Below are 143516 nucleotides of genomic sequence, written 5' to 3' on the forward strand. Positions count from 1 at the left end.
TGAGTATCTGGAGCATCAGCATTTGTGGGTTCGATTACAGACTCAAAATGGCCAGAAGCAAACTACTTTCTTCTGAAACTCGTCAGTCTATTCTTGTTCTGAGAAATGAAGGCTATTCCATGCGAGAAATTGCCAAGAAACTGTAGATCTCGTACAGCGCTGTGTACTAATCCCTTCACAGAACAGCGCAAACTGGCTCTAACCAGAATAGAAAGAGTGGGAGGACCCGGTGCACAACTGAGCAAGAGGACAAGTACATTACAGTGTTTAGTTTGAGAAACAGACTTCGCACAAGTCCTCAACTGGCAGCTTCATTAAATAGTACGTGCAAAACACCAGTCTCAAAGAGGTCACTCCGGTGATGCTGGCCTTCTAGCCAGAGTTCCTCTGTCCAGTGTCTGTGTTCTTTTGCCCATCTTAATCTTTTCTTTTTATTGGCCAGTCTGAGATATGGCTTTTTCGTTGCAACTCTGCCTAGAAGGCCAGCATCCCGGAGTCGCCTCTTCACTGTTCCGGACGTGCTTGTTGCACCCTCGACAACTACTATGATTATTATTATTTGACCATGCTGGTCATTTATGAACATTTTAACATCTTGACCATGTTCTGTTATAATAGCCACCCTGCACAGCCAGAAGAGGACTGGCCACCCCTCATAGCCTGGTTCCTCTCTAGGTTTCTGGCCTTCCTAGGGAGTTTTTCCTAGCCACCGTGCTTCTTTCACATGCATTGTTTGCTGTTTGGGGTTTTAGGCTGGGTTTCTGTACAGCACTTTGAGATATCAGCTGATGTACGAAGGGCTATATAAATAAATTTGATTTGATTTGATTCACTGTTGACGTTGAGACTGGTGTTTTCCAGGTAATATTTAATGAAGCTGCCAGTTGAGGATTTGTGAGGCGTCTTATTCCCCAATGTACAGTAAGTATTGGTATTGTCCTCAGGGGTTGGACACAGATGTTTGAGAGAGTATGAGACTCTGTCCAGCACTGAAACAGGCAGCGTGTGAAACAGGCACACAGTAAACCGAGTGCACAACATCCATCAGAGAGGAATGGGCTGCCACAGTCACAGGCGAGCTATATGGATGTCAGGGGGTATAGAACAGTACCAACGTCCTTGCATACAAATAATCAAACGCAAATGCCCTTTTATAGAGACCAGTGGCGACCACAGTATTGGTCTGAAGGTTGGTCACATTCAAACAAAGCTTTTAAAACCTGGTGATTAAGCTGATAGTGAGTGGGCGTGTGTGACACAAGGCTCATGTTTGATATGAGCTTTATGACTTTTCCTCCTGAAGAGTACAACGTCCAACCATAATTCCTATGACATCATTGGCAAGCTATTTGCCTGGCATGAGGCCTTTATAACAACATGTTTCCTGTTTATGTGTGATAGTCAAATATGTCATGTAAAACACTGACCTAGGAACCAAAGGAGAAATACACTGGTAATATATTATCTTTCCAAACTGTATGACTGGGTAGCCTGTACGCCCAGCCGACCAGAGTAAATATAATAACAGATATGTTTGTCCAACACAGGGCACCATAATCTTTTATAGGCCTACTCAATGAACTGTCTTGTTATTTTCATTAGGACTCATTGAGATTATGACTGCCCAGTAGTCCTCTATAGAAGAGCTCCTCTGTGTGACCTGTTTATACTTCAAATCTGTCACATTATTTCCAAAGTTGTTGCAGACAAATGTTCCATACAACCCATGGCTAATAAGTCATATGGCTTTCTATTCTTGTGGTGAGGAACAGGCAGCGTGTGGAAGTTTTGTGGAGTGCTCCTGGAAACAAAAGTAAAATGGTGGACCAGTTTAGTTGTTTTCAGTTGTTACAGTAACATGGAGATCATTTTAATAAAAAGGAAAAGTTTGGTGCTATTCTTGATCCGCAGTAAACGTATACTGTATATTACACTGGGCACAGTTTGGCAACGTTCCAGTTATGGAGAATAAATGTGACATTTTCTGAGTAGAAAACGGAGTCAACGCCATCCTGCTCAGCTGACAGGCTAGCCATGACGACTGTGCCGCAGACCCCGAGAAAAACTGACAACCCTTGAGAACTGACTACTGATAATACACACAGACAACCCAATCGCCATTTCACCTCTCAAATATGTGTGTGCATGTGTGAGCTCCCCATCATGATAGAGCGATAAGAATGTAGTGAAATATGACTGCAGTTCTCTGCAGAATCAGGAGCACCACCGTGCCACTCCTCCCCTTCACCTTTGTCACCAGGTAGCCTTCGCTGTCACTAGATCACAGAGATCAACTGGGCCAAGAGTCACAGATCACACCACCACCATGTCCATGTCGATCTTATCACATTTCCGCAAAGCCGGTGCCCCTCCCTGATCACTGAGCTAATATAATGCAGCCCTGCGTATTAACCCAGTGTATTATCCCTGCCCTGCTTGGATGTGTCCTGGAGGCCTCAGAGCCCTCAGCTGGAAAAGGGTCCATAAGATCTGAGAGGACTATCAGCATTCAACTGCATGAGATCATACCATAGCGTCTCTCTCACATTCTTTAAATCAGCAGGTCACCAGCAGCACCCGACCCTGATGCCCTGCTGTGTGTACAGCAGTGTGTGAAGTGGAGGAGCTGAGTTGTTTTACAATGGCTGTGTAATGATGTTAGTGAACTGATAATGTGTTTGGGAATCGGTACGAGACACTCGTAGTAGCTGCAAAAATCTATTTTCTATTACAGCTCTTATACATGCAGCCATAACTCATCATGGATGGAACTTAAATCTGGGAAAGGGTTAGGAGTACACTTAGAGGACACTAACTGGTAAGAGAAAAACAAAGATAATGGGGATTGAAGGAGAAATGGCAACGAGGTTAGCTGACGGGATGTATTTACAACAGAGATACAGGAAGTTTCTACTGTACCTGTTTGGCTGTCATCCTTGGTGAATGGTTAAGAATAATCTCATCACATGCTGTGTGAAGTGTGTGCTCTAGCCTTTGGGCAGGGGCAAACAGTTATTGGCTTTTCATCACAAAACCAATCAATTATAATTTACAGAGGGCTTGAAAATCAATTTCTTTCTGAACTAAAATTCCTATCACCTCGCATACAAAATATGGATGTTCGGAGGCCACGTGTTTGCCTGTTGGAAAGGCAGCACTGTTGGAGTCAGGCTTATCTAATCAAGTGACCAGGAGTGTTTGACATCCTCAACCTGAGAGACCACTCACAAATCAGCTCTGATTCACTTTAAAATATGCAATTGAGTTAGAAATGTAAGAAATCATAAATCAATCATACTTCACATTTAGAAATAATGTGGCTTGTGATCTGTGGATTTGACAGGCATTCACTGTAAGTAAGTAGTAGTAGTAGTAAGATGGTCGTATGACAGTTACTAATTGTCTTATGAGATGAGTGACCAAGCAGTTCCCTCTTTTATATTTTGTTTGGAATGTCCCTATGACTAATGATCCGATGTCTGTATCTGCAATTTGGACCGTATTTATATCATTATGTATGGGAAAAAGCTGTTCTACAACCATGGTCCAGTTCCCCTCTGGCATTACCCCCAAAAATAGACCCTGAAGCAGGGCTCTCCAACCCTGTTCCTGGAGAGCTACCGTCCTGTAGGTTTTTGCTCCAACGCAAATCTAACGTACCTGATTCTTATAATTAGCTTGTTGATAAGCTGAATCAGGTTAGTTACAACTGGGGTTGGAGCGAAAACCTACAGGACGAAAGCTCTCCAGGAACAGGGTTGGAGAGCCCTGCCCTTAAGCAACCCCCTATCACTCCAGCACCAAAGGGCTCAGGACTTATTGTTATTGTATGCAAAGTTGTAATATAAATCATACAGCTTTTTCATGGAGGTGTCCACTGTATTTTTTTGAAATTGAGATGGTTTGGGATGAGTTGGACCGCAGTGTGAAGGTAAAGCAGCCAACAAGTGCTCAGCATATGTGGGAACTCCTTCAAGACTGTTGGAAAAGCATTCTTCATGAAGCTGGTTGAGAGAATGCCAAGAGTGTGCAGAGCTGTCATCAAGGCAAAGGGTGGCAACTAAAATATGTTTTGATTTTTGGGTTACTACATGATTCCATGTGTGTTATATCATAGTTTTGATGTCGTCACTATTATTCTACAATGTAGAAAATATAGAAAAACCCTTGAATGAGTAGGTGTTCTAAAACCTTTGACCGACACACACACAAAGTATGTGAACCCTTTGGAATTACCTGTACTTCTGCATAAATTGGTCATAAAATGTTATCTGATCGTCATCTAAGGACAAACAGTCTGCTTAAAACAAATAAACAATTATACGTTTTCATGTCTTTATTGAACACACAGTGTAAACATTCACAGTGCAGGGTGGGAAAAGTATGTGAACCCTTGGATTTAATAACTGGTTGACCCTCCTTTGGCAGCAATAACCTCAACCAAACATTTTCTCTAGTTGCGGATCAATCTGCACAACGGTCAGGAAGGATTTTGGATTGTTCCTCTATACAAAACTGTTTCAGTTCAGAAATATTCTTGGGATGTCTGGTGTGAAGTGCTCTCTTGAGGTCATGACACAGCATCTCAAATTGGGTTGAGGTCAAGACTCCAGAAGGCGTATTTTCTTCTGTTGAATCCATTCTGTTGTTGATTTACTTCTGTGCTTTGGGTCGCTTGGGTTGCTTCTGTTGAGCTTCAATTGGCGGACAGATAGCCTTACATTTTCCTGCAAAATGTCTTGATAAACTTGGGAATTCATTTTTCCGTCGATGACAGCAAGCTGTCCAGACCCTGAGGCAGCAAAGCAGCCCCAAACCATGATGCTCCCTCCACCCTACTTGACAGTTGGGATGAGGTTTTGATGTTGGTGTGCTGTGCCTTTTTTTCTCTGTACATAGTGTTGTGTGTTCCTTCCAAACAACTGAACTTTAGTTTAATCTGTCCACAGAATATTTTGCCAGTAGCGATGTGGAACATCCAGGTACTCTTTTGCGAACTTCAGACGTGCAGCAATGTTTTTTGGACAGCAGTGGCTTCTTCCGTGGTGACCTCCCATGAACACCATTTTTGTTTAGTGTTTTAGGTATTGTAGACTCGTCAACAGAGATGTTAGCATGTTCCAGAGATTTCTTTAAGTCTAGCTGACACTCTTGGATTCTTCTTAACCTCATTGAGCATTCTGCGCTATGCTCTTGCAGTCATATTTGCAGGACGGCCACTCCTAGGGAGAGTAGCAACAGTGCTGAACTTCCATTTATAGACAATTTGTCTTACCGTGGACTGATGAACATCAAGGCTTTTAGAGATACTTGTGTAACCCTTTCCAGCTTTAATCAAGTCAACAATTCTTAATCTTAGGTCTTCTGCGATCTCTTTTGTTCAAGGCATGGTTCACATCAGGCAATGCTTCTTGTGAATAGCAAACTCACATTTTGTGAGTGTTTTTATAGGGAGGGCAGCTCTAACCAACATCTCTAATCTCGTCTCATTGATTGGACTCCAGGTTAGCTGACTCTTGACTCCAATTAGAAGTCATTAGTCTAGGGGTTCACATACTTTTCCCAACCTACACTGTGAATGTTTAAATGATGTATTCAATATAGACAAGAAACATATAATTTGTGTGTTATTAGTTTAAGCAGACTGTGTTTGTCTGTTTTTGTGACTTAAATGATCAGATCTAATTTTATGATCAATTTATGTAGAAATCCAGATAATTCCAAAGGGTTCACATACTTTTTCTTGCCACTGTATATATATTTTTCAGGGGGTGCTGCAGCACCCTCAGCACTCCTGCTTCCCACGACTATGGATATGTGCATGGTTGGGTTGGTTACTTTCGAAATGTAATCCGTTAGTTACTAGTTACCTGTCCAAAATTGTCATCAGTAATTTAACTTTTGTATTACCCAAACTCAGTAACGTAATCTGAATACTTTCAGCCATTAGCAGACGATAAAAAGGATTCATCAAACACATTTGGTGCAGGGGTGAAAATCTGATATCAACTTTGGGGGGGACAATTACATGAAATTTTCTCAAGAGCAATTCCTGAGGGGGACACCAAAAGTAGTGCTGTAACACATAGCCTACATTGTAATATGGTAAATGTATATTGAGGAACCAAAGAAATAAGGTGTTTGCCATACTCCTAACTACCATTACCCAAAACTACACAACTACTCACAACAGCAATACCATTGCCTTTAACAAATCTTAGTTCAGTCACCAGTTTAAGTTGAGAGTGGGGGTATCCATGGCATTTTCCAATAACGTTCCTATTTTACAAGTAAAAAAAATGGAGAACCTTTCATAATGTTGCCAAACAAAGACTCAACAAACTTACCTGAGACTTCCTGTCTCTGCCAGTCTGCCCCTGCATATCTGTCCCCAACTCTGCTGTCTGTGTGCCATCTGTTGCCTGCTCTGCCTAATGACATCATTGTGAAACATTTCCATTCGAATTTCATTTCTTTCTTATGAACATTTTATCAACTAGTCTTTGAGATATTAGGCTACTAGGGTTCTTACTTTGCGTTTTGGTGTACTGAAAAATACTCTGATGTCCGTCTTTTATTTTTCTGCCATTTTTCTACCTGGCTGGCTGGCTACACACACACACAGTGTGTAGGTTATTTACAGTAGGAGATGGGCTTCTATCATCTTATCTTTTATCATTCTATTTGGGCTTCGATCTAAAAGGTAGCTAGCAAATGTGAAACGGATTAAAATGACAAGAGTTGACAGCTGTATGAGTTCACCATTTACACAACATATGCTGCAACCTTTTGTAATTTTAATAGTTTGTTTCATATTGGCTGGCTTCCAACAATAGCTGAATTTGCAAAGCTAGCGAGCACCAATTCAGTTTCAGTGGTGTTTGCTATAATCTTTGCTACCCGGGTTAAATAAAATAAATAAATAAAAGTTCCCTTGCGACAATTTAGCTTTTGCAACGAGACCATTAAATATATTTAAGACAATGGTAGAAGAGAGTGTAGTTCTGTTCAGTTTGGACTTCAGTTTATCGCTAACCTTATCACAGGGACTTTGAAGCACTAACTTACATCATCTGCATGCTGATCTCGGAATAAATTGACGATAGCAAAGATTCCATCTTTGACGAGGCCACATAAATGGAATAGGTACTAGCTAGCTTAATAGTTCATATTTGCGCGCTAGCTCTGCATATTCAGCTAGTGTGTGTGCGCGATTGCCTGGATTAACCTCACGTCAGTTACGTTCATTGAGTGCCTTTCAGACAGTGGCTACGACCCCTCTGTTACCTTGCCAGTGGATCAAACCATTGTGAGGAAAAGGGTGGGGGGGTCGCAATCTTTTGAAACTTAAAAACGCGCTATTAAGTGTCTATAATCAGCACAATTGCTTTCATTGCGTATTAATATTATTTGAATTACATAGTTATGTTTCAGTGATATATTGGGGGGGACAAATCATATTTTTCGCAGGATGGGGGTCGTGTGTCCCCCGTCCCCCCCCGCGATTTCCGCCCCTGATTTGGTGTCATCGTAGTGGTCTCTGACTTGTGGTCAGACTCGCTCAGGTGGAACAAACTTAATCTACACCTTTTTCAATGCTGAGTTGAATGTCATTCAGAAATGTAAAAGTAATCCCAGAAGTAAACTAGTTTTTCTAAACTATCTGTAATCCGAATACAATATTTTAGCTGGTAACATAACTGATTAGCTGGTACCACAACTCAGCTCAGCAGGGCAAATGACAAGCTGATTAGGGGCAGGATTCCCAGTTTCTGTCCTCCAGATTAGACCTTCTTCAGCTGGGGACAGGCTGATGACACCGGACTGCAGGTGAGACAACTCTCTCATTTGGATTGACAATGATTTATCGTTTAAAAACATACGACTGAGCTTATTAAGAAATTAAGATTTACAGAAACAGATTTAGTCTCTCTCTAGTTAGCAGATTGTGCAGCCAACTTTTCTCTACGTTCTTGATTATGGTGAAGCTATTTACCAAAGTGGAGCGGCCTCTAAGCTTAAACACTTGGCAGCTGTTTTTCATAGCGCCCTTCGTTTTATCACAGGAGTTTTATTACTCATCACTGTATTCTTTACCTAAAGGTTGGTTGGACCCCTTTGAAGTCATGTAGATCACGTCTTCACTCTCTTTTTGTTTACGAAGTCCTGCTCCACAAACTTCCGATTTAACTATCACTGTTAAGATTTAAAATGTCAAGTTACCAAACCCGTTCAAAGGGCTGGTTAACTCTAGAGACTCCTTTGGTGTCGAGATGAGTTAGGCAAATCAGACTTCAATTTCCTGGAATGATCTACAATATAAATATTGCCTCTAGGGCATTTCAGGTTGTTAGGGGACCTTTTTACAGAAGAATGTCTTTTTTTTGTGTGTTTTGCTTTTCGTGTATAATAACATGTATTTTGTGTATATGAATGTGTAGTTTAATGTTTGTGTATTGTGGTGCTATACTGGGCTAATCTGGAAAAGAGACCTTGGTTTCAGCATTGAAAATAAAGGTTCAATAAAAAATATCCCACCAACAGGTTCAGCTTCGACACAGGAGACCTGACCACAAAGGAATGTTAACCCACAAAAATCCCACAATTACTTCAATAACCAACTCACCATCCCATCCCCCACATACTTTCTAAGCACGGTAGGGAGCTTATTCAAAGAACACCAACCTTTAAGTGTCACATAACCTCTAGGTTCTCCCATTATGAAAACATTGAAACAAACCTGTACAAACTCATTGGTCATGTGTGAGGAGTGAGGACAATGTCATTGGGCAGAGGTTGTGTTTCTCTGAGTAACAGTCTGTTTCATCTACAATCAAAGAGTGAGGTTTACAGTCCCTCACAAAGAGAAAGAGAGCAATGGAGAACATCTTCTCCTCCCAGCCTAGAACGGCTGCCATTTCTCTGCCTTTTTTGGTCCGGAGCCACCGGCCATCCAGCAATGATGATAATAACAGACCATAGTTAAAGAAAACGTCACAAGCAGAGGGCAGTAGGAAGAACAGTAAGGCGTTTATTTAGCCTTGTTACAGCATCCCCCCCAGCTGAGACAAAACACAATTTCTCCCACCATTCTACAAATGTAAAAATTGCAACAACCAAAAATTGTCCTCCAAAGAGAGAAACTGGGTAACAATGGGGGATAAGATACTATTATTTCAATCCTGAATGATGCAAGAACATATCAGTAGCATGCTTAGAGCGATTGTACATGACAGATTAAGAGTGAACCTCTGACATCTCTTCACAGCCCTGTGAAGAGACCCTCAGCAATCAGCAGCCTATTTATAGAATCCCACTTAGCCTGCTCTTCCCTCCCTCTGTTAGTGTGTGTTAGGGATGTGTGGGTTTGTGTGTATACATTCAAAGTCTACGAAAGACTGGAAATAGCCTAAAACAGCAGCAATTTCTCAATCATGTCTCTCTCCAAAAGGATGTCAGCTGTCGACTGAAATGTAGAGTTTTAGCTGAGCAGTGGAGAGGAAGGGAAAGTACAGTAAATCAGTCTGAGCAGGTTTTCCACCCGGGTCAGGTTATGTCCCAAGTCATCAGCACTGCATTTAGACCTTGTGGAGTTCCCCAGCCATAGCCTCCTAGACAACAGTCTCTGCCCACTCCAACCTCCAGCAGTCAGTCCTCTACACAGAGGGTTTGGTGGCGAAGGTAAGGTAGCCAGTGTGCCCTGCCATGTCCCTGGGCGGCGTGGTTGTCTTACAGAGAACGGAAGCATTGCTAGGGACTGGGGTGTCAGTCGGGGTCTCCAAGGGCTGGTCGGACCCAAAGTCCGGCAAAGGGAGTGTGATGGAGCGCACGTCATGCACCCTCAGCAGAACCTCTAGAGTGCTGATCTCCTGGAAACCCTCATCAGCCAGCGCCTCAACCGTCTTCTGCACCTGCTCAATACACGGGGAGAAGGAGCACACACGCCCCCCTGCAGAGAGAGAGAGGTGGGGATAGGAGGAGATGACAGGATGGAGACAGAGAGAGAGGTGGGGATAGGAGGAGATGACAGGATGGAGACAGAGAAAGAGAGAGAGAGAGAGAGAGAGAGAGAGGAGGAGATGACAGGATAGAGACAGAGAGAGACAGAGAGAGACAGGTGGGGATAGGAGGAGATGACAGGATGGAGACAGAGAGAGGACACATAAGCAGAGCAAACATGAGTCAGTTATTCCAATCTCACACACTACTTTTGGCAGTATCTATGTAAACTTCCAGAGCTTGGTTTATTCATCCCTAATGGAGATTTTGGACACTCCTCTAGCCACCTTTAAGAGGCATATTGTGATTCAGAAGACAGGTTTAGACAGACTCGGCTGGTGAATTGGATTCCAAGCTGACATCAAACACGTCAAGAGATTTACAAAGCCAAAGATATTTAGACATCCACAACAATGAGATATTGGCCAAATCATAAACATCTTATTGTTCTTGTGTGTTATGTTGAACACCGAAGAAGCAAGTCAACCATTTTAAAAGCAAGGAGGAAAATGCTATACACATGACCAGTGTTTAGTTTAAAGAAGAGCACATTGAAATGTTCCACTGGTTGCCCAAGTCATTGTAGTTGCTATGGTGATGACCCTTGTTTGAGAGAAGCAGAAGAGGTGGAGCTAGTGGTGACCAGGTTGTCGACAACACAAATCCAGAAAGTGTGTGAGAGCTATTGTTCAAGGCGTTGGACAACTAGCTAGTCAAAACATCTGAGACAGCCTTACATTCTGACCAAGGCTGCCTGGCCTCAGAATGCAAGGCTGTCTCAGATGTTTTGACTAGCTAGTTGTCCAACGCCTTGAACAATAGCTCTCACACACTTTCTGGATTTGTGTTGTCGACAACCTGGTCACCACTAGCTCCACCTCTTCTGCTTCTCTCAATCAACCACTGGTCAACAAGGGTCATCACCATAGCAACACAAACATAATTTCAAAGTGCATTAAATAAGAGAAAATAAATATCTATATTTATTTTTTATCTCATAAAAGTCTTCAAGGAAGGGTAGGCCAGCCGATAAAGATGAGTCAAAGGTGCAATATGCAGAAACTGCTCCACCAACTCCACCAATTCCTGGCTGCTATAATTCTAACAGTTCACCTAATTTCAGTTTATGTGACAAAATAAGCACCCAGAGTGTAGAGAATCATTGTACCATCTAAACCGCTGTGATAAGACATTTTATTTTCAGCTGGTGTACAAAACCGAAAGTAAGACGTAAAAACTAAAGCTGGGAACGGGAAACATAGAAATGGAGCACAAAAAACAAATGTACTGCTTCTTAGACTTCGCAGCTTTAAGGCCTGCTTTAAAAGCCCCAACAGTCTGAGCAGCCCTAAGATTGTCAGGAATTGTCAAGTGCCCTCATCGTAATACAGGGACGTTGTGTGTGTTCTGTGTGGCCAGACCTAATAAGGATAACAGAGGGTTGTGTAAGGACAGATGGAGTAAAGCGGTTGGAGCAGGACTAGGACAGGTAGAATGGGAGAGGGACAGCCCTGCCACTCATTAGTGTAGTTTACCAGGATCACAGCAGATCCACTTAACCCAGGATCATCGTCTCCTCCTCCCGCTCTCTAGTCTCCCTCCACCTCCTCCTCCTCCTCTCTGGCCAAAACCTGGACGTGCAACACTCAGGCTCCAGGGAGGAGATTGTGTGTGAGCGCATGTTTTGCTTCTATGGTGGCAAGAAATCAGTCACAGGACCAGTGTTGTAACACACATATCTGAAAGATGAATCAGAATGTAATACAAGTGGGTAGAATCAAACACACAAGACTATGCATGTGTTTCCACTGGGCTAAAGTATCCAGAGAAACAGCCTACACACATCATTAACTAACATCCAAGAATGTGTGCAAACTGCAAAGGATCTCCCTCTCTCTGCGAAACACAAGCCCCATAGAACCACAGCAGGGTATGAGAGCAGCTGACCAAAATATCTTCATAAACCTTGACAGACTGAGTAAAGAATGTTGTCTAAATCACAGACCTATTACAGAAGCCAAAATCTCACTGGGAGAAGAATTTATTGTTAAATCTACAAAGTGAGGTGGCCTTTTAGCCAAACGAGTCCAGCAAGCAACACATGCAGACATTTACTAGTATGTGCCAAGCACACACACACACACCAAAGTCAAAGTAAGATATGCCTTACAAAAACTAGTGGCCGTGTCCGAATACCCGTACTTGCAATACAAATAGCAGGCATTTTGGATATGCGAAAAAATACATGTTTATGGTATGGGAAATTCTGAAACTGTAGTATGCTTTAAATGCCAGGATGTCATACTCATTTAGGCTTTTCATCTGTTATAGTAGAATTCGCTAAACACTATTGAGGAAGAGAATTGTCTTTCCAGACCCATGTGTGCCTGACCAGCTGAGGGGTCACACTGTACCAAAAATAAACGAATGGCGGGAATCAACGCAATTGTGCATTAAAACCCAAACCGGCTGCGCGCACCATCGTGCATACATTTATTTTGTCCCCCGACACCAAACGCGATCACGACACGCAGGTTAAAATATCAAAACAAACTCTGAACCAATTATATTAATTTGGGGACAGGTCGAAAAGCATTAAACATTTATGGCAATTTAGCTTGCTGTTCCTAGTTAATTTGTCCCGGGATATAAACATTAGGTTGTTTAGGTCCTCTACTCCGACAATTAATCCACACATAAAACGGTCAACCAAATCGTTTCTCGTCATCTCTCCTTCCAGGCTTTTTCATCTTTGAACTTATATGGTGATGGCATCTACACTTTCATAGTATTACCAAACAACCGGCAAAACAGTTGGTATTTCAATCACCCACTGGGTATAACCAATGAGATGGCACGTGGGTGCCTGCTTCTATAAACCAATGAGGAGATGGGAGAGGCAGGACTTGCAGCGCGATCTGCGTCAGAAATAGAAAGGACTTATATTTTAGCCCTTGGCAACGCAGACGCTCGTTGACGCGCGCGAGCAGTGTGGGTGCAATAATTGAGTAACAGATTTCGAAAATTATTTTGCATCGCTCACGTCGCAGTCAGGGTATAAGATGACGTACTCTCAGTAGGATGAGCCTAGTATGCTGATATTCCTTGCTTACTGCATTCGATTTTACTAAACAGTATGTTCTAAATGGTATGTAGTACGATTAGTACAGTACGCCATTTAAGCGAAATTTCGGACACAGCCAATGTCTAGTGTTGGAAACTTGGGATCTCTCAGATAACAAACGTTCCATTGACAAATAGGAGCAGCACTTCTCTCTGGAAAGCTCAAAAACACAGCCCCAATCGGCCCCATGTCTTTGGCAAACAGAGGGGGTGTGTGGGGGGCAGGAGGGTTTGTGCCAGGATCTAGGGTCCTCTGAGCACAGCTTCTCTAAATAAAAGGTGCAGGCCACTGGCCAAATAATGAAAAGAATTAGAGAGAAAAAAAGGCAGCCATTTCCTCTGCTCCATGCTCCACATTCTTCCCCTTACCCTGATTCTCAGATACTACAGACCAAATCTAAAGCAGGGAAAAGAAAATGTACGGACATCTCCTTTATTAGTGGTTACACAAGGACTGGACAGGAGCATGTGAAGCTCACATGGGCGGTATAATTGACTGGTCAAATGCTAGATGCCCTTGGCTGAAGCATGGAGAGAGACGGCTCCATAGTGTCCAGTCCTCTAGAGGAGTGTGAGAGAGAGACTGGGACTCCAGTCTTAACAGCCCTGAACAGAGGGAACAAAATTGTGCCTTGCCTAAAGGAGACTCACGCCACCTCCCTGCAGCACATAACCCTGTATGGTCATGAGACTGATTCTACATCCAGATATCTGTCTGTTTGCTTGTGGCTCTGTGTGTGTGTAAGGGGGAGTCAGATAGCTAGAGAGAGGAAAACGCAGACGTGAAACCATAGAAGGGAGGACTGAAACGTCTACCACGGGAGAGAAGGTAGGAAAGGGTGCTGGAGTCTCTCTGCACCGTTACTAGTCCATGTCCCACATTCGATCTGTTTATGCACCTTGGGATTAAACAAATATTTTATAAAGCTGTTTATAAACCAGTGATCCCAAGTAAGTGACTGTACTAGCCTAGGGCACTATGTGAATACTTCATAACCTTGTGATGTATTCTACCCATGTCCCACCTTTAGCCTATACAGTCACGCACGCACACATACTGACCACCCCACTAAGCTGCCAACCTGCCCAGGCTTGTCCCCACTGTACATGGGTCCTGATCTCCATGGAGACCACTGCATGCTCTTTAGTCAGGTCACGTTATTCTGCATCCGTGTGACAAGGAAGTAACAGAGAGGAACAAGCGTGAGCTGAGCCAAGGGCACATTTAATGAGAGCTCTGCTGACCCGGATCAATATTCAATATGGCACTGAGTGTACTACATTGCACAGCCAGAGAACAAAGGCTGGCTAGGATTCATGAGTGGACAAGCCAAAGTCATGTTCTCTGGACCAAGTTCCTGGCTGCTTCTACACACGCACACCCCTTCTTACCCTGCCTCTTCATGGTGTTCCTGGCATGTTTGACGGCCTCCCAAGGGGAGGGGATGTCCAGGAAGACAGCGTCTGCAACCCCCGTCACTCCAAAGCCCTCCTTGCAGACGTCCTGGTTGCGGACGGTGACCAGGTGGCCTACGCGGTGCTCCCTGAACTCCTCAGCCGCCTTCTCAGCACGCTGCTGGTGGAACTCCACAGTGTGTAGGTGACCAGTAGGCGCGATGGTGCGCAGGATGGCGTGGGACAGAGAGCCGCTGCCCGTGCCTACAAACAAAACATACAGGGAATGGGTTATGAGACTAGTAGCAGTGGTGGTGTCATGAATCAGGGTTTCCCAAACTCAGTCCTGGCCCCCCCTGGGGGCACGTTTTGTTTTTTGCCCTAGCACTACACAGCTGACTCAAATGACCAACTCATCATCAAGCTTTGATTATTTGAATCCGCTATGTAGTGCTAGGGCAAAAGGCCAGGACTGAGTTTGGGAAATCCTGTTATAGATGACTGGGGCATTCACAACAACTGAGAAGATGTAGAAAACAGATCAATACAGAAGTGCTTCCATTTTTATGTCATTATACTCAATCAACGTGTCTGATGTACAGTAGTACAGTTGTGCAAGCATCTAAAGTGTAATCAAACCTTGGAGTGTCATATGACCACAACAATAACTGCAGTTGTGTCTGATCGCATCTGAAGTGATCATGTGACAAGGCAGGGGAACATGGCGATGGGCTACAGTGCCCCTTCTTCCTCCCGCTCCTGACATTGCGTCACTGCTGCTTTTGTTCTCATGGCAACAATGGGGGCAATGTTTACCCCACAGCGGCACATTGACTTGCTAACGCCACACCAGTCGACTAACCGGATGACTGACAGAGCCAGGGGCACAGCAGAGGGGTTGAGAGCTGTACTACTACTAGTCTCTCTCCTGGACCTTCAACTGGATGACAAGTGTCTGGTCTAAACAACAACTGTATATGAAGGGTCTAAAGGAAAGGATACTACTAATTTTAGTATGATGCAGTGTGTGTGGGTAGTGCTGCTGTGTATGGGTGGTGCTACTGCATGGTAAACCATTTCCAAGACTTTGAAAACTGAACAAAAATATAAAAACACAACATGCAACAATTTCAAATTTCACTGAGTTACAGTTCCTATAAGGAAATCAGTCAATTGAATTAAATAAGTTAGGTCCTAACCTATGGATTTCACATAACTGGGAATAAAGATATGCATCTGTTGGTCACAAAAAACTTTTTTTATTTTTTAAAGGAGGGGTGTGGATCAGAAAACCAGTCAGTATCTGGTGTGACCACCATTTGCCTCATGCAGCGCAACACATCTCCTTGGCATAGAGTTGATCAGGCTGTTGATTGTGGCCTGTGGAATGTTGTCCCACTCCTCTTCAATGGCTGGGGAAGTTGCTGGACATTGGCGGAAACTGGAACACGCTGTCGTCCACGATAATCAGAGCGTTCCAAACTTGCTCAATGGGTGACATGCCTGGTGAGCATGTAGGCCATGGAAAAACTGGGATATTTTCAGCTTCCAGGAATTGTGTACAGAGCTGTACGTTATCATGCTGAAACATGTGGTGATGGCGGCGGATGAATGGCATGACAATGGGATCTTGTCACGTATCTATGTGCATTCAAATTGCCATCGATAAAATGCAATCGTCTTTAATGTCCGTAGTTTACAGTGCATTCAGAAAGTATTCAGACCCCTTGACTTTGTCCACATTTTGTTACGTAACAGCCTTATTCTAAAATGTATTCCTTCATCAATGTACACACAATACCCCATAATGACAAAGTGAAAACAGGTTTATACATTTTTGCAAATGTATTTAAAAAAATGTACATAAGTATTCAGACTCTTTGATATGAGACTCGAAATTGAGCTCAGGTGCATCCTGTTTCCATTGATCATCCTTGAGATGTTTCCACAACTTGATTGAAGTCCACCTGTGGTAAATTCAATTAGTTGGACATGATTTGGAAAGGCACACACCTGTCTATATAAAGGTCTCACAGTTGACAGTGCATGTCAGAGCAAAGACCAAGCCATGAGGTCGAAGGAATTGTCCATAGAGCTTCGAGACAGGATTGTGTCGAGGCACAGATCTGAGGAAGGGTACCAAAAACTGTCTACAGAATTGAAGGTCCCCAAGAACACAGTGGCCTCCATCATTCTTAAATGGAAGAAATTTGGAACCACCAAGACTCTAGAGCTGGCCACCTGGCCAAACTGAACAATCTGGGGAGAACGGCCTTGGTCAGGGAGGTGACCAAGAAACCAATGGTCACTGACAGAGCTCCAAAGTTCCTCTGTGGAGATGGGAGAACCTTTCAGAAGGACAACCATCTCTGCAGCACTCCACCAATTAGGCCTTTATGGTAGAGTGGCCAGATGGAAGTCACTCCTCAGTAAAAGGCACATGACAGCCCGCTTGGAATTTGCCAAAAGGCACCAAAAGGAAACTCAGACCACGAGAAACAAGATTCTCTGGTCTGATGAAACCAAGATCAAACTCTTTGGCTTGAAAGCCAAGCGTCACATCTGGAGAAAAAAAACTTGCCACCATCCGTTGCAGCATCATGCTGTGGAGATGTTTTCAGCGGCAAGAACTGGGAGACTTGTCAGGATCGAGGGAAAGATGAAGAGCAAAGTACAGAGAGATCTTTGATGAAAACCTGCTGCAGAGCACTCAGAACCTCAGAGTGGGGTGAAGGTTCACCTTCCAACAGGACAACAACCCTAAGTACACAGCCAAGACAACGCAGGAGTGGCTTCAGGACAAGTCTCTGAATGTCCTCGAGTGGCCCAGCCCGAGCCCAGACTTGAACCCGATCAAACATCTCTGGAGAGACCTGAAAATAGCTGTGCAGCAACACTCCCCATCCAACCTAACAGAGCTTGAGAGGATCTGCAGAGAAGAATGGGAGAAACTCCCCAAATACTGGTGTGCCAAGCTTGTAGCGTCATACCCAAGAAGACTCGAAGCTGTAATCGCTGCCAAAGGTGCTTTAACAAAGTAAAGCAACAAAAAAAAATCTATAAAACTGTTTTTGCTTTGTCATTATGGGGTATTGTATGTAGATTGATAAGGGGAAAAAACATTTTTCCAAAAATGTAGAATAAGGCTGCAACATAAAATGTGTCAAGGGGTCTGAATACTTTCCGATTGCACTGTATGCCTGCCCATACCATAACCCCACCATGAGGCACTCGGTTCAATATGTAAAAGGACATTGGAGGCAACTTATGGTAGAGAAATGAACATTCAATTATCTGGCAACTGCTCCGGTGGACATTCCTTCAATCAGCATGCTAATTGCACGCTCTCTCAAAACTTGAGACATCTGTGGCTTGTGTTGTGTGACAAAACTGCACATTTTAGTGGCCTTTTATGGTCCCGGGCACAAGGTTCACCTGTGTAATGATTAGAGGTCGACCGATGATTTTTCAACGACGATACCGATTATTGGAGGGCCAAAAAAGCCGATACCGATTAATCGGCCGATTATTATGCTTTTTTCCCCCGTATCACACACACACACACACACACACACACACACACACACACACACACACACACACACACACACACACACACACCTCTGAAGTGACAACGATACTGAAGAGTCTGCTTAGGAGACAAATACTCTCAACTGTTTGAATAATAGAGTTTAAGTTACCTGTGATGAATGCTGAAAACAAAAACGAATTTCTATATGCAGGAAATCCTATTTTAATAATGGGCATGGTAAGAATTGACTACCAAAGTGCGAGTCATAATTCCCATGACACCTTCTAGCAAAATCTGAAAAGAGGTTCCTTCATTTATTCCATAGGATATTTTTAGATTAACTTAAAATAAGGTCTGTGTTTGGTTTAGGCTTACACCACCTTGCCAATTTTATAACTGTGTAGATATCCATAGGATATAACTCTGATCAATATAAACAAAGATACTTTTTTTTGTAGAGTGGATTTATCAAAATATGTTGACAAACGTTACCTAGTGAGATTTAGACGGGTATCAAAACGCCGAGGCGGTTTAAGCACAAAACACAGACCTTATTTGAAGTAGATCAAGACATTCTCTATGGAAGACATGAACGGTAAAATAACGAAGGAACCCCTTTCAAGTTCAGCCGTAAGTTATTACAGGAATTATGACGCGTCGACTATTTCTCTCTAAACCATATACCTTTGACTATTACGAGCCTGCTGCTGCCTACCACCGCTCAGTCAGACAGGTCTATCAAATATCAAATCATAGACTTAACTATAATATAATAAACCTTAGGTCATTAATATGGTCAAATCCGGAAACTATCACCTCGAAAACATTATTCTTTCAGTGACATACGGAACCGTTCCGTATTTTATCTAACGGGTGGCATCCATAAGTCTAAATATTCCTGTTACGTCGCACAACCTACAATGTTATTTCATAGTTCCGTAAAATTCTGGCAAATTAGTTCGCAACGAGCCAGATTCTGTATACCCTGATTCTGCGTGCAATGAACGCAAGAGAAGTGACACAATTTCACCTGGTTAATATTGCCAGCTAACCTGGATTTCTTTTAGCTAAATATGCAGGTTTAAAAATATATAGTTCTATGTATTGATTTTAAAACCTGTTGGGGCTAGGGGGCAGTATTGAGAATTTTGAAAAAAACATGTGCCCATTTTTAATTGCCTCCTACACCAACTCAGAAGCTAGAATATGCATATTATTGTTCAGGTTTGGATAGAAAACACTCTGAATTTTCTAAAACTGTTTGAATGGTGTCTGTAAGTATAACAGAACTCATATGGCAGTCAAAACCCTGAGACAAATTCTGACAGGAAGTGGATACCTGATGGGTTGAATTACCTTTAAGCCTATGCCATTGAAACACACAGGGGCTTATTCATCTTTGAGCACTTCCTATGGCTTCCACTAGATGTCACCAGTCTTTACAAAGTGTTTTGAGTCTTATACTGTGAGATCTGACCGAACAAGAGCCTTGGAACGGTGGTGGCCGATTAGACTCTGGCGCGCGAGTTCATGTTGGGTACTCTCGTTCCAATATGTTTTAAAAGAGAATGCAATCGTCCGCCTTGAATATTATTCATGTTCTGGTTAAAAAGGCACTAATGATTTATGCTATACAACATTTGACATGTTTCAACGAACGTAAATATATCGTTTATGAAGACAAGTCCGGCGGGCATAGATCATGTGCTAACAACACGGAGCTTTTTGGACATAAATTATGAGCTTTTTCGAACAAAACTACATTTGTTATGGACCTGGGATTCCTGGAAGTGACATCTGACGAAGAGAATCAAAGGTAATGGATTATTTACATAGTATTTTCGATCTCTCCAACATGGCGGTTAGTCTGTATCGCAAAGCGTATTTTTCTGGGCGCAGTGCTCAGATTATTGCAAAGTGTGATTTCCCAGTAAGGTTATTTTTAAATCTGGCAATCCGTTTGCGTTCAAGAGATGTAAATCTATAATTCTTTGAATGACAATATAATATTTTACCAATGTTTTCGAATAGTAATTATTTAATTTGTTGTGCTGATTGACTGGCGGTTATTGGAGGGAAACGATTTCCTCAACATCAACGCCATAGTAAAACGCTGTTTTTGGATATAAATATGAACTTGATAGAACAAAAAATGCATGTATTGTCTAACATAATGTCCTAGGAGTGTCATCTGATGGAGATTGTCAAAGGTTAGTGCATAATTTTAGCTGGTTTTCTGCTTTTGGTGACGCCTGTCTTTGAATTGACAAAACATTACACACAGCTATTGTCAATGTACTCTCCTAACATAATCTAACTTTATGCTTTCGCCGTAAAGCCTTTTTGAAATCGGACAATGTGGTTAGATTAAGGAGATGTTTATCTTTCAAAGGGTGTAAGATAGTTGTATGTTTGAGAAATTTGAATTATGACATTTAATTGTTTTCAAATTTGGCGCTCTTGATATTTCACCTGTTGTTGATAGGGTGTACCAGGGGTGGAACGCTTGCGTCCCACATAGCCCATAGAGGTTAAGAAAGGCATTGATGTTTATGCTTGGGTACAGTCGTGCAACGATTGTGCTTTTTTTCCGCAAATGCGCTTTTGTTAAATCATCTCACGTTTGGCAAAGTCGGCTATCTTTGTTAGGAAGAAATAGTCTTCACAGTTCGCAACGAGCCAAGCGGCCCAAACTGCTGCATATACCCTGACTCTGTTTGCAAGAGAAGTGACACATTTTCCCTAGTTAAAAGAAATTCATGTTAGCAGGCAATATTAACTAAATATGCAGGTTTAAAAATATATACTTGTGTATTGATTTTAAGAAAGACATTGATGTTTATGGTTAGGTACACGTCGTAGCAAAGACAGTCCTTTTTCGCGAATGCGCAGCACATCGATTATATGCAAAGCAGGACAGGCTAGATAAACTAGTAATATCGTCAACCATGTGTAGTTAACTAGTGTTTATGATTGATTGATTGTTTTTTTTTTTAAGATAAGTTTAATGCTAGCTAGCAACTTACCTTGGCAACATAAAGCAGGAGGTTAGAGCGTTGGGCTAGTTAACGTAAGGTTGCATCCCCAAGCAGACAAGGTAAAAATCTGTCGTTCTGCCCCTGAACAAGGCTACCTGAACAAGAATAAGAATGTGTTCTTTAACTGACTTGCCTAGTTAAATAAAGGTAAAAAAATAAATAAAAAAAGGTTAGTAAAAACTAAATAATAAAAAAAAATATCGGCAAATCGGTGGCCAAAAATACCGATTGTTATGAAAACTTGAAATCGCCCCTAATTAATCGGCTATTTCGATTAATCGGTCGACCTCTAGTAATGATCATGCTGTTTAATCAGCTTCTTGATATGCCACGCCTGTCAGGTGGATGGATTATCTTGGCAAAGGAGAAATACTCACTAACAGGGATGTAAACTAATTTGTGCACAAAATTTGAGAGAAATAAGCTTTTCTTCCATATGGAACATTTTTGGGAACTTTTATTTCAGCTCATGAAACCAACACTTTATGTGTTGTGTTTATGTTTTTGTTCAGTGTAGTTTACTGCCTAATTCGCAAATATCTAAAACATCTAGTCACCTTCCATGGTACTACCAAGCAGGAACATTCCTTACAAAGTACATGTGAAGGCCTATTTGTTCTGCAAATTGTAAGCATGGCGTGCACTGAGGACATGCCATTTCCATCTTCCACTGGTTACAAGAGCTTATTCAGAATCTGAGAGTGACCTTGTTAATTTAATAAGCCTGCCATGTGAGAGCCAAAGACAAAGACTGAATGAGAGCGAAATGTGCAAGACCGAGGGATAGAGCGCCATCTGCGAGTATGGTTTGCTGATGTGTGAACTTGACTGTCCAGGCACTTGTCATCTCCCGTCTTGACTACTGCAACTCGCTGTTGGCTGGGCTCCCTGCTTGTGCCATCAACCCCCTGCAACTTATCCAGAACACAGCAGCCAGCCTGGTTTTCAACCTTCTCAAGTTCTCCCATGTCACCCCACTCCTCTGCACACGCCTCTGACTTCCAGTCAAAGCTCGCATCCACTACAAGAGTATGTGCTAAATGACTAAAATGTAAATGTAAGAGACATTGCACATTTCTGCTGCCTGAGGAGGATGAGCGGCAGGACAAGAGCCCAAAGTCTCTCCCCATCTCACAAAACGGCCATTAGCACTGCACTCAGCCCATGCCCACCACGAGGGTGCCACCTGATTGGATAACAAGGCGGCCGCATTTGGTATGTTCTTCAGAGGCTCTGAGCAGTGAGCACCCATTAGCTTTCCCATAAAGCCAGCGTTGATGAAAACAGCCCTGACCTGGGACTCCTATCAAAAGTTCTAATCTATTCCTGGCAGCAGGATGGAGCCTGGTCAGCGAAGAAATGAAACAATGACATGTGAAGGAGCAGAACATGAGACCTTCTGCTGGGGCTAGAATGGCGACCTTCAGCGCAATCTAGATGACTCCTCTATGTGACTGTGCATTTCCCCTACAACACATGCTGTACTCAGAACAGCCAACTGATAATCACTGCCTGTTTACATAGCTCATTCACAAAGTCACTCAGGACACAAAATATAAGTCACCCCTGAGATTGGACAAGTAATCGCTTAGATAGGCTTATTGTCGTCACCCAGTGTTCATGTATCAGCAGGTAATAAAGTAGATTTGACATATAGTCAGTTGATAAGCTTCCAGTCTTGTCAGCCATTATAATCAACATTTAGGAATAACATCTGACCAGACATCCAATAAGTATTTATTTTCTACAGAGTGAAACATGGTTTCAATGTCAAAAACATAATGAACTCTAATGTGAGAGGGCAGGTGATCCTCAGGTTGGTACATTAGGGGTCTTTCATCACTCAATTAGGCTACGTTACACAAGTTCAAAACCAACCAACAAAAATGACTCGGCATGCAATGGTGCATTGTAGTAATGCCTTAGCTTTTTTGCTCCCTGTGTATATGTTTTGGAGCCAGACCTTTTTCAAAGCAAAGTAAACACCCACATGAAGAGGCTAATAAATGTGACAACGCTGCAGACATGTTGCAGCTACTGACCAAGCAGTTTTGTTCATCGATACGCCATCTGGGAATTCGCACACGTTTACTGGTGTTCCATCTATAATCCATGAACCGGGAAGGAAGGAACAGCACAGCAGTTAAACATGATGAAGCACTGCAGCAAAGCAGCCATCTGCCCCCAGACCCTCCAAGCCAGACACGTACACAGCCCAGGCTGCGTCAACATCCATTAACCACCCACACAATCACTTTACTTCTGCATTGAATTCAACCAGTTCACACTCCTTACTCAGGGAAGACTTCTGTGGGGTTCCATCTCAAGTCTAGTTCAGGTCAGGTTATTGTCATAAATAACTGACCACTTAACTGAATAGGTTAATAATGGGATGTAAAACCACAACATTCATTTCTCTCTGCTTTAAAAAGAGCATCATTTCAACAGGCCTCATTGTAAATGTGATGCTGTGAACCAATGAAAACAGACGTCTTTTTTCAACTCTTGATAATCGTGACAACTTGGTGTGCATCAAAAGCCAAGTGTGGTGTTGTCCCAACCACTTCCCTCGGCGCTTGAGCGGGAGCTTTCACTTACCAACCTCCGTTCGAAGAATAATTGGCGTCACATTTATCCTTTTGTTTTTGAGTGGCTTACCACTAGTCTATCACAAATACTTCCTCCAGATCTTTTCTCATTATCTGTGTCCATCTCTTACAGGGAAGATGAAACATGTAATATTTCTACTTTATGAGTATGTTAAGCAATTATTCAGTGCAATGGGTGAAGTTATGGAAAGATTAAAATGACTCATGTCCTCAGATAAAGTAGCTTACATAAAGTTGGAAAACAGCAGGTTTTGTCCCTCTCACCTGATTCACAGACGACAGAGCCAGGCTTGAGCTCCAGCATCATGGTGATGTTGGCAATGTCTGTTGTGTAGAGGATCTGGGTGCGGTGGGGCAGGTTGAGGGTCCACAACTCAGGGGTGGGGTGCAGCACATAGACCCAGCCACCTTTGCTGCAGGTGACCTTGGTGCCAAAGCGCTGGCCTATCAGGTCTTTGGAGTGGCGGATGACTCCGTAGCGTGTTTGTGTTTGGGCACCCTGCTGCACCTTGACCGGCATCATCGAGTCATGACCCAGGAAGATAATTGCAACATCGCCCTCCTGGATAAACTCTGAATACTCTACAAAACTCATGGCCGGCCTTGTTTGACTCCTATCACGGGAGTCTATAAGAGGGAACCAAAGTGAAGAGTTTCAGGTGTTTTCACTGCAAAGAAATGAAGTCAAAAGGAGTGGAAACTAGTGAACATTTCCCCTATGACAACCAGAACATCCTTTTCACAAATTAATACAAATACAAGTTTGATCTATGTATTGGGTGACATTAGCTGATATCAGACCTGCCTCTTCTTTCACCTAAACTATGCGAGTTGAAAATGTACTTTTAAAAATGGGCAAATGTGGTCTGTCAAATATGATCAAAATCCATCCAAAATGGGTTTGTTTACTTTCATACTCATTCGAAAGCTCATTTTTACTTTTAGATGTGTGTGTATTGTTAGATACTACTGCACTGTTGGAGCTAGGAACACAAGCATTTCGCTACACCAGCAATAACTAAATATTTTTTTTATGTGACCAATGCGATTTGATGTGCGTACACTGTATCGGCGTTTGTTATTTGTTTTGAAAGCAAGTATGATTTAATAATTCTAAACTGTTTATTGTCGAATAAGAACAGTGGAGAGACACTTCAGTGTGACTGGCGGACAATAATATGGAGAAACTAAGTGGAAAGTCGTTTGTGAATTTTTAAATACATAACGTTAGTTATGATACTTTTGCAGCTAACGTTAGCTCGCTAGTAAGTGAACATATCAATCTAGGAAGCTACTGTAGCTAGCTAACGTTAGATAAATTACATTTTAAACCGTTAGCTAGCGAACTAACGTTAGTCAATGTAGCTAACGTTAAACTATCGTTAATAACTTAGTTGGTTAACTCGCCAACAACAAATATACCTAGCAAATCTTGATTTTGCAAGTCCGCTATTAGGCAACTTCACTGTGGAAAACGTATCTCAATGGTTAACTAGCTCGCTACGTTAGTTAGCTACCTATGGAAAAACGGTTGGACGCAAAATCGGACCCCATTCGTTAGTCAATGAACAGTCACGGCGAAAAACACTAGCGAGCAAACTTTGACATACCTTATCAAATGTAGCTAGGTACTTGAAACTATAAAAGCAAAATTGAATTAGATGTGCGAAGTGACTTCTAGCTATGTTGAGAGGTTGATGATCAGTTAGGACTTGTTACTTGCTGTTCAAATGCTGCAGAGCTCACGTGTGGATTTGTAATCAGACTGACCAGACGAGGCTCCTGTTCACAAACATTTACACTATTCGCTTTCACAGTAATCATGAATCCTGCAATGAATGTGGCAGTTCAGATGATATATTAATCTATGTAAACGTGCAAATGCGGCGCTTTAAATTATTTTCAAACTGAGATGCGCAGGCGCCAGTTGATGACGTAAGGCATTTCTTAAAAAGGCAGAACATAATCTGCATTATTGCTTAATTATATGTGACTCCATACTATACTTTTTATGTATTTTTATTGTTGGATTTTTTTCTGTGTATGTTTGGTTGTTATGTTTGGGTTTGGGTGGGAGGGTATATGTGTATCTCCTATTTGGAACTAATACATATATGTGTGTAAAAAAGAAAAAGGCCGAACAATCAATTAACTGTAAATCATAATTTTTCACATGATGGTCCTACATTTGTTTATGAATCCCTAGGAATTGCAAACAGTTTTAGCAAAGAACAGTTATTTAGGCCCAGAGTCTATGGCTCTAGTTAGGCCAAAGAAGTTCATATAATTTAACATTGTGGAAAAAATCCCACATTTAAATTCAACTGTTGTTATATGATATCCGTAGCCAGGCTATACAATAAGAGAAAATGTGTAATAAGGGGCGCTATGTTGAAGCCACCGCACCACCATCTCAGCACTCCTCCCTACACCGTTGTAAAACATATTTGTTTTGGCCACATGTATTCTATTACAGACACCTTAATGCATACTTAAAATTGAGCTAAACATAAAAATAACAAATACTAATATTTTCCTTAAAGTATTCATTTTTTAGATTACTAATGTTACTGTCCCCACTATAATTTAAAAAAAACTTAAATACGTGTAATTTTGTCCTTGAAACATTTAATTGAAATACTGTAGAATTCCATTCATTCCTGTGGAGGCCTGTGCCTACTGAGAAGTGCCAATATGGCTGACCGCTGGCTTCAAAACCTCTCAATGGCCAATACATAGCACCAGCAGCAATCCAGGGTAGATATAGGCTACATCATTGGTAAAGAAAGACCAAAGGAACATATGAAAACTGCAATCTCGTATAGCCTAATAATCGACAAATAGATGAATGGACTAGAAATACTGACCAATGGGAGTCGAGTTCGCCTACTATAAAGAACCATCTCCAAGAACATTTTCCACTTGTGAGCCAAATAACGTCAGTGATTGCTCGCCACGGTCGGAAAAATACGTCTCGTTGTGTCTTTCCCCTAGTAGTGACCAGCCTCGGCAGCAGGTAGGACCACTATTTATACTCGTTCAGTATGACATTCATTGATCAGAATGGCATAAGTCGTTTTAACCCAAAATCAGCTCATTGTGACTAAGCAAGTACTTGGTTTTTAACAGAGGCGACATTTTATTGGATATTTGTGGCCATCCATATATATTTTTCATATTCCGTGAACATTTCGATAAAATAGACAAAGAAAACAATTGTATAACGCCTGTAGCCGTGTTCGAGCGCGAGACCCCGTTATTTTGAATATCTTGCTTTGGTCTGTTACAATCTCGCATAGCCTACCGTACATTTTCTTCTTTCAGGGGCTGAGTGATTTGGATATGATTTCCAACATGATCACACGCATTTACCACTCCAGTCTAGAGCTCTATAAAATAGTTATTCGGATTGGAATGACGCTACTGCGTAATCTTTGGCATTTGACTGGAGTTCCATCACTCCACCTTTCTAGAGGAAAAAGTATAATTTTTCCTTTATCAACTGCCTGTCGACATCTGCCTATACTCGTCTGATTGTCGTTCAGTGCGGTGACTGCGGTCCGACATCGTTGGTGCGGTCGCTACTTTGCAGTGCGCATATTCAGCCTTGCACTCGCACGCACCTGATAAAAACCAAGTATTTGACTGAGTTATGTCGTAGGCCTATTTGTAGTATTTTCAAGATCATATTCACCAGTTTTTACGCCACTCCGTGTTGCGTCCAGGGATCAGCCATGCCGTTCGGAAACACCCACAACGCGCTAAAGATGAAGTACACTTCTAGTGAGGAGTACCCAGATCTCAGCCAGCACAATAATCATATGGCCAAGATCTTGACTCCTGCCATCTACGAGCGCCTGAGGAGCAAACAAACGCCCAGTGGTTTTACATTGGATGATGTCATTCAAACCGGGATTGATAACCCAGGTAAAGACCCAAGCAGCTTTCAACCATTAAGCCATCTGTTCTGCCTCTTAAATGTGCGTTTAGTGAGGGCATGCCATTTTGTTTTGCACGGTAACCTTGCCGATGGGTAATATAACCCTATGAAAGTATGTCTTCAAGTGGAATGTTGCAGGTATTCCATTGGCCAGCATCAGTACCAAACTCTTAAAGCACAATGGGGCATTGATTTGTTTTGGATAACCTGTTTATTTCTGCTGTTATCCAGCAGGGGTCAAGCATCACTTAGGAATAATGCTTATTGGTCAAGCATACCATAATAATAACTTAGCAATATGGAAATCATCATAGGTTGTCACTGCAATTAGTGATGATCTGGTGACTCCATATGAACTGAAATAGTATAGCCTAACCCTTTTTGAGGGGAAATAGTGTCCATACGCATTTTTAAGCATAGCAGGTGGCTTCCCCTTACCCTGTAGAATGTGTTTTGTTATTGTTCAGCAATGATAAAATGGCCAAATTGACCATCAAGAGGCTGTCTGTCACCTGAGGAGGAGTTCCCTGACCTAGGCCAGCACAACAACCACATGGCCAAGGTCTTGACCCAGAACATGTTCACCAAACTCAGAGACCGTGCCAGCGCCAACGGCTTCACCATAGATGGTGTCATACAGACGGGGGTTGATAATCCTGGTAAAACTAACCCATCTGGAGTCTGTCGACTCTGCCTGTATAGAGCTTGATGGAATGCTAAGTATTGAGTGAGGTTGTCACTGTTTAATCTGTCATGCTCTACAATTTGTTTCCTAATTGAATCCATCCCTGATTGATTTTTCTCCCCCCATTCCAGGCCATCCATTCATCATGACTGTGGGATGTGTGGCTGGAGATGAGGAGACATACGAGGTGTTCAAGGAGCTGCTGGACCCCATCATTGAGGACAGACATGGAGGATACAAGCCTACAGACAAGCACAAGACCGACCTCAACCCAAACAACCTGAAGGTACTGCCCTTTAAATGGGTCCCTGGTTGACAGTGGTCTGACACTCATGTTCAACAGTGTACACTGCAGGGAAGTTGACCAGTATTGATAAGTCACGGAGAATTCAGAACTCAACTTTGGTGTCTGTTTTCACAGGGTGGAGATGACCTGGACCCCAACTACGTCCTTAGCTCCCGGGTCCGAACAGGAAGGAGCATCCGGGGGTTCTGTCTGCCCCCACACTGCAGCCGTGGAGAGCGAAGGGGCGTTGAGAAAATGTCTGTTGAAGGTACTCACCTAAACCCACCCAAAGGGGGCTGGGGCTCTGAGTGGATGCCATTCTACAATGATGCCTGGTCCCTGATGCAACATTACTGCGTAAAGAGTCCCCTCTAGTGGTGAACTATGTGAATGTATTTCTACATCTGTTACTGACTGGAAAGGATCGCTTTAGACCAGGGGTGTCCGTCATTTTGCCTGGGTGCCGCATTTGGTTATATTTCCCAGCCTTCAACTTTTGGAAAAATTGGAATTTGATGCTCCCTGAATGTTGCGCTTTAATTTTGGTGAATATTAGCAAGCTGGACACAGTCAAGAAACTATGAATGAAGGTCCATTATCATTTCTACACTGTTTCGAATTTGGTTAGTTTTCCCCACCCGCAGGTGGTTTTAATCAGACCGCCCGTGGGCCGGATTGGACCCTATCGCTGGGGTCCAATGGTTGTAACGTGATCACCAGATTAGTGAAAGCCACGTAATGGAGTCTCATCCAGTAACCTCAGACAATGTATCTGACACATCTGCAGCTCTGGACTCCCTGTCCGGTGACCTGAAGGGGAAGTACTACGCCCTGAAAAATATGACAGATGCCGAGCAGCAGCAGCTGATTGATGACCACTTCCTGTTTGACAAGCCTGTGTCTCCTCTGCTGCTGGCCTCTGGCATGGCCCGGGACTGGCCCGATGGCAGGGGGATCTGGTAAGACAGGGATTTCCCATTCCCATACTTGATGACCTCAAAAGCATTACAATTTGGTTTTGTTCTTACTCACGGAAGTCATTCTTACTTTCTACCCTCTCCAACCTATTCAAGTAAATGACTGCCAAAATGATTAGGAAATGTAGTTACCCTCAAACTAGGTGTTCCTAAATCTCTGCTAAATTGAAGGGAGAAAGTTCATAATAGTTTATATGCTGGTGATGGCTTCATAAGCCACTGTCCATGACCTTGTCAGAGGATCATAGAACATTTATTTATTCTAATCTTCAAGGCACAATGATACCAAGACCTTCCTGGTTTGGGTCAACGAGGAGGACCACCTGCGTGTCATCTCCATGCAGAAGGGTGGCAACATGAAGGAGGTGTTCAACCGTTTCTGTACTGGCCTCACAAAGGTGAGAGGGAATATCTGAGGAATACATTCATGAGGCTTTAAGAATGAAATATGAATCATAATTTGCCATATTCATATGTGAAAACATGCTGGCAATGATCAATCGATGTTTGTATTCCTTTTCTTCTTAATTTGACCCCCAAATCTCTTTTCCTCAGATTGAAACCCTGTTCAAAGACAAGGGCACTTCATTCATGTGGAACGAGCACTTAGGCTACGTGCTCACCTGCCCATCCAACCTGGGAACAGGGCTGCGTGCTGGAGTCCACGTCAAGATCCCCAACATGAGCAAGCACGCCAAATTCGAGGAGGTTCTCAAGAGGCTAAGGCTTCAGAAACGTGGAACAGGTACAGAAAATGTTCAATTACTGAACCATACCTAATTTTGTTTGTTTGCTGTTCTGTTGCTCAGGGTAACTTACAAGCACATTAAGGCTGTAAAATGACCAACACTAGAAACAGTTCTAGCATTAAAGCTGGAATTCCTCTAAAAGGACTATTTTAGCTATGTTAAAGGAGGAAATATTCACCCATTTTGAATTGTATGTCCTCATATGATGCAAACCTCATCATTCCGGCTGTATTTCTGCCTGCTTGCACAGTGATGGCTCAGATACACATGGAAACATGAAATGACCCCAGGAATCGATAGAGCATTGCTCAGATGCACCAAAACGATACAATGTTCAAAATGGGTGAATCTTTCTTCAGTCCCTCTTCTGATGTCTCTATTTCAGGTGGAGTGGACACGGCAGCCGTGGGTGGCACCTTCGACATCTCCAATGCCGATCGCCTGGGCTTCTCCGAGGTGGAGCTGGTGCAGATGGTTGTGGATGGAGTCAAGCTGCTGGTTGAGATGGAGAAGAAGCTGGAGAAAGGCCAGTCTATCGACAACATCATGCCCTCCCAGAAGTGAAAACTCTTGTGATTGCTTCCCTTTGCCATCTGAATGAATGTGTCACACTATCCTGGAATGCACTTACTCTCTCACAAGGTCCTCTTTCATTGTGAGAGTGGATCTCAAAATAAAAAAACTGTTTCAATCCATGTTTGTTTCTATTCTTTCCCATCTTTGAAGTTGCACATCCTCAGATTAGAACTTAAATATGCCATGAGTCAAGTTTACAGAATTTTATTGAGACACTGGTGATCTCACCATGTGAGCATTTACATGAACTCCATCTCTTATATATTCTTTGAAATTAAGGAAATGGTGTATAACAATGTGTGGCTGTCTTGAAAGTCAGATTCATTATTTACTCTGAAAAGGTTAACTTTCATGAGATGACAAATGCTATTTTGGTCAAGTTTCTCTGTATGACAACTCATGATGACCAGATTATATACTGTAGTTATTATTGCCAAACTCATTCAATACATACTCAGTATTTTGTAAAAAAAAAAAAGATTGTACAGCTTATACTTTCTAGATATAGTTTTACCCTTTTTGTTCATAGCTTTAACTCATTGGCAACTTTGGAAGCAATGTTTTTAAAAGCGATGGATGAGCCCGATATCCTCTTGAATCTCACGCCATTGAGGGAGAGGCGGGGAAGCTTGCACACCTCCATCACCCATTGGACAAGGTTCTCAGCATCGCCATGGACACAGAGCAGCAGGAAACACTCTTGCTGTTCGTAGTCACAATTGTTGGCCTCAAGCACCTTGCGTATCTCCCGCATGATGTCACAAGGCTCCATGGAGCTGGTGGTCCTCATACTCCAAGTGAATCTGAGGGAGCGGGGTTTACCGTCTTTACTTTCCCCTTTCTGATCCCCAGGTACATGGCGACTGGTAGGAAGGAGATAGAAAAAGTTGAATTCACTAAAGCTGTGCGTTTTAAAGGGCCTTCCATGAATAGACAAAATAATGCAAGGTGTTGATCAAAGGGTCAATTAGCAGAGCATGCAATAAACAGATGGTCATGCAGCACACAAGCGAAGCACCATGCACATTAGGAGAAGCACAACCACAGCAGGGCACGATGAGGAAACCATAATGATCTGAAATAACCACACCCTATGTCACATACAGAGACCACATCCATGGGGAAAAGGTGAGGCATGGGTAAACCCTGTGGACTATTGGTTGACTGACAAAATGAACGGAGAACAGAGCTGGGCCTGGGAATGAAGTGATATCAAGCCTATAGTCACAGGAATATCAGGCTGAGAAAGCAACAACCTACACCTCACCTTGAGCTCTCAAATCTCCCGTTTCTTTCAAACTCGGTTGAGACTCTGTGACAGTTGAGGGAGCAGAGCAAGATTAGAAGAAAAGTGAAAACACTAAATGTGGACTTCCAAAGAGTATTTTGTAATTTCAAGAACAGATAACACTGATATATACTGTGAATATTGACAGATGTATAACATGTATATTATATGGAGTTATAAAAACAAGAAAGCCACCAAGGTTACTATAACCTCATTACGGAAGTATTGACATGAAACCTGTGCACTGATCAGTCTCATTGGTGTTCAAACTTTCTTGCTTCTTTAACACAAAATAAAAATGAGAGCAAAGGAACAAAAAAAGTGCTTAAACAGATGACAGAGCAAGGGAATACAGGAATGGAAACGGAAATGTGTTGAATGATGGTATGACAGCTTTGGTAAGCTTGGTGACGTGAAGAGATTCACCCAAACACGACAAAAACAAAATCATACAGTGGAACTACAGTCCACACACCCACACGTTTGCGCACACAATTATGCTGTGTTCGTAACCAAGTGGGAAGTGGGAATTTACCACATACGACTGGAAAAAATCCACTTCAACGGACCTCAAACTGGAAATTACTAGTGGGAAACTCGTCTATCATCCTGAGCTCACTTCTCTCACATACTGACCTCTGATACCACCTTCTAAATAAATGACCTCGATTACTGCATTTTCGGCAGTTAAATGCAACAAAACAATATTTATAAAAATGTATATGTTTTTTTTTTAACACTATAATTTGTGTTAACAGCTTGTTGGCCATTAGCCAATCAGCGTTTCTCAATTAGTTAAAATCATGTGAATGATCCAACTGTTTACGACTTCACAACTGGTAAATTCCCACCTCCCACTTTGTTACAAACGCAGCATTTGGGTCAGTGCATGCAGACTGGGGCTATTGTGGGAGGACTCATGCGGTCTACTCTAGAGGTTGACAGACAGCAGAACAGAGGTCTTCTAGTCCTATGTTTCTTCTCTCGGCGTGACACTGGATATGTTTAAAGAATTCATATTTGTATTTTTTTTATTTAACTAGGCAAGTCAGTTAAGAACAAATTCTTATTTACTATGATGGCCTAGGAACACTGGGTTAACTGCCTTGTTCAGGGGCAGAACAACAGATTTTTACCTTGTCAGCTCGGGGATTTGATCTTGTAACCTTTCGGTTACTGTCCCAACGCTCTAACCACTAGGCTACCTGCTGCCCCAAAGAAGAGGAGGGTTGGTTAGGCAGGGACTGCATACCAGGTCCACAGACCCTAATGAGTTTTGGGCTCCACACATGCAGACTAGCCTTGAAATGATTCTACAGGAGGGTAGAGGAAGTTAGATTCCTGGAGGGGTATTAGTTAGTGGGCAAGATAACAGCCTCTAGCCAGGGGGATGAGGGACACAAAAAGGTCTGAGACTTTATCTGGGGCAGGGAGAGGGGCTGGGATTGTCTGTCACATACTGGAGAGAAGGGAATGTGACTGTTTGGGTGTGTATACAAATTCGTTCTCTCCACACAGAACTCTGACACACTAACTCTTGTGGGGACATAAGGGTTGAAATGATCCCTTACTCTAGGTCTCCATCTGCGACTTACTACAATTCTCTATATCTTCCGCTGCTGAATCTGGAAGAAAAGATGGATTCTGAAAAAAAGCTTGTATTTTTTACGGATACATGAAAAGAGAAAGAAACTTGATGTACGACATGATCACAGGCCGATGATGCCAGGATGACAAAGAAGAAGAAAAAGGGGGAGAAAAGAAGGGGAGAGGTGGGTGAACAGAAGACTTACTAAGAGTCTTTGCTCCCTGGGCAGAAGGGATGGCAGGCCCTGATTTGGCCGTCTGCCGTTTGGTCGGGTCAATACTGACCCTGAAGGGAGGAAGAGCAGTGAAAAGGTCCAAGGTTAAAGGGCACAGAAAGTCAGGGAAACATTGGCACACAGCAGTACAATAGTGAGGAGAAGAGTGAAGGGAGGGAACAGAGACCAAAGCGCATTGCCTACTACTGAGACAAGAGACTTCCTTCCCTATACTTAAACCAATTGTTTCCAAGATGTTACTCTGTGCAGAAATAAGAATCAACAGATAAATGAAATGAGTGACAAGGACCTGGTGAATGAAGAATTGTGGAAGGGTTGCAAAAGGTGACAACTTCCCGAGATGTAGAACTCCTGGTAGCCACTAGATGTCAGTGTGTCACTTAATCAGACTGAAGAACAGAAGGTTATGTCTGAAGAGGAGGTATGGTGGGAGAGCTTTGCCTTTTGTCCCAGCTTTGTAAACAACATATCCTGAACTACCAGACCATCTGCTTGTAAATGTTTACAAATTGATGTATCAAGACATAACTCCCTCTGATCTTACTCATCAGAACGCCTGGTTCACAAAAAGTATTTCACAACACTCTCGGTTCGCAACAAGTGAACACGACTCCACAAACCAATATTACAATCTGAAGTTCCCAAAGCCTTACAAACAATCCTTCTTATCAGAATACTCTATATCCTGCATCGCCACGTCACATTCCTACAAGCCAGCAAAGTTATTATAGGGACCATTGGTCACAACTAATAAGATACAGCAAAATCCAATTATGGACAGAGATAAAGACAAGTTAGAATCTGTCTACCTTTCAAGCAAAGATCTGTCTACATAAAAAACAAACTTACCTGGAATAACAGTTCAATACTGATCAATCATTACTTTGTGAAAAACAACAGAAACTTTGTAAGCAGCCCCGTCCCCACCGCATGCGTTGGAGATTGATTAGTGTCAAGCTTTCTGTTGGCTGTTGATGGATTTTTTAACTAACTGACCGATCGAGAGGGCATCACTGCCCTTACAATCTAACCCATCGTTAACTCCAGAAGCCTAAGACCAATCACTGTCACAAAACAGAGGTTCTAAGCAATGTCAGTTCCAGCTTGTCCTAGTACTGGTTTTAGTTGATTAATTGCACACACTGAAGGTAACAGGGGATCCTACCTTTTCGTAAACCCAAATGAAATGTTTCTACACCAGAATCAGCAAACACACAGAAACAGTGAAATGAGGCAAGAAACTGAAAGAATATGATTGGTTGAAACTTGAAATGAGTGAACAGAAACAGGGTGGTTGGAATCAATGGCGAGGAGGAGAAGGTTCAAATGACAGACGTTGATTTCTATTCCTCATGTCAGGTTAGTCTCGGGACAACACCGAATTGTTGACAGTAGCCTGGCTGCCTGTCTGAGATGTGTTCAATCTACTCAGTCTGGACACAAATTCAAGTGGGTTTTCCCTGCTGGTTTACACTTGAGGTATGTTTAATTTGATGTCTTTCTCAGACTGGCACCCAGGCTACGTTATCAGAGCTTCTGGAACAATCTATTGTTAGTAGGACTGTGGATGTTCCGCACAATGTGATTCATGATGCTAAAAAGCACGCCGTTCAAAGCCCACTCAGAAGGATTAAAAACAAACCATATAGCTAGATATTGTCACAGTATATTTTAGGGGCTTGGACTCATAGTTGAATTGAGTGGCATGGAGCTGTAGTCCCTGACACCTACCTGCGTGTGAGTTTGGAGGTGAGTTTGGAGAAGAGGTTGCTGGAGCCGCGGCTGCGGGTCTGGGAAAGGGGCGCTGCGTCTTGGGACAGGGTGGGTGAGGCTGGTGGCCCGTTGTAGGTGGCCGTGCGGCGCTCCTTCAGCTGACCACTGTGGAAGGTGCTGCGGCTCGCTGTTCCTCGTGGGAAACGTAGTCTGTCCGGCGTGGTGGCGCTGGTGATGCTGTGGGTGGATGCCACGGGGTTCCGTTGGCCAGGAGACACAGCCACACTGCAGGGAGGATGGAGGGAAGAGATCAGTATTGATACACATAGTTCCCGCCTCTCTGCCCCTGGGGGGGAGGAACAGTGAAGGTGCTGTGTTGAATGCTGATTGCATGTGGCGAACACAGGGAACACAGTAAAATTCTAGCCTGTTCCTTACCTGTTCTCCTTCCCATTGGGAATGACAGAGAGACAGTCCATAGCATTCCTGTCGCTGCACACGTACGTGTTTCTCCTCGTCATCCCGTCAGAGCCAGTGTTATTCTGCAGGGTGGAACAGAAACTCTGAAATCACAAATCCTCAAATCGGAATGGAGGATTCATCCCCACTTCAAGTGTAAGAATATGTTATACAATTGATAATGGGATGGAATAGCAGACACTCACGTTGGGAACAGTGGTAACTCCCTTCCTGCCATTGGGAATATCAGCCTTGTTGGGGTTGTTGGCGTTCCCCAGCAAGGGGCTGGGTGGAGGGGGACAGCGCCCCCCGGGGACACTGCGCCCTCCCTCCTCTTTGATGTTGTTTTCGGCCGTGCTGGTCTGGCTCCTCTTAGGGTGTCCTGAACCTGGGGGAACATTCTGACCCACTGGAGAAGAGAGAGAAAACGAGGAAGAGAGGAAATGGTACAGCTGAAACGAATTTGTCAAAGATGAGAATTCCCTCTAAATGGTTAATGACCGACTGATATAGTGTCTCACCCTGATCACTGTAGCGTCTCTGTTTCTGGTTGGAGGAGACGCTCCGCTGGACTTTGAGGTGTGAGGGGGACTGGCCATTGAGCTCGCTGGTGGGCCGGGGCTTAGCCAGGGACAGGTTGCTGCTGGAGGTTGAAACACTGGGCTCCAGCTAGGTCAAAGGTCACAAACACATTAAAAAGATTGGACACTAATGGATATACCAAGCACTAGACCAAAGACATCAACAACTATCCATTGTGTTGCTCTGACCTCAGAAGACTTCCTCCCCAGCAGCAGGTAGGTGGCAGTGATCTCATCATACTTCATCTTGGCCAGAGACTCCTGGATATCCTCTGGAGAGAAGCCCATCCCCACCATTACATCTGGAACAGTACAGAGACATGAGTTCACATATACAGCCCTGGCCTCCACAAGCACTGTCAACAACTGTCTTATTTTAAAGGACTTTTCATTTAAATGGAATTGACCCCAATCCTGCAGCCCAAAATGGCTGCCATAATACCAGAAAGGTCTTTATTCGCCAGTATCAGCAACCAAAAGCAGCCCACATCCTTAGTGTGTTCTACATAGATATAAACAATTCATAAGCAATTATGCACACTTGCTCCTCTGACTCATTTAAAGCAAACGTATTATATCTTCCTTTTCCACCATAACGACAAGAGATGTTTCACCACTTATTAAATGTAGCAGCAACCTCATCATGCGAGTGAGTCAGCATTGCATTCTAGCTCAGGTGTTATCACCCGGCCCCCCTCCTCCCTCTCGCCCCATTCGTCAGCAGAGGAGGACAGGTGACGCAAGCAGCACAGCGGGGGTGGAAGTGATTGGTTGGGAGGCAGTGGAAGATGGGGAGTGATTACACCCCCACTGCGCTACTTGCATCACATTGAGAGGAACATGCCAGGTGGGGAAGCTCCCGGAGCTGCAGTACCACCATACATCAGCTCCCTCTATCCATCTCCCCACTAGGCTATACAGTGCTCCACAATCAATGTGTTCAGGCAGATCAGGCTTCAGTAAACCCACTGAGGAGTCAGTCCACTGGGTGAACGAGATGGAGAACGCCCTGAAACGTGATCCCTCTCCACTAGACTACAGAGCCCTCAGTGAAACATGTGCTCCATTTCATCTCTCCCTCCCGCCCGCTCTCTTTCTCTCTGCGCTAGGTGACTGGCAGCTCCCTCTAACCAACGTGCTCTGACAGAGATCCCAGCTGCTGTTATGCAATACCCCCCACACCCCAGAGGACATCTTTCAGCATGTACACCCTCTCTCCCCCTCCCTCTACCCCTTAGTGCTTTTATCCAGGCCAAGATGTGGAGGTTCTCTCTGTCTCATGTGTCTCTCCCTCTCGGAGGCCCCTGCAGAAGTAGTTTTTATGCTGCGTTTTATCTTTTTCTTTTGAAAACTGTAAAGTGCTTAAATACTGAGAGCGATTATGTTGCTGTGCTGCTGCCTACACACGTTTTTGAGCTTCACGAACTCCTCTTAGTACCTATTCTCTTCTGATCTGTGATGTCCTGTTCTGGTTCTACGAAAGGCTTGAGCTCGTCCTCCTCCGATCCCGCGTTGATCCAGCGGTCTTTCATGATTTGCTGAAATAAAATGTAAAAAGAGTCCTCATAAAACAGGATGGGGTGCTTTCTTAAATCCACTTAAAGGTTCACTTATTTCACCTCATTGCACTCAAATAACAAATTGAATTGTGATTTCCTCTAAAAATAAGGATTGGAAAAGAGATTTTGATTCAAATCAATGCTCCACTGTTTGAAAGCTGAATCGTCATTTAAAGTCAGTCTAATCTAATTCTCAAACAAACTCACCAATCAATCGGGCGGCCGTGTACGATGGGTTTACAAGATAATGATAATAGGAAATGTACAACCACGAGGCCGATATCTGTTCTTAATGAAATCTTTCAATGCAGGACTGTATGTTATCTGAACTTCTAGTGTCAAGAGGGATGAGGATGGATGTGAGAACACAATGTGAACACACAGAAACCAAGACAATTATGTGCTGTGCCTGCATTTCGCTCTGCCTAAAACTCAGAAAACAAGAAAGATAAAAACAAGAGGGATCATGAATTATGTATTGTGCCAACAGATGAGAGAATGGAGAATATATAATCAGCACAAAAAGAGAGCGGTGTGATGAGTGTCGAGCAGACGCCGGCCCAAGGAATGGAGAGTTGGCAGGCAGGCGGATGGAGAGATGGCAGGCAGGCGGATGGAGAGATGGCAGGCAGGCGGATGGAGAGATGGCAGGCAGGCGGATGGAGAGATGGCAGGCAGGCGGATGGAGAGATGGCAGGCAGGCGGATGGAGAGAATGCTCTGGAGTGCCATCATGCCATGGTGGAGTGAATAAAGTGTTGAATATTTACATTTTCGCTGTCCTCCCTCACCTCGAGAGTCCCCCGCTTGGCCGGGTTGAGCACCAGGAAGCGCTTGAGGAGGTTCTCGCAGTCTGTGGACATGTAGAAGGGGATACGATATTTCCCCCTCAGAACCCGCTCCCTTAGCTCCTACAGAGAGACGGACAGGGAGAAAGAGCGAGACAGGGAGTGAGAACATCTTATCTCAAGTTTTACCCCTATATTTCACTGACTATGAATCTCCCACAGACAAAGGAACTGAGTATGGAAGTATTTCTACGAGTCTTTCTACATACCTTGAGGTTCTGCCCGTCGAAGGGCAGAGAGCCGCTGACCAGTGTGTAGAGGATGACCCCCAGGCTCCAGACGTCCACCTCGGGCCCATCGTACTTCTTCCCCTGAAACAGCTCTGGGGCGGCGTAGGGTGGGGAGCCACAGAACGTGTCCAGCTTGTTCCCCATGGTGAACTCATTACTGAAGCCAAAGTCCGCTATCTTAATGTTCATGTCTGCATCCAGCAGCAGGTTCTCTGCCTAGAGACACAGGAGGGGAAGGCAGAGAAGAATGGGGGGGGATGAGGTGAGAGATAGCTGGGACGTCAGATTGAAAGACAGAGGTAACAGACTACCTAGGTCACAGGTAAAAGCATAACACATTTGAATAACCCACAAAGATCCATGCTGACAGTAGAGTTCCAATCAGAGGTAGAGATGTCAAAGGCACAAAAAATATCTACTGATCCCTTACCAGAAAAACCCCTCACAAAACAAAGTGCTCTACAAGTCAAAGTTAGTGTCAAACACACAGGGGGAGACAGCTGCTCTCTGCTCTTACATCGCTGTCCTCATGGATCATTCATGAAGCTCTACAGAGTAAACACTGTATGGACACGCTGCTGATGGAAAGGAGATGGGAGCTCTGAACAGAGTAACTCCCACTGAGGTCGACCCCCTCACGCTAACCGAGATAAAAATACAGGAGCATCAATATTTATTCTACATGTGGCAGCATATCGGAGGCTGGCTAAATGGAATGGCATTTTAAGTGAGTATGTGGTGCAATGGAGAACATGCGAGCAGGGAAAAGCACCGCCTTTGGCCACTTTAGTTCACCCCCCCACACCCACCCTCACTGGGTCCTTACCTTCAGGTCTCTATGAACAATGTGCTTCTGGTGGCAGTACTGCACAGCAGAAACGATCTACAGAAAAACACACATACAGAGTGATACAGTTAGTCTTCCACCTGGCACAGTTTTCACACCGCCCCTGAGTGAAGGATGTGGTGTACAACCACCCTGAGAAAAGGATGTGGTGTACAACCACCCTGAGTGAAGGATGTGGTGTACAACCACCCTGAGTGAAGGATGTGGTGTACAACCACCCTGAGTGAAGGATGTGGTGTACAACCACCCTGAGTGAAGGATGTGGTGTACAACCACCCTGAGTGAAGGATGTGGTGTACAACCACCCTGAGTGAAGGATGTGGTGTACAACCACCCTGAGTGAAGGATGTGGTGTACAACCACCCTGAGTGAAGGATGTGGTGTACAACCACCCTGAGTGAAGGATGTGGGGTGCGTCACTTGAGTGGGTTGAGTCACTGACGTGGTCTTCCTGTCTGGGTTGGCGCCCCCCCCTTGGGTTGTGCCGTGGCGGAGATCTTTGTGGGCTATACTCGGCCTTGTCTTAGGACGGTAAGTTGGTGGTTGGAGACATCCCTCTAGTGGTGTGGGGGCTGTGCTTTGGCAAAGTGGGTGGGGTTATATCCTGCTTGTTTGGCCCTGTCCGGGAGTATCATCGGATGGGGCCACAGTGTCTTCTGATCCCTCCTGTCTCAGCCTCCAGTATTTATGCTGCAGTAGTTTTTGTGGCGGGGGGCTAGGGTCAGTCTGTTACATCTGGAGTATTTCTCCTGTCTTATCTGGTGTCCTGTGTGAATTTAAATATGCTCTCTCTAATTCTCTCTTTCTTTCTCTCTTTCTCTCGGAGGACCTGAGCCCTAGGACCATGCCTCAGGACTACCTGGCATGATGACTCCTTGCTGTCCCCAGTCCACCTGGCCGTGCTGCTGCTCCAGTTTCAACTGTTCTGCCTGCGGCTATGGAACCCTGACCTGTTCACCGGACGTGCTTGTTGCACCCTCGACAACTACTATGATTATTATTATTTGACCATGCTGGTCATTTATGAACATTTTAACATCTTGACCATGTTCTGTTATAATATCCACCGGCACAGCCAGAAGAGGACTGGCCACCCCTCATAGCCTGGTTCCTCTCTAGGTTTCTTCCTAGGTTTTTGGCCTTTCTAGGGAGTTTTTCTTAGGGAGTTTTTCCTAGCCACCGTGCTTCTTTCACATGCATTGCTTGCTGTTTGGGGTTTTAGGCTGGGTTTCTGTAGAGCACTTTGAGATATCAGCTGATGTACGAAGGGCTATCTAAATAAATTTGATTTGGGAGAAAACTGGGTCTCCTCTTCCTGTGTGAGCATCTGCTCGAGGTTTATCAGAGCTCCCAATGAAACTCTGCAGTAAGATGAACCTGCGGTCAGACCAGGGAAGTAGTTAGCTATTGCCTCAACATTGCTGAGTGTGCCTGACTATCCTCCCACTGCAGAGCGCTGTGTGGAGGCAGCACATCCCCAGTGTGTCACTGTCAGTGGGAGAGAGATAAGCGATGAGGGGAGCTCTGTGTTTTGCCATTTCTCATAACTTAACAGTAACAGCAGTCTATCCTGGGTGGTTTAGTACACTGACCAGTGAGGAATCGGCAGGCAGACAGGCAGGCAGGCAAGGTGAGAATCCAGCACACTGCGGGTAAAGTCCTGTACCTACCTGTCTAAATTTAGCCCTGGCCTCTTTTTCCTTCATCCTTCCGTGTGCAACAAGGTAGTCGAAGACCTCTCCTGCAAGAGAAAGAAGACAACAGTAAGGATATTAAATTAAAGGCTGTGTATTTCAAAGGGAAAATGGTACGAAAACACTTTGTACATCAAATAAGGTCAAGGTTTAGAGCAGGGCTGTTCAATTCCGGTTCTGGAGGGCCAAAATACTTCCGTGTCTTGTTTCTACCTGGTAGTTAATGGCACACACCTGGTATCCCAAGTCTGAATTAAACCCTTATTAGAAGGAGAGGATGAAAACCAGAAGTGTTTCGGCCCTCCAGGACCGACATTGAACAGCACTGGTTTAGAGAATAATCCAAATCAAATCAAGAACTACTTTAAAACACAGTATGAGGAGCATGTGAACCTAACTGTTCTTCACGCCTACAGAGAGAGACACAGAACTCTAATTCCTTTACTGTAGTTCTGTCCTGAAGGCACAAGCTTCTGAGTATGGCTACAACATCAGATGCTTTCTTCAGCCCACGCAGCTGTGTTGTGTTCTCTCAAACCCGTTCATGTTAAAACGTGACACAGCTGAGAGGTTAGGGGGTGAGAAGGGGGGGTCCAGCATTAACAACTTGCCCCATAAAACCTTTTGTTCTGCATCCCCGAAACCCTCCCACACACAATCAGTGTTGATCTGCGGTGGCAGCAAGTGAGCGTGTGTGTGAATGAGCGAGCTTGTAGGCCTATGTGCGCAAAAGAGAGTCACCAGTGCTCTCCAACTCCGCTCTAAATGCAGGACGTGTCAACACACATTTCAGATTTCCTAGAAGTAGGTTGCCAATGGCCACTGTTGCAATGTACTGAATATGATATATTTCCTGTAGGGCTGACCCCATTTTGTTGACTGGTCGTTTGTTTGGTCAATAGGCTTTTGGTTGACTGAGATTCCTTTAGTCGAGCAGTAGCAAAAAAAAGTAAATAATTTTCATGGTGTACAAGACACCTGTCTAATTGGCACCTGCCCGAGTGGACTAATCCATTATGGAGGCCGTGGGGATGGCACAGTCCATCACTCCAAGACATGTGCTACTGAAATTGTATATGGTTATATTACGTTGGAACAATGGTGCAACACTAAGAAAAATAATATTATTTTATAACAGATGCGCTTTCTCCCGCGTTGGATAGAGGTCGCTGTCAGTGGTTCTGAAACACATCAGTGCACTGTTGGCGCCTAGACCATGTTGCTTTGTGCGTAATAGCAAAGTTAACCAGCATATTGGTGTTGAGAACAATGCTTTGGAGGCAGCTGCAGAATGAGGAGATGAGAAAAACAGCCTTTTGACTTAATTGTCTAAGAAAAGTAGCCTAACTGTTAAATGTGCCTGGCTTTATAAATAATCAATATATCTACAGAAATAATACAGATCCTGCTTCTGTTGCCTGTTTGTTTAATAGCCTACTGATTCCATGAGCACCAAGCCTTCGTAAGCACCAACCACACACAACATGTCGGATAAGCAATTTCACAAATTCATCTGTTTGCTATACTGTAATAAAGGCTTTACCTTATTTTTCAATAGAACATCCTGTCTGGGATTATTTATAATTTATTTAGTGCTTGCTTACACTGTTCCAAATTGTCCGAAAAATTATATTTATAATAACCCTCCTTTTTCTTTATCTCATTAATGTTATTATTACTATTATTGTTATGATTATTATAATAATAAGTCATGTCATTATCATTAGTAGGCTTAGTATAGCAGCCTCGTATAACCACCATTGAGTTGTAGGCCTAAGAGCGCATCCGGTTTATTCTTAATACTGTAACTTACTTTGGTCTATATTTCAATATATAACTTACAGTACTGTAACAATCAATCACTCATTCATTTACAAAAAAAGTTGTTTATATTGTTCCAAACGGTCAGAGAAATTATAGCGTAATCTAACAGAACCTGTTTGGCACACATAATATGCACAAAGCGCTTGCTCCTTACCTTACGAGCTAAACTACTTCTATGCTCGCTTCGAGGCAAATGACACCGAAACATGCATGAGAGCACCAGCTGTACCGGAACACTGTGTGATCACCCTCTCCGCAGCCGATGTGAGTAAGACCTTTAGACAGGTCAACATTTACAAGGCCGCTGGGCCAGACGGATTACCAGGATGTGTACTGCAAGCATGCGCTGACCAACTGTCTTTACTGACATTTTCAACATCTCCCTGTCCGAGTCTGTAATACCAACATGTTTTAAGCAGACTACCATAGTCCCTGTGCCCAAGAACACTAAGGTAACCTGCCTAAATGACTATTGACTCGTAGCACTCACGTCTGTAGCCATGAAGTGCTTTGAAAGGCTGGTCATGGCTCACATCAACACCATCATCCCAGAAACCCTAGACCCACTCCAATTTGCATACCGCCCCAACAGATCCACAGATGATGCAGTCTCTACTGCACTCCACACTGCACTTTCCCACCTGGACAAAAGGAACACCTATGTGAGAATGCTATTCATTGACTATAGCTCAGCGTTCAACACCATAGTGCCCTCAAAGCTCATCAATAAGCTAAGGATCCTGGGACTAAACACCTCCCTCTGCAACTGGATCCTGGACTTCCTGATGGGCCGCCCCTAGGTGGTAAGGGTAGGTAACAACACATACGCCATGCTGATCCTCAACACAGGGGCCCCTCAGCTCAGCCCCCTCCTGTACTCCCTGTTCACTCATGACTGCATGGCCAGGCACGACTCCAACACCATCATTAAATTTGCCAATGACACAACAGTGGAAGGCCTGATCACCGACAACAACGAGACAGCCTATAGGGAGGAAGTCAGAGACCTGGCCGTGTGGTGCCAGGACAACAACCTCTCCCTCAACATGATCAAGACAAAGGAGATGATTGTACAGGAAAAAGAGGACCAAGCACGCCCCCATTGTCATCGACGGGGCTGCAGTGGAGCAGGTTGAGAGCTTCAAGTTCCTTGGTGTCCACATCACCAACAAACTAACATGGTCCAAGCACACCATGACAGTCGTGAAGAGGGCACGACAAAACCTATTACCCCTCAGGAGACTGAAAAGATTTGGCATGGGTCCTCAGATCCTCAAAAGGTTCTACAGCTGCACCATCGAGAGCATCTTGACTGGTTGCATCACTGCCTGGTATGGCAACTGCTCGGCCTCCGACCGCAAGGCACTACAGAGGGTAGTGCGAATGGCCCAGTACATCACTGGGGCCAAGCTTCCTGACATCCAGGACCTCTATACCAGGCGGTGTCAGAGGAAGGCCCTAAAAATTGTCAAAGACTCCAGCCACCCTAGTTCATAGACTGTTCTCTCTGCTAAAACACGGCAAATGGTTCCCGGAGCACTAAGTCTTGGTCCAAGAGGCTTCTAAACAGCTTCTACCCCCAAGCCATAAGACTCCTGAACATCTAGTCAAATGGCTACCCAGACTATTTGCATTGCCGCCCACCCCCACCACTCTCTGTTGTCATCTATGCATAGTCACTTTAATTAACTCTACCTACATGTACATACTACCTCAACTAACCGGTACCCCTGCACATTGACTCTGTACCGGCACCCCCCTGTATATATTGTTATTTTTTACTGCTGCTCTTTAATTACTTGATAGTTTATCTCTTATTCTTATCTGTATTTTTTGAAACTGCACTGTTAGGGGCTCATGAGTAAGCATTTCACTGTAAGGTCTACACCTGTTGTATTCGGCGCATGTGACTAATAGAAATTTGATTTATTTTTCTTTATTTCCAGTATTTTCTACAACATGTCAAATGTATTCCACACATCTGACTTACCCTTTATCTCCTGAGCAACCTATAAACATTCCCCATTTCAAGTTTTTTTGTCACGTGTTATGGTGTTCAGAGTTTATTATAACCAGTTAATTGATGTGATTCTGATATGCTATAGGTCAGGTCCTATTGGTCACGTGCATGCGATGCATACATGTGTCACGTAAAGAGATCAAGGGTTGAGAGAATAGGGAATGTTTTTCCTAAACAAATGAGGGATTTCAGTAACAAAAGTTTTCAGTCAGAAATGGCTGTAATTATGTTGCAGCTTCAGCAGCACGAACAGCGCAATAAACACTGTGGTGGTCGCTGCAGCAGGGAGGAGAGAGCGACAATGGGTGCTAGTCACAGTCACTCAATGTCATTTTTTTTAACACATCAAGTCTGAGCCCGGCTCGGCACAATCAAATCAATTGCGGTCAGACTCCCCCTAGTCATGTGTGTCTTAATTATTTCATCAAACAGTGCGCTTAACGCATCAGACAAGCTCAGTGAATATACTGTAGTTGATTTGATTAAACACAAGATTTGTCTACATATGGAAAAATACACGTTTGAAAATGTAGACCAATCGATGGGTCGAAAGAACAGATGACTCTCGGTCGACCATGATTTTTTATTTTCGGGGACATCCCTAGTTTCCTGTATGGCTCTTCACCAAGCCCTATGCCATCACAGCAGTTATGGGAGCTGAGAAGGCGAGGCATAACATACTACTCACCTCCACTGGCATACTCCATCACCAGGTACAGCGTTCTCTCTGTCTCGATCACCTCAAACAGCTTGACTATGGGGAAAAGAGAAAGATTTGTCTTTGAATTCAGGCCCACACTCAAAAACAATTAAGAATTTAATCTTCCTGGCTCAACTTTGTAAAGATGCGTGTCCTGGATAGCTGACGGCATTGTCAGGGACCAGCGGTGTAAATGGATCCTGGTAAGAGAGAGACTCTGTACCCCCGACATTGAACTGCTTTCTGTGTCACTGCGACCCTACTATCTGCCATGTGAGGTCCCCCAGCTGTTTGTTACCGTTGTGTACATTCAACCTAAAGCTAATATAACAAAGGCATCAGAGATTATTTATAATCTGTCACAGAAACTGGAATCCATCTCCCCCAACGCACCCACATTTATTTTAGGGGATTTTAACAACTGTACCTTGCAAAGTCCTGCGCACATTCCACCAGTATGTGAAATGTCACACTAGGAAAAATAGGACTCTTGACTTGTGCTACGGGACAATACCAAATGCATTTTCTGCCACCACCAGACCTCCCCTGGGGACATCAGACCACAATGTGGTCTACCTCAGGCTAACCTACTGTCGACTCCTGGAGATCTGGAATGACAAGGGTATCACTTGTCTCCAGGGGTGTTTTGACTGTACTATGTGGGAGGTATTTGAGAACAGCAGCTCTGATCTTGATGAACTCACAGATGTTGTTTCAGACTATGTAAACTTCTGTGTTGAGTCAGTTGGGCCTGCTAAAACCTGTAAAATCTTCCCTAACAATAAGCCTTGGGTATCAAAACATCTAAAATCACTACTTGATAGGAAGAAGGCAGTTTATGCTGAGGGTGATAGACAGGCTTTAAGAGACGTACAATGTGAGATCAAAAGATAGATACTGGTGGACAAGGAGTCATACAAGCAAAGGGTGGAGAGGACCCTCTCCTCAGGAAATGCAAGGGTGGCCTGGCAAGGGATTTAATCCATGGCTAGTGCCCTCCACATAGGCAGGGGAAAAACCAATGCTGACCTTGGGAGATGTTTTCTTCTCAAGATTTGAATCAGACAACTTTGTGTCGGAGGTAAAACAAATGGAAGCACCATTACAAATGTTTGAGAGAGTTGTTGTTGAACAGTCTGATGTTTTAAAGTTGTTCAGGAGATGTAACACATACAAAAGCCCATGCAAAATAAGTGGACATGTGTTGAATGCCTACCGCACTGTTGCCTTGACATCCTTAGTAATGAAATGCCTTGAGAAACTTGTGAAATGTCATTCTCAGCGTCACCCAGAGGCTTCTCGACCCATTTCAGTTTGCCTATCAGAGGAGTTGATGATGCCATTCTTATCTTCCTTAACATGGTCTATAGACATCTTGAGGATGTCAAATCCCATGTTAGGGTTTTGTTTGTTGACTTTTCTTCTGCTTTCAACACAATCCAGCCCTACATTCAGGCACAGAGACTCATTCAGGACTCCTTAGATGGGGGGCTGGTTTTGTGGCTGTTGGACTTCCTGAGCCAACGCTCACAGCGAGTCAAAATAGGTCCCCACATGTCGGACATACGCAATAGCAACACAGGCTCTCCTCAGGGATGTGTTTTGTCCCCACTCCTGTACATCTTGTACACTAATTACATTTACATTTTAGTCATTTAGCAGACGCTCTTATCCAGAGCGACTTACAGTAGTGAATGCATACATTTCATACATTTTTTTTCTTTCCCGTAACTAATAGTTGTACTAGTTCCCATCCTGACAGACACCTCGTTAAGTTCGCTGATGACACTGCCTTGATCAGCCTGTTGCATGATGACGAGGAACATCATGGCCCGGTCCTAGATGACTTTGTAGAGTGGTGTGAGGAATCACACTTGGTCCTCAATACCAATAAGACCAAAGAGATGTGCATAGACTTCAGGAAGTGTACAACACCTACCTCTGCAACATCTATCAGAGGTCAGAATATAGAGATTGTTGAGGAATACAAATACCTGGGTGTCCTCTTGGACAATAAGCTTCAGTGGAGTAAATGTACAGACCTGATCTACAAAAAGAGCCAACAGAGACTGTACTTTCTCAAAAAGCTGGGATCTTTTAATGTAGACTGTACTACACTGACTCTGTTGTACAAATCTTTCATTGAGAGTATTTTAACTTTTTGTATTGTTTGTTGGTTTGGCAATGCCACTTGTCAGCCAGAGACATATGCTGAGAAGGATTATCACCACAGCAAGCAAGGTACTTGGAGTCAAACAGACAGGTCTGGATGAGATCTTTAAGGTCAGGGCCCTCCGCAAGGCTCACAAAATCATTTTAGACCCGAGCCACCCCCTGTACCCGGACTTTGAACTACTCCCCTCTGGGTGCAGGTATAGGGCACACCTCGGCAGGAAAAACAGAACTAGACAATCATTTGTGCCAGGTGTGATATCCCTCCTAAATAGCTTGGGCTAATGTTCCTATCGACCTATTAAGGCCAGCAGGCTAGTCTTCAAAAAAAATAAGTTTTATTGGTATGTAACTTATTAAAGTTGTATTGTCAATTTTGTTTTGTATTTAAACGGCACTATAAACGTGTACATGACACTGCAACAACATTTCCCCATGAGGACAATAAAGTCAGAAAGTAAGTAAGTAAGATGGTTCTAGGGACTTTACGTTCCTCAGTATCAAGAGCAAGCGGTCGTAGTTTAGAGCAAGGGATCCAGTTCACAATCATTCACATGTTCTACTGCTGATACAGTTGAAGTCAGAAGTTCACATACACTTAGGTTGGAGTCATTAAAACTCGTTTTTCAACCGCTCCACAAATTTCGTGTTAATTAACTATAGTTTTGGCAAGTCGGTTAGGACATCTACTTTGTGCATGACACAAGTAATTTTCCCAACAATTGTTTACAGATTATTTCACTTATAATGCACTGTATCACAATTCCAGTGGGTCAGAAGTCTACATACACTAAGTTGACTGTGCCTTTAAACAGCTTGGAAAATTCCAGAAAATGATGTCATGGCTTTAGAAGCTTCTGATAGGCTAATTGACATAATTTGAGTCAATTGGAGGTGTACCTGTGAATGTATTTCAAGGCCTACCTTCAAACTCACTACCTCTTTGCTTGACATCATGGGAAAATGAAAAGAAATCAGCCAAGACCTCAGAAAAAGAATTGTAGACATCCACAAGTCTGGTTCATTCTTGGGAGCAATTTCCAAATGCCTGACGGTACCACGTTCATCTGTACAAACAATAGTATGCAAGTATAAACACCATGGGACCACGCAGCCGTCATACCGCTCAGGAAGGAGACACGTTCCGTCTCCTAGAGATGAACGTACTTTGGTGCGAAAAGTGCAAATCAATCCCAGAACAACAGCAAAGGACCTTGTGAAGATGCTGGAGGAAACGGGTACAAAAAGTATCTATATCCACAGTAAAACGAGTCCTATATCGACATAACCTAAAAGGCCGCACAGCAAGGAAGAAGCCACTGCACATAGCTGAACCACTTACATATCTGTTTAATCTAACCCTGGAATGTAATGAAATTCCAAAGATCTGGAAATCAGCATTTGTCCTGACACTTTTAAAAGGGGGAGATCCAACTCTTTTAAATAATTATAGGCCAATCTCAAAGCTGTCACCCCTGGTGAAAATACTTGAAACCCTTGTGAGTGAACAGCTAAGAGTTTTTATTTACTAACTCTATTTTTATCAATGTACCAATCGGGTTTCAGGAAGAAGCATAGCACAATTACAGCAGCCATGAAGGTTTTAAATGATATCACTGAAGCTCTTGACAAAAAACAGCATTGTGTCTCACTTTTTATTGGTCTCTCTAAGGCTTTTGATACAGTTGATCATGCTATACTAAGGCAGAGATTGTCAAGTGTAGGTCTTTCAGAGCATGGTTTGTTAACCATCTGTCTGATAGAACTCAGTGCACTCAATTTGATGGGCTTAGGTCTGTTAAATTGTCTGTCTTTAATGGTGTGCCCCAAGGCTCTGTACTTGGTCCCCTCTTATTCACTATTTATATAAATAATTTAGACAAAAATGTCCAAAATGCGCAACTTAATTTTTATGCTGATACTGTTATTTACTGTTGTGCCTCATCTCTTAAAAGCTTTCCAGTACTTGCAAACTGCTTTTTATACTGTTCAACATACCTTGTGTCAATTGAAGCTTATCCTCAATACTGACAAAACAAAACTAATGGTGTTTTCTAAAGCAAGAAATAGACCTGTAAACCTTTCACCTATTACTACCTGTCAGGGCAAGGAGATTGAGGTTGTAACCTCATAAATATCTTGGAATTTTGATTGATGATGGCCTCTCTTTTAAAATGCATATTCAACAACTTACAAACAAATTGAAGCTGAAATTGGGATTTTATTTTAGGAATAAGGCCTGTTTTTCTTTTGAAGCCAGAAGGAGGCTAGTATCAGCTACATTTATGCCTTTACTAGACTATGGGGATATTTTATATATGAATGCTTCCGCTCAATGTTTGAGATCAATTGACACCATTTACCATGGCATTTTGAGATTTATTTTAAACTGCAAAACCCTTACGCACCTCTGCACTTTGTATACCAGGGTTGGCTGGCCTTCTCTAGTCACTCGTAGGCTCAGTCACTGGAATACTTTTATTTACAAAGCCATTTTGGGTTTACTACCTTTTTATTTGGGCATTTTTATTGTTCAGAAATGTGGTGGGTACTCTCTTCGTTCGCTGGACTTTATCCTGCTAATTGTTCCAAATGTCCGAACTGAATTTGGTAAAAGGGCTTTTATGTACTCTGCGCCATCGTCTTGGAACGCCTTACAAAATACTTTTAAACTGGAAGAACTTGTCCCGATTGGTAATTTTAAATCACTGATGAATGATCTTGAGACTGATTCCCTGACATGTCAATGTTTTTAATTTGCTGTTTTTGATTTTGTTATATTCTTTGTTAATTCTATGGTTTTTACTAGATTACTTGTAGTTTTTCATGTTGTTTGTCTGTAATTTTTGTAATGACTTGGTGCTGCCTATCTTGGCCAGGACGCTCTTGAAAAATAGATTTTAAATCTCAATGAGCCCTTCCTGGTTAAATAAAGGTTAAATAAATAAAATAAAAAACTGCTCCAATGCCGCCATAAAAAAGCCAGACTACAGTTTGCAACTGCACATGGGGACAAAGAGAGTACTTTTTGGAGAAATGTCCTCTGGTCTTATGAAACAAAAATAGAACTGTTTGGCCATAATGACCATCATTATGTTTGGAGGAAAAAGGGGGAGGCTTGCAAGCCGAAAAACACCAGCCCAACCGTGAAGCACAGGGGTGGCAGCATCATGTTGTGGGGTGCTTTGCTGTAGGAGGGACTGGTGCACTTCACAAAATAGATGGCATCATGAGGGATGAAAATTATGTGGATATATTGAAGCAACATCAGTCAGGAAGTTAAAGCTTGGTCGCAAATGGGTCTTCCAAATGGACATTGACCCCACGCATACAAAATGGCTTAAGGACAACAAAGTCAAGGTATTGCAGTGGTCATCACAAAGCCCTGACCTCAATCCTATAGAAAATTTGTGGCAGAACTGAAAAAGTGTGTGTGAGCAGCAAGGAGGCCTATAAACCTGACTCAGTTACACCAGCTCTGTCAGGAGGAATGGGCCAAAATTCACTCAACTTATTGTGGGAAGCTTGTGGAAGGCTACCTGAAACGTTTGACCCAAGTTTACCCAAGGTTTGACCCAAGTTAAACAATTTAAAGGCAATGCTACCAAATACACTCAATTAGTATGTAAACTTCTGACCCACTGGGAATGTGATGAAATAAATAAAAAGCTGAAATAAATAATTCTCTCTACAATTATTCTGACATTTCACATTCTTAAAATAAAATGGTGATCCTAACTGACCTAAGACAGGGAATTTTTACTAGGATTAAATGTCAGGAATTGTGAAAAACTGAGTTTAAATGTATTTGGCTAAGGTGTATGTAAACTTCCAAATTCAAATGTAGCCTTGAAGAGCCTGAGGAAACTGAAGAAATGTATTTCTCATTTCCTTTGATCACTCCTCCAACTAACCTCTCCACTCCCTCATCTTAGAATGGTGTGTGTGTTGCTGCATACACTCTCTGGCCTACCTCTCACATGTGGGCATATTATACAGGGCACTCATGCTTATTGGGTATACAGTGTAAAATCAGCCTCCCTGCAGTGTTTTCAGTGAGTTGATCTAACAGTCTCTGGATGAGTGGCTGAGAGCTCTATGACTATATATAGTGGAGGTGGGATGGAGAAGAGGCTCCCTCTCTCTCGCTCTTTTAAATGGTTATCATTGCACATTTAATTATAACCACATTTGAGCAGAGGAAATCATGACGTACGTGGGGTACAAAATTAGATGCATTTAACAGAGTATCCTGTCTCCACCATCTGTAACTCAGCTGTATGGTGGTGTGTGGTGTATGGAGGTGTGTGTGTGTGTTCTGCTTACCTATATTTGGGTGGTTTAAAATCTTCATTATTCTTACTTCTCTGAAGAGCTGCAGGGAGAGAAAATTAATTAATTGTTCATTGTTGAACTGGATGTGTCAGAGAAGAGACAGTAGGGAACTGTTTAGAAGTGGATTTATATTTATATATATATATAGTGGGGCAAAAAAGTATTTAGTCAGCCACCAATTGTGCAAGTTCTCCCACTTAAAACGATTAGAGAGGCCTGTAATTTTTATCATAGGTACACGTCAACTATGACAGACAAAATGAGAAAAGAAAATCCAGAAAATCACATTGTAGGATTTTTAATGAATTTATTTGCAAATTATGGTGGAAAATAAGTATTTGGTCACCTACAAACAAGCAAGATTTCTGGCTCTCACAGACCTGTAACAACTTCTTTAAGAGGCTCCTCTGTCCTCCACTCGTTACCTGTATTAATGGCACCTGTTTGAACTTGTTATCAGTATAAAAGACACCTGTCCACAACCTCAAACAGTCACACTCCAAACTCCACTATGGCCAAGACCAAAGAGCTGTTCAAGGACACCAGAAACAAAATTGTAGACCTGCAACAGGCTGGGAAGACTGAATCTGCAATAGGTAAGCAGCTTGGTTTGAAGAAATCAACTGTGGGAGCAATTATTAGGAAATGGAAGACATACAAGACCACTGATAATCTCCCTCGGTCTGGGGCTCCACGCAAGATCTCATCCCGTGGGGTCAAAATTATCACAAGAACGGTGAGCAAAAATCCCAGAACCACACGGGGGGACCTAGTGAATGACCTGCAGAGAGCTGGGACCAAAGTAACAAAGTCTACCATCAGTAACACACTACGACGCCAGGGACTCAAATCCTGCAGTGCTAGACGTGTCCCCCTGCTTAAGCCAGTACATGTCCAGGCCCGTCTGAAGTTTGCTAGAGAGCATTTGGATGATCCAGAAGAGGATTGGGAGAATGTCATATGGTCAGATGAAACCAAAATAACTTTTTGGTAAAAACTCAACTCGTCGTGTTTGGAGGACAAAGAATGCTGAGTTGCATCCAAAGAACACCATACCTACTGTGAAGCATGGGGGTGGAAACATCATGCTTTGGGGCTGTTTTTCTGCAAAGGGACCAGGAAGACTGATCCGTGTAAAGGAAAGAATGAATGGGGCCATGTATCGTGAGATTTTGAGTGAAAACCTCCTTCCATCAGTAAGGGCATTGAAGATGAAATGTGGCTGGGTCTTTCAGCATGACAATGATCCCAAACACACCACCCGGGCAACGAAGGAGTGGCTTCGTAAGAAGCATTTCAAGGTCCTGGAGTGGCCTAACCAGTCTCCAGATCTCAACCCCATAGAAAATCTTTGGAGGGAGTTGAAAGTCCGTGTTGCCCAGCGACAGCCCCAAAACATCACTGCTCTAGAGGAGATCTGCATGGAGGAATGGGCCAAAATACCAGCAACAGTGTGTGAAAACCTTGTGAAGACTTACAGAAAACGTTTGACTTGTGTCATTGCCAACAAAGGGTATATAACAAAGTATTGAGATAAACTTTTGTTATTGACCAAATACTTATTTTCCACCATAATTTGCAAATAAATTAATAAAAAATCCTACAATGTGATTTTCTGGATTTTTTTTTCTCATTTTGTCTGTCATAGTTGAAGTGTACCTATGATGAAAATTACAGGCCTCTCTCATCTTTTTAAGTGGGAGAACTTGCACAATTGGTGGCTCACTAAATACTTTTTTGCCCCACTGTGTGTGTGTGTGTGTGTGTGTGTGTGTGTGTGTGTATATATATATATATATATATATAACACACACACACACACTGAAAAAATATATAAATGCAACAATTTAAAAGATTTTACTGAGCTACAGCTCATATAAGGAAATCAGTAAATTTAAATAATTAATTAGGCCCTAATCTATGGATTTCACATGACTGGGAATACAGATATGCATCTGTTGGTCACAGATACCTTAAAAAGTAGGGGTGTGGATCAGAAAACCAGTCAGTCCCTGTTGTGACCACCATTTGCCTCATGCATCTCCTTCACATAGATGATCTGGCTATTGATTGTGGATCGTTGTCCCACTGCTCTTCAATGGCTGTGAGAAGTTTCTGGATATTGGAGGGAACTGGAACACGCTGTCGTAGAGGTCGATCCAGAGCATCCCAAACATGCTCAGTGGGTGACATGTCAAGTAAATATGCAGGCCACGGAAGAACTGGGACATTTTCAGCTTCCAGGAATTGTGTACAGATCCTTGCGACATGCTGAAACATGTGGTGATGGCGGCGGATGAATGGCACGACAATGGGCCTCAGGATCTCGTCACAGTATCGCTGTGCATTCAAATTGCCATCGATAAAATGCAATTGTGTTCGTTGTTGTAACTTATGCCTTCCCATACCATAACCCTACCATGGGGCACTCTGTTCGCAACGTTGACATCAGCAAATCACACGCCCACATGACGCCATACACGTACGTGGTCTGCGGTTGTGAGGCCAGTTGGACGTACTGCCAAATTCTCTAAAACGCAGTTGGAGGCAGCTTATGGTATTGAAATTAACATTCAATTCTCTGGTAACAGCTCTGGTGGACATTCTTGCAGTCATCATGCCAATGCACGCTCCCTCAAAACTTGAGACATCTGTGGCATTGTGTTGTGTGACAAAATTGCACATTTTAGAGAGGCCTTTTATTGTCCCCAGTACAAGTTGCACCTATGTAATGATTGTGCTGTTTAATCCGCTTCTTGATATGCCACACCTGTCAGATAAACAAATTTGTGCACAACATTTGAGAGAAATAAGCTTTTTGTGCGTATGGAACATTTCTGGGATGTTTTATTTCAGCTCATTAAACATGGGACCAACACTTTACATGTTGCATTTATATTTTTGTTCAGTCTATATGCTTTATGTGTCTTAAATAATACAATAGTCACTTCCACATACCGAGTGATATTGTTGGGGAATGTTACTATTAGGTTAACATGCAATATTTTGTACTAATGATGACCTATATTAATTGAGTGACTATGACATATGATAACCAACTAATACCCAGGGCCGATCAGGCCTTACAAAAACAGCATGATACTAACACTTACAGTAGTAGTAGTAGTAGTAAGAAAACCTCACTGACATATGACAGACACTGATGTGGTTTTCGCTTACAGAGAAAATGTATCTCTACCCAAATATTTCCCAAGCACTAGTCTGGTTTTCACAAACATCTAGAATACATCGTTGTGCTATTAAAGAAGTTGAAGTGAAGTTCCGATTATTGTCCCCGCCTATCTTTCAGAACCTTAGACTTGACCGGTTTCAACGTTATTTGAGCAAGACACCTGCACACACAGACAAGACAAATGTGGTCCCGTGTGGCTCAGTTGGTAGAGCATGGTGTTTGCAACGCCAGGGTTGTGGGTTCAATTCCCACTGGGGGACCAGTACGGGAAAAATTAAAAAATGTATGCATTCACTAGTGTAAGTCGCTCTGCATAAGAGCGTCTGCTAAATGACTAAAATGTCATGGAAACGCTCCATAACCATTAGAGAGTGATCAGAGTTGTGTCAGAGCCAAAAATGCTCTTTAGGGTTCAATCTCAGTGGGAATATAATAACTAAGTGCTATTTATTATTGATCCTCCTTTTACGACAGCTCACTGTGCTCCCTTCCGCCCATAAAATAATAAAAGGGATCCATATTTAAAAGAGCAGGAGCCGTGCCTGATGCTGTGCCATGTACTGGCCTTTCTAGCTTCTACTGTGCCTCCTGGCATTACCCAATACCAGGTGCTGCAGCAGTCAATGCATAGGAGGAAATATATCAGCATGTCGGGAACATACAGCTTAATGCCATCCTACTGTTCACGCATCAAGAAACACAGACACGACACGCTCTGTACTGGGGAAGCCAGGCTGTTTGGAGGATGACAGACCCAGGTGGTGTTCATCGCCAAGTCTCTCAACTGAATAGTATGATTTCCGGTTTAGCTAAAATACTAAAGGGTTAAATTAAACTTCAACAGAAAAACACTCTGAACACCATAGTAACAAACAAGCGTAGATTCGACTTGGCTCTTCCTTGCTAGGGGAAGAGAAGTCTTAGCCTTGGCTTGAGGTCTAGCTCACTTTCATTACACTCTTCCCATTATGCCCCTCTACCCATTTTTATAGCAAAATATTCTCAGAGTGCTGCGTAAATATAGAGAAATAAATTATGCATTTATTAGGGGTCCCCATTAGAGCTACTCTTCCTGGGGTCCAAACACATTAAGGCACCTACATCACACAAAACAAAAGATAAAACAGTACATGATATAACATTATTACACCACTACAATAGAAAATGTATAACACCACTGCCAAGTGTCAGATCTGGAGGAAACCTGGCACCATCCAAACGGTGAAGCATGATGGTGGCAGCATCATGGTGTGGGGATGTTTTTCAGGGACTAGGAGACTAGTCAAGATTGAGGGAATGATGAACGGAGCAAAGTACAGAGAGATCCTTGATGAAAACTTGCTCCAGAGTGCTCAGAACCTCAGAGTGGGGCGAAGGTTCACCTTCCAACAGGACAACGACCCTAAGCACACAGCCAAGACAATGCAGGAGTGGCTTTGGGACAAGTCTCAATGTCCTTGAGTGGCCCAGCCAGAGCCTGGACTTTAACCCGATCTAACATCTCTGGAGAGACCTTAAAATAGCTGTGCAGCAACCCTCCCCATACAACCTGACAGAGCTTGAGAGGATCCGCAGAGAAGAATGGGGGAACTCCCGAAATACAGGTGTGCCAAGCTTGAAGCGTCATATCCAAGAAGCCTCAAGGTTGTAATCGCTGCCAAAGGTGCTTCAACAAAGTACTGAGTAAGGGTCTGAATACCTTTGTACATGTTATATTTCTGTTTTTTATTTTTAATAATTTAGTAAAAAAATTCTACAAACCTGTTTTTGCTTTGTCATTATTGGGTATTGTGTGTAGATTGATGAGGGATAAAACAATTTAAGACATTTTAGGATAAGGCTGTAAGGTAACAAAGTCTGGAAAAAGTCAAGGGGTCTGAATCATTTCCAAATGCACTGTACCTGATGTGGAGTAGAGTTCCATGTAGTCATGGCTCTATGTAGTACTGTGCGCCTCCCATAGTCTGTTCTGGACCATTTTCCATGTCATGGATAGGCAGGCAGACAGGCTTATCATTGTTTTGTAAAAAACTGAGTTCCCCTATGTGTGGTTGCCGGTTGGGTTTCGTGGTGTTCTCTAGAGAAAACCATAGGGAACAGACAACACTATCTTACAGCAGTATTGACAGGCTTATGTACTGATAAAGAGCCGAACCGGTCAGTTCTTGCACACACACACAAACAGACCCCATGGGAACCACCTGGCTAAGGCACAATAACAAAACATCTTAATAGACATAATACTTCTACGAAGATGGTGTTGCCAACAATCCAGGCTTACCAGTAAGGCTGGGAATTGTCAGGGACCTCACTATACGATATCACAATACTTCAGTTTCAATATGACATGTATTGCAATTGTCACGATTCAATATCTATTGCAATTCGATATTGTGATTTTATTACATTTCGATATTCCAAACATATTGCTCACCATATGTCTTCTGCAGAGGGACAAGAGAAAATTAGTTTTGGTCAGTCATGGAATTAAGTGCTGAAAACAAATTGGCTCCCTATTTAAAAAGAAGATGGCGAACAATCTATGAAGGACAAATACTGGAGTTTTGGTGCAGGTACATCCAGTCAAAAATAATATTGCAATATTGTCAAAACTATACAATATAGTGTCAAAAACTGTATCGATTTTTCCCCCCATCACTACTTACCAGTGCACTAATATATGGATCACTAACCTTTACTTATGCTACAAGGCTAATTGTCACAGCAGGTCCCATTTTAACAGTCAGTTCGACATTTATTTGTGAGAACTGCTTCTGCTCTCATTAGCCTATACTGAACTTAAAACAGCTTTAGTGATGCTCTGTGGTGACTTTATGAGAAGGGAGTAGGAGAGCAGTAGAGGCAGAGGCCACACCACACCAGACTCCAAACATCTGAGAACCAACTGTTTACATTTAATCAAAGGCTTTGGCCATTTCCCTAACCTTTGCCCTCTAAACTGGGCAACAACAGCCTGGTCGGTCAGTGAAGGGAGGGAGGGAGTTCGGGAGGAATGGAGGTCAAAAGATTACATTGAGCTTGTCACGGATGTGAGCTCTTCCAAACTATTAAAAACCGAGGATGAAAACAAAGATTTCAGCTTAAGACCATGTTTGATTTACTGTCCCAATAACAGAACCAACCACATTTTGCAGTCTCCTCTTCTCAGTGTACCTGGACCTCTTAGATTTGTTGGTGCTGGAGAGGTAGAGTTCCTTTTGTTCACAAATCACCGCCTAAGTCAGAAGGCGACATTTAAGGAAGATATTGATAGCTTTGTACTACTAAAAATGAGTAACATCAAGTACCCAACACAACATGACTATTCCTAGGGGTTATTACTAAATAGTCAACAGAAGCTCCATGCGCTGTGTTTCCAACAAGCCACCTCATAAAGAGCCTCATGACTCAGATAGGGTTCAATTGAAATTTGTTTTAATCAAATCACATTTTATCTGTCACATGCGCTGAATAAAACAGGTGTAGACCTTACCGTGAAATGCTTACATACGAGCCCTTAACCAACAACGCAGTTCAAGAAATAAGAGTTCAGTAAAAATATTTACTAATAAACTAAAGTAAAAAGTACAATAAAAAGTAACTTGAAACTCTCAACCCGCTCCACTACAGCCCTGTTGATGTTAATGGGGGCCTGTTCTGCCCGCCTTTTCCTGTAGTACGCGATCACCTCCTTTGTCTTGCTTACAATGAGGGAGAGGTTATTGTCCTGGCACCACACTGCCAGTTCTCTGACCTCCTCCCTATAGGCTGTCTCATCGTTATCAATGATCAGGCCTACCACTGTTGTGTGGTCAGCAAACTTGATGGTGTTGGAGTGGTGTTTGGCCACGCTGTCATGGGGGAACAGGGAGTACAGGAGGGGACTAAGTACACACCCCTGAGGGCCCCCCATGTTGAGGATCAACATGGCAGATGTGCTGTTGCCTACTCTTACCACCTGGGGGCGGCCTGTCAGGAAGTCCAGGATCCAGTTGCAGAAGAAGGTGTTTTGTCCCAGGGTCCTTAGCTTAGTAATGAGCTTTGTGGGCACTATGGTGTTGACGGCTGAGCTGTATTCAATGAAGAGCATTCTCACACAGGTGTCCAGGTGGGAAAGGGCAGTGTGGAGCGCGATTGAGATTGCGTCAGCTGCGGATCTGTTGGGGCAGTATGCAAATTTGAGTGGGTCTAGGGTTTCCAGGATGATGGTGTTGATGTGAGCCATGACCAGCCTTTCAAAGCACTTCATGGATACCGATGTGAGTGCTATGGGGCGGTAGTCATTTAAGCAGGTTACCTTCACTTTTCATGGTCTGCTTGAAACACGTAGGTATTAGAGACTCAGTCAGGGAGAGGTTGAAAATGTCAGTTAAGACACTTGCCAGTTGGTCTGCGCAGGCTCTGAGTGCACGTCCTGGTAATCCGTCTGGCCCAGCGGCCTTGTGAATGTTGACCTGTTTAAAGGTCCTGCTCACATCGGCTACGGAGAGTGTGATCACACAGCCATCCGGAACAGCTGGTGCTCTCATGCATGCTTCAGTGTTGCTTGCCTCGAAGCGAGCTTAAAAGGCATTCAGCTCGTCTAGTAGGCTCACGTCACTGGGCAGCTCGAGGCTGGGTACTGCATATCGGTGCTAGAGGCATCACTACAGACCCTGGTTTGATTCCAGGCTGTATCACAACCGGCCGTGATTGGGAGACTCCATAGGGCGGCGCACAATTGGCCCATTGACCTCCGAGTTAGGGTTTGACCGTGGTAGGTGGTCATTATAAATAAGAATTTGTTCTTAACTGAGTTGCCTAGTTAAATAAAGGTTCAATAAAAAAAATGAAAATACATTTAAAACAAAATTGTAGTCCGTAATAGTTTGCAAGCACTGTCACATCCAACGAGCGTCAGAGCTGGTGTGGTAGGATTCAATCTTAGTCCTGTATTGATGCTTTGCCTGTTTGATGGTTCGTCTGAGGGCATAGCGGGATTTCTTATTAGTGTCCGGATTAGTGTCGCGCTCCTTGAAATCGGCAGCTCTAGCCTTTAGCTCGATGCGGATGTTGCCTGTAATCCATGGCTTCTGATTGGGGTATGTACATACAGTCACTGTGGGGACAACGTCATCGATGCACTTACTGATGAAGCCAATGACTGAGGTGGTATACTCCTCAATGCCATTGGATGAATCCCGGAACATATTCCCGTCTGTGCTAGCAAAACAGTCCTATAGCGTAGCAGCCATGTCATCTGACCACTTCCGTATTGAGCGAGTGACTGGTACTTCCTGCTTTAGTTTTTGCTTGTAAGCAGGAATCAGGAGGATATAATTGTGGTCAGATTTGCCAAATAGAGGGCGAGGGAGAGCTTTGTATGCATCTCTGTGTGTGGAATAAAGGTGGTCTAGAGTTTTTTCCCCCTCTGGTTGCACATGTGACATGCTGGTAGTGACATGCTGGTAAAAATTAGGTAAAACGGATTTAAGTTTGCCTGCATTAAAGTCCCCGGCCAAAAGGAGTGACGCTTCTGGATGAGCATTTTCTTGTTTGCTTATGGTCTTTTACAGCTCGTTGAGTGCGGTCTTAGTGCCAGCATCGGTTTGTGGTGGTAAATAGACGACTACGAAAAATGATGAAAACTCTCTTGGTAGATAGTGTGGTCTCCAGTTTATCATGAGGTACTCTACCTCTTGCGAGCAATACGTCAAGACTTCCTTAATATTAGACATCGCGCACCAGCTGTTATTGACAAATAGATACACACCCCTACCCCGTCTTACCAGACGTAGCTGTTTTGTCCTGCCGATGTACAGAAAACCCAGCCAAATGTATATTATCCATGTCGCCGTTTAGCCACGACTCGGTGAAACATGGTATTACAGTTTTTAATGTCCAGTTGGTAGGATAGTCGAACGGAGATCATCCAGTTTATTTTCCAGTGATTGCACATTGGCCAATAGAACGGATGGTAGAGGTGGGTTACCCACTCGCCAACAAATTCTAACAAGGCACCCTGATCGCCGCCCCCTGTATTTCCGTATCTTCTTCACACGAATGACGGGGATTTGGGCCTGGTCTCGGAGAAGCATTTTATCCTTCGCGTTGGAATCATTAAAGAAAAAATCCTTGCCTAGTTCGAGGCGAGTAATGGCTGTTCTGATATCCAGAAGCTATTTTTGTTCATATGAGACAGTAGCAGCAGCATTATGTACAAAATAAGTTACAAACAATGCGGGGGAAAAAAACACAAAATAACACCGTTGGTTAGGAGCCCGTAAAACGGCAGCCATCACCTCTGGCGCAATTGTAAGAGATTTTTGCATGCTTCTGTTCTCCGTTTAGTTTTTCCAGGTTTTCAACAAAATTGGATGTCAGGACACCACTTTTGAGGTCTGGAAAAATCTAATAAATTTAGATTTTTGGGTGTAGTTACCCTTTATTTCAAGTACGCACCAGCCAGAGACCGTTGTTTGGTTAATGATGTTTCTGTAGCGCTCATGTGATTGCAGTTTGCAAAACAAATGGCCACTGAATTGATGCAAATAATCATATCATTCCACCAGGTAGGCATAGGCCACTTTGTAGCTAGCATTTCATTGAGAAGGTTTTTGGGAAAGACTTTCTATCTCTACCAGAAGGTCATCATTAGCATCATAAAAAACATGTAGACATATATACACACACAGGGGCATTCCTGTGCCGTTTCAAAAAGTTGCAGGACAAAAACGAATCACTGATGCATTTTGTCTTATTACTAACATGGGCAAATTTTAGAATAAATTCAATACATTTATACTGAATAAAAATATAAACGCAACATGTAAAGTGTTTGTCCCATGTTTCATGAGCTGAAAAAAATAGAAATCACAGAAATGTTCCATACGCACAAAAAGCTTATTTATCTCAAATTATGTGCACAAATGTGTTTACATTTCTCCTTTGCCAATATAATCCATCCACCTGACAGGTGGGGCATAAGCAAGAAGCTGATTAAACAGCATGATCATTACACAGGTGCACCTTGTGCTGGGGACAATAAAAGGCCACTTTAAAATGTGCAGTTTTGTCACACAACACAATGCCACAGATGTCCCAAGTTTTGAGGGAGTGTGCAATTGGCATACTGACTGCAGGAATGTCCACCGCAGAGCCCAGGACCTCCACATCCGTCTTCTTCACCTGAGGGATGTCTGAGGAGGGGTGGGTTGATGAAGATTATTTCTGTCTGTAATAAAGGCCTTTTCTGGGGAAAACTCATTCTGATTGGCTGGGCCTGGCTCCCCAGTGGGTGGGCCTATGTTCTCCCAGGCGAACCCATGGCTGTGCCCCTGCCCAGTCATGTGAAATCCATAGATTAGGACCTAATTAATTTCTTTAAATTGACTGATTTCCATATATGGACTGTAACTCAGGAAAATCTTTGAAATTGTTGCATGTTGAGTTTATATTTTTGTTCAGTGGTTGATTTCCTACTGAAGTTCAATACATTTTTTTATATTGTTGAATTCCATTTTAATGTCTGGATGCCGTGATTCTGTCCACAGCGCTGATTTTATAGGGCCCTACTCAGAGTTTATGTTGACTTAGCACAGCCTATGTCAAAGGACCTGGCTTTAAATACAAAGCACCAAATCAATGGTGCTTTGGAAAAACAGATGGAAACTACAGCTAAGCAGCGAGTGAGAGAGATGCTTACTCTGAGTCTCAGTGGGGCAGGCAGAATACCAATGACCACACCAGCACCCTGGGTAAGCCCTGGTCATGCGCTCTGTCTGTCTGTCAAACCTTGCCTGCTACAGCACATCAGTCATATCAATAATGCCCTCTGACTGGCCACAACCACCAGCAAGGCACAGGCACAGGGCCAAAACTACACAGGTCAGCAGTTACACAGCAGCGCTAAAAAAAGATCTATTTTGCCACACAACCTCAATAAGTGTACTGGGAATCACAACCACACAGGGAGGATCCTTACCTTTTGAAGGCTGTTTGGGTTCAGTTGTGTCTTATCGATAATCTTTATCGCCACCTGAGGAGAGAGCAAAAACAAAGTGTGTAAACAATTATGCTCTGAGGACCCTTCACTGGGATCAACACAGCACAGCACACACATACATAACATTACTTAGCTTTTATTTTTATGTCCCCCACTTATGAACAAGATACAATTCATATTTGCACAACAAGAACAACGCTATTGAGAGGGGAAAGAATAGAGTAGTGAAGCTAGGTAAACCAGAAAGGGGCTACAGCAGCCTGACCTGCTGCAGGCATAGTCTCTCCTCTCACCTCTCTGCCAGTGAGGATGTGACGGGCTAGCTTGACCTTGGCGAAGTTGCCCTTCCCAATGGTCTTCAGGAGTCGGTAGTTCCCCACATGAGGCTGCTCGTCGGCCCCAGAGTTCCGGGTGCGGACCCCGGAGCGGACGGAGCGAGCGGTGACCTCCTGGCGCCCATTGCTGTGAGATGTATGCTGTGGACATACACAGACAGACAGACATGAGTAGAACAGCGTGCTGTGGATGGACTGACGGATGGACAGACAGACAAAGGAGTGAAACATCTCTGCACTAGCAGTGGCTCATGCTTGGGATTCCATCCACTGCAAGGTTCCAGAACAACTCTCCTGTTAATTAAATCTTTACTGAACAGATTATAATCAAGCTAACCAAGCGGGTAAAGAAAGGTTAGTGTAGGTGACTGACTAGTGCAGCCTGATTAACAAGTGTACAGTGAGGGAAAAAAGTATTTGATCCCCTGCTGATTTTGTACGTTTGCCCACTGACAAAGAAATGATCAGTCTATAATTTTAATGGTAGGTTTATTTCAACAGTGAGAGACAGAATAACAACAACAAAAATCCAGAAAAACACATGTCAAAAATGTTATAAATTGATTTGCATTTTAATGAGGGAAATAAGTATTTGACCCCCTCTCAATCAGAAAGATTTCTGGCCCCCAGGTAACGAGCTGAGATTAGGAGCACACTCTTAAAGGGAGTGCTCCTAATCTCAGTTTGTTACCTGTATAAAAGACACCTGTCCACAGAAGCAATCAATCAATCAGATTCCAAACTCTCCAGAAACACAAAAGAACTGTCAATCTCCCTCGGCCTGGGGCTCCATGCAAGATCTCACCTCGTGGAGTTGCAATGATCATGAGAACGGTGAGGAATCAGCCCAGAACTACACGGGAGGATCTTGTCAATGATCTCAAGGCAGCTGGGACCATAGTCACCAAGAAAACAATTGGTAACACACTACGCCGTGAAGGACTGAAATCCTGCAGCGCCCGCAAGGTCCCCCTGCTCAAGAAAGCACATATACATGCCCGTCTGAAGTTTGCCAATGAACATCTGAATGATTCAGAGGACAACTGGGTGAAAGTGTTGTGGTCAGATGAGACCAAACTGGATCTCTTTGGCATCAACTCAACTCGCCGTGTTTGGAGGAGGAGGAATACTGCCTATGACCCTAAGAACACCATCCCCACCGTCAAATATGGAGGTGGAAACATTATGCTTTGGGGGTGTTTTTCTGCTAAGGGGACAGGACAACTTCACCGCATCAAAGGGACGATGGACGGGCCATGTACCGTCAAATCTTGGGTGAGAACCTCCTTCCCTCAGTCAGGGCATTGAAAATGGGTCGTGGATGGGTATTCCAGCATGACAATGACCCAAAACACACGGCCAAGGCGACAAAGGAGTGGCTCAAGAAGAAGCACATTAAGGTCCTGGAGTGGCCTAGCCAGTCTCCAGACCTTAATCCCATAGAAAATCTGTGGAGGGAGCTAAAGGTACAAGTTGCCAAACATCAGCCTCAAAACCTTAATGACTTGGAGAAGATCTGCAAAGAGGAGTGGGACAAAATCCCTCCTGAGATGTGTGCAAACCTGGTGGCCAACTACAAGAAACGTCTGTCCTCTGATTGCCAACAAGGGTTTTGCCACCAAGTACTAAGTCATGTTTTGCAGAGGGGTCAAATACTTATTTCCCTCATTAAAATGCAAATAATTGTATAACATTTTTGACATGCGTTTTTCTGTATTTTTTTGTTGTTATTCTGTCTCACTGTTCAAATAAACCTACCATTAAAATTATAGACTGATCATTTCTTTGTCAGCGGGCAAACGTACCAAGTCAGCAGGGGATCAAATACTTCTTCCCCCCTCACTGTATGTACAGCATACTGATGTTCTGACCCTGGTTAAAAGCCCACAACAGCCCACCCCAAAATCAGATAGATACTTTTCTATGGGTCAGTATCGACTCCAACCCAGGTCAGCTCCATTAACAGGGCCTGCTCCGCCCTGACAACCCCACCCCTAACCTGAGCATCAGTGTCTGTAGCTACACCTGTCTGTAGCTACACCACAGACAGTTGGAGTTGTGGGAAAAGATGTACAGCACTGAACTGGATGAAAAGGAAAAACATAGATTAAAATGATTCTGATGTTTGCATTGATCAGGATGTTACCAGTAAGAATGCATTAGATTCAGCAGATGTCCAAAGGTCTCGTAAACCAGACAGAACACTGCGCTCGTCAGTCTGTTGGACAAGGCTCGACTTCCAGTATAGCCAACAACAGCACTGTAACCCAGTGTTATAATCACTCGCAGGGAACGCCAGGGATGCTTTCTTTTCTGTTGTGATCCACTAACATATCTAAATGTTATAAACTGCATTAAGTAGGTCACACTTTCAAAAATATATATACCCTGGGAATGTTTCTTCAATATAATATTCCTTTCTTATGATCCAGAATGGATGACAGGATAAAGAGTATTAGAACATCTAGATACAACTGCAGAAAATCTCATTAACAAAAATACATTCCAAGAGAGGCATCATTTGGCTAAATTAAAATTACAGGTAGCCTGAGATTTCAATTAAAAAGTCCTTACTTACTACACTGATGGGGTGTCTTTTCATTGCTTGCCGGATACTCTGAGCGAGAATGAAAACTCTCATACGATTATCATTGAACTAGAAGTGGTGGGAAATATCAGTAAGCCTATATCATTGAGAGCAAGCAATAGAACTTGAAAACCAGTCAGAACCTAGTCTAACAGGTAAGGTTGTTTGGATGGAGATACAAAAGAGTAGGCTATTTATCACTATCCACAGACCAAACAAACCATCTGGCGTGGCATCAGTCAACATATGAGATTACAGCCAGGGCGTGCACAGTAGAGGATTTTGTTTGTTCCCGAACGTATGCCTGTCTCCGGCGTGACACAATGTATCGAACACTCAGATACAAGGTAACCAGTATGTAAAACCATATGATACAATGTAAGAAAAATAGTTTCGTTGTTAGGCCTACTTTCTATTGTCAGAGACAACACATCTCTAACTGGCTAATAATAACAGTTTACTTACGCTCTCCATCTCTTTCTCATTGACTGTAGGTAGAGGAGTTCTTGTTGACATTTTCTCGATGAAATGTTGTCTATTTCCCTATATTCTGCACCTCCTTTGGCAATACGAGGGGAGGCGATTGTATTCTTGCATTTGGACACAAACTATGAATTCGGCAACTGTCTCAACATCGGTCCATCGAATCCAAATTTGTCTCAAGATATCCCGAAGACGCAAACAGAATTGAATGACATGTATTTCCCTATGACGCTCCTCGGCAGCAGGGCATTCGCCCTATCGTCCTTTATGTTCAGAATTAAGTATGTCAACTATATGTTTCATTGCAAAAAATACAATACATTGGCTGTTAAATTGAACTAAGAGGCTGATCGACTCCAATCTAGGCTACTCAGAGTGGACGGCGGAAGGTTCAGATGTCACCGCTCCCAAAATCGCAATTTTGTTGTGATGTTATCCGTGTGTGCCTTGATATCCGTCTGTATTCCTGGGTTTCAAAATTGTTGAGCTTTTGGACTTGCAGTCGGTTCTATTTCTTCCATCTTCGATTCCAAATGAAACTAGTGTTTTAGGTGGGAGCAAAATGGCTACCACTCACGGGCTCTGTTGGATCGGCCCAAGTCCTGTCTGATAGTGATGGGTCGTTCGCGAACGAATGGCTCTTTTTGGTGACCGATAGGAACCGAATCGCATCGGCTAAAGGGCCTTTTATTTGGCTCCCCGATTTGCGTACTGCTACTGCTTTTTTAAGCTTCAAAACGATCTGCAAATAAATTACAAAAATCATTCACTGAAGAGGATTCACTGCAGAAACAAAGTGACCACGTCAATCTAGTCCATTTGGCAAACAAATGCAGGCGATCGAAATTTGTCCAGGTAAAATTTTATTTCAACATGCATATCACGACCTGACAATGGTAGACGCCTTTTTTGGTTTTATGTGTACGTTTTCCCCTAGTTCTTGTTTTTTTTTTTCAAGCATTTAAACGAAGAGCCGTTTGGGAGCCAAAGGATGCAGCTCACCGAAAAGACTTGGTCTGGAATGCCATCACTGCCTCAGATCACTACTGTCTAATGACAGACGTGAGGATACAAGCGACCCCTTAGCGCTCATTGGAGCTCAGTACAGAGTGATGGTAGCACTATCACTGCTGTGTTTCACAATGACAGATTGGAAATAAAGTTTATGCCTTACCTACAGAAACCATGAGTCAGGGCTCATGCTCCCAAAATTAGCTTTGTTATGACTGGATGGGCTGTTGTAATATACTGAAAACTGGGATAAGTCACCCTGATGTGTCATAATTCCAGTGTTTTCTGTGCTCTCCTTTTTCAAAACAGTTTTGTATTCAATATCTCCCGAGATGGCACTGCTGACTTGTCAAGGAGGGAATACCAATTTATGTTTAGTGACATCGCTAGTGGGCATGTAGTTTACACATACACCACTTATCTCAGACAAGTTCAAGAATCCCATCTCAGACAAGTTCAAGAATCCCATCTAACAATTAACCAAAGGTTGTTTATCTGTAACTAAATTGAACAAAAATATAACAGTTGTGGATAGCAAAACATTTAATGACTGGAAAAAATACAACACAAAACCTACAAAAATTAATGTGCAGTCAAGTAAATCCCCAAAATACACCAATATCGCATAAATCGAATGTCTCAAATTACAGAGTTAATGTGCAGTGACTAATAGCGCTATGTTAACAAAAGCAGTGAGGTTGTGGGAAAAGGAGAGTAGGGCTGGCTGGCAATTTGGCAGGATGAGAAAATGTGATTCAAAACAACTTCTCAAAATGGCCTCCTTGTTTAAATTGCATCAATATCAAAGTAGTCCTCTTCCTCGTCAGGCTTGTCCGGTTTTACGGTCTCCACTTTCAGTTCCCGAGCAGAAGAATCATATACAACCTGAGGAGAGAGCAGGATGGAAAATAAGAGTTCATTTGTGCGTTATACTGGCATCAAAACTCAAACCTTTATCTCCACAATTTTGTGATATCCAAAAATGGTAGTTAGTCTTGTCCCATCCCTTCAACTCCCCTACAGACTCGGGACAGGCAAAGGTCGAGAGCCATGCGTCCTCCGAAACACGACCCTGCCAAGCCGCACTGCTTGCTTAACCCGGAAGCCAGCAGCACCAATGTGTCTGATGAAACACCGTACAACTGACGATCATGGTCAGCTTGCAGGTGCCCGGCCCACCACAAGGAGTCACTAGAGCGCGATGAGAAAATGAAATCCCGGCCAGCCAAACCTTTCCTAACCTGGACGACGCTAGGCCAATTGTGCACCGCCTCACAGGTCTCCCGGTCACGGTCGGTAGTGACACAGCCTGGGATTGAACCTGGGTCTGTAGCGACGCCTCAAGCACTGCAAAGCAGTGCCTTAGACCGCTGCGCCACTCGGGAATTATCATTTAATTTTATCTGATGTGGAATAGAGTTCCATGTAGCCATGGCTCTATGTAATACTGTGCGCCTCCCATAGTCTGTTCTGGACTTGGGGATTGTGAAGAGACCTTTGGTGGCATATCTTGTGGGGTATGCGTGGGTGTCCGAGCTGTGTGCTAGTAGTTTAGACAGACAGCTCGGTGCATTCAACCTGTCAACACTTCTTACAAAAACAAGTAGTGATGAAGTCAATCTCTCCTCCACTTTGAGCTATGAGAGATTTACATGCATATTAATGTTAACGCTCAGTGTACATTTAAGGGCCACCCGTGGTGCCCTGTTCTGAACCAATTGTAATTTTACAAGGTCCCTCTGTGGCACCTGACCACACGACTGAACAGTAGTCCAGGTGTGACAAAACTAGAGCCTGTAGGCCCTGCCTTGTTGATAGTTGTTAGAAAGGCAGAGTAGCACTTTATTATGGACAGACTTTTCCCTATTTTACCTACTGTTGTATCAACATGTTTTGACCATAAGTCAACTTGCTCAATTTCTACATTTATTGCAAGAATTAGTTGAGGTTTAGTGAATGTTTTGTCCCAAATACAATGCTTTAAGTTTTGGAAATATTTAGGGCTAACTTATTCCTTGCTACCCACTCTGAAACTAACTGCAGCTCTTTGTTAAGTGTTGCAGTCATTTCAGTCGCTGTAGTAGCTGACTAGTGTATAGTGTTGAGTCATCCGCATACATACACACACTGGCTTTACTCAAGGCCCGTGGCATGTCATTAGTAAAGATATTAAAAAGTAAGAGGCCTGGACAGCTACCTTGGGGAATTCCTGATTCTACCTGGATTATGTTGGAGGCTTCCATTAAAGAACACCCTGTGTTCTGTTACAAGAAAATCTTTATCCACAATATAGCAGGGGGTGTAAAGCCAAAACGTGCGTTTTTCACATCAGCAGACTACGATCGTTAATGTCAAAAGCAGCACTGAAGTCTAACAATCATTCTCTCAACAACTCATCAGTCGAGTGGCGCAGCGGTCTAAGGCACTGCATCTCAGTGCTAGAGGCATCACTACAGACACCCTGGTTTGAATCCAGACTGTATCACAACCGGCCGTGATTGGGAGTCTCATAGGGTGGCGCACAATTGGCCCAGCGTCGTCCAGGTTTGGCCGGTGTTCACTAAGCATATCCTAGTAGCCCAACTCAAACCACAAAGTATAAACTGTGCAAGCTATGAAAATATCAGTGGACAGTCTGACCAGTACCTCCACATTTTCATCCTCTGCCTCTTCTTCCTCACTGCCCTCGCTCTCTTCCTCTGCCTCCTTCAGCCACTTGATGAAAGGAGCTGCCTTCGCATGGATCTCTTTGGCAAGTTCCTTAGAGACATATTTCTTAGACACCTGAAATATATAAAGTAATGAGCAATGACACTCACGGAGAAGGAGCAAACAAATTTTCATGACAAAAAGTTATATTTGACAAGAAACTAGGTATTAAGGTGGTCAGTCTGACATGCAGCTGTATTGAACCGTGTGTGAGAGCATGTACAAGTTTAACCACACACCTTCTCTGCCCAGGACAGTATGACATCCTCCTCCACTAGGTCAGCATCATACAGGTCTTTGAGTATGACAGGCACACGGGGCAGCAGCTGGGCTTGGTGCAGCTTTACCAGGCACTCAAATCCTCCCAGGAGGTATTTCTGGGCCTTCTTATTATTCACACAGAACTAAAGACAAGGAGTAACAAAACCACAATCAATTTGGCAAGGTTTTGGTCAACTTTGTCCCCTCTTGAACACATTACCACAGTGGTAAGAGGTTATGACAGAGGTCAAATGTAACAATGGAGGTTTGAAGACTCACGCGAAGGAAATGGCGTTTGTATTTCTTTATCTGGTCACGGATGTTTTCGTCAAACAGTAGTTCGCTTAGGATCAGCGGTCCCATGGCCGTCACATCCAGACGCTCTGCCTCTGCCAAGATCTCCTTATCAGCTGCATCAATAGCGCCATCCTCCCTTTTTTGCTGGAGAAAGTAACCAGTGAGAAAGCTTTTAACATGATTTTCAAAATAGCCCCTAAGCAGCCAAGAAACACAGATTGCGCTGTGTTGAATAGGGAAAAAAATGACTTAAGGCCAGTCAAAACTTCTAGGTCGCCATCATAAAACATTCACTCTCATTGTACCCCTATATCAATGAGATATTTTCACAATGGATCACCGACCTTCATTGCCCTTGTAATTGATTTCAGGCACAACTTACTTTGACAAAGTTATAGAATATGTTGACCCTCTCCTCCAGGGTCTTCTCCAGGTCCTCACTGAGGGTCAGGTTTTTGGCATGGGCACTAATCTCCTCCATTCTTCTTCTCTGTGCCTCCTCCGTGGTCTCCTCTGCCCAATCCTCGTCATCATCGTCACCGTCCTGATACACAACACACGTTCTCAAGGGATCAATAGCTGCTAGACAGACAGGCTTGGGTTACTGAGAGACTAGTCCTTCAGAACAATGACAGCATGGAGGGGGGTGATAAGAGGTTGGTTCCCCCTTTTCAACCACTAGCATTAAAAACTTAAACTGACATGGCTTGCACACATTAATGAGGATACTCACCACAGCATCAGGGGCATCTATGTCGTTATGATTCCCAGCCTCTACGCTGCCAGAGCCATTTTCCTTGTCCTTCTTACGGTTCTTCTTCTCCTTCTTCTCCTTCACAGATCCAGGTTCGTTTTCTGTTGAAAAAAGCCCTTGGTGCTTTGTCACTCAGCAGGCCACTTATCAGACTTGACTTTAAGATAAGAAAAACAAACCGGTCATGGGCAAATTCTTATTGTGTGCTTACCTGGTGGGTTTTTGAGGATAAACGTGCAGAGCTTGTGTCGAGTGTCTAACATGCCACGATACCCACAGGCCTTACAGGAGTTACCAATGGTTTGTTTCTTAGGATTGATATGCTGCAATGAAAGGTCAACCAACTTATCATAATCACCCTTTATACCACCCATAATAGACAAGCAATCACATACCCAAAACAGACCATAACTACATTGCAGGAAAAAAAGCCACTTTATCTCTCACTGCTGTGTATGATGTAGCAGATGAGATCCCAAATGGCTGGGGCATGCACAAGCAGGACCCAGAAAGGCAGATATGGTTGGCAGGATGTCAAATAAAACGACATAAAAACATGACCGGGGCTTTATTCTATCTACACGCCTCAGAAAGGACATACACTACACTGGGAGTGAATTAAAAGACATGATTAAAAAAAGGAAGAAACACTACCAGGAAATAACAAAGGACAAAAAATGTTGATCAAATATTTACCAAATCAGTTTCAGGGTTATCACACTCAGGACACAGCACAAATTTACGGATAAATATGTCAAGCATGTCCTGCAACTTGTTCGCCTCATGGGATCCGTTGACGATGAAGCGGTCATTCTTTGCATCAAACTGGGTCTGCGCACCAAGCTCACAACCAAAAAACTTGGTCGGATCTGCAAAGAGGATATGAGTTGCAATCAACATCCACTAAGCTAATGGATGGTTATGCACACAACAGATACCTAACATTTAGTGAAGTGAAGGTAACATATCAATGTATGGTGCAAGTCAACGTAACCACTTTAGAATCAACACTATGGTAGTGGGGAGGTCAACTTACATGTTGGAGGCCGACTCAGTGCCTTTGCAACATCAGTCATGTTGACAATGACCGTCTTGATTCCATTTCCCTTGCCCTCAACCTGGACACAAATCAAACCACAAAAACCATAAATAACTTAACAGAATAATTTTGTACATGGACCACCATTGAGTCCTGCACATTTCATTGGAAAACATAACTGACCAAGGATGCAAATATCAAGAATGTGTAATGACGATGCTATTTTCCTGACAGGATCGTGACAATATTATACCAGATAATCACCTTAGCAATCAGACGGGGCATCTTGTAGCGATAGAACTGGTCTGCCACGCTGCGGTTGACGTTGACCGACATTTTGACTGGCTACTAGCACTATCAGTAAGATAAAAAGATCTTGAATGGGGATTTTTTGGGATCTTCTGTCTGGAAAAGAGGGGATGACATAAACGACTGCAAGCGTGCTCAGTCTCTGACATGAAAAATTGTTTGCCACTGTGGCCGCAAGCGCCTTGATCGTAGACTAGGTTTCCTCCACACAGGTTCCAACAGCTGCGCAACAGCTCTGAAAAGAGGGGAGAAAGGCATGGACATCAACTCTAGTTCCATAGATTTTGATAACTTCCTAGATGGCAATGGCTTTTATTGACTACCTAAGTAGCCTATATAATTATCTGACTTTACCTTTTAGTTACAACCTGTATGTATAGTTGTTGGGTATGTTGCTAGCTAGCTACCCACCCAATGTGTCAAGTTAGTGTGGCTCTCGTGAAATATCGCCACTGACATTGTCAAACTCAATTATGAGACCCCGTGTGGCTCAGTTGGTGGCGCTTGCAACGCCTGGGTTGAGTGCAGTACGAAAACGTATGCACTAACTAACAGATAGCCAACTGATCTCGCTTTACCGTGAACTAAAACACAGCAAACGTGTCTAACGTTAATACATGTAGGTATACGCATTCTTTCACTTCGATATACAAACGAGGTCGGGTTGATTAGCAACCGGGAAGCCAGACTGATGAATCTAGGTAAGTTAGCGCTGCAGAGTGCGTCATGATTTATCAGATGGCAGGGGTGATGGGAGACGCCATTTTGATATTCTTATTTAGCGGAGACATAACTACGCCACGAATTTCACTATAAAAAGTAGCTACATCGAAATATACATACAACAAAAACAAAGCGTATATATTTACGACAGCTGCATATGTCTATAGCTGGTCATTATGCACTCACCGTTTTCGTAAAACAAAGACATAAACAACGATGGTCGTCCAAGAGGCACAGTGAAGTGTTGCCTAGTACTGCTGCTGCCAATAGCTGGTGTGTTGCTGGGATTGTAATTCAATGATGCAAGGTGGCAGAATTTCGGAGGTGATAAACGATCTAGCAGATTCTTGCCCCTGTTGTGAAAATATTCGGGACGCCGTCAGAGTTGGGGTGTCTAAGAAAAAAATAAAGAGTTAGTCAGCAGAAACTAGTTAGATACAGCGACTAACGTTAGCTAGCTAAACACGTTTTGATACACTCGCGCGAACGTTAGATAGCTAGCTTTGGCTAAATATAACATGGACTCAATCCAGCTATATCATACAACAATTATTAGTTAGCTAGCTAGACACCTCGCTATCAGATGGACGATAGTAAAATTGCTTCGCTACCTCTCGAACGTTCTCTCAGACAGGATGATTATTCTGTAGCCAAAACGTGAACTTCTTCTTCGATTAAGTTTAACGGCGGTTGGCACCCAATAAATGTTGCATTACCGCCACCTACTACTAGACTGTAGTACAACTCCCTTATACTTTGCTTGAAGAAATAAATAAACAAAAACCCTAACATCTAACACTGTACTCACAAAAAAAGAACACCCCCCCCTACTCCACTATTTAAATCTATAAGGATGGGACAACACCACTTAACACACCCTGGAACTCTTCTGATGTCAAGTCTCGAACACCCAAATACCTCTCTGCAGCTGACACTACAACCTCAATTTTCTGCAACTTACGTTCCAACCTTGCAGTACAGTTGATAACCATTACTATAAATGCAAAAAATCCAATCTTACTGAAACATATATTACTTGTTGGCCTGTACTGGTACAGATCTACCACTCACACCACTCCTCTTAGGATCCCTCCCCCTTGACCCGTCTTCCTCTACTTTCTTCACTGCCTCCGCATATGACAACTTCTGAACTATTCTAACCCTGGAAACCTCAACCTGCCTCTCTCGCACGGGACATTTCTGATCCCCAGCCCCATGGACACCCCTACAATTAACACATACCGCTACTTTCCCCAATGCTACACATTCCTTTGTCTCATGCCCTTCTGCACACTTCTCACACCAAGGAACCTCCCTCCTACACACTGCTGTCACATGCCCATAAGCTTGACACCTGTAACAACGTAATGTATTCGGCACAAAAGCTCGTACAGGATAACTTATATATCCTAACATCACTTTGTCAGGCAAAGAATCAACATCAAAACTCAAAAGAACAGACAATTACTTTTCTGTTTCACCAACTCACGCCACCCTGTCTGTGTCGCACCAAACGATGAGCATCACAAACACTGGGAATCTTCCCGTTCAGTTGGTCAACTTTTACATTTACCGCTACGCCAGTAATCACTCCTTTCAATGGTGCCCTTTTCTTGTGAGCAAAACAAATCACATTTCTTGCCCCCATTTGTTTAACGCGGAGCACCTTCCTCTCTGGTACTGATAAAATGATTGCATCATCATTAGTTCAGCTTTGAATAATCATGATTGTCATGTTAACAATAAGGAAACGTTTCGAGCTCACTTGGGAAAATTCCCTTTATCCTGATACACAACCACTACCACACCCACTGCCAACACCATCTCTGGTTAGCTGTTGTAAAACAAATAGCCTTTGGTTTGGTACTATATTTCTCAGTCAATCAATATATTTCTACTGTGGCAGACACAAATATATTAACTTTTCCTCTTCTTTTTCTCTCTCTATGAAACCAGGCCACCAGCATGTCAGGGCCAGTTATGAGTGGATAGCAATAATCCCAGGAGGAATGTTTGGGAATTTGGTTGTATGAGTGTGGAATGGAACAACCAGGTAGAGCAGTTGTAAATATTCCCCCACTCCTTGAATTTTTTCCAGACCTAGGAAAGTTTGGGAAAAATTCAAAAGGGTAGACGGTGTTCACCCATATAGGAAAGTTCTACACTGTAATGGGCTCCCGTGTGGCTCAGTGGTCTAAGGCACTGCATCTCAGTGCAAGAGTTGTCACTACAGTCTCTGGTTTGAATCCAGGCTGTATCACATCTGACTGTGATTGGGAGTACAATAGGGTGGTGTACAATGGGTCCAGTGTTGCCGGGGTAGGCTGTTGTTGTAAATAAGTGTTTGTTCTTAACTGATTTGCCTAATTAAATAAAAATAAATAACCTCCAGCATGTTTATCTTTCAAACACATTTTAAATGTATTGTGTCCTATCATCAGTTACTCCTATTAACTATTAACAGGATTATTGTAAAAAAAACAGTCCTCACAATGAGTCTATTGTTACAAAATGTAATGTTATATAGGCAGGCATCCAGTACAATGCAGCCACAGAAACTGAAAGCAACACCATGACTGTGGAGTGTCGCTAATGGGAAAAGGGGTAAATTCCCTGCTCCAGCTCTACTGTACATAGTTCGGCAGACAGCCTCTTGTATGGACATTGGTGGTTGGCTGACAAACTGTGACTTACAGTATTCCTCATCTGTACTACTGTACATGCACCTGCTCCATCCCCTCAAGATATTACATCATAATATCTACCTACTTGGATTCTGACTGAGGACCAGTTGAGTTCAGCATTGGTACTTTTTGTGGCAATCGGTGTGTCAGACAATCAACCCAAAAGAGAACCGTGAAGAGATTAATCTTGATGACCAGAAAAGGTAAGGAGGAAGGATGAGAATCGTCTGATGAAGAACAGTACACTACATGCAGATGGTGAGATCCAGATTCTTACTATGGTCTACCTATTGTTTGTCATTCATCATGTTTGTTCCAAAAGCAAGAAGATATGTCTACATTTCTTGGGATCAATTAATTATTTTAATGTAATGTATTATGACCAAAGCAATCAGTATTCAATTTATATTGAATCAACTTAGAGTCACATGTATGGTATAATAATGGTAATTTGTTTTTTGTTCAGTGAGACTCAGAAGAAGGACGATACAGACTCAGAAAACTTGCTCCAAAGATACTTTCACCGTATGGAGGCGTCTGTGGACAAACACTTCCCTAAACTGCCAGCAGAGGACACTATGAATCAACTGAAGTGCTACCTAAAGGAGGTGCAGAGAACTATGCTGGGGGAGCTTCTGAGGTTAATACCCCTGCTCAAAGAGGCTGAGTTGCTGAGGCATTGGATTGCTTGCTATCATCTGTGTACGTTTGATTGTGTACACCAGATCTTTCAGCTTATTTACACAATGGGGCAGCAGGTAGCCTAGTGGTTAGAGTGTTGGGCCTGTAACCAAAAGGTTGCTGGATCAAATCCCTGTGCTGGCAAGGTAAGCATCTGTTGTTCTGCCCCTGAATAAGGCAGTTCATGGGTAGGCTGTCATTGTAAATAAGAATTTGTTCTTAACTGACTTGCCTGGTAAAATAAAGGAGGTCTTTACTGTGTTCTACACAGGTACTCAGTGTAACAATGGAGCTGCTAGGACACCCTGACCTGAGGCTCTCCAAGCAGTTGACCTTCTCCTTCTGACAGACTGGTTCCCACAGGGTGAGGCAACTACTGGCCACTGTCCAGGTGAATCACGTATAGGGTCGTTAATGTCATCTCAAAACAAACAAATCAGTACAGGTGTCCTACTTCTTGAGGGTTAGATTTCTAACATGTATCGATTTTTAAACATATATTTGTGATAATAATCCAAGCAGTTCCTGTGAATATAATATTTAACTCATTTCGGTCTATCAGTACACCTCCTGAGTCTCTCTCTCTTTCTTTCTGACCCACCGCAGGATGACATCTGTGAATAGTCAGGTAGAGAGGTGTGTCTCTCTGGGGAAGATGCCTTCATCCACCTGCATCTGGATGTCATTCAGGTACTTCAACCAGCAGGGATGTGCACAGAGATTATACAGTGTATCCCTGTAAGTCTATACTAAGACATTTCTCTCCATGTCTCTTTTCTTCCTCTGCGTAGTGCATCAGTTCTGTGCTCCAAAGAGCAAAGATGATGAGCCAAACTCTGATGCTCATGGCACATATAGTCTGTTGGCAAGAGCTACAGGACTTCATAAAAAGGTAGGTCTCGCTTTTTCTTAGTCCCACAACTGTTTCATGGTCTATAACTGTTTGACCAGGCACAATGTTGAATGAATGTGCTAAACTGTGCAGGTATGTCAATGTTGAAAATAAACACCTTCAGAAACAAGCAAGAATGGGCATGTCTGGTACAATGCACTTCTTCAAGACTTTCAACACCTGCAATGAACTCAAGTGAGTTTCTCTATTCTTCTTATGCTGTTTGCAATCAGTAATGATAGTTTATTCCATTACAATGAGCATGACATAAAATCAAATCTCATGTATCACTGTTGGATCATGGTCATCATTATGATTATAAATTATTATGTTTCTTTTGCGGGCTGTATGTTCCAACGATTGCCAGAGATAACAAGTTTTGACTGTGTTAAAACCATTTCAACACTTAAGGGGATGGAAGCTCTTGCTTTTAAGTTTCTTCTGGAAAGACCAATTCAATTTGCACAGGTGCATTTCCCCCCCAGCTGCAAATAAATGATATAGCAATTAGCAGTTAGCCTCTGTTAAAAATCAACAAATTCCCCACTTTCAATGTGCACTCTTGAACATCCTAGAAACACATTAATATTGTCATCGTAATTTCTTATTTAATGATATTGAAAACATTAAGAGAAACTGGACGATGTACAATGTTTTATGATCCCCAGATTTCCTTGAAGAAGTATTTCAAAAGAGAGGATGAACAAATGGAAAATCAAATGAAAGAGATTGAAGAAATGTTCCCAGAACCTTCCCAAAGACCAGGACATGCAAAAGGTGTGTTTACTGTTCACATCTGGTGTGAGAGCATTACTATTGCAATTATAACAAAACTGTAAAGTCAGGTACTCAACACTTGTCTCTTGTTCTGTTGGGAATATTGTATTATACATCTTTCTCCTTTCTCTCTGCAGATTGTGATTAACAAAGCCTATCAGCGCATCACCCCCCTGTACCTCCAACACCTGGTGCAGAGCAACCATGGGAAGCTGGTGGAGAGATGGGATTAACGTGGGCAAAAGAATGACGCGTGATGCCGAGCTCCTTTACTCCATATTCCCAGGGCTGGTGAGAGCTAGACCTGTACACCAGTTACTATACATTTATTCTCTCTATCTGATCAGATACAGCTGGTTCATCTCAGAAAATGGCCAAAATTCTTCTACTGACATTCGTTTTTTAAATCAGAATCATGATGTTGAACAGTGGAACCTCATACAGCTGAAAGTGAGAGAAGTGCTGGAGAGCAGCGATGTTGAAAGTCTCAAGATAACAGTCAGTGAGATACCGAGGGACTGCTCCAGTACAAGTTAAAACAGCCCCTCCTTACACTGAGTATACCACAGGGTTTCCAAGGTCTGCATGATTTATTACATAGAGATTCGCTTGAGTACATGCTTGATATATACAGTATTATGTATTGATCAATGTTTATCTCGTTGTAGTACGGAGCACCTACCAGCCCTGCTGTGTTGAAAGGGAGGCCTGTCACGGACACAGACCCGGGAGGTGCTGGAGGCAAGCTAGGAGGTGTACCTGATTTACCTGTACCAAACAAGGTCTGGAACCTGGTATGGCTGTCTTCTCTGTTGCTGAGAGTGGGACGTCTCAGGCGGATGACGGCACTAAACATGACCTTCAAGTTCGCAACCGACCGCACAATATTTGGAGCTCTGTTTAAAAGTTTACAAAATATGTAAAGGTACTCTGTTATTTTTTATGTATTAAAGATAAATAATAGTAGGACATATCTGAAATTGGATAACAGATCAAGTTTTTCATTTTGAGGTCAAGTGGTTTTAATCCTAAAACATGCCTTGTGGAATGACTTGTTCATGTTCAGTGAGTGTATAACCAATAGCACCCTGTAGATGGAGATAGGCAGTAAGGCTATTGGTCATTGCTCTTCTCCCGAGAAGGAGAAGCCCCGAACAGTCTGCTTGGCTTGTGGGAGTAGTTATCTAATATTGTAAATTCCAAAACTTATAGTAATTCACAACACATTCAGTAACTCAATTTGAATGCGTTTTGGATGGCCCCATTAGAGACATAGGATGGAATTTAGCTTATCTTTTTCAATGGACAATCCACCAACTGCATGCTTCTTCAATTGAATCCCAGGGGATATTATCATTAAGGTATGGTGTTTCCCCTTAAATCCTTATCACACCCTATTATCAAAACACTGACAGTCTTCCAGGGGAGCTAGAGACATTAACCTGGAAGAACTGGCAGCCTGACTCACTTGAAAAACTGTTAACAATGCTGTTAATGCTGTACATGCTTCCTCAATAGTATCCCAGGGGATATTATCATCAATGTCTGGTGTTTCCCCTTAAATCCTTATCACAACATATTATCAAAACACTGACAGTCTTCCAGGGGAGCTAGAGACATTAACCTGGAAGTATTGGCAGCCTATCCTGTTGCCGTTTCCTTCCTCTTTCCAAAGTAATAGGTAGCTTACTGGTAAAGTGAGCGTTTACCTGGAACTGATACACAAAACAAATCACAGTCGGCTAGACAAGTACTTAGTGTGTATACTTCCCCTTGTCGTTGCCAAAATAGTAACAATGACTTAGAATGGTTGACTAACCAATTTGAGGGAAATCCTTGAGTAAGGAAGAAAACACTCAATAAACTCGTACTTCTTGAGTCCATGAAGAAGAAATGACAGAGAACTATATTGAGGTGCCTTACAGACGTAATGCATAGTCCTTTTTATTACGTAAATAATTCAACATGCAAAATACAACATACAAATCTATAAGAAGCATTAAGAACACAGTATTCTCATTGAGGAAAAAACTGCACTAACCTAAAAGAACCCTTTTATACAATATAACAAATGTCTACTTTTCACAGCACCCTCAAAAGCTCATAAGGTACAGCAATGTGAAATAAGTCCCTTTAAGAATTCCCATACACAAAAGACAAGCTATTTTGCAACAATCTTATACAGTACAGCTTATCATTGCATGGTTAACACTACAGACTTGACTCAAGAGTGTTCAACAATCATTTGACCTGTCGTCACTAGTTGCCACAAAGTCATAAATCACACCCATTTCTACAATTTCTCTAGTTAAAATATGATTTTAAAACTCTAGCCTTAACCCTAACCACACTGCTAACCTCATGCCTAACCCTAACATTAAATTAAGACCAAAACGCTAGTGAAACCCTATACCTTGGAGAAAAAGGATGGGCCATCCTGGGAGCTGGTGGTGTCCTGGATGTCCAGGAGGGTCTTCTTTATCCTCTTCACAGCTGAGGCAGAAAGGTTGGACTTGAGGCTAAGCAGGGCGGTCACCTGGACGTCACTGCGGGTCAAAGGGGAAAAGGGTGAGCTCATTGATTGTTCAATGCAAACACAGAATCATCTGCAGTGTGTTATTGGCCTTGTGCAATGAACTTTAACTGAATTTAGCATTATAACCTGAATTATTTCTGTATCAATATCAGCCATCACTACATAGTATGCAAAGGAGATACAAAATCACATAGCTACAGTCTTGTGCAATAACAGTTATGTGAGTAAGTAGTATGAAAGTTCAACCTGAGATCAGGGTAAGCTTGACTCAGAGTTACTATTTCCAGCTGTATGGAAGAAATGTCTTGGAGTTTCAGCACTTCAGCAATCCTGGCCAGAATGTCACTCAGCCACTCCTCCCTGGAACCCTGTGAAAACAGTCAAAATGTTACTTCCTGTGTGTGTGTGTGTGTGTGTGTGTGTGTGTGTGTGTGTGTGTGTGTGTGTGTGTGTGTGTGTGTGTGTGTGTGTGTGTGTGTGTGTGTGTGTGTGTGTGTGTGTGTGTGTGTGTGTGTGTGTGTGTGTATTCTCACCGCTTCAGTGAACAGTTTGTTTAGTCTCTGGCCATCCTCACACACCGACCTGGCCGCCTGCTCCTGCATCGCTTTGTCTCTCAGCTTGATCTTCCTCTTCAGTAGCCTTCTCACGTACTCTGTTGTCACCTCCAAGTGCAGCTGGCCCAGCAGCTCCTGCATAACCATCCATTCAATCAACTTCTCAATCTATCAATAAATCAGCCATTCCATCTTTCAATCGATTTGTCAATCAATTTACCTGATGGCAGGAGTCAGTCAAGCCCCTAACATCCTGGGTGTGTTTGTTAATTCCTTCCAACAGCTTCTCAAACACCTGTTTCTTCTCCAACCATATGGGCGTTCCCAGACTGCTGTACTGAGACTGTGTGTGTGTGTGTTTAGAGAGGAGGAGGCAGATAGACAACAGATCAATATCAAGACCAATGACAGGCTAGTAGGTACATTCCACTTTATATTACTTCCTTTCCTCAGATGTAAAGTCAAACTTTTCACAAAGCCTGGATTTTAGATGTGTAAGTCAGCAATACCTTGAGGTCCTTGTGTATGGGGCTTGTTAAAGATCTGTAGCCACAATTTTTCATATCAGCTACTATGGACAAACAGCATTCCTTTATATCCACTGGGAAGAGATCTGCTTTCTTCACAATATAGTCCCTGTGTGGAATCATACAGGTAAAATGGCTTAATAAGATGGCGCTTAAGAGAATGGCTGATGTTTTACATGCTCCTGACCAATTGTGCTATTTTGTTTGCTTTTTTGCGTTGTTTGTAACTTATTTTTAAAATGTATTTTGTACATAATGTTACTGCTACCGTATCTTAGGAGCGAAAATAACTTCTGGACATCAGAACAGCAATTACTCACCACGAACTGGAAGAAGCTTTTTCCTTTAACGAGACCGACGAGAAAGATATACTGCTCTCCCGTGAACAGGCCCAAATCCCCGTCATTTGCGTGAAGAAAACACAGAGGAAAAGAGGACGCAGGTCGGGCTGCCTTCTGAGATTCCGTAGGCGAGCGAGTAAACTCCCACTGCCTTCTGTTCTACTTGCTAACATGCAATCATTGGAAAATAAAATTGATGACCTACGATTACCCTACCAACGGAACATTAAGAACTGTAATATCTTATGTTTCACTGAGTCGTGGCTGAACGAAGACACATAATATAGAGCTAGCGGGATTTTCCATGCACCGGCAGAACAGAGATGATACGTCTGGAAAGACTAGGGGTATTTGTATTTATTATGGATTCCCATTAGCTACTCTTCCTGGGGTCCAGCAAAATTAAGGCAGTTCATACAATTTTAAAACGTTGCAATACATTCACAACACACTGTGTGCCCTCAGGCCCCTACTCCACCACTACCACATATCTACATTATTAAATCCATGTGTAGTGCGTATGTTATCGTATGTGTGTATATGCATGTGTCTGTGCAAATGTTTGTGTTCCTTCACAGTCCCCGCTTTTCCTTAAGGTGTTTTTTTTTATCTGGGGTGGGGGTGTGTCTTTGTCAATAACAGCTGGCTCACATCAACAGCATCCTCCCGGATACCCTAGACCCACTCCAATTCACATACCGCTCCCAAAGGTGACGCAATCTCAATCGCACTCCACACTGCCCTTTCCCACCTGGACAAAAGGAACATCTATGTGAGAATGCTGTTCATTGACTACAGCTCAGCGTTCAACACCATAGTGCCCACAAAGCTCATCACTAAGCTAAGGACCCTGGGACTAAACACCTTCTTCTGCAACTGGATCCTGGACTTCCTGACGGGCCGCCCCCAGGTGATAAGGGTAGGCAACAACACGTCTGCCACTCTGATCCTCAACACTGGGGCCCCTCGGGGGTGTGTACTTAGTCCCCTCCTGTATTCCCTGTTCACCCACGACAGCGTGGCCAAACACGACCCCAACACCATCATTAAGTTTGCTGACCACACAAGTGGTAGGCCTGATCATCGACAACGATGAGACAGCCTATAGGGAGGAGGTCAGAGAACTGGCAGTGTGGTGCCAGGACAACAACCTCTCTCTCAATGTGAGCAAGACAAAGGAGCAGATCGCAGACTACAGGAAAAGGCGAGCCGAACAGGCCCCCATTAACATCAACGGGGCTGTAGTGGAACGGGTCGAGAGTTTCAAGTTCCTTGGTGTCCACATCACCAACAAACTATCATGGTCCAAACACACCAAGACAGTCGTGAAGAGGGCACGACAAAACTTTTTCCCCCCTCAGGAGACTGAAAAGATTTGGCATGGGTCCCTAGATCCTCAAAATGTTCTACAGCTGCACCGTCAAGAGCATCATGACTGGTTGCATTACCGCCTGGTATGGCAACTACTCGACATCTGACTGTAAGGCGCTACAGAGGGTAGTGCGTACGGCCCAGTACATCACTGGGGCCAAGCTTCCTGCCATCCAGGACCTATATAATAGGCGGTGTCAGAGGAAAGCCCATAAAATTGTCAGAGACTCCAGTCACTCCAGTCATAGACTGTTTTTTCTGCTACTGCATGGCAAGCGGTACCGGAGTGCCAAGTCTAGGACTAAAAGGCTGCTTAACAGCTTCTACCCCCAAGCCATAAGACTGCTGGACAATTAATAAAAATGCCACCGGACTATTACATTGACCCCACCCCCTCCATTTGTTTTGTACACTGCTGCTACTCGCTGTTTATTATCTATTGATAGTCACTTCACCCTTGCCTACATGTACAATTACCTCAACTAACCTGTACCGCCGCACACTGACTCGGTATCGGTATCCCTTGTATTATAGTCTCGTTATTGTTATGTTATTGTGTTACTTTTAATTATTTGGTAAATATTTTCTTAACTCTTCTTGAACTGCACTGTTGGTTAAGGGCTTGTAAATAAGCATTTCTCGGTAATGTCTACACTTGTTGTATTCGGCGCATGTGACAAATAAAGTTTGATTTGATCAAATTAGACGACTAGATTATGTCATGGTGGTCCTATCAATTTGGACATCACATCACATAAAGAGAAAATAAAACATACCTAAATTGTTCAACACAGGAAAGATTGGCCATTATCACAGTTCTGCTGTTTCTATTGTTGCATCCCTTGAGAACTTTCTCCTGGAATTTCTTGTAGCTGGAAGTGTGTAATTTGGTACATTATTAATAGATCATCTTGATTTAATAGTATTTGGAGTAGAATACAACACAATGCACTGTTACTTCATGATTCACAACATGCAATTCTGTCCTGCAAAAAGTTCATATTACCTATTCAAGAAGTCCTTCAACAGGCACGCAATCATCTGGACTTTGGACGTGTCTCCCAAAACTGTCTCTACTGATTCGAATGCAGCATTAACAAACTAAAGGGACAGAGAAATAGAAAGTGAGTTGGTTAAAGATGGAGAATAAGTGACCTTTCCATTTGAAATTAATCTCTGTTGAAATAAACAGCGTAATTTGTGACTAACTGAATAGTAAGAGCAATAAAGGCATGAGGATGCCGAATATTTCCTATATGATGTCTACCTGAATGACATCGATGGCCAAGGGGCTAAAGTAACAGTTGTCTCTGAGCTCTGGCACAGATCCCTCCCTCCAGGCTTGCTCCTCTACATTCAGCACTTTGTTGATCAATGTCTGCACCTCTTTCTGAAAATAGAGCATAAACAAAACAATGCATTATCTAACAAGGGATATATTTATCTCTGGGATAATTACTGTAAACTTAACTTTTTTATGATCTACAATCAATTATTCATATCTAGGTGGGTAAAGCTAATATGTTTCTGTTCGAAAACAAACACATGGGTCAGAAAGCTGTCCTCCAATTTGCAGGACACATTTTTATTTAAATCATATTTACCTCTTGGTGAGTAAGATATTGATTCTCCAGTTGTGTTGTTAACTCTTCAGTCAACAGCTTTCCCAACGCCTCAGAGTTAATCGCCTTGATCAGTTCCAGATTATGTAGAATCCTAAAACAAAAACCAGGAGTTACTATGTTAGTCAGTCACATCTCCTAACCTCCTTATATAGTATTTGAATAAGCAAACAAAAATAAGATATCACTCACTCTGGGTAGGCAACATTCACCCAATGCAGGAGGTAAGAACAGTCAACCATGCCCAGCCCATACTCTGCAACCTTTCTCATCCCTGCACTGAAGGCTTGGTGGTACATTTTTCCATAGAGGTTGCAGATATCCATGTCCTTTGGGTAACAGCCCTTCACAACCTTCACCACCCTCAGCAGGTCCTCCTGCAGGCGTCTGCCCTTCCCACAGATGTCCCTCTGCAGGGAGGAGCGTAGCTTGTTGCTCTCTTCAGGGGGCAATTCGGCATTGACCATACACTCCTCCACCAGGCTCTGGATGACAGTGTCGTGGTGACGTCTACACTCACTGGGCCTCCAGGAAGGCCGTTTACTCTCCTGCTTCAGCCATCGTCTATCCTGCTCCTCCTCCTGTAGGATAGCCTTCACTGCAGACTTCAGAGCTTCCAGACTGTCTTCGTCCGGACTGAGAGAACTCTTCACAGCCAGGTCTATGTGGCTGAGGAGGCCTTTGCGATCTCTGGCGAGCTGCTCTTTCTCCTTCTTCTCTGTGGTCGGCTGAACTACTTCTGAGATCCGTCCATATAGACGCTCCTCTCTGTCTATCAGCTGTTGGCCAGCAGCAGACAGGCGATTTCTCTCAAGGTTCTGCTCAAAAGTCAACAACTCTGAAGGAAAAGACAACAAAAACAATGTAGTGTTTACAGTGTCTAAACTATTTGCCATAAAACATGTACGTACGAATGTATGACATGTGTTAGAACCAGCGGTGGAAAAAGTACCCAATTGTCATACTTGAGTAAAAGTATAGATACCTTATGTCGTGTCTTTGGCTATGCCGGAATAAGTGATATGACATGCTATTCTATAAAATCCTTTCTCTGTAATTAATATTACCTGATTAAGCTAATCATGTAAATGTAATTAACTACAACGTCGGGGCACCACGAAAGAATGTTTATAGAGCTGTTATCTTCCGAATAATTTTATTTGCACGGCCGGATAAAAAACGTACCCGATTTAATCTGGTTACTACTCCTGCCCAGTAACTAGAATATGCATATAATTGTTTGATTTGGATAGAAAACACCCTAAAGTTTCTAAAACTGTTTGAATGGTGTCTGTGAGTATAACAGAACTCATTTCGCAGGCCAAAACCTGAGAAGATTCCAAACAGGAAGCGCCCTCTCTGACCATATCTTGTCCTTCTTGATTATCTCTGCTGTTACGTGACACTTCCTATGGCTCCCATGGGCTCTCAGAAGGCGGCAAAAAGCTGAATGACATAATTCCAGGCCCTGGCTGAAAAGCATTAGCGCATTTGCTAAGTGGTCTATCAGCGGACAATGGGACTCAGGCTCGTGCATGAGACGACCCCATGTTTTTATTCTTTCGTCTTTGAACGGATACAACGACTCCTGGTCGGAATATTATCGCTTTTTTACGAGAAAAATAGCATAAAAATGGATTTTAAACAGCGGTTGACATGCTTCGAAGTACGGTAATGGAATATTTAGAATTTTTTTGTCACGAAATGCGCCGTGCTCGTAACCCTTCTTTACCATTCGGATAGTGTCTTGAACGCACGAACAAAACGCCGCTATTTCGATATAACTATGGATTATTTTGAACCAAACCAACATTTGTTATTAAAGTAGAAGTCCTGGGAGTGCATTCTGACGAAGACAGCAAAGGTAATAACATTTTTCTTATAGTAAATCTGACTTTGGTCAGGGCTAAACTTGGTCGGTGTCTAAATGGCTAGCCGTGATGGCTGGGCTATCTACTGAGAATATTGCAAAATGTGCTTTCACCGAAAAGCTATTTTAAAATCGGACATGGCGAGTGCATAGAGGAGTTCTGTATCTATAATTCTTAAAATAATTGTTATGTTTTTTGTGAACGTTTATCGTGAGTAATTTAGTAAATTCACCGGAAGTTTGCGGGGGGTATGCTAGTTCTGAACGTCACATGCTAATGTAAAAAGCTGTTTTTTGATATGAATATGAACTTGATTGAACAAAACATGCATGTATTGTATAACATAATGTCCTAGGGGTGTCATCTGATGAAGATCATCAAAGGTTAGTGCTGCATTTAGCTGTGGTTTGGATTTATGTGACATTATATGCTAGCTTGAAAAATGGGTGTGTGATTATTTCTGGCTGGGTACTCTGCTGACATAATCTAATGTTTTGCTTTCGTTGTAAAGCCTTTTCAAATCGGACAGTGTGGTTAGATAAAGGAGAGTCTTGTCTTTAAAATGGTGTAAAATAGTCATATGTTTGAAAAATTGAAGTTTTTGTATTTTTGAGGAATTTGTAATTCGCGCCACGCCCATCATTGGCTATTGGAGCAGGTGTTCCGCTAGCGGAACGTCTAGATGTAAGAGGTTAAACTGTTATTCAAAGAATTATAGATGAACATCTCCTTTATGCAACCGCTGTGACAGATTTCAAAAAATCTTCACGGGTAAAGCACACGTTGCAATAATCTGAGAACTGCGCTCAGAAAAATACACCAGGCAATACAGATACCTGCTATTTTGGAGTCATCTAAAATCATAAATAGCATTAGAAATATTCACTTACCTTTGATGATCTTCATCAGAAGGCACTTCCAGGAATTCCAGGTCCACAATAAATGTTGTTTTGTTCGATAAAGTCCATAATTTATGTCCAAATAACTCCTTGTTGTTTGCGCATTCAGTAAGCTACTCCAAATCTAGGAAGCGCGCCGAAAATTTCACGATAAAAAGTTATATTTACGTTCGTTGAAACATGTCAAACGTTGTAAAACATCAATCTTTAGGGCCTTTTTAACGTAAAACTTCAGTAATATTCCAACCGGACGATTCCAATGTCTTGAAAAACGTTATGGAACACAGCTACCTCCTCACGTGAACGCGCGTAATTGTGGCCTGTCATTCTCTCGGTCATCAGACTCCAGGAGGTCTTGTTCGCTCTCTGTTGACTGCAAAAGCCTGAAACACATTCTAAAGACTGTTGACATCTCGTGGAAGCCTTAGGAAGTGCAAATTGAACCCTAAGTCACTGTATACTGAATAGGCCCAGTCTTGAAAAACTACAATCCACTTCCTGGTTGGATTTTTTCTCAGGTTTTTGCCTGCCATATGAGTTCTGTTATACTCACAGACACCATTCAAACAGTTTTAGAAACTTCAGAGTGTTTTCTATCAAAATCTACTAATAATATGCATATTCTAGTTTCTGAGCCAGAGTAGTAACCTGTTTAAATTGGGTACGTTTTTCATCCGGCCGTGAAAATACTGCCCCCTAGCCCAGACAGGTTAAAGACCTAGTAATATTTTACATCAATAGCAGTCAATATTAATCGTCACCTTATTTCAGTCTCATCAGAAAGTTGTAAATTCTTGGTTATCTTCACGAACCCTGGCTAACAAGTTGAATCAGCAACACAAAATTGGGTTTAATTATTTATTTACTAAATACCTAACTAATCACACAGAATTACATATACACAGAATGCAAATTATGTCATACAGAAAACGTCCCTGGTGGACGGAACCTGTATGACGGCTGGTTACTCAAAGAGAGGGGGGTTGGGCTTAAATGAAAGAGCGGGAAGACTGAGGAACAAAGGGAGAAGCTGTACTATCGTAAATACAGTATCTTATGCATTCTAAATTACCGCCCATTTGGAAAAGGAAAATGCAATAAATATTTACTCTGAGCTGCGCTTCGGTAGGTTGGTCGTAGATGCTGGCCGTGTTGGCCAACAGAGATCTTCCTGTCCTCGGAAGAATGTCTCTGGTGGTAAATTGGATACGTTGTAGTATCTTCGTTGTGTGTTAGACCGGATACGTCGTCCGTCCTTCCCTAGCCCACGTTTACAGCTGCTGTTGCTAACTCAACGGCTAGGAGGGCTCACTTCTTTAGTGAATAAGAGTTCAAAGTTCATACCATTCACAACCAAAGCTCACGCTGAGGTTGGCTTAGTTCTGTAGTTGACATGTTAGTCCTTTTTAACGTATGGACCGTCGTCCTATCGTCCTCGGAACAGGAGGTTACATTTTCGTCAAGGGCTTATATAGTGGAGGGAGAGAAGGGTGTGTTTCATAGTTTATAACCCATGTCTCTTCACAGGGGCAGGCCACTGATTGAGCAGGGCTCTAACCTTATGAAAACCCAATTCTCTCATTTGGAAGCTAAAATTACATTTAATCTTTTCACAAATAGTGTCATATTTAAACATTTAAATTGCACAACAGTTCCATGTGAATCTGATAACTAGAATGTGTAGACTTTCCCAGATACAGTTTATGTCATCCTGTCATCAGTCATAATGTCTCAGATGACAACCGAACTGACATATTCATTGAGTACCAACGCATATTTTCAACTGGTTCTATTACCGAAATATGGTTGCTTTCCCCCCACTTGTTTGATGTTCCCAGACTCTCTATGTTTAACAAAGGCTATTCAAGAGTCCTTCAGTGGAGTCAAAGAGAGAGGGAAGGGAGAAAGGTATTTATGGGGGGGGTCATAAACCTTACCCACAGGCCAAGTCATGACACTTAATATACTGCTCAAAAAAATAAAGGGAACACTTAAACAACACATCCTAGATCTGAATGAAAGAAATAATCTTATTAAATACTTTTTTCTTTACATAGTTGAATGTGCTGACAACAAAATCACACAAAAATAATCAATGGAAATCCAATTTATCAACCCATGGAGGTCTGGATTTGGAGTCACACTCAAAATTAAAGTGGAAAACCACACTACAGGCTGATCCAACTTTGATGTAATGTCATTAAAACAAGTCAAAATGAGGCACAGTAGTGTGTGTGGCCTCCACGTGCCTGTATGACCTCCCTACAACGCCTGGGCATGCTCCTGATGAGGTGGTGGATGGTCTCCTGAGGGATCTCCTCCCAGACCTGGACTAAAGCATCCGCCAACTCCTGGAAAGTCTGTGGTGCAACGTGGCGTTGGTGGATGGAGCGAGACATGATGTCCCAGATGTGCTCAATTGGATTCAGGTCTGGGGAACGGGCGGGCCAGTCCATAGCATCAATGCCTTCCTCTTGCAGGAACTGCTAACACACTCCAGCCACATGAGGTCTAGCATTGTCTTGCATTAGGAGGAACCCAGGGCCAACCGCACCAGCATATGGTCTCACAAGGGGTCTGAGGATCTCATCTCGGTACCTAATGGCAGTCAGGCTACCTCTGGCGAGCACATGGAGGGCTGTGCGGCCCCCCAAAGAAATGCCACCCCACACCATGACTGACCCACCGCCAAACCGGTCATGCTGGAGGATGTTGCAGGCAGCAGAACGTTCTCCACGGCGTCTCCAGACTCTGTCACGTCTGCCACGTGCTCAGTGTGAACCTGCTTTCATCTGTGAAGAGCACAGGGCGCCAGTGGCGAATTTGCCAATCTTGGTGTTCTCTGGCAAATGCCAAACATCCTGCACGGTGTTGGGCCGTAAGCACAACCCTCACATGTGGACGTCGGGCCCTCATACCACCCTCATGGAGTCTGTTTCTGACCGTTTGAGCAGACACATGCACATTTGTGGCCTGCTGGAGGTCATTTTGCAGGGCTCTAGCAGTGCTTCTCCTGCTCCTCCTTGCACAAAGGCGGAGGTAGCGGTCCTTCTGCTGGGTTGTGGCCCTCCTACGGCCTCCTCCACGTCTCCTGATGTACTGGCCTGTCTCCTGGTAGCGCCTCCATGCTCTGGACACTACGCTGACAGACACAGCAAACCTTCTTGCCACAGCTCGCATTGATGTGCCATCCTGGATGAGCTGCACTACCTGAGCCACTTGTGTGGGTTGTAGACTCCGTCTCATGCTACCACTAGAGTGAAAGCACCGCCAGCATTCAAAAGTGACCAAAACATCAGCCAGGAAGCATAGGAACTGAGAAGTGGTCTTTGGTCCCCACCTGCAGAACCACTCCTTTATTGGGGGTGTCTTGCTAATTACCTATAATTTTCACCTGTTGTCTATTCCATTTGCACAACAGCATGTGAAATTTATTGTCAACCAGTGTTGCTTCCTAAGTGGACAGTTTGATTTCACAGAAGTGTGATTGACTTGGAGTTACATTGTGTTGTTTAAGTGTTCCCTTTATTTTTTTGAGCAGTGTATAAAGTTACTCAAGTAAAAGTGAAAGTCACCCAGCAAAAGACTTACCTACTTGATTAAAAGTCTAAAAGTATTTGGTTTTAAATATACTTAAGTATCAAAAGTAAATGTAATTGCTAAAATATACTTAAGTTAAAGCATAAATAATTTCAAAGTCCTTATATTAAGCAAAGCAGATGGCTCCATTTTCTTGTTTTTAAAATTTGTACAGATAGTCAGAGATACACTCCAACCCTCAAACATTATTTACAAACAATGCATTTATATTTAGTAAGTAAGGATGACCACCTGTATTCTTGATAAGTAGGTGAATTTGACAATTTCCCTGTCCTGCTAAGCATTCATCATGTAACAAGTACTTTTGGGTGTCAGGGAAAATGTATGGAGTAAAAAGTACATTATTTCCTTTAGGAATGTAGTGAATTAAAAGTAAAAGTTGTCAAAAAATATAAATAGTAAAGTAAAGTACAGCTACCCCAAAAAACTACTTAAGTAGTACTTTAAAGTACTTTTACATCACTGGTTAGAACTATCTACAGATGTGATATAAACAAATAAATTAGTCATGCGAAAAATGTACATTTAATATCTGGGATTTTTATGATAACCTATGATAACCTAGGAATAATAACATAGGAATAATACAACTGTTTAAAAAAGAGATGGAATTACAGATAGAGAAGGGGAGAACTCATTGTAGGTTTCACTCACCCTTCGGGGGGGCGGCTATAAGACTGGATGTGTTGGGTACATCTGGAAAGGAGACGTTGCTGTTACTCTTGGAATTCCGTCTAAGGATAGGGGGCAGTGTAAAATGTTTAAACTTTCTTCCAGCTGATGATGTCTTTCCACTGTGTTCCACTGGAGATTCTGGCTTAGTGGATACTATTCCTGAGGTGTTTCTGGTCCGCAGGGTCCTCATTGCTACAGAGAGACAGTCAGAGACAGATGGTCACTTACTGCATTTGCAATGTGTTAGAAACTGATTGTGTTCAATCTGCGGCATTGTTAAATATTGTAGCGACATTTACCCAACACCTAGCGACCTCAGCAAGAGGTTTGGACCTCTTAGCATAACGGTTGAAGTATTGGCTTGACTATCGCTTGACCAGGGTTCGAGTCTTGGTCTGGCCACAATCCGCCGTGTACTCTACAATATTTAAAGTCGTTTGTATGTCACATTATCTCTGTCTACCCGTAACAAAAATTGGGTAAAATGTTAGAAATACAGTCGGCATATATATAATTGCTAAGTATATTTTGTAAATGAATACATTTGACATCATAAGTAAACTTTCAGTATGTAGAGGCAGAAGAAAGAATGCAGTAAAGACCTACCTGCTGAAGCCAGATAGAAAAATATGTGTGAACTGAAAGGAATAGATCTACTCTCCCGACAGGACAGAAAACGTTTGCATATCGCTCTTCGATTTATAGGCTGCAGCAGGACAGGGTGGGCCCGCGTGGCAGCCTGGTCTCATAGACTAGACGTAACATAGTACACTTAAATCCGGGATACTCACATCAGTATGATATGTTATGTTTGGTATGGTTGCATAAGACCACGGCCGACCCGCTCATTAGGCAGGATTAGGCTGCCACATTTTCTGAGCTAAACTGAACAAGACGCACCTCCAACAACAAAACATAAAACCTCACATAATTCTGCCCCAAAACAGTGACAATTTCTCTCAACCAGTGGCATATGGGTTTTTTAGGTGAGCGCTGATGCCGCCCTGTGATAACCAGTGCCCACTTTGTAAAAGGCAGGGGCGCAAAATATTTTGCTTGTCCATTCCCAGTGCGCCTCTCCAGGGTGCTGTTGGAGTGTCAAAGCTAAAATACCACCTCTGCAAAATTAACAACAACTCAACCCTGCCTACCCAATAGCAGTCAGTTATCCCTTGTCATTAATCCCCCAGATCTGATAGATGCCGCTCTGCTTTACCACTGAGCTAGTTTACAGCTAGGGACTGTTCCTCAAACTCAACAGTAAGGGCCACATAGTAAAGTGGGCTATCCTCAGAGTCTAGTGCCTATGCTACCTCGCTCTCGTTCCACCTGGCGCCTTCTCAGGATCATCCAGGCCAGAGCTTTCACCGTAGCCCACTATGAGAGGCCCCTATTTCGTGGTTTGACTAAGCCCAGAATCACCCCTCTTATGACGCTGACCAATGCACTCAGTACCTATAGTTCAGTCTCAGGTTCTTTTATCCCAGCAACTCGGGTTCACAATGGACGAATTAACCAAAACTAAAAATCCTCAATCAATCAAGTTAATCTCAGAAACCTAGAGTAAAACGACATGCACTTGTAGAACTCTGATGACACAGGGTTTCAGAACAATAAAGCAAGTTTATTCAAAATTCCAGAAACAGGCATAAAAAGTCCCAGTTCAATCAATCAATATTGTGATAAGCAAAAGTTAACAGTGGATTAGATACATTCAGCACCCTTATACTGCCAATGCAATATTTTTTTATCTGTTACAATTTTATGATAAGCACAGCATTAAATTACAAGAAAAAAGGTTTCTTACCTTCTACAACTATAAACAGTTTTTGTCGCCCCCCCTCAGGATGATCAGCTCCTCATTCGGTGTCTAAAAACTTTAACAGCTACTTTAAAACTTCTATCAATAAGGTAACCTTAAGGATTTATTCTAGAACTTTACTTTAACACTAAGAATAAAAACTAAGTATAATAAAAATCTAATTGTATCTTAAGCTAAAAAGCTACAGCAAAATCTTTCTTCAGCAGACAACAGGTTCTTCAAGCAAGCCCAAAGAGACTCTTCTCCACCAAAAAATACTGTTTTTTATATCCTAATCCTTATTCTAATCCTATCCTAATAACCTATCTGTGTTCCTAACCACACCCCTAACAACACTTATATTCTCGCTGACGCTTCTGCAAATCTTACACCTGCATCTGCAAACTCTCAAAGGGTCTTGTTCAGACACCTGCTAACCCCCTTTTTCCTCACCCTTTCTAAAACCACAGGCTCCTCCCCTCCCCAGGCTCAAGCAAGCAGTGATTTAATTAACCTCTTTTCACCTAAATTGGATGCGTCCCCCAATACCAAATGATACGAGCCTCACATCCACATGATTTCCTGCCTCCTTCTAACTAGTCTAACCTTGGGTTATTCTACACTGAACAAAAATATAAATGCAACATGCAACAATTTCAAAGATTTTACTGAGTTACATTTCATATAACGAAATCAGTCAATTGAAATTAATTCATTAGGCCCTTATCTATGGATTTCACATGACTGGGAATACAGATATGCATCTGTTAGTCACATACCTTAAAGAAAGGTAGCGGCGTGGATCAGAAAACCAGTCAGTATCTGGTGTAACCACCATTTGCCTCATGCAGCACGACACATCTCCTTCACATACAGTTGATCAAGCTGTTGAATGTTATCCCACTCCTCTAAAATGTCTGGGCGAAATTTCTGGATATTGGCAGGGACTGGAACACGCTGTCGTACACATCATTCCAGAGCATTCCAAACGGGCTCAATGGGTGACATGTCTGGTGAGTATTTAGGCCATGGATGAATTAGGACATTATCAGCTTCCATGAATTATGTTCAGATCCTTGCGACATGGGGCCATGCATTATCATGCTGAAACATGAGGCGATGGTGGCAGATGAAGGACACGAGAAATGGGCCTCAGGATCTCATCATGGTATCTCTATGCATTCAAATTTCCTTTGATCAAATGCAATTGTGTTCGATGTCTGTAGCTTATGCCTGCCCATACCACAACCCCGCTGCCACCACTGGGCACTCTGTTCACAACATTTACATCAACAAACCGCTTGCCCACTCAATGCCATAGAGTTGAAACCGGGATTCATCCATGGGCTTCTGAGAGGCACAGAAGTCTGAAGCACTGCATTTCAGTACAAGAGGCATCACTACAGTCCCTGGTTTGAATCCAGGCAGTATCACATCCGGCCGTGATTGGGAGTCCCATAGGGCGACACACAATTGGCCCAGCGTCGTCTGTAAATAAGAATTTGTTCTTAACTGACTTGCCTAAAAAAAATCTAAATCCATGAAGAGCACACTTCTCCAGCGTGCCAGTGGCCATTGAAGGTGAGCATTTGCCCACTGAAGTTGTTTACGACACTGAACTGCAGTCAGGTCAAGACTCTGGTGAGAATGACGAGCACACAGATGAGCTTTCCTGAGTTGTTTCTGACAGTTTGAGCAGAAATTCTTTGGTTGTGCAAACCCAAGGTTTCCTCAGCTGTCTGGGTGGCTGGTCTCAGATGACCCCGCAGGTGAAGAAGCCGGATGTGGAGGTCCTGGGCTGGCGTGGTTACACGTGAGGCCGGTTAGACGTACTGACAAATTCTCTAAAACGACATTGGAGGTGGCTTATGGTAGATAAATGAACATTACATTCTCTGGCAACAGCTCTGGTGGACATTCCTGCAGTAGCATGCCAATAGTGCGCTGCCTTAAAACTTGAGACATCAGTGGCGTTGTGTGACAAAACTGCACATTTTAGAGAGGCCTTTTATTGTCCCCAGCACAAGGTGCACCTGTGTGATGATCATGCTGTTTAATCAGCTTCTTGATATGCCACACCTATCAGGTGGATGGATTATCTTGGCAAAGGAGAAATGCTCCCTAACTGTAAGGACAGACGCTGGAGACGAGAAGCAAGTACAGGGAGTGAACATTTAATGAAAACACAGACATGAAACAGAATACGGACAGCGTCTGGACAGGGGAAACGTAAACGACAATAATGCTGACACGGGGAACCAACGGAGGAACAGACAGATATAGATGGGGCAATCAACAAGGTGAAGGAGTCCAGGGGTGAGTCCAATGAGCGCTGCTGCGCGTAATGATGGTGACAGGTGTGCCTAATGAAGGGCAGGCTGGGGCCCTCGGGCGCCAGAGAAGGAGAAAGGGAGCAGGCGTGACACTAGAAGGAAAAGAAACGCACACCTACTAAGGCGAGGTGCTGGCTAGCAGAGTAGAAAACTTGAAAATAAGGGAGAGACGCACACTCTAGGAGCTCAGATGCAAAAATGTAATATCCAACGTTTCGACAGACAAGCTGTCTTCATCAGGGTATGATCACAAACACTGCGAGATGACTCGTTTATATAGTGTCAAAAGACACACAGGTGTCTGTAATCATGGCCAAGTGTGGCCTAATATCATTGGTTAATTCTCAAATATAAAAGTGGCATACAAAGAACAGCATACAAAAAAACAAACAAACAGGCGTGACACTAACAGGGATGTTAACAAATTTGTGGAAAATGTTTTGAGAAATAAGCTCTTTGTGTGTATGGAAAATTTCTGGGATCTTTTATTCAGCTCTTTGAAAAAGGAGGGAGTTGTGTAGTGACCCTGGATTATAAATGCGGATATAGACTTTGCCGCTGGAGCATGCTTGCAGTGAAAGCTTAGTTGTTTGATTTATTTTCTGTTATGTAATGTCATTGAGTTCTAGACTTGAGAAAATTAAGAAATTATCATTACCTGCTTCGTCCCTCAACCTCCTTAATAACTTCATTCTGCCAGAGCGCGCGTTGCTATGAATGATGGGTTCTCTGCCCCCCTGCGTCTGGTCCAGCAGAGTTTAGTGTTGCTTAGCAATAGACAGGTCAGGAGGATACCAGGTAGTAATTTTATAACGAGGTTGAACTGCTCTTTGGCAACCTGGTTTCTTCATATGAAGTTAGTGGCTTTCATGTAGGCGTGGCTTTGCTTCTGGGATCTGTTGATGCTGTGCAGTCTGTCGTTTTCAGGGATCTCAACATTCTCATAACTATTTTCCCAATACTATCATGTGCTGGTTTGGCCTCCTGGCAGCTCACACGATAAACAGGCACATCATGTGTATAATGCCTTGACTTAAACTTTATTTCCAAGATAATGATTGCCTTTATTATACATTTGCTTATCATTATAGCTACAGTATGAGCTTTCATGAGCTGACACAAATGATCGGTGAACTATGAGAACAGTAGATCTATACAGTAGATGTTGGATGGATTTATTGTGATTGACTCATAGTTAAGAGCAGACAGATGAGTACAAACCTTTGTGTTGCATGTTGCCCTGTAAAAGTGGCCAACATTATCGTTAATTGAAACATATGATCAGAGGGGAACAAAAACTCCCATTTCCCTAACCAAAATACTGCATTCAGTTTGTGCAAATCTCAGATCTGATATTTTAAAACCAGTATTTTACACCCCGAAAAAGCCCCAACTGACTTCCTAATTACAGTTGAAGTCAGAAGTTTACATACACCTTAGCCAAATACATTTAAACTCAGTTTTTCACAATTCCTGACATTTAATCCTAGTAAAAATTCCCTGTTTTAGGTCAGTTAGGATCACCACTTTATTTTAAGAATGTAAAATGTCAGAATAATTGTAGAGATAATTATTTATTTCAGCTTTTATTTATTTCATCACATTCCCAGTGGGTCAGAAGTTTACATACTCTCAATTAGTATTTGGTAGCATTGCCTCTAAATTGTTTAACTTGGGTCAAACCTTGGATTAACTTGGGTCAAACGTTTCGGGTAGCCTTCCACAAGCTTCCCACAATAAGTTTAGTGAATTTTGTCCCATTCCTCCTGACAGAGCTGGTGTAACTGAATCAGGTTTATAGGCCTTCTTGCTCGCACACCCTTTTTCAGTTCTGCCACAAATTTTCTATTGGATTGAGGTCAGGGCATTGTGATGGCCACTCCAATACCTTGACTGTGTTGTCCTTAAGCCATTTTGACACAACTTTGGAAGTATGCCATCTATTTTTTGAAATGTACCAGCCCCCCCTCAGCAAAGCACCCCCACAACATGATGCTGCCACCCCCGTGCTTCACGGTTGGGATGGTGTTCTTTGGCTTACAAGCCTCCCCCTTTTTCCTCCAAACATAATGATGGTCATCATGGCCAAACAGTTCTATTTTTGTTTCATCAACGATCTTTGTCCCCATGTGCAGTTGCAAACCGTAGTCTGGCTTTTTTATGGCAGTTTTGGAGCAGTGACTTCTTCCTTGCTGAGCGGCCTTTCAGGTTATGTCGATATAGGACTCGTTTTACTGTGGATATAGATACTTATGTACCCGTTTCCTCCAGCATCTTCACAAGGTCCTTTGCTGTTGTTCTGGGATTGATTGCACTTTTCGTACCAAAGTAGGTTCACCTCTAGGAGACAGAACACATCTCCTTCCTGAGCGGTATGACGGCTGCGTGGTTCCATGGTGTTTATACTGGCATACTATTGTTTGTACAGATGAACGTGGTAGCTTCAGGCTTTTGGAAATTGCTCCCAAGGATGAACCAGACTTGTGGAGGTCTACAATTTTTTTCTGAGGTCTTGGCTGATTTCTTTTGATTTTCCCATGATGTCAAGCAAAGAGGCACTGAGATTGAAGGTAGGCCTTGAAATACATCCACAGGTACACCTCCAATTGACTCAAATGATGTCAATTAGCCTACCAGAAGCTTCTAAAGCCATGACATACTTTTCTGGAATTTTCCAAGCTGTTTAAAGGCACAGTCAACTTAGTGTATGTAAACTTCTGACCCACTGGAATTGTGATACAGTGAATTATAAGTGAAATAATCTCTCTGTAAACAATTGTGTGCAAAGCTGTCATCAAGGCAAAGGGTGGCTACTTTGAAGAATCTAAAATATATTTTGATTTGTTAACACTTTTTTGATTACTACATGATTCCATGTGTTATTTCATAGTTTTGATGTCTTTGCTATTATTCTACATTGTAGAAAATAGTAAAAATAAAGAAAAACCCTTGAATGATTAAGTGTGTCCAAACTTTTGACTGGTACTGTATATTTTTTGTTGTTTAAAATGTATTCTACAAAAAGCGGTCTGCGGGCCGCCAGTTCCCCATCCCTGTGTCAGGCGTGTGCGTACTTGTGCTGAAGTCAGGTGCAGGAGAGCAGAGAATAGTGAACAGGCGCACACTTTACTTCGGCAGGAGAGATATACAGACGGACGCAGCTGCGTCTTAAAACCTGCAGCCAACAAGGCAAAGTGTAAAACGCGCAAAACAGTCACAACACATCAAATGTAAAGAAACAGGCTTTGTAAAATAACACGGGAAAAACGCACGCAAGCCTAGTGCGTACAAAAAAATAAAAAACACAACACAAACAATCTTACACAAAGACATGAGGGGGGGACAGAGGAATAAATACATGTAGTGTAATTGGGGAATGAAAACCAGGTGTGCAGGGAACAAGACAAAACAAATGGATACATGAGCTGACTTCAGCAGAAGTTGTGACACCCTGCAGTTGATGTTGGATGAATTTATTGTGATGGACTTCATCTATACTCATACTAGACAGCAGACACATGAGTACAAACCTTTGTGTTGCATGCTGCCCTGTCAAATTGGCCAAAAATGATTAGAGGGGAACAAAAACTCGCACTTCCCTAACAATGGGAGAAACTTGTATTTGTGTATTTGTTTGTGGTTTAATGACATTATCAGATGTGATATTTTGAAACCCTTATTCTGACCACAAAACAACAGGACCGTGGGACTTTCTAAGCGAGTTTTTTCTATGTTGACATGTAATATGTGTGCACTGCTGCGACACATTTCAATAGCTTGAAAATAGGTAAATCAATGGTAAAGTTAATTCAACACTGAACATACAGTTTGAGCCCTATCATGGAGTTCATTTAGCATCAGGCCCATTATTAATTATGTTCTCAGCTTTCTTTTGCAACAACAGTGGGCTAAAGTGATAATATATTTAAAAAAAAATAATGCTTAATCAATGAGGTGTCTTAAATAACCTTTGACTGCATGAACAAAATTTACCATGTAAAGGTCCATTCACATTTAAATAATCATTAGACTATGTTTTCTTTTTGCGTAGTGATCATACTGGTAATCCTAAAGTATCTTCTTTATAAGCCTCCTCAGGCCTTCTCAGACAGCTTGGTTAGGTTACCATCTCTGTGCTAGGCTCCTGTATCTAGGCCTGTAGATTAGCCGTCTGGGAGGACAGAGGAGAGGCAGGAGAAAGGCATGTTAGCCAGACAGTTTGTATTGGTGATGGTGACCTGCATATCAATGAAGAGGCCTCTTTTTTTATCTCCAGTGTTCCCCGAGGTTCCTAGTTTCTTCTTCAGCTCAGTGAGACACTGCAGGATTACCCGCTTCTCCCTGCCCCGCACCAAGCCCCTGAAGTACAGCACGGCCGATAGGTGCTTCTTACTGCAGACAGAGGGGAGAGAGGGTACAGAATATCACTCTTGGAGAATCAGAAGGAGAAATGAACTGTCAAATGTTTTGTGAAATTAATTGGTCTAAAATTCCATAATTCCAACACCCAGAACCAAATCAGATAGCTACTCAATTTTGTTAATGGGGCTGTCATGACAAATAATATATATATATATATATATAATTTTTTATTTTTTTTTAATTATTATAATTTTTTATTTATTTAAAAATATATATTATCTGTCAATCTCGATTTGGAGAAGTTAACTAGAGTTCAAATAAAAATCTAATTAAATGAGAGGTTCACAAAAACCCAGACCAAGGCAATTGCCTGGGAAAGTACAGCACTTAAAGCCCTATTCCGAGAAACCAGGTGCAAGTGTTCACGCCTCATCGGGGTCTCTCACCTCGGTCTCTCTATCTCTCCCCCTCTCCCGGCTGGTCCTCCCCCTCCTACATCCTGCTGTTGAGAATAAACACGGCTCTCTATCATATTTGGAGCAGCACTATCTGGCTCTCAATCTGTCACTGCCTAGTCAACCCTCTCCCCTGTCTGATGAACACCGCTGACTTCATCTTCCACTGCTGTTCTTCTCAGGGTCATAACAGTCAGAGTAGAATTCATATGATGTGTTTTTACTCTGATTATATTTTGTAAAATTTTTTTTTTTTTAAATCACCAAAATCACCAGATACAAGATGTGGCCACGGGAAGATGCTGGATTACCTGATGTCTGGGTAGTCCGCTACTAAATGTTTCAGGTGGTTCTTTATGTCGCTCTTGTTCTTTTCCCCAATTATGTTACTCAGGTGGTCTCCTACTGGGTGGAGCCAGTCATGGGTTGTGTTCTACAAGAGGAAATTATTATGAGTGTGTCTACTAGTCATGAATGGTAATAACACATGTCATTTGTTTATGACAGCACTGAATTTTCAAAGTAGCATTCCTCAAAGCACAAAGACATAATGCTGAGACAAATTTATGTACTGTAGTATTTACAATTTTAGACAATGTTGAATGAACATGAAAAGTACAATTTGTGTGGATGTAAATTGGCCAAAATTCAGTTTATAATTCAGGATTAAGAAGTGTTACCATTTCCTCAAACAAATCATTGAGTTCATTCCACTGCACCCTCATCTTGGTGGCTGCTTTGTCATGCTTCCTGTTCTTACAGGAGTAGTTGTTTTTCATCAGCTGGGAGACATACTCTTTCACCACATAGTAGTGCAAGCTACTCACAAACATCTGATGCAGAGGAACACAGGACAGGCACAGTGGAGGCCAGAGAAAGGGATTACAAATAGACATGAAAGTCTTCTGTTTATTCTTTCGCTTTCAAGTGACTGCCATGACTGATCATCTGAGTGACACCCATCCTCCTCCCCCTCTTTTCCTGCCATTTACTCCCATTGCCACATCAACTCAAATAATGTTCCATTCTATGCATGGTCAAGTTCCAGTATGGTAAGGTCAGGAAATTCTCGGGGCTTTCCCAGTGACTCCAACTTCCTATGGTTCATCAGGGGCATGATTTCCTTTGCTTAATTGAGTGTACAGTACCAGTCAAAAGTTTGGACACACCTACTCATTCAAGGGATTTTCTTTATTTTTAATATTTTCTACATTGCAGAATAATAGTGAAGACATCAAAACTATGAAATAACACATATGGAATCATGTAGTAACCAAAAAAAGTGTTAAACAAATCAAAATATATTTTAGATGTGAGATTCTTCTAAGTAGCTACCCTTTGCCTTGATGACAGCTTTGCACACTCTTGGCATTCTCTCAACCAGCTTCACCTGCAATGCTTTTCCAACAGTCTTGAAGGAGTTCCCACATATGCTGAGCATTTATTGGCTGCTTATCCTTCACTCTGTGGTCCAACTCATCCCAAACCATCTCAATTGGGTTGAGGTCGTGTGATTGTTGAGGCCAGGTCATCTGACGCAGCACTCCATCACTCTCCTTCTTGGCCAAATAGCCCTTACACAGCCTGGAAGTGTGTTGGGTCATTGTCCTGTTGAAAAACAAGTGATAATCCCACTAAGCACAAACCAGATGGGATGGCGTATCGCTTCAGAATGCTGTGATCGCCATGCTGGTTAAGTGTGCCTTGAATTCTAAATAAATCACAGACAGTGTCACCAGCAAAGCACCGCCACACCATCACACCACCTCCTCCATGCTTAATGGTGGGAACCACACATGTGGAGAGCATCCGTTCACCTACTCTGCCTCCTACAAAGACGTGGCAAATATCAAATTTGAACTCATCAGACCAAAAGGACAGATTTCCACCAGTCTAATGTCCATTGCTCGTGTTTCTTGGCCCAGTCAAGTCTCTTCTTCTTATTGGTGTCCTTTAGTAGTGGTTTCTTTGCAGAAATTCAACCATGAAGGCCTGATTCATGCAGTCTCCGCTTAACAGTTGATGTTGAGATGTGTCTGTTACTTGAACTCTGTGAAACATTTATTTGGGCTGCAATTTCTGAGGCTGGTAACTCCAATGAACTTATCCTCTGCAGCAGAGGTAACTCTGGGTCTTCCTTTCATGTGACGGTCCTCATGAGAACCAGTTTCATCATAGCGCTTGATGGTTTTTGCGACCGCACTTGAAGAAACTTTCAATGTTCTTGAAATTGTTCGGATTGACTGACCTTCATGTCTTAAAGTAATGATGAAGTGTCATTTCTCTTTGCTTATTTGAGCTGTTCTTGTCATAATATGGACTTGGTCTTTTACCAAATAGGGCTATCTTCTGTATACCACCCTTACTTTGTCACAAGATGACTGATTGGCTCAAACGCATTAAGAAGGAAAGAAATTCCACAAATTAACTTTAACAAGGCACACCTGTTAATTGAACTGCATTCCAGGTGACTACCCCATGAAGCTGGTTGGGAGAATGCCAAGAGTGTGCAAAGCTGTTATCAAGGCAAAGGGTGGCTACTTTGAAGAATCTCAAATATTGTCACGTCCTGACCATAGAAAGCTGTTATTTTCTATGGTAGAGTAGGTCAGGGCGTGACAGGGGGGGTTTCTAGTTTAGTTTTTCTATGTTGTTATGTTCTAGTTTTGTATTTCAATGTTGGGTTTTGTTTGGGATGATCTCCAATTAGAGGCAGCTGGTCCTCGTTGTCTCTAATTGGAGATCATATTTAAGTAGGTGTTTTTCCCACCTGGGTTTGTGGGAGATTGTCTTTGAGTTAGTGTATGTTTCTACTCTGCTTCATGGTTTGTTATTCAGTTTATTTGTATGTATTGCATAGTTTCACAGTGAAAATAAAATGTGGAAGACACACGCTGCACTTTGGTCCGCTCGTTCCTACGACAACCGTGACAAATATAATATATATTTTTATTTGTTTAACACTTTTTTTGGTTACTACATGATTCCATATGTGTTATTTCATAGTTTTGATGTCTTCACTATTATTCTACAATGTAGAAAATAGGGAAAATAAAGAAAAACCCTTGAATGAGTAGGTGTTCTAAAACTTTTGACTTCTCTATAGTATATACTGCATTTAAAACAATATGAACAGCACTTCCCCAATCCTTACCTGTACATATGGATGTCTCATTTGTGAACAGCGCTGGGACAGCTTCTCTGTCCTGCTCAACAGCTGTTGGAAGTCCTCATCTGTGGAGAGCCACTTCCTCGTCATCATTCTCCTGAGGTAAGGCTAGAAAAAGCAACAGACACATATTAACCCATCTATTCCCTCTAATTTGTTCATTCGTTAATTTATTTGTTTGTTCACCCATCCATAACATTGACAGCAGGAGCGATTGAGAGAAAGCCTTTACAGAAACGTGTGCAAAGAAATCAGTAGACTACCAAACTAAGTAACTTCCAGGTCACCCGAGACAAGTAGGAAAGATGTCAATCACCTCAACACACTGATCAACTTAGGGACATTTGTAGAATGAGGACAAGACCAAAGGTCAATCAAACTTCTCCCCCTCACCTACCCTGACATCATTCTTAAACTGGTCCTCCAGGCCCTGGACCAGTCTATGGACCAAGCCATCCACCTCTCTGCTGAGATGGTCCACCTGTGTCGGGCAGCTCTCTCTGTAACCCTCCATGTGCTCCCTGGAGGAAGAGAAAAAAGGAAATGAAACAGGTCTGAGGTTAGGTCAGGTTATCATGCATAAACACCTACGCGACAGAGTTTCTAAACCCAGAGGCGCCACATTGCGAGACTTCCCGAACGATTGCGAAACAGACCAAGGGAAGGGTTTCAACAGGGGTTGTAAGCAATGTTCACTTCATTTTTGGGGGGCACTGAGCAAATTGCATCTCTGCTGAGTGCAAACTTGAACACTGTGAAGATTCTGTGCAAATTCCAGTGTGCATTTACTGTGAACCCCGAGGCTGTACCCACTTTAAGTTACAGTTTCAGACAGTAGTCAATTAGGCTACTGTGGATGATCATAATGTAGGCCTACAAGAGTGGCCTACCATCAAAAGCAATGGAGAAAATGCATCCCATAACATGAAAATAGCTGTTCTATCATTCAGCCTACAGTAGCAGCCAATGTGTGGTGTTCAATGTAGGCCTACATTCCATGAGACTTTTGAAATAAACATGCAGGGCTTGACATTAACCTGTTCACCCACGTGTCCTTCGGACAAGGAGGGGACTGAAAATTAGGTGATGTTTGATGCTAGAAACCACTTTACAAAATAAAATGCATTATTTTTACCATGCCATTATTACAGATAATCAGACAAATGATGCTACCCTCTGCCTAATGGCTACTTAGCTTATTCAAGCCTGTCTCAAAATACAACACTGCCCCTTTAAGACAAAAAAAAGCTCTTGACCTGACTAGCTTTTCAAAGATGTCTAGAAATGTAAACATTTTGTGCTCTTGTAGGAAGCAATCCCTCCCCCATTGCTGACTGCAAATTATCTAAAACTGGGCTAATAACTCACTAACTAGCAAAGAATATGTATATGCACACGTGGCTACATGCTAATATTGCGTTGTTTTAATCACAATTCCCACAAGGAAAATGTTGATTGTGTTAACTAAGGGGGAAACTCTAGAAAGTTGAGTGAAGTTCAATCTCGAGCTTCTCTGCACAGGCTGATATTTGTTCTTGCGAGGCAGTCCCGGGGGAGCTGCACGCCTGAGCACGTGTGCAGTTTAGATGGAACATTGATTGTAAGAATGTTAACAATTTCTGATGTTTAGCTTGTGTAACTACAGTTGAAGTCGGAAGTTTACATACACCTAAGCTAAATACATTTAAACTCAGATTTTCACAATTCCTGACATTTAATCCTAGTAATAATTCCCTGTTTTAGGTCAGTTAGGATCACCACTATTTTAAGAATGGGAAATGTCAATAATTGTAGAGAGAATGATTTATTTCAGCTTTTATTTCTTTCATCACATTCCCATGGGTCAGAAGTTTACATACACTCAATTATTATTTGGTAGCATTGCCTTTAAATTGTTTAACTTGGGTCAAACTTTGCGGGTAGCCTTCCACAAGCTTCCCACAATAACGTGGGTGAATTTTGGCCAATTCCTCCTGACAGAGCTGGTGTAACTGAGTCAGGTTTATAGGCCTCCTTGCTCGCACAAGCTTTTTCAGTTCTGCCCACATTTTTTCGAAAGGTTTGAGGTCAGGGCTTTGTGATGGCCACTCCTAATACCTTGACTTTGTTGTCCTTAAGCCATTGTGCCACAACTTTGGAAGTATGCTTGGGGTCATTGTCCATTTAGAAGACCCATTTGCGACCTAACTTTAACTTCCTGAATGATGTCTTGAGATGTTGCTTCAATATATCCACATAATTTTTCTTCCTCGTGATGCCATCTATTTTGTGAAGTGTACCAGTCCCTCCTGCAGCAAAGCACCCCCACAACATGATGCTGCCCCCCCGTGCTTCACTGTTGGGATGGTTTTCTTCGGCTTGCAAGCATCCCCCTTTTTCCTCCAAACATAAGGATGGTCATTATGGCCAAACAGTTCTATTTTTGTTTCATCAGACCAGAGGACATTTCTCCAAAAAGTACAATCTTTGTCCCCATGTGCAGTTGCAAACGGTAGTCTGGCTTTTTTTAATGGCGGTTTTGGAGCAGTGGCTTCTTCCTTGCTGTGCGGCCTTTCAGGTTATGTCGATATAGGACTCGTTTTACTGTGGATATAGATACTTTTGTACCTGTTTCCTCCAGCATCTTCACAAGGTCATTTGCTGTTGTTCTGGGATTGATTTGCACTTTTCGCACCAAAGTAAGTTCATCTCTAGGAGACAGAATGCGTCTCCTTCCTGAGCGGTATGACGGCTGCGTGGTCCCATGGTGTTTATACTTGCGTACTATTGTTTGTATAGATGAACATGGTACCTTCAGGCTTTTGGAAATTGCTCCCAAGGATGAACCAGACTTGGAGGTCTTGGCAGATTTCTTTTGATTTTCCCATGATGTCAAGCAAAGAGGCACTGAGTTTGAAGTTAGGCTTTGAAATACATCCAATGGTACACCTCCAATTGACTCAAATGATGTCAATTAGCCTATCAGAAGCTTCTAAAGCCACAATATCATTTTCTGGAACTTTCCAAGCTGTTTAAAGGCACAGTGATAAGGGAATTATATGTTTAAAGGTAATGATTAAAGAATCCCACCCTGAAATTTAACTAATTAGTAGTTTATGTAGCATGTATAATGAATAATTAAAGTACTAAACGTAAGTCTCATAAGGTTTAGTAGAGACCCGGAAGGAAGAGAAATGTATGTGTGTGCCTAAGAAAATATCGAGAACAATTAGACTGCGTTTGACCCGACCTAGCTAGAACTTTGAGAAACTTATGAGAGGACAGGGAGTACCTCTCAAGGTTCCTCTAATCTCGGGGGAATGGAACAGACAGTGCTGGGTAGTGATTAACAGTGGTGAGAACTCCGGGGAGGGATACAACTCACCTACTGTTCGTGTGTATGTATGTGTGTAGGATATCTACTGTTTGTGTGGAGGTATGTGCGTAAGTAGGGAGTGTGCATAAAATGAATGTCTTTGTATAATGGACTTCAGAACGTTCTCTGAATAAACTGTACGAACCTTTTGCATAAGCTGAGTCTTTGCCAATTATTCTTAACCCAGTGTCTTACAAACCTTGGGGATTAGTCAAATCTTATTGATTGTTAGTTATTATCATTGGGATTGAAAATTCTCCTGACACACAGTCAACTTAGTGTATATGTAATCTTCTGACCCACTGGAATTGTGATACAGTGAATTAATCTGTCTGTAAACAATTGTTGGAAAAATTACTTGTGTCATGCACAAAGTAGATGTCCCAACCGACTTGCCAAAACTATAGTTTGTGAACAAGAAATTTGTGGAGTGGTTGAAAAATAAGTTTTAATGACTTCAACCTAAGTGTATGTAAACTTCCGACTTCAACTGTGTGTTTTCTTTTTAGGAAATAAGGATAAACAGTATAAAGTTATATCTGACCATCATTATTTTGAGTCTCCTGTCTCCTTGAACATGAATAACTAAATCTGCAGGAGAGAATTTTGACTGTTTCTGCCCATCTCTAATATTGTGTTCCTCATTTTTTTACTGACAGAGACATGTTGCTTGTTTCAGTGGCATTACCAGCTCTTTGAATATGGAGCTTGAACTACTCAGGCAATTCTCTTACGCTAGCTTAGTTTCCCGGAAACCATGTGGTGTTTCTCTTTTTAGACAAGCAGTGGTAAACTCCAGAGATGCCTGTTGGCTGGAAACAGCTTCCCAGCTAGCACATTTCATTCCTTGGAAGTTGTGGGAACGTACGTTTTTGGTTTCCCATTGGTTCTGGGAACGAAGCCATACATTTCTTGACCAGTAGAACTGAATATTTTTTTAATTTTTTTAGAACGTTTTTACTATGGTTCCCTGAATGTTTTTCTGGGAGATTTTATTATTAAATTCTAAGTTATTTGGAGTTGTTTAAATTACTCCCTTAAAACTTTTATTGAATGTTACAATAAGACTTAAGAATACTGCTAGCTTCGTTTGGGTTAACTGTTTTGAACTCCAAGCACAGATAGGACCCATGGAAATTAATTTGCTTAGGCATTAATCATGCAACCACATTTATTTTCATTATGGGACACCGTCAGTGATCTTCTGTTCTCTATCCATTGAATTAGTCTACTGCACCACCAGGATGGAGCTAGCAAGCTTCTTTTTTTTTTTTACTCATACAAATCTGTTAATTTTAAATCTATTCAAACAGACCCCATTTCAAAGGAAACAAGTACTTATTAAGATCAGACGTGGCCAATTAGTCGGCGCGGCCAAGACACCTGAACACACTTAACAAGATAAAGGATAGAGAGTTTTGTTGACGCTGAGAACGGATATGTATATGTTTTTCAATTGTTTTACAATAACATTTACTAATGTTACTAATGTTTTTTTTATAGAATGTTTTCATAAATGTTACTTTAAATAGTACCATGAGGAAACCTTGTGGAAACGTTATTTACATTTACATTTAAGTCATTTAGCAGACGCTCTTATCCAGAGCGACTTACAAATTGGTGCATTCACCTTATAATATCCAGTGGAACAACCACTTTACAATAGTGCATCTAAATCTTTTAAGGGGGGGGTTAGAAGGATTACTTTATCCTATCCCAGGTATTCCTTGAAGAGGTGGGGTTTCAGGTGTCTCCGGAAGGTGGTGATTGACTCCGCTGTCCTGGCGTCGTGAGGGAGCTTGTTCCACCATTGGGGTGCCAGAGCAGCGAACAGTTTTGACTGGGCTGAGCGGGAACTGTGCTTCCTCAGAGGTAGGGAGGCGAGCAGGCCAGAGGTGGATGAACGGAGTGCCCTTGTTTGGGTGTAGGGCCTGATCAGAGCCTGAAGGTACGGAGGTGCCGTTCCCCTCACAGCTCCGTAGGCAAGCACCATGGTCTTGTAGCGGATGCGAGCTTCGACTGGAAGCCAGTGGAGAGAGCGGAGGAGCGGGGTGACGTGAGAGAACTTGGGAAGGTTGAACACCAGACGGGCTGCGGCGTTCTGGATGAGTTGTAGGGGTTTAATGGCACAGGCAGGGAGCCCAGCCAACAGCGAGTTGCAATAATCCAGACGGGAGATGACAAGTGCCTGGATTAGGACCTGCGCCGCTTCCTGTGTGAGGCAGGGTCGTACTCTGCGAATGTTGTAGAGCATGAACCTACAGGATCGGGTCACCGCCTTGATGTTGGTGGAGAACGACAGGGTGTTGTCCAGGGTCACGCCAAGGCTCTTAGCACTCTGGGAGGAGGACACAAGGGAGTTGTCAACCGTGATGGCGAGATCATGGAACGGGCAGTCCTTCCCCGGGAGGAAGAGCAGCTCCGTCTTGCCGAGGTTCAGCTTGAGGTGGTGATCCGTCATCCACACTGATATGTCTGCCAGACATGCAGAGATGCGATTCGCCACCTGGTTGTCAGAAGGGGGAAAGGAGAAGATTAATTGTGTGTCATCTGCATAGCAATGATATGAGAGACCATGTGAGGATATGACAGAGCCAAGTGACTTGGTGTATAGCGAGAATAGGAGTGGGCCAAGAACAGAGCCCTGGGGGACACCAGTGGTGAGAGCACGTGGTGCTGAGACAGATTCTCGCCACGCCACCTGGTAGGAGCGACCTGTCAGGTAGGACGCAATCCAAGCGTGGGCGGCGCCGGAGATGCCCAGCTCGGAGAGGGTGGAGAGGAGGATCTGATGGTTCACGGTATCAAAGGCAGCAGATAGGTCTAGAAGGATGAGAGCAGAGGAGAGAGAGTTAGCTTTAGCAGTGCGGAGAGCCTCCGTGACACAGAGAAGAGCAGTCTCAGTTGAATGCCCAGTCTTGAAACCTGACTGATTAGGATCAAGAAGGTCATTCTGAGAGAGATAGCAAGAGAGCTGGCCAAGGACGGCGCGTTCAAGAGTTTTGGAGAGAAAGGAAAGAAGGGATAATGGTCTGTAGTTGTTGACATCGGAGGGATCGAGTGTAGGTTTTTTTCAGAAGGGGTGCAACTCTCGCTCTCTTGAAGACGGAAGGGACGTAGCCAGCGGTCAAGGATGAGTTGATGAGCGAGGTGAGAAGGTCTCCGGAAATGGTCTGGAGAAGAGAGGAGGGGATAGGGTCAAGTGGGCAGGTTGTTGGGCGGCCGGCCGTCACAAGACGCGAGATTTCATCTGGAGAGAGAGGGGAGAAAGAGGTCAAAGCACAGGGTAGGGCAGTGTGAGCAGGACCAGCAGTGTCGTTTGACTTAGCAAACGAGGATCGGATGTCGTCAACCTTCTTTTCAAAATGGTTGACGAAGTCATCCGCAGAGAGGGAGGAGGGGGGGGGGGAGGAGAAGGTAGCAAAGAGCTTCCTAGGGTTAGAGGCAGATGCTTGGAGTTTAGAGTGGTAGAAAGTGGCTTTAGCAGCAGAGACAGAAGAGGAAAATGTAGAGAGGAGGGAGTGAAAGGATGCCAGGTCCGCAGGGAGGCGAGTTTTCCTCCATTTCCATTTCCGCTCGGCTGCCCGGAGCCCTGTTATGCTGAAGTATTGAAATTCCCACAGGAGAACGTTGTTTCTTAACGTTCTCTGAACTATTTGAGAGCATTCCCAATGTCAAACCAGTTGGAGAATGTTCCGAAAACATCAAAATGTTTATTTAATTAAACCATGTTTGGATGTTTCTGTCAAAGTAATAAAATACCAGGTAAATAATGTTATTTTGTCAAGTTTCTTAAATGTGCTGAGAATGTTCCAAAGCCAAGCAACTATCCTGTACCATTTCCAGAACATTGTGGGAAGTTGTATGCAAAATCAAGTCAAATTTCATTGGTCACATACACATGTTTAGCAGATGTTATTGCGGGTGTATTGAAATAATTAGGTTTCTAGCTCCAACAGTGCAGTAATATCTAACAAGTAATATCTAACAATTTTACAACAATACAAACAAATCTAAAGGAATGGAATTAAGAAAATATAAATATTTGTACGAGCAATGTCGGAGCAGCATAGACTAAAATACAGTAGAATAGAATACAGTATATACATATGAGATGAGTAATGTGAAATATGTAAACATTATTAAAGTGACTAGTGTTCCATTATTAAAGTGGCCAGTGATTTCAAGTCATATATATGAACTTACTAAATGACTGAGAGTTTGACTGTGTAATATTAGGTTGCTTCTTGTGTAAATATTTTCCGTCTGGATTTTATATAACAAAATTTCCCCATGGGGACAATAAAGTTAGTAAGTAAGTAAATAAATGCCTTCTTCACCACACTGTCTGTGTGGGTGGACCATTTCAGTTTGTCAGTGATGTGTATGCAGAGGAACTTGAAGCTTTCCACCTTCTCCACTGTGGTCCCGTCGATGTGGATAGGGGGGTGCTCCCTCTGCTGTTTCCTGAAGTCCACAATCAGCTCCTTTGTTTTGTTGACGTTAAGTGAGAGGTTATGTTCCTGGCACCACACTCCCAGGGCAATAACCTCCTCCCTGTAGGCTGTCTCATCATTGTTGGTAATCAGGCCTACTACTGTTGTGTCGTCTGCAAACGTAATTATTGTGTTGGAGGCGTGCGTGGCCACGCAGTCATGGGTGAACAGGGAGTACAGGAGGGGGCTGAGCATGCACCCTTGTGGGGCCCCTGTGTTGAGGATCAGCGAAGTGGTGTTGTTTCCTACCTTCACCACCTGGGGGCGGCCCGTCAGGAAGTCCAGGATCCAGTTGCACAGGGCGGGGTTCAGACCCAGGGCCTCGAGCTTAATGATGAGCTTGGAGGGTACTATGGTGTTGAAGGCTCAGCTGTAGTCAATGAACAGCACTCTTACATAGGTATTCCTCTTGTTCAGATGATATATAGCAGTGTATCCTCTGTGGATCTATTGGGGCGGTAAGCAAATTGAAGTGGGTCTAGGGTGTCAGGTAATGTAATATGATCCTTGACTAGTCTCTCAAAGCACTTCATGATGACAGAAGCGAAAAATGTGTTTAGCTTATCCGGAAGCAAGACGTCGGTGTCAGCGACGTGGCTGGTTTTCCCTCTGTAGTCCGTGATTGTCTGTAGATCCTGCCAAATATGTCTCGTGTCTGAGCCGTTGAATTGAGACTTTGTCTCTGTACTGACGTTTTGCCTGTTTGATTGTCTTACGGAGGGAATAACTACACTGTTTGTATACAGCTATATTCCCAGTTACCTTGCCATGGTTATTAAATGCGGTGGTTTGCGCTTTCAGTTTGTATTTATTTAATGTATTTATTTTATTTAACCTTTATTTAACTAGGCAAGACAGTTAATAACAAACTCGTATTTACAATGACGGCCTACACTGGCCAAACCCGGACGACGCTGGGCCAATTGTGCGCCGCCCTATGGGACTCCCAATCATGGCTGGTTGTGATACAGCCTGGATTCGAACCAGGGTATGCGAATGCTACCATCTATGCATGGTTTCTGGTTTGGGTAGGTTTTAATAGTCACAGTGGGTAGAACATCTCCTATACATTTCCTGATAAACTCAGTTACCTTATCCCTGTATTCATCAATATTATTCTCAGAGGCTACCCGGAACATATCCCAGTCCACGTAATCAAAACAATCTTGAAGCATGGAAACACATGGTTCTGAGAACATTATGTGCTAGCTGGGTTTGGTCTTCAATAGTTTCACTTTAATTTATAAAGTAATATGATAGTGTGTCACCGTGCCTGCATTTTTTATTTCTATTTTACCTTTGTTTAACCAGGTAGGCAAGTTGAGAACAAGTTCTCATTTACAACTGCAACCTGGCCAAGATAAAGCAAAGCAGTTCGACACATACAACAACACAGAGTTAGTTACACATGGAGTAAAACAAACTGTGGCAAACCTCTCCAAAGTTAGGAGCGTTTGTCACAAATTAAGTGGGAAACTGTCACCAAAGTCAGCCCAGAATGAAAGTTCTTTCGAACATGACAGTACCTGTGTGTTTGTTTCTGTCCTGGTCCACCCAGGCCACAGGTAAGGTCAAGGATAGCAGGGTTCGGTACACAAATCTGGTTCTCGGTAGGTCCATGTCTAAACACCAACAGATAAGTCCAAAACAGTCCAGCTCGTACACGGTAAATCCAACCAATGTAGATTGTCTCTTTCTCTATGGTTCATAGATCCTTCCCGCCCTCTCTCTCTCTTCCTGGTTTTTCTTGACCCTTTATCTGTGGGTCGGCTCCACCTTCTGAGGGTTCCCCTTGCTTCTGGGAATTGTAGTTTTGGCAGTCGGCCATTTTGTGATCTGTAGTTCTGATCGGGGTGGCCATTTTAGTGATCGGGCAGAGCCCGTTTATTAGTTCTGCCCTCACATGTCTGCCATTTATCACTCGACCCCCTTCTTTGCCACAAAACATAGTCAATAAAACAGTACAAAAACAAGTCTATATACAATGTGAGCAAATGAGGTGAGATAAGGGCGGTAAAGGCAATAAAAAGGTTACGGTGGCGAAGTAAATACAATATAGCAAGTAAAACACTGGAATTGTAGATTTGCAGTAGGTGAATGTGCAAAGTAGAAAGTAGAAATACTGGGGTGCAAGGGAGCAAAATAAATAAATTAATTCATACAGTAGGGGATGAGGTAATTGTTTGGGCTATTTATAGATGGGCTATGTACAGGTGCAGTGATCTGTGAGCTGCTCTGACAGCTGGTGCTTAAAGCTGGTGACCTATTGAGGACCCCTTCGAGATAAAATCCCGTTAACGGGATTGGTTGGACAACAACCAGTGAAATAGCACGGCGCGAAATTCAAAACACAAAAATCTCAAAATTAAAATTCAAGCATTATACGGCATTTTAAAGATAATCTTCTCGTTAATCCAACCACATTGTGCGATTTCAAAAAGGCTTTACGGTGAAAGCAAAACATTAGATTATTTTAGGATAGCACCTTAGCAAAAAAAAACAGCCATTTTCCAAGCACGGATAGCCGTCACAAAACCAGATATACAGCTAAAATTAAGCACTAACCTTTGACAATCTTCATCAGATGACACTCCTAGGACATCATGTTAGACAATACATGCATTTGTTGTTCGATCAAGTTCATATTTATATCCAAAAAACCCATTTTACATTGGCGCGTGACATTCAGAAAATGTATTCTCCCCATAACCGCCGGTGAATGGGCACATCAATTTACAGAAATACTCATCATAAACGTTGACAAAATGTATAACAATTATTTAAAGAATTATAGATAATCTACTCCTTTATGCAACCGCTTTGTCAGATTTCAAAATAACTTTACGGAGAAAGCACATTGTTCAATATTCTGAGTACAGAACTTAGCCTTCAATGCTAAGCTATACAGTTAGCCTACAACCACGGCGTCGACAAATTTCTAAAATATGTTCAAAATATTTTCTTACCTTTGCTGAACTTCGGCGGAATGCACTCGGAAGGACTCCCACTTCCACAAGAAATGTTCATTTGTTCTGCAAAGTCCATCATTTATGTCCAAATACCTCCGTTTTGTTGGCCCATCCAGAGCACTATTACAATGCCATGAGGTGTGGGCGCAAATCCATAGACAAACAGTTCAAAAGTTCCATTACCTTTGTAGAAACATGTCAAACGATGTTTACAATCAATCTTTAGGGTATTTTTTTACGTAAAATTGCAATAATTTTCCAACCGGACAATGGGTATTCATCCCAGAAGAAAAAGAACGAACAGCGAACTCGTGTCATGAGACACCTGTCCTCAGACTGGCCACTGATTGACTGAGCCACAATTTTCTGCCCGGTAACAGGAGACGGATGAAACCAGTTTCTGAAGATTGTTGACAGCCAATGGAAGCCTTAGGAAGTGCAACGTGAATCCTATGTCACTGTAGTTTCTCAAGGGATTCAAAAGAAGAACTACAATTCTCATTTCTCCCACTTCCTGGTTCAATTTTTCTCAGGTTTTTGCCTGCCATATGAGTTCTGTTATACTCTCAGACACCATTCAAACAGTTTTAGAAACTTCAGAGTGGTTTCTATCCAAATCTACTAATAATATGCATATTCTATTTTCTGGGCCAGAGTAGTAACCTGTTCAAATTGGGTACGTTTTTCATCCGGCCGTGAAAATACTGCCCCCTAGCCCTAAGAGGTTTAAGGCTGGTGAGGGAGATAAGTGTTTCCAGTTTCAGAGATTTTTGTAGTTAATTCCAGTCATTGGCAGCAGAGAACTGGAAGGAGAGGCGGCCAAAGGAGGAATTGGCCCTGGGGGTGACCAGTGAATTACACCTGCTGGAGCGCGTGCTACGGGTGGGTGCTGCTATGAGTATGTTTGAGTATTTTTGTAAGATAGATAAGATGCATATTTAACCATAATTCAACATTTATTGGTGTGTAATGTTTGATGTTTATCTTGAACAGAATCTTGCAGGCACGCTAAATGACCTAGTATGGGTTCCTGGAAATGCCTGTGAAATAAATAGTAATTTCATAGTCGCAGTTTTCCATCCCACTTCTGTTAGATAAGGTGCAACTTCAAATCAGACAGAGTGAAGTTAAGCATTTAGGTCAAGGTTTAACATTATGCCACTAAAATACGGTTGCTCAAGTCCAAACAAAAAAGTGCATAAAATTCCTGAGATACAAAAATGTGTTTAATGCTGAGACTTTGTCTTCTGAGCCAAGACTTCTGTTCTCAGGTCAATCTTTTAGACTGCAGTCTTATTTTTTATTTATTCACACCATCCTTTGGTAAATGTACCCCAAAGTGTCTGGAAAGCTGAACTGACTGTCTATCAACTGTTGTCCAGGACATTCCCGTCTACAGTGTGTTGACGGCAGAGGAAAGGGCGAGGGTTGTTGACCAGATGTAGTGAAGAGTGAAATCTGACTTACTTAAGAGCTCTAAAGCTGTTGATGTAGGTTATCTGATAGTCAGCCCAAAGTGAAGGGTTTTCCATACTGTTACAGCAGTACCTAAATTCGGTCTCAAATCTATGGAGATGTAGAGAGAGTGAAGGAGAAATAATGTCATGGAGTTATTAACAAGCAAAGGACAAGGTGCAGTTTTATGTTTCCAGTGAATAATGGTTAGGATAGAGATAGAAAGAGCAGACTCTGGACTGTTGCAGAGCATACCGCTTGGGAAACTGCTGTAACTCTTCAAGGCAGGAACAGACTACTCTCATCTCCAGGTTTACATCAATCCTCTTGGAGTTTACAGCATTGCTCTTAACTTTCTACACAGAGAACAACATCAGTTTCAAGTCCTACAGTTATAGTAGCCTGCCGCTATAATTAAAATGTAACTAAGTAGGCAATGTTGCCCTCTAATGGAGATATGATGCTATTGCATTATATAAAATCATGACAAAACAATACCGTCCAGATATCCATGTGTATGTCAGAGTTAAAGAAGTGTTCATCGTCAGTCTCTGGTGCCTGTTTCTTTATCCACATGTCCTCATTTTCAAGCTCTAATATTTTATCCAGTGAAGCTCTCATGTCCTCCTGGAAAAGACATGGAAAGCAAAAGAATAAAGGCTAAAGGACTAGAAGAGTTTAAAAAAAACTTTATATTTTGCTCATCAGTGTGGTACCTGCATTCAACCTGAATTCTTCCTAAACATCTATCCATCTGTCACTTAGTGGAATGTTCCATCCCTCACCTTTGCCCGCATGCAGTATTTCCCCTTGAGCTGGTCCAGGAAACCCTCCTCCAGGGAGAGGCCTATGTTCTCAGCTTCCATCTCTGGTCTCAATGAAGGACTACTCATTATCTTCTCACTGTTCAACAGGGATGGTGTCTCTCAGATACAATACTACTCATCATCTTGAGTCATATTTTTGTGTATATATATATATATATATATTTTTTTTGTATATATATATATATATATATACACACACACACACACACACACACACACACACTTCTTACTCAAGACAATTACTTTAAGTCTTCCTCACCTCTCATAGTGATTGATGATCCAGTCCAGCAGGCTGTAGTAGTCCTTCAGATCTGTCACCTGCTGCTGAAGCCTCTTCAGGTGCTGGCTGACAGCACCATGGTAACAGCTCACATAGGTACTGAACACATTGAAGCTGGGTGGGTAAGAGCCTTGCAGCTCTCCCTTCACCTTCTTCAAGTCCTCCACGATGGCCTTGCCCAGCATACCCAGGTGGATAGCCAGCCAGGAGGCATTCTGCTCGGGCCTGTCCAAGTGAACACTCTTCAACGTGGCCTGTACACCCTCGCTCACAGCCTCTCTCCAGGCCCCCCGCCAACCCCCAGGCCCAACCACGCCCCCAGGCTCTGCCTCCCTCTTCTCCTCCTCCTGGATGACGCGGGCCACATGCACCAAGAGATCCTTGTTGCGAGAGGGAAAGGAGTTGGAGTCCCGCACTATTTCCTTCACCTTGTCCCGCAGGGCATTGTAAAGGAGCCTTATGTCCTTCTCCTTCTTGGCCAGCTCCATAGAGGAGGCCTCCTCCGTGCACTCCTCCCTCTCCCGCTGGAACTCCTGGCACAGGGAGAGGAGGTTCAGATAGGCCTCCTCCAGCACCTCCATCCCAATCAGCTTATTGATCTGCATCACTTGAGTGTAAGAGCAAACAGAGTAAAGACCTTAATGCATAAAAGCTTATGCTGTTATACCTAATACACACATACTGCACAGACACAACCATATTGATTTACATCACAATTAATATATTTTGTGATCTCTACTGCTAAAACAAATAAAAATGGACAAGAGGATGAGGGAGAGAGAGAGACAGAGACAAAGACAGAGAGAGAACGAACCTCACCTGAGACGGGTGTGAGGGGTATCTCTGGGAGTATGTATGACTCTTTTATCTCTACCCTCTCCTTCTCCCTCTCTCTCTTCTCATCCACAGTGATCTCAGTGACAGGCTGGAGCTGCTCCTGTTTGAGGGTCTTGTCCTTCTTATTCCCCACAAGTCGCAAACTCCGTCGGATGGAAGCCCCCTTCTTTAGAAGAGAGTCCCCAATTGCCAATGGGTCTATAGATGGACAATACAGATGACAGATTACGAAGACCTTACAAAGACTCAGAATATCCCAACGAGCTCTCCAGAATTCTCTCAGTAAATGATATGTATTTGTGCTTGTCTTTGAACAGTATTTATTGTCAACCATTGATTGAACAGGCTCTGGTTGGTTGGGTAAACAGTGGTGTACCTGAGCGTGTTCTGGTGTGCTTTTTCTGTAGTGAATCTTCTGCACTCTCTCCTCCCTCCTTCCTCTGGAAGGACCCACCTAGACCCTTCAGGGGAGAGGCCATAGGAGACCCAGCACTCAAACCTGAGCAAGAGAAAGTTGCTGATCTCTATGACATTGAATAATGCTAGTTATTAAACTACTTTGCAGTGTAATAGTAGGTGTGCTGACCGTACACACACAATCACACGGACAGTCGCACAGTCACACAAACGCATACGCACACACAGAAGAAGTCACACAACCTTGACAACTAGTTAAGCAGCTTCTATCAGATTCGTCATAAAAAAAATCTGTGTTATTGTACAAAGGTTAATTATGTTAGTCTATATCCTGCTTGGTTGGCAGCTGTTTCCGAGTTTAGTATAAACTTCATTAAGATAGGAATGTCAGTAATTGAGAAATGACGAAAGCCCCCTGCTCAGACTGGCTCATGTCCAGCTGAAATTCCCAATACAGTGCATAAGAGAGTCCTTCCTGCCATTTATACTGTCATTCTGTGTCTCCTGAGACGTCCTTTTCCCACGACCTTGAGAAGCCATTTCTTGACTCAAGAGCATATTTCATAACTCACTTAATTAGACAGAGGGACAAATCTGAGGAAAACTTACATGGTGAGGGAGGGGGTGGCAGCTGATGGGTTGGAGAGGTCACTTCAGGGTCAATACCATGTCCCCCCTGTTCTGAATTGGATTTGTCCTTTGAATCTTTGCTGTTTGAGGCCAGAGGACTCCTCTCTCCAACCCGCTTGATGCTCTCCCTGAATTGCTTCATCATCCCCAATTTCTTCTCCTTCACCGGGCCGTCAGGTTGTGTCTTCACGTTCCTCTCCATGGTGGATTTGAGGGAGGATCTGTCCCCCTCTAGACCCTGAGCTTCATTCACCTCCTCTATGTCTCCAGGTTCCCCAATCTCTGCCATCTGATCTCTGCTTGGCATCGAATGTCTCTTGTTTCACGCAAGGAGTTGTCTGTTGAATGTGTTGTTAAAATTGCCTTTAACTTTTGGTGCCTGTCACAGCAGTCAGCAGGAACAGGAGCAAAGCTTATGTTTACAGCCAACATGCCATTTTCTATGGAAGGTAAGGGGGAAAGGGTGTGCCGTCACGGTAACCAACCCGACAAAGTACCTTTAGTTAAAAATAAGGGTAGCATTCCTATATGCATAAGAATCATATTATGGATACATTGTGTATAACCTGTAATTACCATGAGTCACTGATAAGAATGGACTTTCCACTTCTGACATGAATGTATGAGAGGTACAGATGTAGGATCTTAATTTGATCACCCTGTTGCAGGAGAACTTTCCTGCAATGCAGAAAATATCAAATGTGTAGTGTATTTGAGTTTTAAAAGGTTTCTGAAGTTTGTAATTTCCACTTTGACATTTCAGACTTAATTTTTCCTTACGAAAATTATAATTTAATTATAATCCACATAATAATTCACATTTCCTGTTAAACTGGTTAAAATTAAGTTCCTACATCTGTAACCTGAGAATCAAAACCTAAAAAACAACCTATACCCTGTGAGAGGGACTAGCTTTTGGGTCCAGTGGCTGTTTGGTTTTGAAGGACTGAGTACAGACAACCAGGTTGGATTACAGTTTGTTTACACTAAAATACCATTGTTATTGGTATGCACTGGTCCGAGGGCCTATAACAGAAACAGGAAGGTACTGTCCGAAGGAAGAAGTATGTGACAGACAGTGTGACAAGGGCAAAGAACAATCAAATGAGGCAGCGGGCAATGGTTAATTAGTAAAACACATGAAGGCCTACTCCCTCTCTATTATGATTTCTTTGTCTGTAAACAGTAGACACATGTAAATATCTGTATAAAATGATGCTTTAATGGTAATCATTGAATATTTTCTGTACCACCTAATTGATTTGGCTTTTGAATATTCATAACAAACTAATGAGTAAAACAAACGTACATTTTCCCGAGAGAGCCTATTTGTTGATATTTGCAGTAACATGCTCAAATTGCCTGTATTTTTGTAAAGAGAAGTTAACTTTATCTATTGAACTATGTCTCTGCTTTGCCCTATACATCACCATTTTTAGAGCAATACTTAGCACGCAGAGGCTAAACAGTTCAATTGCATGACAAATGCTCCATGACGCATGAAGCCTAGTCTGTAAAAACAATCTGCCATAGCATAATCCTCTGCTCTTATTTTAGACATATAGACAGACACATTTAGTTTACAAGAATATACCCTTTCACAATTCAAAAGACACCACAAGATTTCAGGTAATATAGCCTCACTCACCTGAGCAACTCTACTGTCTGGACCAGTGAGTAGCCTACCAGACCAGGGGTTTTCACATGGGTTTACAGCTGTTTTCACTTTCATGTTCACCTTGGAAGTTGAGACGACTGCAAGAAACATGAAAATAAAATCCCCTTTAGGCAGCGTGCCAAGCAGAATGAGAGAAGCAAAAATCACCATGTGACTTAGAGACTCGAGCAGTTCATTGTTAGAAAATAAGTTAATCATTACACTGTATATGTTGGTGTAAAATATTTGTTGTAGACCTACGCCCATGGCAAATAAAATGCCACCAATGCTTATAAACCGGACTGCACTATTTTCAGTCATAGTTTTGAGACATTTCAACGTCTACACTACGCTAAAATAGGCGACAGGTCTATCTCTAAATAGCAAAACAATGCTTAGAAAAGAGAACTAGCCGAGCAATATTCACCTATCATTCCTGTTGCTTGTCACTGGAGGGCGACTGTAGACAATATTTAGACAACTTCCCCAATGACCGCATGTCAATTAGGCCTACTTGTTTGTTGATCTCATCAAGCCGGGAAATTACAGTATATATGATATCACTTGTTGCTGACCTTGGCTCAGGGGTGATAACTATTTAGCTTACTTTAGGTGGAATTCTCCTAATTGTTCGACATCTATCAATGATTGGCCCTATAGCAGGGATCATCAACTACATTCAGCCCCGGGACGATTATTTCTTGAATGGATGGTCAGGGGCCGGAACATAATTACGAAAAATGTGTAGACTGCAAATTGAACGCAATAAGCCCAAACAGACATAATATTGCATCTTGCCTGTGCCGCTTTGTCATTGCTCATCCATATTGTAACGACCCTGAGTTTATAAGCGCGGATATTGACTCTTCCGTTCGAGTACGCTTTTGTGACACAGTCGATAGCGCGCCGGACTTCGGGCTTGATGGTCGAGGGTTCGAGGCCTGCTCCATCCCTGCCTGTTTCATTTTATATTCTTATTCCATTCCTTTACTTAGATTGTGTGTATTAGGTAGTTGTTGTGGTATTATTAGATTACATGTTAGATATTGCTGCATTGTCGGATCTAGAAGCACAACCATTTCGCTACACTCGCAATAACATCTGCTAACCATGCGAGCGTGACCAATATAATTTGATTTGATTTGATCTTTGACTAAAACATAATCATTTTAAACCTTGCATACATTTGTATACGTTGACATATATCTCTCTATTATGCGTGGGAATACTTTGGAACAGATTTCCAAAATTAAAACCACATGGAGCTGATTTGCTGGTGTTTTTACAGTCTTTTATGTCCAACAATCAAAATAAAAGTGTTTTGTTTATTTTTGCTCTGAAAACTTGTGGGTGGGGGGGCAAACAACATCATCCAAATTTGGCCCATGAGAGCCGCAAGTTGGGGAACCCTGCCCTATAGCCTTGGTATTTGCTCTGATAGGGTGAAGTGTATCCTATTCTATTCCTTTAACAGAACACGTAAATATAGCATGAATCTTTCCCAAAAAATATAGATGTATTTGGAGTATGTACAGTGCATTCGGAAAGTATTCAGACCCCAAGACTTTTCCACATTTTGTTATGTTACCGCCTTGTTCAAAATGAATTAAATTGTTTTCCCCCCTTCATCAATCTACCCACAATACCCCATAATGACAAAGCAAAAACAGGTTTTTAGAAGTTTTTGTAAATTGACAGTCGTCCTGGTAATCCGTCTGGCCCAGCGGCTTTGTGAATGTTGACCTGTTTAAAGGTCTTGTTCACATCGGCTACCTAGAGTGTTATCACACAGTGACCCAGAACAGCTGGTGCTCTCATGCATGCTTCAGTGTTGCTTGCCTCAAAGCGAGCATAAAAAGCATTTAGCTTGTCTGGGAGGCTCGCATCTCTGGGCAGCTCGCGTCTGGGTTTCCCTTTGTAGTCGGTAATAGGTTTCAAACCCTGCCACATCCGACGAGCGTCAGAGCCGGTGTAGTAAGATTCAATCTTAATCCTGTATTGACACTTTGCTTGTTTGATGGTTCGTCTGAGGGCATAGCGGAATTTCTTATAAGCGTCCATATTAGTCTCCCGCTCCTTGAAAGCGGCAGCTCTAGCCTTTAGCTCGATCGCGGATGTTGCCTGTAATCCATGGCTTCTGGTTGGGATATGTACATACAGTCACTGTGGGGACGACGTCGTCGATGCACTTATTGATGAAGCCAATGACTGAGGTGGTGTATTCCTCAATGCCATTGGATGAATCCCGGAACATATTCCAGTCTGTGCTAGCAAAACAGTCCTGTTGTGTAGCATCAGTGTCATCTGACCACTTCCGTATTGAGCGAGTCACTGGTACATCCTACTTTAGTTTTTGCTTGTAAGCAGGAATCAGAAGGATAGAATTGTGGTCAGATTTGCCAAATGGAGGGCGGGGGAGTGCTTTGTATTCAGCGATCATACACTGTTTACCAGGGGGCAGGGCTACCGACGTTAAGGCTAATGTAAAGACGGTGCTGGCTAAAGCTAAAACTGGCGAGTGTAGAGAGTATAGAGATATTGTTATCCACGTCGGCACCAACGATGTTAGGATGAAACAGTCAGAGGTCACCAAGCGCAACATAGCTTCAGCGTGTAAATCAGCTAGAAAGATGTGTCGGCATCGAGTAATTGTCTCTGGCCCCCTCCCAGTTAGGGGGAGTGATGAGCTCTACAGCAGAGTCTCACAACTCAATCGCTGGTTGAAAACTGTTTTCTGCCCCTCCCAAAAGATAGAATTCGTAGATAATTGGCCCTCTTTCTGGGACTCACACACAAACAGGACCAAGCCTGGCCTGTTGAGGAGTGACGGACTCCATCCTAGCTGGAGAGGTGCTCTCATCTTATCTACGAACATAGACAGGGCTCTAACTCCTCTAGCTCCACAATGAAATAGGGTGCAGGCCAGGCAGCAGGCTGTTAGCCAGCCTGCCAGCTTAGTGGAGTCTGCCACTAGCACAGTCAGTGTAGTCAGCTCAGCTATCCCCATTGAGACCGTGTCTGTGCCTCAACCTAGGTTGGGCAAAATTAAAGATGGCGGTGTTCGCCTTAGCAATCTCACAAGTATAAAGACCTCCTCCATCCCTGCCATTATTGAAAGATATTGTGATACCTCACATCTCAAAATAGGGCTACTTAATGTTAGATCCCTCACTTCCAAGGCAGTTATAGTCAATGAACTAATCACTGATCATAATCTTGATGTGATTGGCCTGACTGAAACATGGCTTAAGCCTGATGAATTTACTGTGTTAAATGAGGTCTCACCCCCTGGTTACACTAGTGACCATATCCCCCGCGCATCCCGCAAAGGCGGAGGTGTTGCTAACATTTACGATAGCAAATCTAAATTTACCAACAAAAAAAACAACAACGACGTTTTCGTCTTTTGAGCTTCTAGTCATGAAATCTATGCAGCCTACTCAATCACTTTTTATAGCTACTGTTTACAGGCCTCCTGGGCCATATGCAGCGTTCCTCACTGAGTTCCCTGAATTCCTATCGGACCTTGTAGTCATCGCAGATAATATTCTAATTTTTGGTGACTTTAATATTCACATGGAAAAGTCCACAGACCCACTCCAAAAGGCTTTCGGAGCCATCATCGACTCAGTGGGTTTTGTCCAACATGTCTCTGGACCTACTCACTGCCACAGTCATACTCTGGACCTAGTTTTGTCCCATGGAATAAATGTTGTGGATCTTAATGTTTTTCCTCATAATCCTGGACTATCGGACCACCATATTATTACGTTTGCAATCGCAACAAATAATCTGCTCAGACCCCAACCAAGAAGCATTAAAAGTCGTGCTATAAATTCTCAGACAACCCAAAGATTCCTTGATGCCCTTCCAGACTCCCTCTGCCTATCCAAGGACGTCAGAGGACAAAAATCAGTTAACCACCTAACCGAGGAACTCAATTTAACCTTGCGCAATACCCTAGATGCAGTTGCACACCTAAAAACTAAAAACATTTGTCATAAGAAACTAGCTCCCTGGTATACAGAAAATACACGAGCTCTGAAGCAAGCTTCCAGAAAATTGGAACGGAAATGGCACCACGCCAAACTGGAAGTCTTCCGACTAGCTTGGAAAGACAGTACCGTGCAGTATCGACGAGCCCTCACTGCTGCTCGATCATCCTATTTTTCCAACTTAATTGAGGAAAATAAGAACAATACGAAATTTATTTTTGATACTGTCGCAAAGTTAACTAAAAAGCAGCATTCCCCAAGAGAGGATGGCTCTCACTTCAGCAGTAATGAATTCATGAACTTCTTTGAGGAAAAGATCATGATCATTAGAAAGCAAATTACGGACTCCTCTTTAAATCTGCGTATTCCTCCAATGCTCCGTTGTCCTGAGTCTGCACAACCCTGCCAGGACCTAGGATCAAGGGAGACACTAAAGTGTTTTAGTACTATATCTCTTGACACAATGATGAAAATAATCATGGCCTCTAAACCTTCAAGCTGCATACTGGACCCTATTCCAACTAAACTACTGAAAGAGCTGCTTTCTGTGCTTGGCCCTCCTATGTTGAACATAATAAACAGCTCTCTATCCACCGGATGTGTACCAAACTCACTAAAAGTGGCAGTAATAAAGCCTCTCTTGAAAAAGCCAAATCTTGACCCAGAAATTATAAAAAACTATCGGCCTATATCGAATCTTCCATTCCTCTCAATTTTTTTGGAAAAAGCTGTTGCGCAGCAACTCACTGCCTTCCTGAAGACAAACAATGTATACGAAACGCTTCAGTCTGGTTTTAGACCCCATCATAGCACTGAGACTGCACTTGTGAAGGTGGTAAATTACCTTTTAATGACGTCAGGCTCTGCGTCTGTCCTCGTGCTCCTAGATCTTAGTGCTGCTTTTGATACCATCGATCACCACATTCTTTTGGAGAGATTGGAAACCCAAATTGGTCTACATGGACAAGTTCTGGCCTGGTTTAGGTCTTATCTGTCGGAAAGATATCAGTTTGTCTCTGTGAATGGTTTGTCCTCTGACAAATCAACTGTAAATTTCGGTGTTCCTCAAGGTTCCGTTTTAGGACCACTATTGTTTTCACTATATATTTTACCTCTTGGGGATGTCATTCGAAAACATAATGTTAAATTTCACTGCTATGCGGATGACACACAGCTGTACATTTCAATGAAACATGGTGAAGCCCCAAAATTGCCCTCGCTAGAAGCCTGTGTCTCAGACATAAGGAATTGGATGGCTGCAAACGTTCTACTTTTAAACTCGGACAAAACAGAGATGCTTGTTCTAGGTCCCAAGAAACAAAGAGATCTTCTGTTGAATCTGACAATTAATCTGGATGGTTGTACAGTCGTCTAAAATAAAACTGTGAAGGACCTCGGCGTTACTCTGGACCCTGATCTCTCTTTTGAAGAACATATCAAGACTGTTTCAAGGACAGCTTTTTTCCATCTACGTAACATTGCAAAAATCTGAAACTTTCTGTCCAAAAATGACGCAGAAAAATTAATCCATGCCTTTGTTACTTCTGGGTTGGACTACTGCAATGCTCTACTTTCCGGCTACCCGGATAAAGCACTAAATAAACTTCAGTTAGTGCTAAATACGGCTGCTAGAATCCTGACTAGAACCCAAAAAGTTGATCATATTACTCCAGTGCTAGCCTCCCTACACTGGCTTCCTGTTAAGGCAAGGGCTGATTTCAAGGTTTTACTGCTAACCTACAAAGCATTACATGGGCTTGCTCCTACCTATCTTTCCGATTTGGTCCTGCCGTACATACCTACACGTACGCTACGGTCACAAGACGTGGGCCTCCTAATTGTTCCTAGAATTTCTAAGCAAACAGCTGGAGGCAGGGCTTTCTCCTATAGAGCTCCATTTTTATGGAATAGTCTGCCTACCCATGTGAGAGACGCAGACTCAGTCTCAACCTTTAAGTCTTTACTGAAGACACATCTCTTCAGTAGGTCCTATGATTAAGTGTAGTCTGGCCCAGGGGTGTGAAGGTGAACGGAAAGGCTGGAGCAACGAACCGCCCTTGCTGTCTCTGCCTGACCGGTTTCCCCTCTTTCCACTGGGATTCTCTGCCTCTACCCCTATTACGGGGGCTGAGTCACTGGCTTACTGGTGTTCTTCCATGCCGTCCCTAGGAGGGGTGCGTCACTTGAGTGGGTTGAGTCACTGACGTGGTCTTCCTGTCTGGGTTGGCGCCCCCCCTTGGGTTGTGCCATGGCAGAGATCTTTGTGGGCTGTACTCGGCCTTGTCCCGGGATGGTATGTTGGTGGTTGGAGATATCCCTCCAGTGGTGTGGAGGCTGTGCTTTGGCAAAGTGGGTGGGGTTATATCCTACCTGTTTGGCCCTGTCCGGGGGTTTCATCGGATGGGGCCACAGTGTCTCCTGACCCCTCCTGTCTCAGCCTCCAGTATTTATGCTGCAGTAGTTTATGTGCCGGGGGGCTAGGGTCAGTCTGTCATATCTGGAGTATTTCTCTTGTCTCTTGTCCTGTGTGAATTTAAATATGCTCTCTCTAATTCTCTCTTTCTCTCTTTCTTTCTTTCTCTCTCTCGGAGGACCTGAGCCCTAGGACCATGACTCAGGACTACCTGGCTTGATGACACCTTGCTGTCCCCAGTTCACCTGGCCGTGCTGCTGCTCCAGTTCCAACTGTTCTGCCTGCAGCTATGGAACCCTGACCTGTTCACCGGACGTGCTACCTGTCCCAGACCTGCTGTCCCAGACCTGCTGGAACCCTGACCTGTTCACCGGACATGCTACCTGTCCCAGACCTGCTGTTTTCAACTCTTTAGAGACAGCAGGAGCGGTAGAGATACTCTCAAAGATCGGCTATGAAAAAGCCAACTGACACTTACTCTTGTGTTACTGACTTGTTGCACCCTCGACAACTACTATGATTATTATTATTTGACCATGCTGGTCATTTATGAACATTTGAGCATCTTGGCCATGTGCTGTTATAATCTCCACCCGGCACAGCCAGAAGAGGACTGGCCACCCCCCACAGCCTGGTTCCTCTCTAGGTTTCTTCCTAGGTTTTGGCCTTTCTAGGGAGTTTTTCCTAGCCACCGTGCTTCTACACCTGCATTGCTTGCTGTTTAGGGTTTTAGGCTGGGTTTCTGTACAGCACTTTGAGATATCAGCTGATGTAAGAAGGGCTATATAAATACATTTGATTTGATTTGATCTCTGTGTGTGGAGCAAAGGCGGTCTAGGATTTTTTTCCCCCTGGTTGCACATGTGACATGCTGGTAAAAATTTGGTTAAACTGATTTAAGTTTGCCTGCATTAAAGTCCCCAGCCACTGGGAGCGCCGCTTCTGGGTGAGCATTTTCTTATTTGCTTATGGCCTTATAGAGTTGGTTGAGAGCGGTCTTAGTGCCAGCTTCGCTTGGTGGTGGTAAATAGACGGCTACGAATAATACAGATGAGAACTCTCTTGGTTGATAGTGTGGTCGACAGCTTATCATAAGGTACTCTACCTCAGGCGAGCAATACCTCAATACTTCTTTAATATTAGACATCGCGCACCAGCTGTTATTGACAAAAAGACACACCCTCACCCCTCGTCTTACCAGACGTAGCATCTCTGTTCTGCCGGTGCATGGAAAATCCCGCCAGCTCTATGTTGTCAGTTTCTTCGTTCAGCCACGTCTCGGTGAAACATTAGATGTTACAATTTTTAATGTCCCGTTGGTAGGACAATCTTAATAATAGGTCATCAATTTTATTTTCTAACGATTGCACGTTAGCAGGGAGAATGGAAGGCATTGGGAGTTTACTTGCTCGCCTTCGGCTTCTCAGAAGGATCCCCGATCTGCGTCCCCTTTTCCAGGGTCTTTTTTTAAAAGGCGTGGATCTGGGCCTGTTCCAGTGAAAGCAAGATCCTTCTCGTCAGACTCGTTAAAGGAAAAAGTTTCTTCCGGTCCGTAGTGAGAAATTGCTTTTCTGATGTCCAGAAGTTATTTTCGGTCATAAGAGACGGTAGCAGCAACATTATGTACACAATAAGTTAAAAAAAAAAAGTTACACAAAACTCAAAAAAGAAATACATTTCCACAATTGGTTGGGAGAATGTAAAACATCAGCCATGTTCTTCGGCGCCATCTTAATTTGGCTCATTCTACTGTGTGGGAGTCGTTAAAAGCATGTCTAAGGTGCCATATTATTTAATACACAGCATATGACAAAAAACGCACTAAACACTTATCGGAGCTATCTCAACCCATTCTAGATGTGGACAACATGGATTCCTCAATAAGTGATGATGAAGCTACTCTGGCAATCCAGTCCATGTAGAATGGCAAAGCTTCTGGGCCTGATGGCTTCCCTATTGAATTTTATAAAGCATTCTCCTCTAAACCAGCTCAATGTACAATGAAATCCTTTCTAGTCAGAAACTGCCCAAGACACTTACCCAGGCGACTATTTCGGTTTTGCTTAAAAAGGACAAGAATCCCTTAGGCTGTGGCTCATACCGCCCTATAAGCCTTTTGTGCTGCGATTATAACATTCTCACTAAAGTCCTCTCCCGCCATTTAGAGACACATCATACCTAATATAATTAACTCTGACCAAACCGGATTTATCTCAGGTAGGCAATCTGTCTATAATATGCGCTGGCTATTTAATGTTCTTTATTCTGCTCACTCAACTCAACAGCCAGAGGATGTCATCTCTCTTGATGCTGAGAAGGCTTTCTACCGGGTTGAGTGGGAATATCTATTTAATGTACTAGAGAGATTGGGGTTTGGCCCGTCATTCCTTTCCTGGATGAAGATTTTGTCCTCGTCCCCAGAGGCTTGTGTTCGCAACAACAATGTTACCTCCAGCTACTTCCCTCCCCACAGGGGGGCCAGGCAGGATTGCTGTTTATCCCCTTTCCTATTTGATATGGCTATGGAGCCTCTTGCTGTCGCCCTGCGTGCGGAGGAGAGGTTTAAGGGAATACTAAGGGGCGACATAATTCACAAGGTGTCCTTATATGCAGAATATCTTATTTTATACATTTCTAACCCTGTGGAGCCTATACCCTATCTCTTGTACATGCTACAAGGTTTTGGGACATTCTCTGGTTATAAGTTAAACCTAACAAAAAGTGTGCTCCTTCCCAATAATCAGTTAACTGAAGGAATTGGGTATGCCAATTTCCCATTTAAGGTGGAGCATCAGGTTTTTACTTATTTTGGGATAAAGGTCACATGCTCATTTAAGGCTCTGTTTAAACATAACTTCAAAACACCCCAAGAGCGCACTAAGCAGGATTTCATAATGTGGTCGTCTTCCCATTTTATTAGCAGGTCACATTCATTTTGTCAAGATGACTGTACTACCTAGGTTTTTGTACTTATTCCAAATGATTCCTATTTTTCTGCCAAAGTTGATGTTCAAACAACTGGACAGCTACATTTCCAACTTCATTTGGAGTAAGTCAAATCCACCAATGAGAAAGGTATATTTAGAGAGACCTAAGCCCCAATTTTCTACACTACTATTGGTCAGCAAATATATCTAAATGTGTTTATTGGGTTTCTACATTTGAAAATAAGGATGGCCCAACTTGGGCCGTCATGGAGTTACAGTCAAGCCTTCCAACTTCTCCGGTCTCTTTCCTGTGCTCCCCATTGCCCATGAACCTTGGCACCCATGTTTTGAATCCCATTGTCAAGAACTCCCTTAAACTTTGGTCACAATTCCAAAATCACTTTAGGTTTAAACAAGCAAGCTGCTTCTCCCTATTAACATTTAATGATCTCTTACCAACATCACAGATTGACACAGCGTTCTGGTATAGGAATGGTCTGGTGTTTTTTGTGACCTATTTGTTGATAACACATTTGTCTCATTCGATACTCGGAAGGTTGACCATAATATTCCCAAAATCCACTTTTTTAGATATCTGCAAATTCGCAGCTTTGCCAAAAAACATTTCCCTTAATTTCCACTCGAGCCCACTTAGTGTCCAATTGATAGGTGCTTAGATCTTAACCCATATCTGAAGGGCACAATCTCCAGATTATACGACATAATACAGAACATTAATCCGCCTTCCTTGGCAGGTACAAAATCTGCATGGGAGCAAGACATTGGTGTTGCCCTACCCGATGATATATGACAACAAAGTATTGAGCGTATCCACACCTCATTATTTTGCACAAGGCATGGGCTCATTCAGTTTAAGGTTTTGCACTGCCTTCATTACTCAAATGACAGATTGTCAAAAATATATCCAAATGTTGACCCCAAGTGTTTGAGATACCACCAGTCCAGCGACTGTGGGACACATGTTTTGGTCATGCCAATCTTTGAGTGGCTTCTGGGATCCCATTTTTGAGGCATTCTCACATATGTCATACAACTGTTAGCCAACTGTTAGTTTTTGGAGAGCCTGTCTTTTACTTCGTTTTATTGAACTTTTTCCATTGTTTTTGTTTGTATTACTGTTTGTTTCTGTCATATTTACTTTTCTAGCATATCCTTGTATGATGCCTTGGTGGGTGGGTTGGAGGGATGGATGGGAGGGAGGGAGGGAGGGAGGGAGGGAGGGAGGGAGGGAGGGAGGGAGGGAGGGAGGGAGGGAGGGAGGGAGGGAGGGAGGGGAGGGAGGGAGGGAGGGAGGGAGGGAGGGAGGGATGGGAAAATTAGGTGTTGGGGTTGTAATGTTTCTGTTCTCATATCTGAAAATCTTTAAATAAAGTTATACTTTTTTTTTTTTAAGAAGTAAAACATTCACATCACTATACCCTTGTCCTAACACAGTTAAACTAGGCTGCGTCTAATAGTCAGTATATCGGTGCAAACCCAACATTTATTCTCCCTTTAGTCTCCCTTTTAAAATGGAAATCAGCTACTTTGCATTCAGGCTACAGAACCCTACATCCATTGTAAAATAAAACGTCCATACCTCATCACCACCACACAGACAGAGCCCAGACGGAGCCCAGACAGAGTGTGTCAGGTCTGGTTTTAGCTTCAGAGAGATAAACCTGCCCAACCAGGGAGATGGAGGTCACTGAGGAAAGGTCCATCCTCTCCACAGTCACTCATGAACAGCACAGCAACCAGGAGAGGAATAGAGACACAATTTGTCACTTTAGTGCTGCCTACTTTGTGTTAAATTATATATTCCCAGTACAGTAGAGAGCGAGATAGATTATCGACTGTCATCCCCAAAGCTAAGAGCTTTAAATAGCCTTATCAGCTCTCTCAGAGGAGGCCTTTAGAATCGGGACTTTGCAGTGTTTAATGCTTAGTGATATTAATGTTTTCATATGTTGACACTGTGAGACCAGAATCACCTATTGCTTGTGATAGTTAGTTTTAGGTTGCGTGTCTTTATTTTAGGTACTACTTTTTATTTTGCTCACCACTTGGTGATGTAATTTATTGTAAAATAAAAATGTGTGATGCATCTGTCAGGTATTCCCCCCCTCCCCCGCTCCCCCTCTCCAGCGCTCGATGTCACCTGTCTACTAACCAACGTCCCTGGCAACCATCATTACGCACACCTGGACTTCATCATCACCTTGATTACTTTCTCTTTATTTAGTCCTAAGTAGCCTCAGTCATCAGGCAGTATTGGTTTGCTTCACGTACAATACGCTGCCTTGCATCATCTTCATCATCAGTATTAAAGTTTCTTCCTGCACCTGCTTCCTGACTCCCTGCATATACAGTACGTGATAGAATACTGCCTCAGAATATGGAAGCAACAAAGGATAAAACCATCTTCCAGACGTTCAAGGAATAGGGTCATCTACTCCATCAACACCACGACCAGCTGGTGCAACTGGGTACGGCCATGGAGGAGCTCCTCCACGTTCTCCACCGCCTCGACACCACCTGCGAAGCTCTCCCTACCCCTATCAGAGGGCATCCTACCACTGGTCGTCACAGTGAGCCAGTCCCCCAGCCTACCCAGCCATCCGCCCAGGTCAGTGATGTCCGACTGTCCCTTCCGGATAAGTATGACGGTACTCGATCAAAATACCATTACTTCCTACTCCAGTGCTCCCTCGATTTTGCCTATCAGAAGGGAGCTCCCACTACCGAGAGGTCCAAGGTTGCCACGGTCATTTCCCTGCTGACCAGGCGGGCGTTGGAGTGGGCTACCGTCGTCTGGGAGAGGAGAGGAAGAGCTAGGTTCCAATGAGAGGGTCATGGCTCTATTCAGGGAGGTCTTCGACCATCCTCCAGAAGGCAGAGAGGGAGGTGAACGACTTCTCCAACTCCAGCAGGGTGCGGAGTATGCTCTCACCTTTCGGACTGTGGCAGCCTCCAGCGGATGGAATGAGCCGGCGCTCCACACTCTATTCCGGAGAGCACTGCGTGAAGAGGTCCAGATGGAGTTGACGTGTTGGGATCACAACACATCCTTGGACGCACTCATCCCGATGGCCATCCGTCTGGATAACCTTCTTCGGGAGTGCCGGCACCTACCTCTCTCCTCGCCCTCCTCCTTCAGCTGTCCTGAGGCATAGCCTGAACCCATGGAGGTAGGGGCCACACAGCTCTCTGTCCCTATTGCGGCCAGGAGGGGCACCAGCTTCTGTGGTTTCTGATGCGTCCAAACCCGGGGTCCAATAGGGCAGAGGGGCGGACTTCGTTATTGATCTCCCCCCGTCTGATGGTTTCACCACTGTTATGGTTATTGTGGACAGATTCTCCAAATCCTGCCATGTTATCCCTCTCTCTGCTCTCCTTACAGCTCTCCAGGTTGCTGAGGCACTGTTCCTGCAGGTCTTCCGGCACTATGGCCTTCCGGAGGACATCGTCTCTGACCGTGGCCCCCAATTCACGTCCCGGGTATGGAGAGCCTTCATGGAGAAGCTGGGGGCCATGGCCAGCCTCACATCTGGGTACCGGCCTCAGTCCAACGGGCAGGTGGAGATGACCAACCAGGAGCTGGGGAGGTTCCTAAGGAGTCACTGCCAGGACCGACAGGGGGAGTGCGCCCGGTTCCTTCACTGGGCGGAGTATGCCCAGAACTCACTCCGTCACTCCTTCCCCTTGGACTCCGAGCCAGAACGAGGCCCCTGCAGTGGACGAGTGGTTCCGGCATGTGGAATGCAGCCCACGTGAGGTTCCAGCGCGCTGTCCACCATCAGAAGGATCAGGCGGACCGTCATCGCAGTGAGGCTCCTGTGTTCCATCCTGGTGATCGAGTCTGGCTCTCCACCAGGAACGTCCCGCGCCGCCTGCCCTGCTGGAAGCTGAGACCCCGGTCTGTGGGGCACATCAAGGTCCTCTGGAGGGTCAATGAGGTAACTTACCATTTACAACTCCCCACCAACTACCGGATCTCACCCTCTTTTCATGTTTCCCTCCTTAGGCCGGTGGTTCATGGTCCCATGGCTGATGCCGCACACCGCGACACCACACCGCCTCCCCTGGACATCGATGGGACCCCTGCCAATGCTGTCAGGTCCCTACTGGACTCCCAACATCGTAGGGGTTGGCTTCAGTACCTGGTGGACTGGGAGGGGTACGGCCCAGAGGAGCACTGTTGGGTTTCGGGCGGCCGACATCCTGAACCACAACACCGTCCGGGATTTCCAACTCCACCGTCCGGACCAGCCCGCTCCTCGTCCTCGGGGCCGTCCTCCTGGTCGGCGTCGTCCTACAACTGGAGCTGCGTTTCAGGGGGAATATTGTCATGCCTACTCCCGCTCCCCCTCTCCAGCGCTCGACGTCGCCGGTCTACTAACCACTGGCCCTGGAAACCATTATTACGCACAGCTGCTGCCCATCATTACGCACACCTGCTCCCCATCATTACACACACCTGGACTTCATCATCACCTTGATTACCTTCCCTTTATTTAGTCCTCAGTAGCCTCAGTCATCAGGCAGTATTGATTTGTTTTCACATTCAGTACGCTACCCTTTTTGTTCCTCTACCTAGCATCATCATTATTAAACTCTCTGCACCTGCTTCTTGACTCCCTTGTGTATACGTGATAGAGGTGAATCACACAAAGACAGAATTACATTAAAAATCACTATCAATGTTCTGCTCATGTATGTGTCTAACTTCAGCATGATATGAACATTATCCTCCCTCCCACCTTCAGCAGTACAGGAGAGTGTCAGGAAACCTGAATTATGCAACAAATCTGTCTGTTTAACTCCTCCAGTCTCTCTGTGCCATGACTCATCCTGTTCCCTCTCTCTACTCAGCGGAGGAAGGAGAACACCCAGGTGAAATGTGTTTCTCTCCAGCCCTATGTTGTCAGAGTAGCTTTTATGAAAATGTGTGTGAGTGAGAGAAAGGGCAAAAGAGCTGGAGAAGAGGGGTGAAATGTTTTCTCTCTCTCTCTCTCTATGTTGTCAGAAGAGCTTTGTGGGATGTGTTCGAGCCATGTTCAGTGGAACTTTCCTCAGACAATTCAGACCGTTGGGCTTTTACACCAGCCATGGTCACAGATACAGTTGAAGTCGGAAGTTTACATACACCTTAGCCAAATACATTTAAACTCAGTTTTTCACAATTCCTGACATTTAATCCTTGTAAAAATTCCCTGTTTTAGGTCAGTTAGGATCACAACTATATTTTAAGAATGTGAAATGTCAGAATGATAGTAGAGAGAATGATTTATTTCAGCTTTTATTTCTTTCATCACATTCCCAGTGGGTCAGAAGTTTACATACACTCAATTAGTATTTGGTAGCATTGCCTTTAAATTGTTTAACTTGGGTCAATCGTTTCGGGTAGCCTTCCACAAGCTTCTCACAATAAGTTGGTGTGAATTTTGGCCCATTCCTCCTGACAGAGCTAGTGTAACCGAGTTAGGTTTGTAGGCCTCCTTGCTCGCACATGCTTTATCAGTTCTGCCCACAATTTTTCTATTGGATTGAGGTCAGGGTTTTGTGATGGCCACTCCAATACCTTGACTTTGTTGTCCTTAAGCCATTTTGCCACGACTTTGGATGTATGCTTGGATTCATTGTCCATTTGGAACATTTACATTTACATCATTTAGCAGAGGCTCTTATCTAGAGCGACTAACAGTAGTGAATGCATACATTTCATACAATTTCATACATCTTTTTTTTTTTTTTTTTCCTGTGCTGGCCCCCCGTGGGAATCGAACCCACAACCCTGGTGTTGCAAACACCATGCTCTACCAACTGAGCTACAGGGAAGACCCATTTGCGACCAAGCTTTAACTTCCTGACTGATGTCTTGAAATGTTGCTTCAATATTTCCACATAATTTTCCTCCCTCATGATGCCATCTATTTTGTGAAGTGCACCAGTCCCTCCTGCAGCAAAGCACCCCCACAACATGATGCTGCCACCCCTGTGCTTCATGGTTGGGATGGTGTTCTTCGGCTTGCAAGTCTCCCCCTTTTTCCTCCAAACATAACGATGGCCATTATGGCCAAACAGTTCTAGTTTTGTTTCATCAGACCAGAGGACATTTCTTCAAAAAGTACGATCTTTGTCCCCATGTGCAGTTGCAAACCGTAGTCTGGCTTTTTTATGGCGGTTTTGGAGCAGTGGCTTCTTCCTTGCTGAGCGGCCTTTCCGTTTATGTCGATATAGGACTCGTTTTACTGTGGATATAGATACTTTTGTACCCGTTTCCTCCAGCATCTTCACAAGATCCTTTGCTGTTGTTCTGGGATTGATTTGAACTTTTCGAACCAAAGTACATTCATCTCTAGGAGACAGAACACGTCTCCTTCCTGAGCGGTATGACGGCTGCGTGGTCCCATGGTGTTTATACTTGCGTACTATTGTTTGTACAGATGGACGTGGTAGCTTCAGGAGTTTGGAAATTGCTTCCAAGGATGAACCAGACTTGTGGAGGTCTACAATTGTTTTTCTGAGGTCTTGGCAGATTTCTTTTGATTTTTCCATGTTGTCAAGCAAAGAGGCACTGAGTTTGAAGGTAGGCCTTGAAATACGTCCACAGGTACACCTCCAATTGACTTAACTGATGTCAATTAGCCTATCAGAAGCTTCTAAAGCCATGACATAATTTTCTTGAATTTTCCAAGCTGTTTAAAGGCACAGTCAATTTAGTGTATCCTAACCGACTTGCCAAAACTATAGTTTGTTAACAAGAAATTTGTGGAGTGGTTGAAAAAAAGTTTTAATGACTCCAACCTTAGTGTATGTAAACTTCCAACTTCAACTGTATCAGCTGGTGGCTGGAGCATGTGAGCAACAGCCTTAATGGTTGCACTATAATCCACTGAGAGCTTTGCCATTTGAAAAGAATACATTTACCTTAATAAGAGCATTTTCACAGCAGTTTAAATGGTCTGTGTTGTGAGAAAGGTCACATAAGTTAACAGACTTACGGAGGCAGAAATGTAGGTGTATTATGTACGATATCAGTATAGGCTACTGTTAATCATCTATAAATGTTCTGTTTGATCAGTACATTTAGCGTATGATAAAATTATACCAGGTAGTGGTAGTGACATTTACTCAATGTACTTTATATTATCTTGTTTTGCTGTCTATTTCAATGATACATATATTTTTTTATACTATCGATATATTGTGTGACCATGATACTCTAGAGTAGGTTTCAGAAGCCTCCTTTATTACCTGGCACTAACATGCATGCGCCCTTTGTCCTGATCTTGTCCACATTCTGATTGTGCACACATTTACAGAAATATGTCTACACATGGTATTAAAATGTTTTTCATGTCCATCCACTGTGTCAGTATTGTGACCCAATTTACTGGTCCCTCCCTGTATGCAAATTATTTGACAGCTATTCTTTCAAAATAATATGTATTTATTTTATACACATATTGATGCCATAAGTCAATGGTGCCACCTGTAAATTATTTTAGAAGGCGGGATAATGGTGATTTAAATGGTTTCACTGTCCAGATCAGTCTGCACTTGTAAGTGTACAATGCGTGCCTGACTACCTACGAAAGTAGTCAGGAAGATCTGATCACAATCCACTCCTTGCTCCCCTCCTGGCACTGAGGATGTCAAATGGTAGTAGCCCAGCTGTGAGATGTGCCACCAGAGAGGAGGATCATCTCCCTTCCTGTATGAGATGGACATGCAAGCCATTGTGATTGCATTTGACAAGCAGACTGGGCTGTAAGATGCTTGGATGGGCTCAGTGAGTAATCCAGTCAAAACAGAGCTCTGTGTGTCCGGGAATGAAACGTGGAAGTGACAGAGGGGAAAGAGGGCACAATAGCAAATAGGAGATGAGGAATAACCATAGACTTAAACCATAGACTTAGCTAGAAGACTCATATTTTTATTTGTCCCATTAGGTGTCTGTGAGAGCAAGGGCAGTGCCATTGATGACTGAAACAAATATTGTGTGACATTAAGTTATTGTTGCCACCAGTGGTGTAAACAACTTTTACTTTTACGTCACTATATTCCTAAAGAAAAGTATGTACTTTTTACTCCATACATTTTCCCTGACACCCAAAAGTACTTGTTACATTTTGAGAGGTGGAGGGTGACAGGAAAATGGTCCAATTCAAGAAAACATCCCTGGTCACCTCTACTGCCTCTGATCTGGCGGACTCACTAAACACAAATGCTTCATTTGTAAATTATGTCTGAGTGTTGGAGTGTGCCCCTGGCTATCCGTAAATCAAACAAAACAAGAAAACTGTGCTGTCTGGTTAGCTTAATATAAGTATTTTGAAATTAATTATACTTTCTCTTTTGATACTTAGGTATATTGTAGCATATATAATTACTTTTGATACTTAAGTATATTTAAAACCCAATACTTTTGGAATTTTACTCAAGTAGTATTTTACTGGGTGACTTCCACTTTTACTTTTACTTTTATGTTAAGGTATCTTTACTTTTACTCAGGTATGACAATTGGGTACTTTTTACACCACTGGTTGCCATTAGATGGCGGTGATATAGCTTAAAGCCACTTACAAACAAAAGCACCCAATTTGAAGGAGAAAACAATGCTCTGATCATTCGCTGACCGCTCCCAACCCATAGGAATCCCCAGCCCACTATTTTAAAATGGTGGAAGCCCTCAATGGTAATGTCCTTGGAAAAAGGGGTTATTTCAAAGGAGAGATCTCTTTCCATCTCTATAGGACTAAGATAGAGGAATGGTTTTAGTTTAGAGGTAACAAAAATTATAACTAAATATTGTATGAAACTAATGTGTATTTAGGGGCATTGTAGTAAATCTTTCAGCACTGAAAATCATATGCTCCAACAACACGAGCCACGAAGCAAAAACAAAAACTGCTCTTCAAATGTCATATAATACCCAAAGATCGATAAGCTCTTGTAGCAGGAAGGTGGTCTGTTTTCCAGGTTTTCCAGGCTGTTCTACAACAACTATCCACCCTCATCGGTCAGTGTCACCGACATAGGTGGCTGGCTGGTTTCATAATCAATCCACTCAAGTTAAGCTGTCTGTTTGTGACACACACAATTTATTCGTATTCACCAGCTACGTGGAGACAGAAACATGCAGCTGTGTTTGGAGGTCAAAAATAAACTTTGCAATATCTGCCAACCTTGTGTGACTCCATATTGAAAGTCAAGAGCCATCTGTTGTATGTGATGGCAGGTAAACTCTGACATGTAAGATACAGGTATGATAGTATACCTCTGCCCCCTCTCACCGTTGTACTACCAGGGAAAGGGTGGTAATATGAGCCAACCACGGGGGCTGTGAGCGTCTGGGGGCAGGAGGATGGGGGCTCATTAATGATGCATAAAGCTATACTGTAACATTGGCTCCGTTTAGTGTGTGAGTACCAGAGATGCCCCAGAGTTTTCCCATGAAACTGGGGAATGTTAGAAAAACCACCAATAATACTACTGGAAACACAGGCATCACATCGGCAACAAAAATGTTTTTCAAACACTCTGGAGATGCCTCATACTCCCATTGTGCAACCCAACGAAGGGGAACTGAACTACATCCAGAGGTCACAAGAGGTTTTTCTCTAGAGATGCTGATTGCTTGTTTGTTTGTTTGTTTTTGGAACCCAATTCAGTCGCTGGTTTGTGTCTGGAAAGATAAATTCTATCTACAACCTTCCTTTCTCTTCATCGTTCATGTCGAGAGATTTGTCTGTAAGGGGCTGTTTTATCATTCTCTCCTGCTCCATCATGGAGTGCAATAGTAAATATAGCACTCCTACCCCTTGGGATTGGCTGTTTGCCAATAATTAATCACTCTGAGTGGGAAAGTGTGTGTGTGTGTGTGTGTGTGTGTGTGTGTGTGTGTGTGTGTGTGTGTGTGTGTGTGTGTGTGTGTGTGTGTGTGTGTGTGTGTGTGTGTGTGTGTGCGTGTGTGTGTGTGTGTACGCCTGTGAGGAGGAACTGACCCGTTTCTAAGTGTACAGTTGGTACTGATGAAGATCTATGCACAGTATTTGAACATCTGTAATATATACTCAAATGATATGATTTGGATGATATATTCTGATTTGTAATATAGTGCATTCGGAAAGTATTCATACCCTTTGACTTTTTCCACATTTTGTTACGTTACAGCCTTATTAAAAAATGTATTAAATAAAAAAAAATCCTCTTTAATCTACGCAAAATACCCCATAATGACAAAGCAAAAACAGAAATATCTTATTTAAATAAGTACTCAGACCCTTCGCTATGAGACTCGAAATTGACCTCAGGTGCATCCTGTTTCCATTGATCATTCTTGATATGGTTCTACAACTTGATTGTAGACCACCTGTGGTAAATTCAATTGATTGGACATGATTTGGAAAGGCACACACCTGTCTATATAAGGTCCCACAGTTGACAGTGCATGTCAGAGCAAAAACCAAGCCATGAGGTCGAAGGAATTGTCGATAGAGCTCCGAGACAGGATTGTGTCGAGGCACAGATCTGGGGAAGAGTACCAAAAAATGTCTGCAGCATTGAAGGTCCCCAAGAACACAGTGGCTTCCATCATTCTTAAATGGAATAAATTTGGTACATCCAAGACTCTTCCTAGAGCTGGCCGCTCTGCCAAACTGAGCAATCAGGGGAGAAGGTCCTTGGTCAGGGAGCTGACCAGAACCCGATGGTTACTCTGACAGAGCGTCAGAGTTCCTCTGTGGAGATGGGAGAACCTTCCAGAAGGACAACCATCTCTGTAGCACTCCACCAATCAGGCCTCTATGGTAAAGTGGCCAGACAGAAGCCACTCCTCAGTAAAAGGCACATGACAGCACGCTTGGAGTTTGCCAAAAAGGCGCCTAAAGACTCTCAGAAACAAGATTCTCTGGTCTGATGAAAACAAAATTGAACTCTTTTGCTTGAATGCCAAGCGTCACGTCTGGAGGAGACCTGGCACCATCCCTGCGGTGAAGCATCGTGGTGGCAGCATCATGCTATGGGGATGTTTTTCAGTGGGAGGGACTGGGAGACTAGTTAGGATCGAGGGAAAGATGAACGGAGCAAAGTACAGAGAGATCCTTGATAAAAACCTGCTCTAGAGCGCTCAGGACCTCAGACTGGGGTGAAAATTCACCTTCCAAAAGGACAGCAACCCTCAACATACAGCCAAGACAACACAGGAGTGGCTTGGAACAAGTCTCTGAATATCCTTGAGTGGCTCAGCCAGAGCCCGGACTTGAACCCGATCAAACATCTCTGGAGAGACTTGAAAATAATTGTGCAGCGACGCTCCCCATCCAACCTGACAGAGCTTGAGAGGATCTGCAGAGAAGAATGGGAGAAACTCCAAAAATACAGGTGTGCCAAGCTTGTAGCGAGAAGACTCGAG

At 43.0% G+C, this 143516-nt stretch overlaps 6 protein-coding genes and 1 long non-coding RNA gene across 29 annotated transcripts; 2 read left to right on the forward strand and 5 right to left on the reverse strand.

The window, feature by feature from the left end:
• The first annotated feature begins 7528 nt into the window (after positions 1-7528).
• Positions 7529-9408, forward strand: LOC106610957 (uncharacterized). The gene is made up of 2 exons (XR_001330032.2): positions 7529-7830; positions 8545-9408. It is a non-coding gene; the product is annotated as an uncharacterized lncRNA (long non-coding RNA).
• On the reverse strand, positions 9012-27660 carry trm61 (TRM61 protein). Of its 4 annotated transcripts, none has more exons than XM_014210587.2 (4): positions 27391-27660; positions 23961-24323; positions 14515-14781; positions 9012-9949 (listed from the first exon to the last, which is right to left on the reverse strand). In XM_014210587.2, the coding sequence occupies exons 2-4, from the start codon at positions 24289-24291 to the stop codon at positions 9657-9659; spliced, it is 891 nt and encodes a 296-aa protein (XP_014066062.1). In that variant the 5' UTR covers positions 24292-24323; positions 27391-27660; the 3' UTR covers positions 9012-9656.
• kcrt (Creatine kinase, testis isozyme) lies at positions 26617-31028 on the forward strand. Of its 2 annotated transcripts, NM_001140683.2 has the most exon segments (8): positions 26617-26712; positions 27422-27623; positions 28453-28607; positions 28743-28875; positions 29395-29566; positions 29859-29982; positions 30140-30329; positions 30719-31027. In NM_001140683.2, coding segments are annotated over 7 exon segments (1146 nt in total). In that variant the 5' UTR covers positions 26617-26712; positions 27422-27430; the 3' UTR covers positions 30898-31027.
• Positions 31029-31097: 69 nt separating this feature from the next.
• LOC106610955 (MAP/microtubule affinity-regulating kinase 3) lies at positions 31098-68545 on the reverse strand. 12 transcript variants are annotated; one of them, XM_014210680.2, is made up of 19 exons: positions 67092-67378; positions 64472-64654; positions 64158-64211; positions 52993-53041; positions 46483-46548; positions 41927-41997; positions 40236-40292; positions 39389-39625; positions 39102-39242; positions 38212-38311; positions 36963-37075; positions 36714-36861; positions 36399-36601; positions 36172-36296; positions 35752-36018; positions 33991-34070; positions 33769-33822; positions 32177-32221; positions 31583-31772 (listed from the first exon to the last, which is right to left on the reverse strand). In XM_014210680.2, exons 1-17 carry the CDS (start codon positions 67152-67154, stop codon positions 33770-33772), a joined length of 2010 nt encoding a protein of 669 aa, XP_014066155.1. In that variant the 5' UTR covers positions 67155-67378; the 3' UTR covers positions 31583-31772; positions 32177-32221; position 33769. The 12 variants fall into 12 exon arrangements, with proteins under 12 accessions (XP_014066156.1, XP_014066154.1, XP_014066149.1 ...); XM_014210681.2 differs by lacking the exon at positions 33769-33822 and having other exon boundaries at positions 31098-31772; positions 39123-39242; XM_014210679.2 differs by lacking the exon at positions 33769-33822 and having other exon boundaries at positions 31098-31772.
• A 574-nt stretch (positions 68546-69119) lies between these two features.
• On the reverse strand, positions 69120-75599 carry LOC106610956 (eukaryotic translation initiation factor 5). 2 transcript variants are annotated; one of them, XM_014210684.2, is made up of 12 exons: positions 75298-75599; positions 74873-75080; positions 73919-74198; positions 73652-73733; positions 73312-73484; positions 72827-72938; positions 72595-72716; positions 72244-72405; positions 71844-72005; positions 71543-71707; positions 71241-71378; positions 69120-69479 (listed from the first exon to the last, which is right to left on the reverse strand). In XM_014210684.2, exons 3-12 carry the CDS (start codon positions 73988-73990, stop codon positions 69381-69383), a joined length of 1287 nt encoding a protein of 428 aa, XP_014066159.1. In that variant the 5' UTR covers positions 73991-74198; positions 74873-75080; positions 75298-75599; the 3' UTR covers positions 69120-69380. The 2 variants fall into 2 exon arrangements, with proteins under 2 accessions (XP_014066159.1, XP_014066157.1); XM_014210682.2 differs by having other exon boundaries at positions 72595-72731.
• Positions 75600-81629: 6030 nt separating this feature from the next.
• Positions 81630-94442, reverse strand: LOC106610954 (tumor necrosis factor alpha-induced protein 2). 4 transcript variants are annotated; one of them, XM_045723522.1, is made up of 14 exons: positions 94323-94421; positions 94016-94175; positions 93696-93908; positions 86864-87509; positions 86654-86765; positions 86317-86439; positions 86056-86150; positions 85826-85921; positions 83658-83708; positions 83320-83446; positions 83031-83153; positions 82790-82945; positions 82503-82624; positions 81630-82266 (listed from the first exon to the last, which is right to left on the reverse strand). In XM_045723522.1, exons 3-14 carry the CDS (start codon positions 93904-93906, stop codon positions 82128-82130), a joined length of 2001 nt encoding a protein of 666 aa, XP_045579478.1. In that variant the 5' UTR covers positions 93907-93908; positions 94016-94175; positions 94323-94421; the 3' UTR covers positions 81630-82127. The 4 variants fall into 4 exon arrangements, with proteins under 4 accessions (XP_045579478.1, XP_045579477.1, XP_045579476.1 ...); XM_045723521.1 differs by having other exon boundaries at positions 94016-94134; positions 94323-94418; XM_045723520.1 differs by lacking the exon at positions 94016-94175 and having other exon boundaries at positions 94323-94442.
• A 6515-nt stretch (positions 94443-100957) lies between these two features.
• On the reverse strand, positions 100958-122968 carry LOC106610953 (exocyst complex component 3-like protein 4). 4 transcript variants are annotated; one of them, XM_014210663.2, is made up of 15 exons: positions 122751-122968; positions 121082-121440; positions 120432-120554; positions 120038-120253; positions 119198-119825; positions 118897-119014; positions 118610-118738; positions 118367-118467; positions 118124-118222; positions 106234-106357; positions 105822-105944; positions 103348-103500; positions 102979-103100; positions 102659-102714; positions 100958-102242 (listed from the first exon to the last, which is right to left on the reverse strand). In XM_014210663.2, the coding sequence occupies exons 2-14, from the start codon at positions 121407-121409 to the stop codon at positions 102705-102707; spliced, it is 2274 nt and encodes a 757-aa protein (XP_014066138.1). In that variant the 5' UTR covers positions 121410-121440; positions 122751-122968; the 3' UTR covers positions 100958-102242; positions 102659-102704. The 4 variants fall into 4 exon arrangements, with proteins under 4 accessions (XP_014066138.1, XP_014066135.1, XP_014066137.1 ...); XM_014210660.2 differs by lacking the exon at positions 102659-102714; XM_014210662.2 differs by lacking the exon at positions 102659-102714 and having other exon boundaries at positions 121082-121542; positions 122751-122878.
• Between the last annotated feature and the right edge of the window lie 20548 nt (positions 122969-143516).

The sequence above is a fragment of the Salmo salar genome, chromosome ssa09, assembly GCF_905237065.1.
Source record: "Salmo salar chromosome ssa09, Ssal_v3.1, whole genome shotgun sequence".
In the NCBI taxonomy this organism is placed as follows: Eukaryota; Metazoa; Chordata; class Actinopteri; order Salmoniformes; family Salmonidae; genus Salmo; species Salmo salar.

Excerpts from the sequence above, each read along its gene's own strand:
- LOC106610954 (XM_045723520.1), bottom strand. The coding sequence starts at position 93,906 with ATGAGGACCCTGCGGACCAGAAACACCTCAGGAATAGTATCCACTAAG. Across the intron at positions 83,447-83,657 it reads AAAGCTTCTTCCAGTTCGTG|GGACTATATTGTGAAGAAAG; the intron begins GTGAGTAATTGC and ends GATTCCACACAG. Across the intron at positions 82,625-82,789 it reads ACAAACTGTTCACTGAAGCG|GGTTCCAGGGAGGAGTGGCT; the intron begins GTGAGAATACAC and ends CTGTTTTCACAG.
- LOC106610953 (XM_014210660.2), bottom strand. The coding sequence starts at position 121,409 with ATGCCAAGCAGAGATCAGATGGCAGAGATTGGGGAACCTGGAGACATA. Across the intron at positions 118,739-118,896 it reads AATACTGCATGCGGGCAAAG|GAGGACATGAGAGCTTCACT; the intron begins GTGAGGGATGGA and ends TGTCTTTTCCAG. Across the intron at positions 118,223-118,366 it reads TTACAGCAGTTTCCCAAGCG|ATTTGAGACCGAATTTAGGT; the intron begins GTATGCTCTGCA and ends ACATCTCCATAG.
- kcrt (XM_014210589.2), top strand. The coding sequence starts at position 28,467 with ATGACTGTGGGATGTGTGGCTGGAGATGAGGAGACATACGAGGTGTTC. Across the intron at positions 28,608-28,742 it reads TCAACCCAAACAACCTGAAG|GGTGGAGATGACCTGGACCC; the intron begins GTACTGCCCTTT and ends CTGTTTTCACAG. Across the intron at positions 30,330-30,718 it reads GCTTCAGAAACGTGGAACAG|GTGGAGTGGACACGGCAGCC; the intron begins GTACAGAAAATG and ends TCTCTATTTCAG.
- LOC106610955 (XM_045723516.1), bottom strand. The coding sequence starts at position 67,154 with ATGAGAGTTTTCATTCTCGCTCAGAGTATCCGGCAAGCAATGAAAAGA. Across the intron at positions 41,998-46,482 it reads GATGGAGTATGCCAGTGGAG|GAGAGGTCTTCGACTACCTT; the intron begins GTGAGTAGTATG and ends TTTCTCTTGCAG. Across the intron at positions 39,243-39,388 it reads TCGACGGGCAGAACCTCAAG|GAGCTAAGGGAGCGGGTTCT; the intron begins GTATGTAGAAAG and ends GTCTCTCTGTAG.
- trm61 (XM_014210587.2), bottom strand. The coding sequence starts at position 24,291 with ATGAGTTTTGTAGAGTATTCAGAGTTTATCCAGGAGGGCGATGTTGCA. Across the intron at positions 14,782-23,960 it reads CTCTGTCGTCTGTGAATCAG|GCACGGGCAGCGGCTCTCTG; the intron begins GTGAGAGGGACA and ends TTTTGTTTGTAG. Across the intron at positions 9,950-14,514 it reads GAACACCATGAAGAGGCAGG|GGGGGCGTGTGTGCTCCTTC; the intron begins GTAAGAAGGGGT and ends CTCTCTCTGCAG.
- LOC106610956 (XM_014210682.2), bottom strand. The coding sequence starts at position 73,990 with ATGTCGGTCAACGTCAACCGCAGCGTGGCAGACCAGTTCTATCGCTAC. Across the intron at positions 73,485-73,651 it reads ACTGAGTCGGCCTCCAACAT|ATCCGACCAAGTTTTTTGGT; the intron begins GTAAGTTGACCT and ends TCCTCTTTGCAG. Across the intron at positions 72,006-72,243 it reads TATTCTATAACTTTGTCAAA|CAAAAAAGGGAGGATGGCGC; the intron begins GTAAGTTGTGCC and ends TACTTTCTCCAG.